The sequence below is a fragment of the Rhinatrema bivittatum genome, chromosome 10, assembly GCF_901001135.1.
Source record: "Rhinatrema bivittatum chromosome 10, aRhiBiv1.1, whole genome shotgun sequence".
In the NCBI taxonomy this organism is placed as follows: domain Eukaryota; kingdom Metazoa; phylum Chordata; class Amphibia; order Gymnophiona; family Rhinatrematidae; genus Rhinatrema; species Rhinatrema bivittatum.
The window spans coordinates 122,414,123-122,536,249 of NC_042624.1; the positions used below are offsets into that span (position 1 = coordinate 122,414,123).

Below are 122,127 nucleotides of genomic sequence, written 5' to 3' on the forward strand. Positions count from 1 at the left end.
TGCTTGAGACCTTGAGACACCGTATCTCAGCTCTGGAGTTGCCCTTTCATCAGCCTATAATTAGGGTAAAAATCGGTTTAAACCAATTGCCACTTTTGGAAAAATCCAGGAATTTATGGGTGAAAAATAGGTTTAAACTGAAAATGAAGGAAGCTTATGAGGGAGTTAGTTGGAGCATTAGATGATCGAGGGATAAAAGGGGCACTTAGGGAAGACAAAGCAATAGCAGAAAGAATAAATGAATTATTGGCTTCAGAGTTTACTGAGGAGGATATTAGGGAGATACCATGTCAGAAACACTGTTTACTGATGATGATTTGGAGGAACTGGAACAAATTGCGGTGAACTTGGAAGATATTATAGGGCATATTGACTGAAGAATAACAAATCACCTGGACCAAATGGTATACACCCCAGAATTCTGAAAGAACTAAAAAATGAAATTTCAGACCTATTACTTGCAATTTGCAACCTATTATTAAAATTGTCTATTGTACCTGAAGATTAAAGGGGGCCAATGTAAAACCAGGAGTAATTCAGCAAACTGTAGACCAGTGAGCTTGACATCAGTGCCGGGAAAAATCATAGAAACTATTCTAAAGATTCAAATTACAGATCATATAGATAGACATGGTTTAATGGGATCCAGCCAACATGGGAGGAGGAATAGCCTAGTGGTTAGAGCAGTGGACGATAAACCAGGAGACCAGCATTCAAGTCCTGCTGTTGCTCCTTGTGACCTTGGGCAAGTCACTTTACCCTCCATTGCCTCAGGTACAAAAACTTAAATTGTAAATCCTCTGGGGATAGAGAAATACCTACTGTACCTGAATGTAAACCAGTGTGATATCTCAATTGAGATCAAATGTCGGTTTATAAAAATAATAAATGGATTTACCCAAGGGAAGTCTTGCCTTACCAATCTGCTACATTTGTTGAAGGGGTTAATAAACATGTGAATAATGGTGATCCAGTGGGTATTTGGATTTTTGGAAGGCTTTTGACAAAGTCCCTAATGGGAGACTCCTGAGAAAATAAAAAAGTAATGGGATAAGAGGAAATGTCCCATTATGGATTATGAAATGGTTAAAAGACAGGAAATAAAGAGCAGGACTGAGTGGTTAATTTTCTCAATGGAGAAGGTAAATAGTGGAGGCCCCAGGGATCTGTACTAGGACCGGTGCTTTTTAATATATTTATAAATGATCTGGAAAAGGGAACAATGAGTGAGGTGGTCAGGTTTGCAGAAAACTCAAAATGATTCAGAGTTGTTAAATCACAAGCGGATTGGGAGAAGTTGCACTTGCAGGAGGACCTTATGAGATTGGGAATTCACATGGCAGAAAAAATGTAACGTGGCAAGTGCAAAGCGATGCACATAGGGAAAAGTAATCCAAACTGTAGTTACACAATGTTCAATTCCATATTAGTAGCTACCTCTTAGGAAAAAGATTTAGGCATCTTCTTGGACAAATTATTGAAATCCTGGCTCAAGGTGCAGTGGTGGTCAAAAAAGCAAACAATGTGAGGAATTATTAGGAAAGGAATGGAGAATAAAACACAGAATATCGTAATAGCTGTGAAACCCTGCATTGTGTGACCGCACCTAGAAAACCATTGCATATCCCTAAGTATAAGCAGCAAGGAATCTTTCTACCCCTTGGGATCCTGCCAGGTACTTGTGACTTGGATTGGCCACTGTTGGAAACAGGATGCTGGCCTTGATGGACCCTCGGTCTGACTTTGTATGGCAGTTCTTAAGTTGCTTATAACCACAGATAAACAATGGCTTTCCCAAGTCTACATGGCTAACAGTCATTTATGGAGTTGTTTTTCAGGAACTAGTCTACTCCCTTTTTAAACCCAACTACACTAACAGCTTTCACTACATCCTCTGGCAACAAATTCCACAGTTTAATTGTGCGCTGAAAGAAAAAATACTTTCTCTAATTTGTTTTAAATGTGCTAACCATTAGCTTCATGGAGTAGCCTCAACTCCTAGTACTATCGGGGGTAAATAACTGTTTTCTGTTTACCTGTTCACCCACTCATGATTTATAGACCTCTATTATATCCCTCCTCAGCCGTCTCTTCTCCAAGCCCTCACCTCTTTAATCTTTCCTCCTAGGAGAGCCGTTCCATTCCCTTTATTATTTGGTTACCCTTTTCTGTACCTTTTCTAGCTCCTCTAGAACTGCACTAGGGCAACTAGAACTGCACACAATACTCAAGGTGTGATTGCACTGTGGATCGGTGCAGAGGCATTATGATATATAACGTTATTTTCCATTGCTTTTTTGACTGCCGCTGCACACTGATCTGAGGATTTCAAAGTATGGTCCACAGTGATGCCAAGATCCTTTTCCTGGGTGGTAATGCCTAATACGGAACCCAGCAGTATATACCTATGGCTTGGATTACTTTTCCCTGTATACATCACGTTGCACTTGCCATTTAGATGCCCAAGTCCCCAGTCTCACATAGAACTCTTGCAATTCCTCTCAATTGGCTCCTGATTTAACTGCGTTGAATAATTTTGTGTCATCTGCAAATCTGACCATCTCACTCACTGCCCCCTTTTCCAGATCATTTATAAATATATAAAATGCCCTGATTCTATTTATCTTTCTTCATTGAGAGAAATGACTATTCGGTCCTACGCTGTTTCCTATCTACAGTTTTTGTCAACTATCAATCCACAACAAGACATTGCCTTCTATCCCATGATGCTTTAATTTCCTAATGAGTCTCTGGTGAGAGATTTGTCTAATGTCTTTTGAAAACGAAGACTCGTTATAGTAACCCATGCACCTTGTCCACATGTTTATTAAGCCCTTCAGGCTGGGGACCTGAGTGTCATATTTTGACCCAGCCACAAAAGTGGTTAAAGCGTCCCTATCCCCTCCCCCCATTACCCCCACCTCATCAGTGACATCAATGAAGGGAGGCTGCAGTCAGGGGTGGAGGGAGGGGGATTCCTGGGTGCATCCCCGCCCCTGCCAGGAGCCTCCTACCACTGCTGTCCATAATCAGTTATTAGCCAGGTAGACGAAAGCCAGTGCTTGCCCCTGGGAGTGAGATAACAAGAAATAGATCAACTACTAGGGATCTGCCGGATACTTGTGACCCGCACTGGCCACTGTGGGAGACAGGATGCTGGCCTCCATGGACCCAGCATGGCACTTCTTACGTTCACAGTAGTTTCTAGTTTGGGCTAAACTAAGAAGTACTGTATATGCTCTACATTAAGTCAGTATCTTTTGTTTAATATTTTGTAGTCAGGCGCAATTTTTCGTAGTTGTGCATTTTGTTTGGACACTTGGGTCTTTCCTTTTGGGTAACACCTTTAAAGCCCTATATTAGCATGAAAATGTGCATCCCTAGACCATGATTTACTAAGCTTTCGCTCTCACGTCTGTGCCTAAGAGTAGGGTTGCCCGTTTCGGACTCGCCCTTAACTTGAGGCCTGGAGCTCGGCGGTCTCATTTGCATAGATTTACATATTAAATAACGCTGAAAGTGGGACTGAATAGGTGCGCGCGTACGCACAGGGCTGCGTTGGTTTATTTATCTGCTGCCTAAGCCAAGGCCCTGGGCGACGAACGAGTCGACATTCATACAAAACAGCAAGACAAAAGCCGACACAAAAGGAAAAAAGGACCAGAGTTTATTATTTTTAAAGCTGGGTTAATCCCGTGAGATAAAGGTTCCTGCCAGGCCCAGCCTCCTGGGTGGCTCCTGCCGTTTCCATGGTAACCGCGAGGCCTGCTCCTTCCCGGGCGACCTCCGCAACTCCCCGCTTTATTTCTCGCCCCGGCCCGAGCGCGATCTCCGCAGGCTCTGCCATGGCCGCCGCCGCCACCGCCTCGCGCCGTCTACGCGGGGACACCGCCTCTTTTACCGCCGCCCTTCGAAGCCTCGTTAACAACCCGCAGTTCAGGTGAGCCTTGGTGGCAGAGTGGAGCTAGGAAAGGCCGGGGATCCGCAGCATGGAGCAGGCCGCGTCGCCCCCCGGGCTAAAGCTCAGAAAGCCTTGAGAGAAACATCTTGCAGTTCTACGGAGAAGGGTTTAGGAGCAGAAGAAGGTGCAAGAAACGCCGTCAGTGCTGAATGCTAACACGATAAAAACTAACTATAAGTTTATAACGGTCCCTTAGCAGACAAATGAACAGAAAGTAAAAAAAAAAAAAATGCAGCCCAAGATAACTCGTACAGCACAGATTCCCGACTTTAAAATGCACGGTCTGCCCTAATTATCAGACTCTGCATTATTAAAGCTATAGCGTGCCTGTCCCTGAGAGCTTAGAGTCCGAGACCAGGGAGGTGGCAAGGACAGAGCGTCTCCAAGGCTTTGTTATTCAAAAGCAATGCAATCTGTTCTGATTTATCCACCTTAAGGGTTAAAATAGGATTTAAAAACAATTGCAATGTTACTGGGCTGCCCTTTGCACCTGGTTGACCTCAAAATGTCAGTGAAAATGTATTTATCAAGCAGCTTGGACAGGTGCAGATGAAGAAGTGTTGTTGAGAAATAGAAAATTAAAGGCACAAAATAACTAACGAGAGAGCGTTCACAAAGCTTGGGAGCCCAGTACCTGAAAGGTGAGATCTATGGGGCATGAGAGGACAGTGCACCTTGTACTTTTGTAAGGCTCACTTTATGGTTGGGCACTTTTGGTCTGACCCAGTATGGCATATCTTTTGAGCGCTCTATGGAAAAAATCTCTGCTAAGCCAATGTGTTCTAGCTTATTGTGAACTTTTGGACAGTGATATTTTTGGAAAGTATTATGTACAAGTACCGCTTTTCAGCCAAGGTAAAGGTGCAGGTGGCTGGCTGTGACTGTACAGGAAGGAGTTTCTGTTGTAGGAATAAATCTTCAGGAGTTTGGTGATGCAGAAGGAGACTGAACAATACTGTTTCCTCTGTACAGGAAATATGCAGAAGACATAACTGCAGCTGGTTGTGGAATAAATCAGTAAATTACAGACGATGATGTCATACACAGAGCAGGTGCTTTTCATGGCACTGTTAAGTCTGAAATTGTCAGTTCTCCCTCTTTTGGTTAGATGTATGAAGTATTTTTCCAGATATACTAAAAGGAAAATCTGGCTGTTGGACGAACAGCATTCCTTTATATTTGGTCAGTAAAAATTAAAATATTTATCTTTCTTCTCCCCTCCCCCGATCCACTCCCGTGCAGAGAAATAGGGAGAACAGTGTCTTCTCTTCTTGTCGGAATCTCCCTGACAGCACACACGTGCAAATCAAGAAATTCCCCTGTTTTATTTGGTTTGGATAATAAGATATTGAAACAGGCGGAGAGCAGCTATCTTCTTATTGAAGGATTTTACAGCCTGTTTCTTTGGCTTGGCCCTGCACACTGATTACAGTCTGAAGGCGGGACAGCTCTTATTTAGCGAAGTAAAGGGAAGAACGGATAAAATGTACTGGGCAGTGTTTTGCATGTCTGGGTGAAGTGAGAGAAAAGGCACAGTGCATTATCAGGCATTTCCTCTCTCTCTCTAACACGAAAACCATATCCTGATTTCAGTACCTGAAAGAGATTTTCATGGTGCTAAATAAAAAAGTGACTTGCTGATGGAAAAACCTGTGGTTACCAGACTTATTTTTACAGCTTGCCAAACTCCCACGCTTTGTAACAGCCACGAAACCATTCTCTGAAGTCAGCACTAATTGCTGGCTCCTTAGTCATTTTTTTCTGTGCTTTCTTGCATTGCAGGCAAGTAGAAGGCTGCATTCATAGCAGCCTAGGTGTTGCTTACAAGGGGGATGTATACGTTGTTGAATAAAAGAATCTGCAGATATTTGAGCAATATGTAGAAACTATAAAAATGTGTTTCATGTTTATGGTGGCATTAGGTGTATGCAACAGTGTATTGTGATGGAAAGGGTTCACATACAATATGTCTGCCCAGGAGGAGAGCTTATGATATTTGTATACTTAGACTTCCTGAATTGGTGCAACATGCTCCCTCTCTGGCCTTATTAAAATCAAGTGTAAAAACTCACCTTTTTGAAACTTCTCACAGACTCTTGTTTATCATGACTAGATTATAAATGCCGTGTATCTGTACAGTGCTGTGTATATCTACTTACTAGCGCTTTAAAATAATAAATAGTAGTAGTTCTTTTTTCACTGGGTACAATCATGACTTATCCAAATTAATATTTGCATCAGAAAGGGAAACAAAAATGACTTTAAATGGTCTATAAGAATTATAAATGAATAAATCTTCAGCAAGTATATACATTTAGATGGCGATGATGAAAGGTTTCTAATGTAAACCAAAATGTACTTTTTTTTGTTTAATTTTTGTTATTTTTTTATCTTAATCTGAACATAAGAAATTGCCATGCTGGGTCAGACCAAGGATCCATCAAGCCCAGCATCCTGTTTCCAACAGAGGCCAAACCAGGCCACAAGAACCTGGCAATTACCCAAACACCAAGAAGATCCCATGCTACTGATGCAATTAATAGCAGTGACTATTCCCTAAGTAAACTTGATTAATAGCAGTTAATGGACTTCTCTTCCAAGAACTTATCCAAACCTTTTTTGAACCCAGCTACACTAACTGCACTAACCACATCCTCTGGCAACAAATTCCAGAGCTTTATTGTGCACTGAGTGAAAAAGAATTTTCTCCGATTAGTCTTAAATGTGCTACTTGCTAACTTCATGGAATGCCCCCTAGTCCTTCTATTATTCGAAAGTGTAAAGAACTGAGTCACATCTACTCGTTCAAGACCTCTCATGATCTTAAACATCTCTATCATATCCCCCCTCAGTCATCTCTTCTCCAAGCTGAAAAGTCCTAACCTCTTTAGTCTTTCCTCATAGGGGAGCTGTTCCATCCCCTTATCATTTTGGTTGCCCTTCTCTGTACCTTCTCCATCGCAACTATATCTTTTTTGAGATGTGGTGACCAGAATTGTACACAGTATTCAAGGTGCGGTCTCACCATGGAGCGATACAGAGGCATTATGACATTTTCCATTTTATTAACCATTCCCTTCCTAATAATTCCTAACATTGTTTGCTTTTTTGACTGCCGCAGCGCACTGAGCCCACGATTTCAATGTGTTATCCACTATGACGCCTAGATCTCTTTCTTGGGTGGTAGCACCTAATATGGAACCTAACATCGTGTAACTACAGCAAGGGTTATTTTTCCCTATATGCATCACCTTGCACTTGTCCACATTAAATTTCATCTGCTTTATATCTGCTTTATATCTGCTTTATATCTTATGTATGAGGTATCCTCTCCCCGGCGATCGACCCGACCCTAGGCGTTTTCGCTACAATTTCTGTGTACTTATTGGTTTCCTTTGATGCCCAATGAGCTTCTGCCGCTTCGGAGGGGTCGAGGCCGCCTGCTCGACATCGGCCGTGTTTCGACAACTGTCTGCTTCAGGGACCTCGGAGGGATCTTCTTTTTTATCATTCACCTCGTGATTTCAAGCATTCTAAAGCACATATAATTTTGTTCTTTGACAGTCATCTGGGGGGCATTCTATGTGGGGTACAGTGATTTGGCTAATAGCCGATTTTTAGCAAGTTAGCTGAGCGGCTCTAAAGTTATCCGCGTGACCTGGCCTTTTGCTGAGCGGCTCTAAAGTTATCCGCGTGACCCGGCCTTTTGCTGAGCGGCTCTAAAGTTATCCGCGTGACCCGGCCTTTTGCTGAGCGGCTCTAAAGTTATCCGCGTGACCCGGCCTTTTGCTGAGCGGCTCTAAAGTTATCCGCGTGACCCGGCCTTTTGCTGAGCGGCTCTAAAGTTATCCGCGTGACCCGGCCTTTTGCTGAGCGGGTCTAAAGTTATCCGCGTGACCCGGCCTTTTGCTGAGCGGGTCTAAAGTTATCCGCGTGACCCGGCCTTTTGCTGAGCGGCTCTAAAGTTATCCGCGTGACCCGGCCTTTTGCTGAGCGGGTCTAAAGTTATCCCCGTGACCCGGCCCTTTGCTGAGCGGCTCTAAAGTTATCCGCATGACCCGGCCCTTTGCTGAGCGGCTCTAAAGTTATCCGCGTGACCCGGCCCTTTGCTGAGCGGCTCTAAAGTTATCTACATGACCCGGCCTTTTGCTGAGCGGCTCTAAAGTTATCCGCGTGACCCGGCCTTTTGCTGAGCGGCTCTAAAGTTATCCGCGTGACCCGGCCCTTTGCTGAGCGGCTCTAAAGTTATCCGCGTGACCCGGCCTTTTGCTGAGCGGCTCTAAAGTTATCCGCGTGACCCGGCCCTTTGCTGAGCGGCTCTAAAGTTATCTACATGACCCGGCCTTTTGCTGAGCGGCTCTAAAGTTATCCGCGTGACCCGGCCTTTTGCTGAGCGGCTCTAAAGTTATCTACATGACCCGGCCTTTTGCTGAGCGGCTCTAAAGTTATCTGCGTGACCTGGCCCTTTGCCATTTCCTTTGGTTTCCTTTCTCCCTCCCCTCTTTTTTGGGGTCTAAATGTTTAATTTAAAAGACAATTGTCTAACTTTGGAATGTGTTCTTCTCTTTTCTTTGTATAAGGACTGTCTCTTGACCAGTGTTTCTGGAGTCTGATATGCCTGCTGCTTGTGTGGAATAAAAATGTAAAGAAGTTATTGGACACATGCGGTGATCTCATAAGCCACCTTTTCCATTCAGAAAGTAGGCTAAAACGGAGCGGTGGCAGTACATTTCCTTGTGATAAACTGTTCCACTGTGGGTGCCCAGTGACTGCGTCTTCCTGCAAGTTCACCACAGGAGTGACGGTTTAGTTTTCAGTAACTATTTGGATCACAGGACTAGAAACAAAAAACATGACGGCAGAAAAAGACCATATGGCCTCTCCAGACTGCCCATCGCTGCTTCAGAGAGCCCCTGCATTCCTCCCATCTTCTCTTGAAGAAACATAGAAAAGCTCTTGCATGCTAAGCGAGCGAATCCCCCTGTTCTTGCAGCAATACATTTTTTAATATATCTGTAGCATATGGTCTGGGAGGGGTGCATGGCTAACTCAAGCGCATTATGGGATGAATGTTAATTTAGTATGGGGAGCTGCTGATTATGCATTCTTATAGAATACCTTCTGTGCCTTCCTGAGACAGGAATGATAATGTCACTGATGATTTGCCTGGAGTGCATTCCTGAATGAGTTTGTGCTATACAGAGGATGGGTAGAAGCGCTATGGTAATATTGTAGGGGGATTAGGAGGAACGGTTTGTCGTTGTGCAGTGGACACCCCTGAGGGAGCAGATAGAAGGAGAAGTTGCTTGGCAGCTCAGTTTCACTACCAAAAATCACAATTCTGCATTTAGGGGCCGATGTAATAAGGTGCACTGAATTTAGTGCAGGTTTCTACTCCTGTTTTAGGGTGCATTTTCCACAGTAAGTTAAGCCTCCTATGTAATAGGAGTAAAAAGCAGTGCTAAAGGTCGCAGGAATGCATACAAATCCCAGACATTTAGTTATTCTCTAGCAATGCAGGGAGCTGCACCAAAGGGAAGATCACTTAAAGCACATCTGCTCCTGGGTCAGAGCAGGAGTAAAACTTAACTCATGTTTCTGCTGGCCATGTTCTACTATTGCTGCACCCTTTCTGGTAGTGTCTGTCTGATTCAGCCATCAGAAATATGAGTTTATTCTGAACAGTATGCAGTGGCGCATTGTGGCCCAATGGTACTGCATGTGAGATTCTGCCCAAGTGAAATGAAAGAGGCGTGAGCAACTGCAGCCCACAGGTTTCAACTCTTTTGTGCCCAAGTAGGGATACACAGCATCAAAAGTGCATGCTGTTCATCTTTAGAGGCACTGCCCAGAGATTTTACGTGGGTTGCCTTGTCCAAATGCCTTTGCATTCAAGATTGTCCCAGGTTGGGATTGCAGCACCAATCTTGCAGGCAAGACCATTTTAGTCACACTTATAAGAACATAAGATTTGCCATACTGGGTCACACCAAAGGTCCATCAAGCCCAGTATCCTGTTTCCAAGAGTGGCCAATCCAGGTCACAAGTACCAGGCAGAATCCCAAGGGGTAGAGAGATTCCAAGCTGCTTATCCCAGGGATAAGAAGTGGATTTCCCCAAGTCCACCTTAATAATGGTTTACGGACTTTTCCTCCAGGAACATGTCCAAACCTTTTTTTAAATTCAGATATACTAACATTTTTTACCGCATCCTCCAGCAATGAATTCCAGAGCTTTATTATGCCTTGAGTAAAAAAAAAAGTCTCTTATTAGTTTTAAATGTATTTATTTATTTAATGGTTTTATATACCAACATTCATCAATGATATCACATCGGTTAACAGTAAACAATAAACTACGCTTAAGTTGCGTTTGACAAGAAACAGGAGAACAAATATATGCAATATATTACCCAGTAACTTCATTGTCTCTCCTGGTCTTTGTACTTTTCAAAAGAGTAAACAACTGATTAACGTTTACTCGTTCCTTTCCACTCATTATTTTATAAACCTCTATCATATCCTCCCCTCATCGTCTCTTCTCCAAGCTGAACAGCCCTAACCTCTTTAGCCTTTCTTCATAGGGGAGCTGTTCCATCCCCTTTATCATTTTGGTCACCCTTCTCTGTGCCTTTTCTAAATCTGCTATATCTTTCTTGAGATGCGGTGATCAGAACTGCAAACAATATTCAAGATGAGGATGCACCATGGAGTGATACAGAGGCATTATGATATTCTCTGTTTTATTCTCCATTCCTTTCCTAATAATCCCTATATCTCTATTTGCTTTCTTGGCTGCTGCTGCACACTGAGCAGAAGATTGCAAGGTATTTTCAACGATGATGCCTAGATCCTTTTCCTAATGTGGAACCTTGCATTTTGTAGCTATAGTTTGGGTTATTCTTCCCTAAGTGCATCACTTTGCACTGTTCACATTAAATTTCATTTGTCATTTGCATGCCCAGTCTCCAAGGTCTTCTTGCAATTTCTCACACTCTTCTTGTGATTTACAACTTTGAATCATTTTGTGTCGTCAGCAAATTTGATTACCTCATTTGTTCCCTTTCTAGATCATTTATAAATATATTAAAAAGCTGTGGTCCCAGAACAGACCCAGTAGCATTCCACTATTAACCCTTCTCCATTGGGAAAATTTACCATTTAGCCCTACTCTCTGTTTTCTATCTTTTAACCAGTTGGCAGTCCATAATAGGACACTGCCCCCTATCCCATGAGATTTTAATTTCCTAAGACGTCTCTCATGAGAAACTTTTGTTAAATGCTTTCTGGAAATCCAGATACACCATATCAACTGGCTCACCTTTATCCACGTTTGTTCACACCCTCAACAAAAAGTAGCAGATTGGTGAGGCAAGACTTCCTTTGGCTAAATTCATGCTGCCTTTGTCCCATTAAACTATGCCTATCTATATGTTCAGCAATTTTATTCTTTATGATAGTTTCTGCTCTTTTTCCTGGTACAGACATCAGACTCGCTGGTCTGTAGTTTCCTGGATCATCCCTTGATTCCTTTTTAAAAATTGGCATTACATTGGCAGCCCTCCAGTCTTCAGATACCATAGACAATTTTAATTATAGTTTGCAAATTACTATTAGCAAGTCTGCAAATTTCATTTTTCAGTTTTTGGTACTCTGGAATGTATACCATCTGGTCCAGGTGATTTAAGAACATAAGAAGTGCCATACTGGGTCAGACAGAGGGTCCATCAAACTCAGCATCCTGTTTCCAATATTGGCAAATCCAAGACACAAGTACCTGGCAAGTACCCAAACATTAAATAGATCCCATGCTACTAATGCTGGTAATAAGCAATAGCTATTCCCCAAGTCAACTTGATTAATAGCAGTTAATGGACTTCTACTCCAGGAACTTGTCCAAACCTTTTTTAAAGCAGCTAAGCTAACTGCCTTAACCGCAACCCCTGGCAATGAATTCCAGAGCTTAATTGTGCGTTGAGTGAAAAAGAATATTCTTCGATTTGTTTTAAATGTGCTACTTGCTAATTTCATGGAGTGCTCTCTAGTCTTCTGTTATCTGAAAGAATAAACAACCGATTCACATTTTACTGGTGATTTGCTACTCCTTCACAGACTTTTTACTTCAAATGTACCTGAAAGGGTTTTTTTTGTTTTTTTTAAGTAAAAAGCCTGTAAGGGAGTCATTTGGACCATTAGATGAGCAAAGAATAAAAGGGACACTTAGGGATGACAAAGCCATAGCAGACACACTAAATTAATTATTTGCTTTGGTCTTCGCTGAGGAAGATGTAAGAGAGATACCCATGCCAGAAATGATATTCAGAGGTGATGATTCAGTAGAACTGAAACAAATCTCAGTGTACCTGGAGGATGTAATAGGGCAAATTGGCAAACTTAAGAGTAGCAAATCCCCTGGACCAGATGGTATACATCCCAGAGTGCTGAAAGGACTGAGAAATGAAATTGCAGACCTGTTATTAGTAGTTTACAAATTATCATTAAAGTCATCTATGGTACCTGAAAACTGGAGGATTGCCAATGTAGTTTCCTGGATCACAATGTCCTTCTAACTTCAAGCACCTTCCTCCCTATTTTTCTGCATTAGTGGGATCCGCCAAGTACTGTGACTTGGATTGGCCCCTGTTGGAGACTGGATGCTGGACTCGATGGACCTTAGCCTCATCCAGCCTGGCACTTCTTATGTTCAGGTTAACTCACATTTTATAACATTTTTTTTAATGTAGTCTGCTTTTATTACTCCAGCTTGATTTGCATCCTATTATGTTAAATGATATGATATGTTAAATTATACGCTTTGATAAGTTACATGTACTATATGTTCAAGTTATAACACATTTCATATTAAATTCCCTTCACTGTTCTATGTAACGCTCCTTAGCAAATTTTTTAGTTATATTGTAAACCGGTGTGATTTGTACTTGTACAGGAACTCCGGTATAGAAAAAAAAAAAATAAATAAATATTAGCTTAACGATGTCCACAGAACAGGAAAGAGACCTCTGGGTGATTACCTGGAATGATCTGAAGGTACTGGCACAAGGAGCCAGAGGGAAGTTAGGGTGGATTGCGTTTACCAATATATATAAAAAAAAAATAAATAGTGGGAGAGGCATAACTGGTTAGGAAAAAGGAAGTGATTGTACTGATCTGACTCCAGTTCTGGAGGCTGACTCCGGAAGGATATAGACAGAGTGGAGGCAATGCAGAGAAAGGCAACCAAAGTGGCAGAGGGTCTGCACTGGAAGCCTGCGAGATATAAATATATAAACCTTCGAGGGGAGATTCAGATAGTGAAAAGCAAACCTGGTTAAAGGGGAGGAAGGGGGCTCTGATATGAGGCTCCAAGGAGCAACGTCTTGACAGAAAGGGGGATGGATGCCTGGGACATCTTCCCGGCGTGGGTGATGGAGGCTAAACTGGTAGCAGACTTCAAGAAGGCACGGGATAAGCACAGGAGATCCTTGGTGCAAAGACAGTGATGAGTTATCAGAAGAATTAATTAGCCTGGCAGGCTGCAAGGCAAGTAATAGCCAGAAGTAGAAGTCCTAGCAGACATGCAGGTTGTCACATAAATGGGTCTGTCTGGCAGTCTATGCTGGCTGTTTGGATAACGGCTGTGCTGGTGGCTGTTTGGATTATTATGGATGGACATGCTGGGGAAGGATGCTGCGAGTGAACCTAAAAGGAGATCCTGCACGATCATCTGCCAGTGGAGGAAGAGGAGTCCTGGATACGCAGCATGGCTGGCAGCTGGGATATATCCTTGGTAGCGTGGCCAGACTGGATGGCTCGGTCGTTCTTCTCCTGATGGCCTGGAATATATAACGTACCCTAGTGAGCTGGGAAGGCCGGCTGGCTGTTTCCGAGTTGGCTCAGGTTGGCGTTGTTGGTGATGCTGGAAGGGCAGTGTTTGGTTGTGAAGAGTTTTTTGTTGGCTTCCCCTTCTGCGTGCATTTTTCACATCCTGCTCACGGTGAGTCAGAGCGCTCCTGCCTCTTCCTTTTGTTAGCTCAGTGGTGGACTTTCCATTGACTGATCTATGAAAAGTGAGAGTCTCAGAGCGCTGTGTTCAGGAGCCGCCCCAGCATGCGTTCCAGTGCGTAGCATGGAAGAGGCATAGGGGAACACCCAGCATCACAAAGGAGTGGTTAGAGCTGCTTAGGCATTTCTGGTACCAGGTAGATGCATCCAACATCGCCGGCGCAGCGTATCCACGGGGTGAGGGTGGGGGTCACTTTTCTGTTTCTTTGTTTAGTGCGGTCGTTCCCAACCATTGTTTTATGCTGTGGCACAGCCAGCACTGGGGTCGCTTTGTCAGGGCACGCCATCACCCTCCCTTCCCTCTTACCCCTTGGCATCAGCATCATCCCCTGCTCTTCTCCACTCCCTGACATCTTCACTGTCCTTTCTCTCCCTCCCCCACCTCCTGCCCCTCTCCACTGGAGCTCACCTCCTTCCTTTGTCCGCTGAGCCCTGCAATGTCGGGAATCTGCGCTGGTCCTGCACAGCTCTGACTTTAGCAGAAAGAGGAGGTGGCAGCAGCTAAGGAGCATTGCTTTCTGACTGTGGCTGACAGGAGGCCATTGTGCAAAGGATTTGGGGGTTGGGGGGGGAGTGGCAGCCGTGACCTGCTCCCGCTTTCTGTCTACACACTCGTTTTGCCTTGATTAGAGTGTGAGCTCTTCTGAGCATGCACTGCAGAGCTGCATACGTTGAGAGGCGCGCTAGAAGTGATAAGGGATAGTAGCAGCACTAGTTAGGAGCCTGTGGTGTAGGCATACAGTCATGTCATCATGAGATTGTAAACTACACACTCGTTTTGCCTTGATTAGAGTGTGAGCTCTTCTGAGCATGCACTGCAGAGCTGCATACGTTGAGAGGCGCTCTAGAAGTGATAAGGGATAGTAGCAGCACTAGTTAGGAGCCTGAGGTGTAGGCATACAGTCATGTCATCATGAGATTGTAAACTACACACTCGTTTTGCCTTGATTAGAGTGTGAGCTCTTCTGAGCATGCACTGCAGAGCTGCATACGTTGAGAGGCGCTCTAGAAGTGATAAGGGATAGTAGCAGCACTAGTTTAGGAGCCTGTGGTGTAGGCATACAGTCATGTCATCATGAGATTGTAAACTACACACTCGTTTTGCCTTGATTAGAGTGTGAGCTCTTCTGAGCATGCACTGCAGAGCTGCGTACGTTGAGAGGCGCTCTAGAAGTGATAAGGGATAGTAGCAGCACTAGTTAGGAGCCTGAGGTGTAGGCATACAGTCATGTCATCATGAGATTGTAAACTACACACTCGTTTTGCCTTGATTAGAGTGTGAGCTCTTCTGAGCATGCACTGCAGAGCTGCGTACGTTGAGAGGCGCTCTAGAAGTGATAAGGGATAGTAGCAGCACTAGTTAGGAGCCTGAGGTGTAGGCATACAGTCATGTCATCATGAGATTGTAAACTACACACTCGTTTTGCCTTGATTAGAGTGTGAGCTCTTCTGAGCATGCACTGCATCCTGCATACGTTGAGAGGCGCTCTAGAAGTGATAAGGGATAGTAGCAGCACTAGTTAGGAGCCTGAGGTGTAGGCATACAGTCATGTCATCATGAGATTGTAAACTACACACTCGTTTTGCCTTGATTAGAGTGTGAGCTCTTCTGAGCATGCACTGCAGAGCTGCGTACGTTGAGAGGCGCTCTAGAAGTGATAAGGGATAGTAGCAGCACTAGTTAGGAGCCTGTGGTGTAGGCATACAGTCATGTCATCATGAGATTGTAAACTACACACTCGTTTTGCCTTGATTAGAGTGTGAGCTCTTCTGAGCATGCACTGCATCCTGCATACGTTGAGAGGCGCTCTAGAAGTGATAAGGGATAGTAGCAGCACTAGTTTAGGAGCCTGTGGTGTAGGCATACAGTCATGTCATCATGAGATTGTAAACTACACACTCGTTTTGCCTTGATTAGAGTGTGAGCTCTTCTGAGCATGCACTGCATCCTGCATACGTTGAGAGGCGCTCTAGAAGTGATAAGGGATAGTAGCAGCACTAGTTAGGAGCCTGAGGTGTAGGCATACAGTCATGTCATCATGAGATTGTAAACTACACACTCGTTTTGCCTTGATTAGAGTGTGAGCTCTTCTGAGCATGCACTGCATCCTGCATACGTTGAGAGGCGCTCTAGAAGTGATAAGGGATAGTAGCAGCACTAGTTAGGAGCCTGAGGTGTAGGCATACAGTCATGTCATCATGAGATTGTAAACTACACACTCGTTTTGCCTTGATTAGAGTGTGAGCTCTTCTGAGCATGCACTGCAGAGCTGCATACGTTGAGAGGCGCTCTAGAAGTGATAAGGGATAGTAGCAGCACTAGTTAGGAGCCTGAGGTGTAGGCATACAGTCATGTCATCATGAGATTGTAAACTACACACTCGTTTTGCCTTGATTAGAGTGTGAGCTCTTCTGAGCATGCACTGCAGAGCTGCGTACGTTGAGAGGCGCTCTAGAAGTGATAAGGGATAGTAGCAGCACTAGTTAGGAGCCTGAGGTGTAGGCATACAGTCATGTCATCATGAGATTGTAAACTACACACTCGTTTTGCCTTGATTAGCTTGTGAGCTCTTCTGAGCATGCACTGCATCCTGCATACGTTGAGAGGCGCTCTAGAAGTGATAAGGGATAGTAGCAGCACTAGTTAGGAGCCTGAGGTGTAGGCATACAGTCATGTCATCATGAGATTGTAAACTACACACTCGTTTTGCCTTGATTAGCTTGTGAGCTCTTCTGAGCATGCACTGCAGAGCTGCATACGTTGAGAGGCGCTCTAGAAGTGATAAGGGATAGTAGCAGCACTAGTTAGGAGCCTGAGGTGTAGGCATACAGTCATGTCATCATGAGATTGTAAACTACACACTCGTTTTGCCTTGATTAGAGTGTGAGCTCTTCTGAGCATGCACTGCAGAGCTGCATACGTTGAGAGGCGCGCTAGAAGTGATAAGGGATAGTAGCAGCACTAGTTTAGGAGCCTGTGGTGTAGGCATACAGTCATGTCATCATGAGATTGTAAACTACACACTCGTTTTGCCTTGATTAGAGTGTGAGCTCTTCTGAGCATGCACTGCAGAGCTGCGTACGTTGAGAGGCGCTCTAGAAGTGATAAGGGATAGTAGCAGCACTAGTTAGGAGCCTGAGGTGTAGGCATACAGTCAAGTCATCATAAACTTCTTAAGTAGTGGAGTTAGCATGTTATCTGTTTTTTTAAATTACATAAATAGAATGAAAACAGCATTTTGGGAGTTGTGTAAAGCAGGGCTGGGATGAAGTCCTGAAGGGCGATGCAGTATTCTAACATTAGTGGGGCCTGACAACTGATTTTTGTCAGTAATTAGCATTAGAGTAACAGGGGTGAATTAATTGGTGTGGTGGGGAGGCGGGGGTTGCTCTGAGTGTAGGGTTAGGATCGGGTTAGGGATAGGGTTAGGATCGGGTTAGGATAGGGATAGGGTTAGGATCGGGTTAGGATAGGGTTAGGATCAGGTTAGGATAGGGTTAGGATCGCTCCATTCAGGTTACCCCTATGCAGAAACTAGCACCAAAAGTTACCACAGGTTACTCTGGTTCTTCATTTTCTGTCTCTAGCCACTAGGAATCCTCTGTGTTTATCCCAGGTCCTTCTGAATTCTGTTACTATTCTTGTGCTCGTCACCTCTTCTGAGACGGCATTGCAGGCAGCCACCACCCTGTCTGTGAAAAAATGCCCACTCCTCCGAGCTTCATATCACGACCCCTAGTCCTACAGCTTCCTTTCCATTGCAACAGGTTTGTTTCTTGTGCAATTTTATTCTCTTTCAGAGATATCAAATTTGGTATCCTATCCCTCTGAAGTGCCTCTGTCCTCTCTCTCTTCCTTTTGGCTGCTGGTGGTGACGAGCACCATGCAGTGCAGGCAGCTGGATGCCAGGGTAACGGCCTCGCTAGTTTTGGCAGGAGCTTGGATATTAAGTTGCTGGTAAGCCAAGAGAGATGGCAGGAATGAACACAGTTTGTATGCTCATCTACGCATGATGGTAAAGAACCAGAGAGGAAGAAAACAAAAACTGATTTGCATAAGGAGCAACTGGACATACCCTTAGCAATGTGGACTGGGATAACTGGACAGACTGGATGGGCCAATTGGTCTTTATCTGCTGACAATTTATTTTATTTTATTAGTTCTGTTAGACTTATCGGCAGCGTTTGATACTGTCGATCATCCTATTCTGTTAGACCGGTTAATGGAAATAGGGCTAACAAATAATACATTAAAATGGTTCTCCTCCTACTTAAAAAACAGACAGTTTCAAGTCAAAATCAAAAATAAGACTTCAGACAAACTTGAATTAAATACAGGAGTTCCTCAAGGATCTTCGTTATCGGCTATATTATTTAACATATTTAACATATATATGGTACCAATTGTCAATTCTTAAGTCTAACCCATTATATATATGCCGATGACATACAAATTCTCATTCCAATTGAATTGATACTTAAACTTACTTGTAACAAACATGAAACTAATGCTAAACATGGAAAAAACAGAAATTATACTGTTGGACAGGAGACATGGATGCACTGAACCCACATCCATTACTCTGGAAGACAATACCACCAAGCTTCAAATAACCAATAATGCAAGAGATTTAGGAGTAATCATAGACTCCGAGCTGTCTTTAAGGAATCATATAGCTAATAAACTTAAAGATGGATACAACAAACTGCATACTTTAAAATGACTAAAACCTTTATTGGATGAAAACAGCTTCAGAACAGTACTTCAGTTATTACTATTCGCTAATATTGACTACTGCAATACCCTTCTTCTGGGTCTTCCTCAAACTCCTATTCATCCCCTCCAAGTTTTTCCGAATGCCACAGCACGGATCCTTACAAACACTAGAAAATACGACCATATTACACCAGTTTTGATCAAACTACATTGGCTACCCATTAACCAATGCATAGAGTATAAAACTCTATGCATTATTCATAAAATGTTATACCGGGAGCCACTGAATGGCTTAATGCCTCAGTTAGATTATACACTCCAAAAAGAAACCTGCGTTCAAGTAATAAGGTATTGCTCACTATTCCAGCAATACATTCAGCACGACTAACGCAAGTGAGAAACAGAGCGATATCTATAGCCGGGCCTAAAATATGGAACAAATTACCTGAAAAGCTAAGACTCCAACAAAATATACGAGATTTCAAAAAAGACCTTAAAACATGGCTATTTTACAAAGCATACACTGAATATGAGCAAACTCAGTAGTATAACATCCAACAGGGAGCAAGAACAAACCTAGCATTAAATGAATAGCAGCTGCTTTTTATTTGTCTTATTTATTTCATTTATTATTTTAGTTTTTTTAATTAATGCATGTGAGTATTTTAAATGTATTCCTTTTTAAGCTACAAGTTCTATTATTTCCAAATCTATTATAAAATAATGTTTTATTATAATATATTTATTGTATTTACTGTATTTTATCTCTTATTTACTTTTATTGATTTTTGAACATTGTGTAAACCGTTGTGATGGATTTTATCTTAATGACGGTATAGAAAACCTGGTAAATAATTAAAATAAATAAAGCTCAATCTAAATAAATTAAAACTCTGAAAATATCAAATAAGTTAAACCTGGGGGTCTATGAGGCACATGGTTTGTGGATCAGGATATCTGATTGCTGTCCAAACAGATGTCCTGATCCACAGGGAGGAACCGCTTCATTGTGAAAGATGTCTGCAGATTGACTCCCTCAGGAAATAGGTGGCAAAACTCGGAGTGGAGGTAGGAAGACTGAGAAGTGTCCTGGAGAATGAGAACTATATTGATGAAATGATTATCGAGACATCAAAGATGGGAAAACTCAAGCAGAGGGAAAGGTGAAACGACCACAATATGACTGCTGGATCCAGATTACCTCAGCCACTAGCCCCTACACCCTGACTCCAGTTTCTCTCAAGCTGAAGAACCGGTATGCAGCCCTGGAAGCAGAGGAGGAGGAGGAACCTGCAAACTCCAAAGTTGCAGGCTCAATAACCATTGCATCTAGGTAGTGGTGGTTGGTGACTTGTTTGAAAGGAGCACGGAGGTATCCATCTGCTGATCAGACGTGTTTTCCTGGGAAGTGAGCTATCTGCTGGGTGCCAAAATCCAAGACGTAATAGAGAGAGTGCCAAAAATTCTATAGCCTACAGACAGCTATCTGCTCATCCATGTTGGGACAAGTGATGCTTCTAGGTAGCACATAGATCGTATCAAAAGTGATTTCATGGTTTCTGGGAGAGAGGGTAAAACAAATTGTTGCACAGATGGTATTGTCCTCCCAGTCAAGGCACAAGCAGGGAAGTTTGCGTTCTGAAGATGATTGCGTAAAGCATTTTACCTTCCTGGACCATGGGATATACTTTCAAGGACTGCAGAGCAGAGATGGAGTCGAGGAAGGGGCACAGGGTCTTACAGCATAGCTACTGAGCAGGGCCTTAAACTGGGATCCTCGGGGATGGGGGAACAAAGCCCTAAGTTAAATGAAAGTTCTCAGGTAAGTAATGTCACGGTTTTACCTGCTGTACAGCCTCACCGTGCCCTGATTCTATCTGCTATGATGCCTCCCTGCCAGCAGAGGCCTCCAGCGAGTTCTGCTCCCAGCTATCCCAGCCACCGCCTCACTGACCACATGACTCAGCAGTTCCTGCACTACTTAAGCCAGCCTGTCCAGTCCATCGATAGCTCTTCATCGAATCAGCTTCGCTCCCTAACCTGGCCACCTTGTTCTTGCTTTTCTGTCTTGCCTTGCAGCCTACTCAGCATTTTGTGCCTTGCCCAGTGGTCTTCCAGACCTTCTTGCCTCACTCTCTGGCTTCCCGAGCCTCCTTTCTTTGCTCTCTGGCCCCCCTGTTAGGGCATAAGGCTGGGAATGAGAACCTTTTGGCCTTTCTGTTCATTGTTGCCTGTTCTGTCTAGTTCAGTCCTGTCCAGTCCTTGTTCTCTCTTGCACCGCCCTATCCAGTTCCTGGTCTGTTTCCCTGACCTTGCCCTTATTGCTGGCTCAACTTTGATTATGTATCCAGTCCCAGTCGGTATTCATCCTTGTTGCTCTTCTCCTGCCACGTCCTCAGTATCACCTTAGCTTCCAGCTTTGTCTGTATCAAGCTCCTGCCAGCCCAACCTGTCTAGCCTGTCCAGTCTGCCTTGCTTTCACCATGATGTTCAGCTGTCAAAGCCAAGCCCTACCAGCCCACAAAACTCAAGGGCTCCACCTGCGGGGCAGGGGTGACTAAGCAGATGATAAACTCTAGTCCAGCCCTATAGTCCTGTACTGCCTTGAACTCCAACCCGGCACCCCATGACATAAAACATTAAATATGTTTTGTGTAGAATTGGGGAAAAAAGAGCATCATTTGGAAAGCTATGGACATTAATTTTCAGAATATGGGAAATAAAGTCCCAGATCTAGAGGCGGTCACGGAGACCGGGTACATGGAAAAACTATGATTGGGATAGTTATTCTGGCTACAGTCTATTTAGGAAGAAAGGGAAGAGGAGTGTCAGTATATACAATATAATATTAAAGCAGAATTGCTGGGCTTATGAGGTAAGGAGGAGGCCCTGTTGGTTAATGTGGAAAGCGTGTTTGGAGTCTAATATACAGACTTCACAAATGGAAGAAAGATGGTAATTTTGTCAATGTCCTCCATTACATTTCTATGGGGCCGATGCAATAATTTTCGTGGAAAGTGGGCACTGACTTTTCAGCACTCGCTTTCTTAACGCACAGCAAATACGGTAAAATAGGGGGATGAGACTTTTTGTTTGTTTTAGATAAGTTAGTGATAGGAGGGAGTATAAAAGTGGCATCGTGAGACTCGGGTAAAGCCGAGGAATAAAATAGAAGCTGATGAAGGAAAAGTGAAATAATTTAACAAATATTTCTATTCAATGTTCACTGTGGAAGGGCCAGGAGCAGGACCTCATAAAATGAACAAAAATAGGATTGGAAGTGAAATAAACCACAATCAGTTTTCAGAAACGTTTGTTTGTTTGTTTATTTATTTATTTAAAAACTTTTCTATACCGTTGCTAAGTTAAATACCGTCGCAACGGTTTACATGTAGGCACATATTTAATGTAGGTAAAAGTGTACTTATAGTACATTCTAACAGGTTTACATGTAGGCACATATTTAATGTAGGTAAAAGTGTACTTATAGTACATTCTAACAGGTTTACATGTAGGCACATATTTAATGTAGGTAAAAGTGTACTTATAGTACATTCTAACAGGTGCCGTCAAAGGTTCGGTTACAATATATCATTAGACATAGTCATTTAGCGAAGTAGTTCCCTTAGCGATAGTTTTGGTTCCTTGTAAACCGGGGTGATATGTATACTATACAGGAACCCCGGTATATAAATTCTTTAAATAAATATAAATTCTTTAAATAAATGACCAATTGTACCAAGGCACTTACACCGGTAGTTTTATCACACATAGTATTATAGTTATGGTTTATTGTGGTGGGGAGTTCATAGACTAATCTATTGTATAGTCCTAAGGACTGTGTGTCGGTGCCTTTCTGTCTTTTCCTGAAATATTTCTCTCTATTCTCTCGTTTCTTTGTAAAATGCTTGTTTAAAAAGCCATGTTTTTAGGTTTTTCTTGAATGTCTTGAGATCACTTTGTAGCCTGATCTCTGGAGGCATTGTGTTCCAGATTATGGGTCCTGCTAGTGATAGGGCTCTTTCTCTCACTAGTGTCAGTCTTGCTGTTTTAACTGTTGGGATGGTTAGGAGGGCTTTATTTGCTGAGCGGAGGTTCCTGTGTGGAACGTGTACCCGTAATGCTGTGTTCAACCAGTCTGATTTCTCATCATAAATTAGTTTGTGAATGATACAAAGGGTTTTGTATTTAATTCTGTGTTCAATTGGTAGCCAATGTAACTCTGCTAGGGTTTCAGTTATATGGTCCCTCCTTCTTTTTCCGGTTAGTATTCTAGCTGCTGTGTTCTGAAGTATTTGCAGTGGTCTTAATGTTGTATTAGGTAGTCCTAACTATACTTCTAGTGTGATGGGGCCAGATGGGGTACATCCAAAGGTTTTAAGGGAACTTAGAGCAGCTTCGCTGGTGACCTTTTCAGTGCCTCTTTAGAATCGGGAGTAGTTCGGAGGACTGGAGATGGGTGAATGTGGTTCCTATACACAAAACTGGAAGGAGGCTGGGAACTACAGGTCACTTAGTCTGACCTCCGTGGTTGAGCAAATTGATGCTCATTGCTAAAGCAGAGGAGAGTGCAGTTTCTAGAGTCCAATGGATTTGCAAGATCTGAGGCGTTTTACCAGAGATAGGTCTTGTTAGAATAATCTGATGAATTTCTTTGATTGGATGACCAGAGAGTTGGATCAGGTGAGAGGGCTGGATGTAGTAAGGCCTTTCACACGGTTCTGAATAGGCAACCTATAAATAAATTGAGTGCCCTTGGTATGGACCCTAATGTGGCTGGGTTAGAAAGTGTGTGAGTGGGAGATGGCAAAGAGTAGTGGTAAATGTTCACTCCAAGGAGGGGAGCGTTACTAGTTCTGTGCTACAGGATCAGTCCTTAGACTGGTTCTTTTCAAAATTTTCATCAACGACATTGCAGGTTTGTCTTTTTTTGTCAATGATACCAAAATCTGCAACAGGGTAGAGAGCCAGGAAGGTGTGGAAAACATGAGGACGGGTCTAGCGAAACTCGAGAAATGGTCTAGAGTACCAAAACGTGGAATATAAACTAAAAAAAAAAAAAGTAATTTAGGGTCTGGCACCTAAGATTTAATGCTAAAAAAATGCAGTTATGTATTTAGGCTGCAGAAACCCAAGTGAGATGTACTGTATAAGGGGTGAAATTCTAAGCATGAAAAAAGAGTGTGATCTGGGTGTGATTTGTCTGAAGATCATAAGGTGGCAAAACAGGTTGACAAGGTGATGGCAAAAGCCAGAAAGATGCTTGGGAGGAGTGGTCAGCAGAAAAAGGGAGGTGATATTGTCCCTGGCAAGATCTCATTTGGAATATTGTGCACAGATATGGAGACCACATTGTCACAAGGATATAAACAGGATGGAGCTGGTCCAGAGGGAGGCTGCTAAAATGATCAGTGGTCCTCATTCTAAAGCATAAGGGGATAGACTTAAAGATCTAAAGATGTGCACCCTAGAGGAACTTTGGGATAGGGGAGATATGTTAGAGACATTTAAATATTGTCTAGATTTCCATTCACAGGAGCAGGGCCTCTTTCAAACAAAAGGAGGCTGTAGAACAAGAGGTGATGGGATGAGGATGAAAGGGGATAGATTCAATAGTAATCTTAGGAAATATTTCTTTACAGAGAGAGTAATGGATGTATGGAACTGCTTCCCAATGGACAATATCTGAATTCAAGAAGAGATGAGGATCTCTGAGGGAGTGATAGGGATTGTAATCGTATGGATGGGCAGACTATGTAGGCCTTAATGGTCTTTATGTGCTATCATGTTTCTCTGTATGGATAAAGGGGATGGAACAATTCCCCTATGAGGAAAGGCTAAAGAGGTTAGGATTCTTCAGCTTAGAGAAGAGGCGGCTGAGGGGAGATGTGATAGAGGTTTATAAAATGATGAGTGGAATGGAAAGAGTAAAGGTTAATCAGTTGTTTACTCTTTCGAAAAGTACAAAGACCAGGGGGGACACAATGAAGTTTTTAGGTAATACATATAAAACTAATAAGAGAAATTATTTTTTCCTCGATGCATAATTAAGCTCTGGAATTCGTTGCCAGAGGATGTGGTGAAAGCTATTAATGTTATCTGCATTTAAAAAAGGTTTGGAAAAGTTCTTTAACCATTATTAAGGTGGATTTGGGGGAATACATTTCTTGTCTGTGGGATAAGCAGCTTGGAATCTTTCTACCCCTTGGGATCCTACCGGGTACTTGTGACCTGGCTTGGCCACTGTTGGAAACAGGATACCGGGCTTGATGGACCTTTGCTGTGGCCCAGTATGGCATGTTCTTATGTTCTTATAGCCAGACAGCAAATTCTTCCTACTTGGAAATGCCCAACACATGTACAGGGGGAAAAGGAGCATTAACAGAAGAGGCAAAGCATCTGGGGTAAGCTTGTAAGAGTCACTCAAACCCCTCACTCATTTCTTCTCCCTGGTCGATACTTCTCAGATAGGAGCTAGACATCTGATCAGCGTTGACTCAGGGGCATTATAGAGTAATAAAAGTAAGCTAATTCCTACCTCTACTGGTAATTTCTAAGTAAATGAGCTACCGACTCAGGTCCAGCAGCAGCCTCCACCTTTCACGTTCTCCAAAATGGAAAAGAGGAAGCTCAAAAAAGTTACCCATTGGTGTCCTGGCAGAAAATCATCAGTGGTGAGGTCATCAGGTGGCTTTAGTGACCTGGATGGAGTCTACTGACTCTCCTTACATTTTGAGATAATTTGTTCTTGCGTGTATTTCCTGGGGACTTTCAGATGTGTCCCGTGTGCTTGGCTGATGTCCTTCAGAAGAACGTTTTGAGAGTTGGCCGCCTGAGGTAGAAGCGCAGAGCCTCTTGACCTTCCTTTTGTGTTTGTCTTTGCATGTCTTGCTGCAGCGATGTGAAGTTTATCGTGGGGAAGGAGAAGCAGGAGATATGTGCCCACCGCTGCGTCCTGGCTGCCCGCTGCAGTATGTTCCATGCAATGTTCAAGCAGCCGGTGCAGTCCCCAGACGCCTCCCAGGACCAGGAGCCTGCGCAGGTCTCCATCATCCTGGGCGATGTGGAGCCTGAAGTCTTCCTGCCGCTCATCGAGTTCCTCTACACCAACTCTGTGACTCTCAACAGCCTGATTGTAAGTGCCCTGGTAGCAGAGAGCTGGGAAGAGGTTCGGTACTTCGGAATCCCACATGCAGCCTTTCTCGGCCGAGCGCACCGCCTAACCCGCGTCCACTACCCGTTATACTGTAAAGGGTTTAGCGAGTCGAAAACCCGCGTCCAACCCCCCCCCCCCCCAAACTAATAGCTTTCATCCCATGCAAATGCATGTGTGGAATGTGGAGAGGAAGAGAGAGAAAACGGACCAAGGTGGGAGTTGGAGAGGCTGTAGCCAGGGGAGGGTCATCTCCCTCTTTCACCCCCCCTCTGAATTTCATCCCCCAAAACTCAGAATCTGCCTCCCCTTTCTCCTTACTGAACCCTACTTCGGTTCCCATCCCTGATCCTCTTCCTCATCTCCTTAGCTCCTCGTGCTTTCCTCTCCGATTGATCCTACCACCCTTTCTTCTCCACAGTCCAGAGATCTCCTCTTTCTTACCTCCCCCCAACACTAATCCTTGAGATCCACCACCCATAAAACTCTCAGAGAAACAAAATAAATTCTGCAGACGCACAAGCATTCTTGGAGAACAAAATTATTTTTATTATGCAAAATTGTTGGGATATATGCAAATGTGCCACAGAATTTCAGAAACTTTGCTGCAGAATTTACTCCTGATTTGATCTCCAAGTTGGGTCTCCTGCTCCCCGGCTGAGCTGGGACTGGGGGTGCTGCAGAGGCAGTGCTCACAGCCTCCATGGTGGTCGCTCAGTTGTGACACCTTGTGGCTGGATTTACGGCTCGCAATTGCCAGGTTCTGCTGGAAGGCCACTGGTTGCAATGACTAGAGCAGGTGCATCAGGGGATATGAAATGAAGTGAGGATTCCAGCCCTGGAGGCTGAAAGGATCAGGAAGAAAGTGCCTGGTGAAAAAAAGAACGGAGCAGTGGATGAGGTGAGTTCTGGGAGGAATTTCCAGGTCCCTGCTGCCCTCCCTCACCTCCTCTAATCTGCCTCACAACAGCTTCGGTTAAATTAGTTAAGTCCTTATCAGATCTGAAAACCAATATTTTAGCCTGTGCTTTCCTGGCAGTCGCTAAAGGGTGAGGTCTCCTCTGGACTCTCTCCGACTTTGCTTATTTTGTCTCTGTCCGCTAGGCCCTGGAAGTGCTGACCTCGTCTGTGGAGTATGGGCTGAATGACCTGAGGAAGGTAAGAGGATTCCCCCATGCCTGGCTAGGCACGGGTAGCTAAGGAAACGTGAGGCAATGAGCACCTGTCCCGGTGATATGTTCTGAGGTGTGTGTGAGTGTGCGTGTGTGTGCGTGAGGCAATGAGCACCTGTCCCTGGTGATATGTTCTGAGGTGTGTGAGTGTGCGTGTGTGTGTGTGAGGCAATGAGCACCTGTCCCTGGTGATATGTTCTGAGGTGTGTGTGAGTGTGAGTGTGCGTGTGTGTGTGTGAGGCAATGAGCACCTGTCCCTGGTGATATGTTCTGAGGTGTGTGTGAGTGTGTGTGTGTGTGTGTGTGTGTGAGGCAATGAGCACCTGTCCCTGGTGATATGTTCTGAGGTGTGTCAGTGTGCGTGTGTGTGTGTGAGGCAATGAGCACCTGTCCCTGGTGGTGTGTGTGAGGTGTGTGAGTGTGCGTGAGGCAATGAGCACCTGTCCCTGGTGATATGTTCTGAGGTGTGTGTGAGGTGTGTGAGTGTGCGTGTGTGTGTGTGAGGCAATGAGCACCTGTCCCTGGTGATATGTTGTGAGGTGTGTGTGAGGTGTGTGAGTGTGCGTGTGTGTGTGTGAGGCAATGAGCACCTGTCCCTGGTGATATGTTGTGAGGTGTGTGTGAGGTGTGTGAGTGTGTGTGTGTGTGTGAGGTGTGTGTGTGTGTGCGTTAGGCAATGAGCACCTGTCCCTGGTGATATGTTGTGAGGTGTGTGAGTGTGCGTGTGTGTGTGTGTGAGGCAATGAGCACCTGTCCCTGGTGATATGTTGTGAGGTGTGTGTGAGTGTGTGTGTGTGTGTGAGGTGTGTGTGTGTGTGCGTTAGGCAATGAGCACCTGTCCCTGGTGATATGTTGTGAGGTGTGTGTGTGTGCGTGTGTGTGTGTGTGTGCGTGAGGCAATGAGCATCTGTCCCTGGTGATATGTTCTGAGGTGTGTGTGAGGTGTGTGTGCGTGTGGTGTGTGTGCGCCCGTGGGAGGGAGTGAGGGCCTCTACCTGCCTCGGAGAATTCTGACCTGGATTTGAACCGTTGAGGGAACAGAAACTTGTCTGGGCAAGTTCACCATTCATCACCTTTGGAAGCCTTCAAGGGATTTTCTTCCACATCCACTTCAAAGGCCGAATTAGCTGTGGTGAGTAGGAGGGAGGAGGTGGGGAAGGAAGGCAGAGCTCCCATCCAGTTTACTCTTGCAGGTTTCTTAAAGGATACAGTCTTCCACCTTTTGTTCTGATGGCTCAGGGGATAAGCACAGGGCTGTGAAATGCATCACCTTGAGGGGATGGATACAGAGATTCAGCACAGAGAGACGGGAGAAGGAAATTAGCAATTGGTCTTCTGGTGGTGGCCCCTGGTCATTGCAATGCGCTGGCTGCTCTGTGACTTGCATGGAAAGGGCCAGTGCTCTGTCCAGTTTTAGTATCATCTAACATTCGTCCATCATTGTAGTGATTGTAAACCTCCTTTTACTAATGTACTGTTAACTAGTACATCTTGTTTTCTAATCTGCCTTGAGGCCCCTCATGGAATATCAAATGTCTAGGAGTATAATTTACTTCTGAAAGTTTGTGTGGAAAGTAGTTTGCCTTGTTTGCTGCCGCAGAGACTCGGAAAGCCGTTTTGAGCTGCTCCTGTGTTTGATCTTAGGGGACCGGTGAAGCACCTGCTCTCTCCGGTGGGTACCAGAGCTGGCCTTGCTGTGCCTGCCTCCTCTTCCTGCCATGCCTTGGAAGTGGGGTCCTCCGTGAGCCAGATTGGCCCCCACACATCCCTTCCAGCATTGCCACCATGTGACGCTCATCCACTGCGGCTTTTCCATTCCTTTGGGAACTCGCTGCTGTTTTTCTGGGCTCTTCATGCAGTGCTTCTCTCCAGTTTGTCACAATATCCGCCTGCCTTTTCTTTACTTTCTGCTACTCCTATGTTGCCTTTCTTGTGAGAACAAGTTTCAGTAGCCAAAGGACTACCCACCCTTAACCCAGCTAAAATTAGCCGCAGGGTCCCACCTCGGGGCGTTCCTGGAGCAGCATTAATTGCTGAGCGCTCCTTAAACCAGTACAGAAAGCAGAAAAATCTGCTTTCCTGTACTGCCTCCTGCTTAATATCGCTGCGATATTAAGTAAAGAGGAAAACCAAACTTAAATAAAGTTAAAGAACAGAAAAAAAACCCACGCTGGCAGTCGGGTGCAGGAAACAAACGCTTGAATGACAAACATCTGTTTCCTGAACCCCCTGGCTGTGCGGCGTTTAGGAAAACCGATAAACTCTGCATTGGTTTTCCTAACCTCTCAACTGCCGATGCCGATCGGGTTCGCGTTAACAAAGAGGCGCTAGGGGCTCGCAAGCAACCGTAGCGCCTCCTTCCTAACGTGACCCCCTAATTTAAATATTGCATGGCTGACTGTTCTGCGCCCGCTTTCTACGTACATTTATTGCATCGGCCCCACAGGGTGATGGATACATGGAGCAGACCCCAAGAGAGGTGGTGGAGACAAAACCAGTCCCAGAGTTCAAGAGAGTCTAGGATAAGCACAGAAGCGAGGAGCTACCTGAGAAACCCCCAGCGAATCTTTCACTGGAGAGAAGCGAGGAGCTACCTGAGAAACCCCCAGCGAATCTTTCACTGGAGAGAAGCGAGGGGCTACCTGAGAAACCCCCAGCAAATCTTTCACTGGAGAGAAGCGAGGGGCGGCCTGAGAAACCCCCAGCGAATCTTTCACTGGAGAGAAGCGAGGGGCAGCCTGAGAAACCCCCAGCAAATCTTTCACTGGAGAGAAGCGAGGAGCTACCGGAGAAACCCACAGCAAATCTTTCACTGGAGAGAAGCGAGGGGTGGCCTGAGAAACCCACAGCGAATCTTTCACTGGAGAGAAGCGAGGAGCGGCCTGAGAAACCCACAGCGAATCTTTCACTGGAGAGAAGCGAGGGGAGGCCTGAGAAACCCACAGCGAATCTTTCACTGGAGAGAAGCGAGGAGCTACCGGAGAAACCCACAGCTAATCTTTCACTGGAGAGAAGCGAGGAGCTACCTGAGAAACCCACATCGAATCTTTCACTGGAGAGAAGCGAGGGGCAGCCTGAGAAACCCCCAGCAAATCTTTCACTGGAGAGAAGCGAGGAGCTACCGGAGAAACCCACAGCCAATCTTTCACTGGAGAGAAGCGAGGGGTGGCCTGAGAAACCCACAGCGAATCTTTCACTGGAGAGAAGCGAGGAGCGGCCTGAGAAACCCACAGCGAATCTTTCACTGGAGAGAAGCGAGGGGAGGCCTGAGAAACCCACAGCGAATCTTTCACTGGAGAGAAGCGAGGAGCTACCGGAGAAACCCACAGCGAATCTTTCACTGGAGAGAAGCGAGGAGCTACCTGAGAAACCCACATCGAATCTTTCACTGGAGAGAAGCGAGGGGCGGCCTGAGAAACCCACAGCGAATCTTTCACTGGAGAGCAGCGAGGAGCTACCTGAGAAACCCCCAGCGAATCTTTCACTGGAGAGAAGCGAGGAGCTACCGGAGAAACCCCCAGCGAATCTTTCACTGGAGAGAAGCGAGGAGCGGCCTGAGAAACCCCCAGCGAATCTTTCACTGGAGAGAAGCGAGGGGCGGCCTGAGCTTAGGTGCTGGGCTCTGAGATTTTGCAGCAGGAGTAGGCAGATTAGGTGGGTGGTGCAGATCTCCGCAGCTGTCATTTTCAAGGTTTCTGTGTGACCTTTTATTGAGATCTGTTCTTTCTTTACCCTGCTTTCTATGAGCATTATTCACGCACAGCTTTTTCCCATTCTGCTCCTATGGAAAACTATATTTATTCAGTAAGGGGTAGATTTTGAAACGTATGTGCATGCATCCATGTGCGTGTGCTACCCGGTGTGCGTGATTTTATAACATGCATGCGCTGGGGGGGGGGGGGTAGATTTTGCTAATTTATGCGCGGCGATGAGATTGGGCCTCCCCCAGTTCCCTCCCCCCCTACCTTCCCTCTCCTTCTCCCTCTCCCTATTCCCCTCTCCTCCCCGACCCCTTAAGAGTTCATACCTTTTTTTTCCCTTTGTTTCTGAACTTACGCCAGCAGGCTGCCAACACGTGATCCCCTGGCACAGCGGCAAATGGTGTGCAGGGAAATAAAAGTTCGGCCTTAAGGGTCTTCGGGGTTTTCTTCAGCAGGTTTAGCCATCTGATAATCTGTTCATTTTTTGAGATAGCCAGGTAAACCTCTGCTTTTAAATCTCTGCCCATTATGAGGAGCCACGCTGTGTCCTGCATGCCCAAACACGGGCTCTCCCACAAACCCTATTTTACAGCGATGAGAAAAGCATGGCAGTTCCTGCGTCCCTTATTGGGGCAGGCATGGGAAGTTCTCCCCGTCTGCCGCTCAGAGGTAACCCCGGACTTCCCAGCTGGGAACACTTCGAGAAGGGCAATGCATACGAGCTGCCATCAGGGAAGCCACATACATGGCAATATCGTACGGAGCATTTAGGATTTGGCAGCACAGACCTTCAGTTACATCCAACAATCTCGGAAAGCTAAAAGGGGGGAGGGAGTATACATCAGGAGCCTTGCAAAGATTTGTACATCTGGGGAGGGTGAAGGGACGTTCCCGGTCTCAGGCTTACAGGTACCTGCACCCCATCACCCAGCATGGGCCAGCAGATTCCCTGGCAGACGTATGGAGTAGAGATTTGGCCAAACACCTTACCAAAATGGATCTGCTCTTGAAATTTACAAGGGCAGCTACCGAATCCAGGACGGTAAAAGAAATGCAACTCAAGTTGGTTTATAGCATTTACCCGTGGCCTATAAGGCAAGGGTTGCTCCAACAGACAACTGTCTAAAATGTGACTGCCCCAAGGCTACGCTGTTTATGGGAATGTAGCAATATCATGAGATTTTGGATGGAAATTAAACAATTCCTCCAAACACATTTACACAGCGAGATACCGTGCTCAGTTACTTTTTGCCTATTGGGTGTGCACGAGGAGAGGAATGCAGGCTCTTTTATTAAAGGCCGCCCTTATGGCAAAGAGATGGATCTTTACTCACTGAGTATGTGGAAAGGTAACACGCTAGACCTTCTGCTACTAGAAGCAAGGTCAGTAGACCCTTTGGTTACAAAATCTAAGCGAAAATGTTTAGGTGTTTGGTCTCCCATGCTCCGTCTGCTGCCTGCGCGTCGTGCAGAAGTATTGAAAGAAGTGTGATGAGATCCAACCATAGAGGGGAGGTGAGGAATGTCGCAAGACAAATTATAAACAGCAAAGGCCCTACTGGGGCTAGTCCATATTGCAGAGTCTGCGACTGTACTAACGTGCCGGGGCAGGGAAAGCACGGATGGGGCTGAAAGTTTCAGGATTACTGTGTTCTACTGTTGCGATATTTTCTAACCTTGTATAGGGAATTGGAAGCTGTTAAATTTTGCTATCATTGAAAAATACAATAAAGAGATTATACAAAAAATCTGCCCTTCCCCTCCGCATTGGCTAAATGTAAACTCCCCCTAAATCACCAGGTGAGCGCATTTAGCCAGGCAAAAAAGTAGCTGGCCCTAGGAACATTCAAGGGACCTTAGGAAGGCAATCCTATCTGGACAAAGAGTCTGAAAGCTAGCATGCCAAAATTTCACGCAGATATCTAGCCGGTTAGGATTGGCTGAAAATTTGTCTAAAATGAACCGGTGCTCAGCGGAGCTTTAAAAATTGGCTCCCTATGTTTCATCTCTTGGATCGGTGTTATCCGGCATGCGTTCTGCATTACACTAGCGCAGTGGTTCCCACACCTGCCTGGAGGAACAGCTGTGCAGGATATCTGCAGCGTCTCCATTGCATGCAAATTTATCTCAGAACACCTTTTTAAAACAAGAGGAAAAGCCCCAAAAATTATGCCAGAAGCAATATTAAGATACATTGCAAGCTTTTTTTTAAATAGAAAGGTTTTAACAAGGAAGTCTTTCTTAGCCTCACTGAGTAGAGTATTCCAAAGCAAGGGGCCATTTACCATAAGTAGTTGTTCCCGTGATTCGTCAAGTCTAATGTGTTTAAAAGGGGGAGTATCTAAAAGCAATTGTGAGGATGATTGTAGCGTTCCCATAGGTTGATAAAGCTTTAAGGCTGAATTAAAAGGAGGAGGCACGAGCTCATGTAGACCCATATACAGGAGATAAATTTGTATTCCTTGCAAATGTCTCATGTGCATATTTATTGTGGATGCCCCAACTGGCAGCGGGATTCTCAGGGTAGGTTTTGGAAACCTGACATTACTCTTTTGGCGCTTAAAATTAATAGTAGACACTGTGCCAGAGGGTGGAATATTCCTTTACACTGACAAGTGACACCGCAGATTATGAAACTGTGAGGTTGCATACACTGTCTCTGTAACAAGTGTTGTAACTTGCCATGAAGCACTTCCTGAGTGTGGTAGCACTCTGCTTAACATTCGCTCACATCTGAACCGAATCCGCTTGACTGGGGGCAGGCCCAGGCGACTTGACTAGACAGAGCATGAGAACCCACCATATCTGCAGACAGAGACTGTGCAAGGTACCAGCTGTGGGCAGAGAGGTCTGTTGAGTAAGGAGCGTTAACACGATAATGCATGTTAAATGCTGAATTCAGCATTTAAATTGTGTTAGCAGACATTAACTCTTATTTATTTATTTATTTAGTAAACATATATCACTTATCAGTTACTAAGTGGTTGACAGTAAAACAGTCACAATAAATAAAACCCAAACAAGATAGTTAAAACAAAATCATAGATAGAAAATAAAAAAATATATAAAACCAATAACATTAGAAAATTAAGAACATGGCAGTTTAACAATTAGCTGTGTCAATGTTTTATAGAACCCCTCCGGTACCAAATAGTTGTATAACATTTATCAATACACTTCTGATTTTTAAAGGCACCTCTAATTACCACTCGACATACAATATTACCTCTTTAATGGAAAAAAATGAATACATATGTCATCTATTTAAAAAAATAAAATTTAGTATCAAATGAAAACATCCTGAACTAAGAACATAAGAACTTGCCATGCTGAGTCAGACCAAGGGTCCATCAAACCCAGCATCCTGTTTCCAACAGAAGCCAAACCTGGCAATTACCCATAAGAACATAAGAAAATGCCATACAGGGTCAGACCAAGGGTCCATCAAGCCCAGCATCCTGTTTCCAACAGAGGCCAAAACCAGGCCATAAGAACCTGGCAATTACCCAAACACTAAGAAGATCCCAGGCTACTGATGCAATTAATAGCAGTGGCTATTCCCTAAGTCCCTAAAATATAATCTGGCTTGAGTCAACATCAAAATGTAACATAGAGAAAAGTTTACGCGGTGTTGGACCAGCGATGGTGATGAAAAACCAGTAGTGCTTGTTTAACTGTTGCTGATAACTTTGAAACTTCTGGCCAAACAATTGGCAAATATTATTGAGCAAATATTATTGAGCTTGCCAGCGTAGTTTAATAGTGAGGTGAAAGAGGCAATTGAAGCCAAAAAGGCATCATTCAAAAAATGGAAAGCAAACCCAAATGAGGAAAATAGGGAAGAGCAAGTTAGATGTAAAAATGGAATTAAGCCGGCTAAGAGAGAATTAGAAAAGAAGCTTGCCATTGAGGTAAAAACAAGTACTTCCATTTTTTTTCCATACATTCGAAGCAAAACGCCTGTGAGGGAGTCAGTTGGGCCACTAGATGACCCCAAGGCAAAAGGAGTGCTCAGGGAGGACAAAGAAATAGAAGAAAAACTGTCTGTGTTTTTACTGAGGAAGATGTTGGGGTCATTCTCACACCAGAACAATTTTTTAATGACGATGATTTTGAGCAATTAAACAAGATCACTGTGTAATAAATCAGATTGACGGACTAAAAACCAACAAATCACCAGATAGTATTCAACCAGAGTTCTGAAGGAAGTCAGACCTGTGTTTGGTGATTTGCGGTACCAGAAGACTGGAAGGTGCCCATGTGACACCGAGCTTTAAAAAAGAGCTCCAGGGAAATCCTGGAATTTATGGTCCACATTGTAGAAGCTATCCTTAAAAACAAAATTACTGACCACATACTTTCGATAGACAGGGATTAATGGGGGAGAGTCAGAATGGGTTTTGCACCGGACAATCTTTTGTTAATTTACTAGACTTTTTTGAAGGTGTGAATAAATCACTCCTTATGTTTTCCTGTTCCCTTGGGTTTATGCAACCCAAATATGTAATCTTGCATATTTTACCATTAAATCTTAGCTGCCGGACTCTAGATCACTCCTCAAGCTTCACTGGACCTCTCCTCATGTTTTCTACACTTTCCAGGGTGTCTCCCCTGTTGCAAAATTTAGTATCATCCATAAAGAGGCAAACCTTTCCTGACAATCCTTCCGCAGTACCACTAATATGAAAATGTTGAAGCGAACTGGTCCAAGGAGCGATCCCTGAGGCACCCTGCTAGTAACTGCCCTCTCCTTGTACTGAACTCCATTTACCTCTACCCTTGGTTGCCCCCGCCCCCTCCACCATTTTCTAACCCGATCAGTCACTTTAGGGCATCCAAGGCCTTACTGAAATTTATGTACAGTACATCTAGCACTCTCCTCAGTCAGGTTCATCTAATAAGACTTTACTTCTTGAGGCAGCTGTAATCCGCTGGCTTCCAGACACGGCACTGGCCTGCAGGTTTCAGGCTCCTCTTTCCACTTTTGTGAGATGGGTCTGCTTCCATCTGGCTCCAGTCCTTTGGAGCCACGTCTGACTCTAAAGAAGCATTGAAAGGTCCAACAGTCCCTTAATTCCCTTGGATGGTGCAAAGTCAGTGAGTTTAGCAGAGAGGTAAAAGAGACAAGCTCAGACAACGTGGTCAAGGCAACTAATACAGTGGGGGCTCAAATGAGGCTTGGACGAATTTCTGAAGGAAAAGTCTATGAACAGTTATTATTAACCTGGTAGATATGGGAAAACCAGCGCTTATCCCTGGGCGTGAGGTACAAGGAATGCGTCAACTATTGGGGATCTGCCAGGTACTTGTAACTTGGAGGGCCACTGTCGGAGAGAGAATGCTGGGCTCGATGAGCCTTGATCTGACCCAGCATAGCCCCTCTTATGTTCTTATCAAGTATGCACAGACTTTCTATTAGAGTGGACAGCTGGAAAATTACCCCCTTAATGGGATGGGAGATTTCAATAATAAAAGCATTAGTTCAGAATGATCGAGAGTCATGGGGCTGCTAGGAGATCTGGTGTTCAGCTCTATATACCTTTATCTCCGAGGTACCTTAGTCTGCCGCCCAGTACTCTCTGCTTTGTATTGGGCTGGTAAGGCATCGCTCTTTGAGACTGAGAACTCGCCAGTGTATTGCACCTGCATAATCTGTAGTAATCTTATTATTTTGTCTTCCTGTACTGTCTGCTCTTCGTTGCACTGTGCACACTGTCAGCGCCATAAAACAGCTTGGCAGGACTGGGTGAGGATCCTCTGATGCCATGTTGGCTGTTCAGTCACCCGGGCATAGAGAAGTGACTAAAGGACTGGGAAGTTGTGGATGTTACAGGGGTGTGGTGATACTAGGAGCTGCCACCACACCTGAAAAAGGGGCGTAGAAATCAAAACTGGCAGTCGAGCAGAATGCAAATGTTAGTAAAAATCCTGCTCGGCTTCCGATGCATGGCCCTGGCGTTATAATTACTCTTCCTGGAGTGTGAGGGCGAGCTGAGTGCCTGGCCTTGCTTCACAGGGCAGGCGGCGAGCAGCCTGTGCTCTCTTCCTGTTCTGAAGCCATCAGGGGGTGGGGAACTTGAGGGCCGCACATCAGTCAGGTTTTCAGGATTTCCCTAATGAATATGAGTGAGAGATTTGCATGCATTTGAGGCAGTGTGAGCGCTGACTAACTTATGTGTTTAAAATGCTGCCTTAACCGCTTCCCCTGCTCCAGTCGGTGCTGTCCGAAGGGATGAGCAGTTTAAAATGCACAATAAAACAAGTAACATGCATAACTAAAACATATAAAGAACCACATTATCAGTGCTGCCAGTTACATATACTGTATTTAATCCCCCAAAAACCACAACTTGAAGTCCTGCTGTGCCAGTGTGAAAACATCATCCAAACTGATTAAAAAACCCAGGTTTTTACCTTCTTCCAAAAAGAGAGATTTTTTTCCATCCTGATATGAATGGTGCTAGCACAGAAAATGCTCTGACCCTTAATGACATCTTGTTAATTTCTTTGAAAGAAGGAACAATTAACATAGCACCCAGGCTTGACTGTAATTGCCACTTTGGTGTATATGATCTTAACTTATAGCCTAGATACTCTGGTCCACCACATAAGGCATGAAAAGCCATTGCTAGCATCCTAAACTGGGCTCTAGCCTTTATTGGGTGCCAGTGTAAGTCTCATAATACTGGATGGATGAACAGGCTGGATCTGCCATGTGGTTCTCTTCTGCTGTCGTAGTTCTATGGGGTCCATATTCAGCCTCTGATTGGCTAGCTAATTTAGTCAGGTACCCCTACCCGGGATATTCGGTGCGGGAGCAGCACTGGTTATACCCGGCTATCTTAAACATTAGCTGGATAGGAATATTCGGTTAACTTTAGACCTGTCTGCAGCGCAGCTAACTGTGCTCCTGCCCCAAGGACGCCCCCAACATATCCGGTGACATTCTAGCTGGATAAAGAGTCATTCGGCTGCAATTTAGCCAGTGAAGTTGCCGAATGTTGCAGCCTAAGCCATTTAGACGGATAACTTTTCGGTGATCTTTCTAAATAGCTTTTGAATGTCTACCTCTCCTGTGTCTGTTTCTGTATGTTTTAGACATCAGTCCTTTGTCCTCATGTCACCAAGACAGTTATTTAAATTTGGTAAGTCCTCTCAATCCATTTCAGCAGTCCTCTTGAAGATGGAGATACATCTAAAGGTTGGGAAAGATCTGACTTTGAACTTTCATTTTTTAGTTCTTAGGGATCTTCTCCTAATTACAGCGTTGGCTTTCCCTAGTAAAATTTACTTTCTGTCAGAACTTGAAATGTGACTGTGTACAGGTAGGAAGAAACCTTGGATCATGATGAAAACAGGGAGAGAAATGTAGAAAAGACAAAACCTGGATAGAGGGATGAATCAGAAAGGACTTCCTCTGCTCTCTGCCCGTGGAAAGAATAAGGCCCTCAGCTTTAGCATATATGGAAGTGATTGGGAGCGGTGAGGAAGTTTGCAGATGTGCTGATGGTACCGGTGTGTACGGTTGGGTGGGGAGAGTCCTCCTCGTCTCTGTATGGAAGTGATTGGTAGCGGTGAGGAAGTTTGCAGATGTGCTGATGGTACCGGTGTGTACGGTTGGGTGGGGAGAGTCCTCCTCGTCTCTGTATGGAAGTGATTGGGAGCGGTGAGGAAGTTTGCAGATGTGCTGATGGTACCGGTGTGTACGGTTGGGTGGGCAGAGTCCTCCTCATCTCTATATGGAAGTGATTGGGAGCGGTGAGGAAGTTTGCAGATGTGCTGATGGTACCGGTGTGTACGGTTGGGTGGGCAGAGTCCTCCTCGTCTCTGTATGGAAGTGATTGGTAGTGGTGAGGAAGTTTGCAGATGTGCTGATGGTACCGGTGTGTACGGTTGGGTGGGCAGAGTCCTCCTCGTCTCTATATGGAAGTGATTGGGAGCGGTGAGGAAGTTTGCAGATGTGCTGATGGTACCGGTGTGTACGGTTGGGTGGGGAGAGTCCTCCTCGTCTCTGTATGGAAGTGATTGGTAGCGGTGAGGAAGTTTGCAGATGTGCTGATGGTACCGGTGTGTACGGTTGGGTGGGCAGAGTCCTCCTCGTCTCTGTATGGAAGTGATTGGTAGCGGTGAGGAAGTTTGCAGATGTGCTGATGGTACCGGTGTGTACGGTTGGGTGGGGAGAGTCCTCCTCGTCTCTGTATGGAAGTGATTGGGAGCGGTGAGGAAGTTTGCAGATGTGCTGATGGTACCGGTGTGTACGGTTGGGTGGGCAGAGTCCCTCGTCTCTGTAAGGAAGTGATTGGTAGCGGTGAGGAAGTTTGCAGATGTGCTGATGGTACCGGTGTGTACGGTTGGGTGGGCAGAGTCCTCCTCGTCTCTGTATGGAAGTGATTGGTAGCGGTGAGGAAGTTTGCAGATGTGCTGATGGTACCGGTGTGTACGGTTGGGTGGGCAGAGTCCTCCTCGTCTCTGTATGGAAGTGATTGGTAGCGGTGAGGAAGTTTGCAGATGTGCTGATGGTACCGGTGTGTACGGTTGGGTGGGCAGAGTCCTCCTCGTCTCTATATGGAAGTGATTGGTAGCGGTGAGGAAGTTTGCAGATGTGCTGATGGTACCGGTGTGTACGGTTGGGTGGGCAGAGTCCCTCGTCTCTGTATGGAAGTGATTGGTAGCGGTGAGGAAGTTTGCAGATGTGCTGATGGTACCGGTGTGTACGGTTGGGTGGGCAGAGTCCTCCTCGTCTCTATATGGAAGTGATTGGTAGCGGTGAGGAAGTTTGCAGATGTGCTGATGGTACCGGTGTGTACGGTTGGGTGGGCAGAGTCCTCCTCGTCTCTGTATGGAAGTGATTGGTAGCGGTGAGGAAGTTTGCAGATGTGCTGATGGTACCGGTGTGTACGGTTGGGTGGGCAGAGTCCTCCTCGTCTCTGTATGGAAGTGATTGGTAGCGGTGAGGAAGTTTGCAGATGTGCTGATGGTACCGGTGTGTACGGTTGGGTGGGCAGAGTCCTCCTCGTCTCTATATGGAAGTGATTGGTAGCGGTGAGGAAGTTTGCAGATGTGCTGATGGTACCGGTGTGTACGGTTGGGTGGGCAGAGTCCCTCGTCTCTATATGGAAGTGATTGGTAGCGGTGAGGAAGTTTGCAGATGTGCTGATGGTACCGGTGTGTACGGTTGGGTGGGCAGAGTCCCTCGTCTCTATATGGAAGTGATTGGTAGCGGTGAGGAAGTTTGCAGATGTGCTGATGGTACCGGTGTGTACGGTTGGGTGGGCAGAGTCCTCCTCGTCTCTGTAAGGAAGTGATTGGTAGCGGTGAGGAAGTTTGCAGATGTGCTGATGGTACCGGTGTGTACGGTTGGGTGGGGAGAGTCCTCCTCGTCTCTGTATGGAATTGATTGGTAGCGGTGAGGAAGTTTGCAGATGTGCTGATGGTACCGGTGTGTACGGTTGGGTGGGGAGAGTCCTCCTCGTCTCTGTATGGAAGTGATTGGTAGCGGTGAGGAAGTTTGCAGATGTGCTGATGGTACCGGTGTGTACGGTTGGGTGGGCAGAGTCCCTCGTCTCTGTAAGGAAGTGATTGGGAGCGGTGAGGAAGTTTGCAGATGTGCTGATGGTACCGGTGTGTACGGTTGGGTGGGCAGAGTCCTCCTCGTCTCTGTATGGAAGTGATTGGGAGCGGTGAGGAAGTTTGCAGATGTGCTGATGGTACCGGTGTGTACGGTTGGGTGGGCAGAGTCCTCCTCGTCTCTGTATGGAAGTGATTGGTAGTGGTGAGGAAGTTTGCAGATGTGCTGATGGTACCGGTGTGTACGGTTGGGTGGGGAGAGTCCTCCTCGTCTCTGTAAGGAAGTGATTGGTAGTGGTGAGGAAGTTTGCAGATGTGCTGATGGTACCGGTGTGTACGGTTGGGTGGGGAGAGTCCTCCTCGTCTCTGTAAGGAAGTGATTGGTAGCGGTGAGGAAGTTTGCAGATGTGCTGATGGTACCGGTGTGTACGGTTGGGTGGGGAGAGTCCTCCTCGTCTCTGTATGGAAGTGATTGGTAGCGGTGAGGAAGTTTGCAGATGTGCTGATGGTACCGGTGTGTACGGTTGGGTGGGGAGAGTCCCTCGTCTCTGTATGGAAGTGATTGGTAGTGGTGAGGAAGTTTGCAGATGTGCTGATGGTACCGGTGTGTACGGTTGGGTGGGCAGAGTCCCTCGTCTCTGTATGGAAGTGATTGGTAGTGGTGAGGAAGTTTGCAGATGTGCTGATGGTACCGGTGTGTACGGTTGGGTGGGGAGAGTCCTCCTCGTCTCTGTATGGAAGTGATTGGTAGTGGTGAGGAAGTTTGCAGATGTGCTGATGGTACCGGTGTGTACGGTTGGGTGGGGAGAGTCCTCCTCGTCTCTATATGGAAGTGATTGGTAGTGGTGAGGAAGTTTGCAGATGTGCTGATGGTACCGGTGTGTACGGTTGGGTGGGCAGAGTCCCTCGTCTCTATATGGAAGTGATTGGGAGCGGTGAGGAAGTTTGCAGATGTGCTGATGGTACCGGTGTGTACGGTTGGGTGGGCAGAGTCCCTCGTCTCTGTATGGAAGTGATTGGTAGCGGTGAGGAAGTTTGCAGATGTGCTGATGGTACTAGTGTGTATGGTTGGGTGACATGTTCATCCTAGTGACTGTGCTTAATCCCAGCCAAAATATGGGGAAGGGTTTGAGAGCCTTGCCCCCTGAAAAGAAGACGGGATGGATACATCTCCTATAGACTGCGACACAGGAGCTACGCTAGCAGAATCCCTCACTGCTGTCACACAACCGAAATGCGGGCAGACTCTCACCAAATCTGGAATAAGGAGCACAGGTTAGAAACAGAAATATGCAGACAAAAACTGGCCTGGCAACCCCACTACTCAGTACTGTCTCTTTCTTTATTGCAGTCTCTCTCATCTGGCAACCCATTTACTTCTCATGCTCTGTCTATCCCTGGTCCCAAGCAGTCCCCTCTCATTCACCTTCCCTCGGCAGACTCTCTCACTGAACAGTAGCAACCGCTTCTGTCCATCTGTCCGAGTCCATCCTCCTGTCCTTGAGACAGCTGTGATACTGATACGTAGTCTCGTGCTGTGTCTTCTGCTTCTGCCCGTGTGGCGCGGAAGCTGATCCCATTGCCTCCTCTTTCTCTGCCTGGCGTAGCTGCAGTGCTCAGACCACTTCCTGTTTTCTTGTGGTTGGCCTTAAGGCTGAGGCCTCCTCCTGACCGCTTGTCATCAGCCCCGTATCACCACAGTGCTACGCTGCCTCCTTCCCGGGGGTCTGTCACTGCTAAGGATGTAAGTGTCACCTATAACGTTAACCGTGCAAATGATAAATGCACAAAGGGCCTTCCTCAACTGTGCACACCCCTCTCGTGCCTGCACACTCCCCAGGCAAGGTGGTCCCGGGGAACCATGCAGCCCACAGGGAAAGGGGAATCTGGCATCGGCCACAGGCTGGCGTGAGACTATCCTGGGTTCCCTATTAAAGGACTCAATGGTTAATCTTTTACCTACTGTTTGCTTGTTAAACCATTTAATACTTTATCTCTCTCCTAAATGCCTGAATAACTTCCATTCCTGGCTGTTTGTTTACTGTTGCTATAGAAGTGGGTGACAGTGTCGTCCTGCCCTGAGTGGGCCTGAAATGCCTTCTGCCCAGGAGAGGAAACTTGGTTCTCATTCTCTCAGGTGCAGGATTTTATTAAAGAATATTTTGTAAGCAGGTTTTGCCCCAGCAGGGACGAGAAAAGTCTACCACAAGTGCGGTTACTCTTAATGCGATGGTACCAGTGTGAAACCAGAAGAGCATGGGGGGAGCTGGGTGCAGCAGGGGAGAAGAAAGTTTGGTGCAGACCAAGTCTCTCTCTCGACAGATGTTGCAGGAAGAGATTCTCCTAAAGCCTCTCAGTAGGAACAGGAGTCTGCCCTTGTACAGCGCCAGAAGGTGCAGGGAGCTACAGTTTGTCTGAATGACGCCTATGGGAAAGTAGAAGGAATGACCGGGGACAAGGCAAAGCTGTGCTGGGAGGGTGAAGTCTCCTTACAAAGACCCCTGTTTCAGAAAACTAGGGTTAAACAATTTCACATGCGCTGGTCCATCGAATGTCAAAACCCTAGACAGGAATGGAATCGTAGCGTTACCCGTGCCCCTGGGAGCGAGGAGACCTGCAGTCTAGTGCTGGCTCTGGCGTTCACTCGAGGCCCCGTTCTCATCCACCCCTCAGCTGCCTGTGACTCACCTTCCTTTCCTGTAATTTGCTGCTAAGGATAGGCCTATTGCCCAGTGACTCAGTGAGAGTGCTGGAGTCTTCCCCTCTGCAGGTGTTTCACAGCCTGGAAATAGCTGCCTTTTCTAAAGGAATCTCTGCGAGTACAAGGAACAGGAATATTTAAACCATTCCACCCCATAAAGCTTACAATTCTCTCTGTGAGAGAATGAAGTCATTAGACTAAGAGGTACTGGATAATGGGAAAGGAGCCGACAAACTGAATTTCTTTGATTTGCCATTAAAAAATATTCTGTAAGTTTTTGCCCAAGTCATATTTAAATGGTTGAGTGATGCATGCTTAATGTTTTACATAGAAGTAAGACTCCAGTAATGAACCTTGCACATTTTCAAGAGAAACACCGCTTAGCCTGGTGCTGTGATGAAAAAAACAACTCTAAAAGTTTCCCTGCCTAATGCTCACTGGAGTGTGATGCACACCTGGAGGGCATCTGCAGCTCCCGCCCCAGACTAGCAGTGGCTTCTGTAAGGACCAGCAAGGAAAGCAGATCATGCAAGGACTCGGAAAGTTCAGGTGCAGTTAGAGATGCCTTGAGGTGCCTGTGTCTACCTCCCGAGCACAGCACCTGTCGTACCCTCGCTGCCACCGCACCCTGGCACATCCTACGGTCTGATTTGTTTGTTTGATCTTTAGCCCATCTTTCTAAGTAATGCTCAGGGCAGCTTCCATTATTCTTAGACTTCAGGCAGCTAACATTTGACCTTGCACACCTGAGGCAACAGAAGACCGTGACTTGCCCAAGATCCCATGGAGTGTCAGTGGGGGATGGAGGATTCGAGCCCTGGTTCTCAGCCCAAGACTGCTCTCTGCCAGTGGCTTTCTGACTCCAGGCGGGTGGCACCTTATACACTAATCAGTTTATTGAGGCTTTCCCAGGGCAGGGTCTGTCCTCTAAAGCTTGCATCTGTTGAAGTAGAGTCCACTTTGTCTTATCCTAGATAAATCCACTTTTTCTTCCAGGTCCTGGGAAATGTTGGCCAACTCACATTATCCTCCAGTTTACCCAAGTGTAATTTTCTAGTAACAGTAATCATAGAAATATTCCTTTTCCCCATCCTGTTGGAATCTTTTGGGGTCTAGGAGGGTAAACGCTGGAGGTGGATGCATGGAGTCACCTCCCAGGGTAGGTGGTGCACACAAGGACAGTAACAGAGTTCAGTAAGGCCTGGGATAGTGGGGGTGAAGTTGCAGATCACAAGTGGGCTCCTGTGGCTTTGCAACAGGAAGACCCAATACACTTAGATGGGCTTTGCGGTCCTCCCTGTCCTCGGGTCCTGTGCTTCTCTCTCTCCCTCTTCAGGAAGTCTGTGGGGTTTGGAACAGCTCTTTCTGTTCAGATGAAAGGTGCTTTGTGAGCTCAGGTTACTCCCAGTATTGTTCTTCCTGGAAAGATTATCCTATAAATATGGGTTTCCCAGTCTGAGCGGCAATGCAGATCTCCTTACAGTAACTTGAATCCTGCTAGGACAGAATGGTGCAGAGCTCTTTATTCAGGGGAAAAGTGCTGGGCTCCTGTCTGGGGCAGTACTCAGGCCTGCAGGGAGAGGTGAAGCTCTCAGCATTAACAACGCTGCTGTGCTTCGCCCTTCCTCACCGGTTCTGGGTCCATGGCCGGCCGCTCAGACTGCTGGGGAAGGTTCGTTTGATCATCTTTCCGGGCTTTTGAGGTAGGAGAGTGCACAGGGCGTTCCTGCTGCATCCCTAGACTGGGCCTTTGACGCTGTGGGTGCACCTGGTGGCTCTGTCCGTGCACAGTAGAGAGCAGTCACTCGGGTAGTCTGGCTACCTGCAAGCCCGCCCGGGCTTCCACAGCACGTGTGCCTTGAAGCAGGCTGCGAGGAGGTGTTTCTGAGCTGTGTTCAGGTCAGGGGAGGGAAGTTAGTGCACGTTCATGACATTTTCACAAGTTCGTGGGCTAATTCCCTGCCCCCCTTCAGCTGAGCACACTCAACATGCAGGCTTCATGCTAATTGTGAAAGAGAAGAGCGTTTCTCATTGTAAATTAGCATAAAGTACACCTGCTGAAAGCCTCCATATACTTTCACTCCTAGGCTGATGGAAACCCCCCCTCCCCCTCCCCCTTGCCTGAAACCATCGGACGTTGCATCACGCTTTGCCATCAGGAGACTGTGCAGTGCACGGATGTGCAGTGCATGGATGTGCACTGCATGGATGCCTCTGTACTGGGCACCGTCGGTTTCTCTGTGCAGCTGCGTCCCTGCGGGGCTTTGGGTCGGGGAGATGCGCACCCGCAGATGGCATTTTCAGATCTTTCCGGCAGAAGTACGCGATCGGGGTCAGCTTCCCATGAAAGCCTGCAGGTGCTTTGCTGCCGAGCGTTTGGGGAACACCGTGTACGTGGGCTTCGTCCCTGTGCAGACGCTTCGGGGCCGATGCAGTGAAAGTGCGGCGTTTCCGAACACGCGCCCAGGCTCCTCTCCTGGGGGCGCCATGCAATATTTAATAAATTAGGGGTCGTGCTGCCAAGGAGAGTCGATTGTGCGCCCCTAACGCCTCCTTGGCAGCGGGTGCCCAGGAGAGGTCAGCTGTCAGGGAGCTGAGAAAACGGACGCTGGATTTATTGGCGCAGGTTTCCCTGACTGGCGCACGGCTGCGGGTTCAGAAAACGGACCGCCGGCACTTTATTTATTTAATCTTTTAAACTTTTCGTTCCTTCGACAATCTCGCCACGATACTAGGTCGGAGGATGCACAGAAAAGCAGTATTTTCTGTACACGTTTCTGAGCGTAAAAACGTGCGGATTGGATGCACTTTTTTTTTTTTTTTGCATGTGGGGTGAATAACTAATAGCCTCATCAACATGCATTTACATGTGCTGAGCGCTATTAATTTCGTGGTGCGTTGGATGCGCTAATCCCCTTATAGCATAAGGGGCTGTGGACGCGCGTCCAGCCACGGGTTAAAAGTGCGCTCGGCCCCTTTGAAAGTTGCCCTCGAAGAGTTTCTGATGTTCTCCTTTTTGTTTGTGGACAATAAAGAAGGATTTTTATCTTTTGATCCTTTTTTTCCATTGCTCCTGCCCACATGATGGCAAAATTTCAGCCATAGCTAGGAAGCTGAGTTATTAGACTGAAAATGTATCAGAAGCAGGCTCCTAAGCCTGGGCCTGCTCTTCTTCACAGGGAAGGAGGGCTGAGTGCCTAATACACGTTCCCCAGCCTCTGCTCTCTCATACACCTCTTCCCCTCTTGACCTTTCACCGGCAGGGGCCTGGCCTCCTTGTGGGGTGGTGATTCGATGGATCTTAGGGGACTTTTGCTCAACAGATGCTGTACTGCAAGGTCTCTGCAGTGAAGCCAGGATGTGTTGTAGAATCTGTACTGCAAGGTCTCTGCAGTGAAGCCAGGATGTGTTGTAGTATCTGTACTGCAAGGTCTCTGCAGTGAAGCCAGGATGTGTTGTAGAATCTGTACTGCAAGGTCTCTGCAGTGAAGCCAGGATGTGTTGTAGAATCTGTACCGCAGGGTCTCTGCAGTGAAGCCAGGATGTGTTGTAGTGTCTGTACCGCAAGGTCTCTGCAGTGAAGCCAGGATGTGTTGTAGAGTCTGTACCGCAGGGTCTCTGCAGTGAAGCCAGGATGTGTTGTAGTGTCTGTACCGCAAGGTCTCTGCAGTGAAGCCAGGATGTGTTGTAGAGTCTGTACCGCAAGGTCTCTGCAGTGAAGCCAGGATGTGTTGTAGAATCTGTACCGCAGGGTCTCTGCAGTGAAGCCAGGATGTGTTGTAGAGTCTGTACCGCAGGGTCTCTGCAGTGAATCCAGGATGTGTTGTAGAGTCTGTACTGCAAGGTCTTTGCAGTGAAGCCAGGATGTGTTGTAGAGTCTGTACCGCAGGGTCTCTGCAGTGAAGCCAGGATGTGTTGTAGAGTCTGTACTGCAAGGTCTTTGCAGTGAAGCCAGGATGTGTTGTAGAATCTGTACTGCAAGGTCTCTGCAGTGAAGCCAGGATGTGTTGTAGAATCTGTACTGCAAGGTCTCTGCAGTGAAGCCAGGATGTGTTGTAGAGTCTGTACTGCAAGGTCTCTGCAGTGAAGCCAGGATGTGTTGTAGAGTCTGTACTGCAGGGTCTCTGCAGTGAAGCCAGGATGTGTTGTAGAGTCTGTACTGCAGGGTCTCTGCAGTGAAGCCAGGATGTGTTGTAGAATATCTACCACATACTCAGGGCTGTGGACGGAAGACATTGTGATTATGGGGGATTAGCACCCTGCCACCTGACCCTCTGCGGCTACGATGATATTCCAACCATTGCCAAAAGCTGAGGCTTAAACCTCTGGTAAAGAAAAACCTATCTGGAAGAAGAACCGGGAAGAGGTCCTGTTACAGGCACAGAGAGAAATTTCAGCTCCTAGCAGGATGGGTTAGAAGTGAAGCACAGGGGGCACAGCTGCAAAGTCCACTTGTACTTTTCACCTGCAGACCTTGCACCAACGGGAAAGCTCCCAGGGAGTGGCCCTTGGAAAGTTGTCTTCATGGGCTACGGGTGAGAAGTATCTGTGGGCAAAGGAGATCTGAGAATCAAAGCAAGTCTGCTCCCTGCTGAAAGTGTGCTTGCAGTGCAAGGCCAGGTAGGCGAGGCTCAGTTTTCAGACAAGTTAGTTTAACTTTGAAAATTCCCAAGAATGACTTGTCCAAGGGCAGAGCTGGGATTAGAACTGAGGCACAGGGGGGTAAAGTGCCTCATCCAGAGTCACGCAGAGAGTCGGGGCAGATCTGGGATTAGAACTAACTCACAGGGGGGTAAAGTGCCTCATCCAGAGTCACGCAGAGAGTCAGGGGCAGATCTGGGATTAGAACTAACTCACAGGGGGGTAAAGTGCCTCATCCAGAGTCACGCAGAGAGTGGGGGGCAGAGCTGGGATTAGAACTGAGGCGCAGGGGGGTAAAGTGCCTCATCCAGAGTCGCACAGAGAGTGGGGGCAGAGCTGGGATTGGAACTGAGGCGCAGGGGGGTAAAGTGCCTCATCCAGAGTCGCACAGCGAGTGGGGGGCAGAGCTGGGATTAGAACTGAGGCGCAGGGGGGTAAAGTGCCTCATCCATTGGTACATTGAAATAGGTGCTAACCTCGGTGATGATCCGGATTCTGACAAATGAAGTCAGAGCACAGGGAGTGAGAGCAGGCGGAAGGTCTGCATTCACAGACAGCCCCATTATGTAATCCCAGATGAACTCTCCTGCTGCTCTCACATGTTTTCTTGGCATTTGGTTGCAAGAATAGGCAGGGTTCCTGCCACTGTGCCTCAGGACCTCAGTACAGCAGCAGCGTGGCGGTGATGTCAGCACTGGCAGCAGCGCAGCCCTAATATTATATCTGTGCTTACATAATGGGACCCTTTCATGGGACTTCCTGTCTCAGGGCCACAGATTTGCTTAGATTTTCAGGAAGTTTGTTTGCCTTTCATTCATCTCCTGACTTACAGAGCTGCTGATTCTCACAAGGCAGTGGGGGAGGACCTCTGCTCTGCTTTCAGCCTGACCCAGAATCAGGAGATAAAGCTTGCTCTGTTCCTTCCTCTTCTGGGCTTATTTCTAAGTCTCACATCTTTCCTGTCACCAGCTTTAGAAAGAACATTTTCAAAGCCATTTATCTGGGTAATTGGCTTCTGACCGGCTAAAAGCATGCTCGGGCTTCCACACACTACATCCTTCCAGCTGGATGTGGGGAGCCATTCCTAGGCGTCTACATGTCATGCATGGGGCTCTGATGAAGATCCACCCTTCAGCTGTCTGTGCTGTATTCGTGCTTTACATGTATCAGTGTGACCCCTGCATGGGGCTCTGATGAAGATCTGCTCTTCAGCTGTCTGTGCTGTATTCATGCTTTACATGTATCAGTGTGACCCCTGCATGGGGCTCTGATGAAGATCTGCTCTTCAGCTCTCTGTGCTGTACTCATGCTTTACATGTATCAGTGTGACCCCTGCATGGGGCTCTGATGAAGATCCGCCCTTCAGCTGTCTGTGCTGTATTCATGCTTTACATGTATCAGTGTGACCCCTGCATGGGGCTCTGATGAAGATCTGCCCTTCAGCTGTCTGTGCTGTAATAATGCTTTACATGTAGCAGTGTGACCCCTGCATGGGGCTCTGAGGAAGATCCACCCTTCAGCTGTCTGTGCTGTATTCATGCTTTACATGTAGCAGTGTGACCCCTCCATGGGGCTCTGATGAAGATCTGCTCTTCAGCTGTCTGTGCTGTAATAATGCTTTACATGTAACAGTGAGACTCCTGCATGGGGCTCTGATGAAGATCTGCTCTTCAGCTGTCTGCTGTATTCATGCTTTACATGTATCAGTGTGACCCCTGCAGGGGGCTTTGATGAAGATCTGCTCTTCAGCTCTCTGTGCTGTATTCATGCTTTACATGTATCAGTGAGACTCCTGCATGGGGCTTTGATGAAGATCCACCCTTCAGCTCTCTGTGCTGTATTCATGCTTTACATGTAACAGTGTGACCCCTGCATGGGGCTCTGATGAAGATCCACCCTTCAGCTGTCTGTGCTGTATTCATGCTTTACATGTATCAGTGTGACCCCTGCATGGGGCTCTGATGAAGATCCACCCTTCAGCTGTCTGTGCTGTATTCATGCTTTACATGTATCAGTGAGACTCCTGCATGGGGCTCTGATGAAGATCTGCTCTTCAGCTGTCTGTGCTGTATTCATGCTTTACATGTATCAGTGTGACCCCTGCAGGGGGCTCTGATGAAGATCTGCTCTTCAGCTCTCTGTGCTGTATTCATGCTTTACATGTATCAGTGAGACTCCTGCATGGGGCTCTGATGAAGATCCGCTCTTCAGCTGTCTGTGCTGTATTCATGCTTTGCGTGTACCAGTATGATGCCGGCCTGGGGTTGTGATGGAGATGTGCTCTTCATCTTTCTGTGCTGGATTCATGCTTTTCTAAAAACCAAACAGGTGAATTTTCAAAGGATATACACGGGTAACTGTAACTACTAGCATAGCCATTTTCAAAAGCCATTTATCACATAAAGTAGACGTACGTGGGTAAATCCTATTGCTAATTCAATGGCAAATCTTGTAGCAAGTTTTGTAAGCCCACTTCCAAAGGTAAGGTGTAAACCCATTTTTAAGAAACCCTGAAAGGAAATCAGTTCTCAAGGCGATCTTTGGGCAGCAGTGCAAACCTTGTGCGTAAGCTGTGCCCTCGGTCGCACCAAGTTTCCCTCTCAGCTCACGTTCTCATGCAGAATAAATCATGGCATCCATGTGACTTGGTTTGTGGGGACTGAGGTTCAGGTCGGCTCCTTGGGTAGCAGCCTTGATACCTTTGGTGCATGGGGGTGAGAAGAGTTTGCTTTTAGAAGGGCAGCTGCATTGCTCGAGTCTCGCTGACAAGAGATTTGCCTTCTCGTGCAGGGCACGTTTCACAGCCATTGGACGTGGTCCGGTAACAGGTGCACACCGGTTAAGAGGAGGAGTCCCGGTGTGCGTTTGGCAGGGCCAGAGAGCAGGAATTAGGCCCCTATGTAAGGTGCTGATGTGATACTTAATAAGAGAAATCCTTTTCTAAATGCCCCAAATAATTTGTATTTATTTAAGAAGGCTTTCCCAGCTTTTTTGTTAGCAAATTCTTCAGTTATGTGTTAGAAATAGATATATTTAGCTTTTTTTTTAAATTTTGCCCAGCAAAAGTCGGCCCCTTGGCCATGCTGGCGCCCCCTCTCTCCTGGAGTGGGGTTTGGGTTGTTGACTTCTTCAGAAACTCGTTGATGCCCCTCTCAGCCAGCAAGTGGAAGGCGTGCGTGTGGTTTCTCTGAAATTGTGATAAGAGTGCAAGCAGAAGGGCCTAACCCGGGGATAACGCGAGGTACGTGAAAGCCTCTGCAGTGTGCGTATCAATTCCCATACATGTGATGGGGGCGTTTAGAAAAATGGCTGCCGCCAGGCCCAGAGCCTGGAAGGTGCACCTGGACCACCGGGGTAATTTTGTGAGCAAGCGTTTGTTATGTAGGGGGCTGAAGGTGGGGCCTGGCTCTGATGTAAAACATTTCTTTTTCTTTTATTTTTACAATGGGCTGCCTCCAGGGGCAGTGAGGGGGGGGACGACCCTGGGGGTTTTCATTACTTTTGAGGGGAAGGGCCAGCAGCCATCGCACATTGTTTTGGGGTGCAGTTACCACTGTGGTATTTAACTGTAAGGAATCACAAAGTGGCAGGGACAATTACCACAGTTTTGTGACTCCCCAAGGGAGAATTCCAATGAGGTCTCTCCAGGGATCTAAACTGGGGCAATATCACCTCCCTTTTTCTGCTGACCCTTCCTCTCCCTATGCGTAAAATGCCAGAAAGCTGCTCGGCTGCACAGGGAGAGGAAGGGTCAGCAGAGAAAGGGAGATGATATTGCCCCTGTATAGGTCCCTGGTGAGGCCTCACGTGGGATACTGAGTACAGTTCTGGAGACCCCACCTTCAATAGGATATAAACAGGATGGAGTCGCTCCAGAGGGAGGCTGCTAACATGGTCAGTGGTCTTTGTTCTAAAGCATAGGGGGAGACTTAAAGATCTAAACATGGATACCCTGGAGGAAAGGAGATAGGGGAGATATGATAGAGACATTCAGATATCTCAAAGGTGTCCATGGAAAGGAGGCTCCAGAATGAGGGGTTATGGGATGAGGGTGAAAGGGGGCAGACTCAGGAGTAATCTTAGGAAATATTTCCTTACAGAGAGGGTGGGGGATGCGTGGAACGGCCTCCCAATGGAAGAGGTGGAGACAAGGACAGGATCTGAATTCAGGAAAGCCTGGGATAAGCGCAGGGGATCTCTGAGGGAGTGACGGGAATTGTAATGCTACATTAATTGGGTGGATGGGCAGACTGGATGGGCCCTACGGTCTTTTTCTGCTGTCATGTTCCTTTGTTTCTATTTTTGAGTATCAGATTTATCTTAGGTAGTTTTGGACTCCAACATATATATATATATATATCTCCATTTCCACCAAGGCCTACTTTTCCTCTGCTTTCTGGCCTGCCTTGTGCTGCTTTCATCCTCATTCCCTGATGTAGCTCCCCATTACCCCTCACCTCGGATCTGGGGCTCCTTCGCTGTTCTTTCACCTTTCTTCTGGGGCTTCTTGGCTATTCCAGTACCTCCCTTCTGGTTTTTCTTCAGATCTCCTCTCTCTCTCTCTGTTTTTGCAGTGTCCCTTTATTTTCGGGCACTGCCGTGCTGAAGGGCCTGGGTTGGATGCTTGCTAGGGGTGGAAATATTGTGGAGAGGGACAGAGACGGTCATTGCTCACCTGCGACACCTGGTGGCCAGATCTCAGAAGGCGCCCCAGTCCGTGGGAGGGGATATAAAACAGGGAGGAATCCCCGGGGAGTTATGGTTGGAGCCATCTCCAGTTCTGTACTACAGAATCTGCTTTTCCATTTTTTTCTCAGCTTACTGTGAGCCGTCTTCCTGAAAGTTATCATTCTTTCATCTTTAAGTTGCCTCTCTCGCCATTTCTGGGTGAGGTGTTCATCTACATGTTGTTGCTGTTGTTGAAATGACTCTCTTTATATTTCCTGCTGTGTTTTTGCGAGAATGAAATGTACCCTGAGGTCAAGGAGGTGCCCGAGACCCCGAGCCAGATTATTAATGCCTAGAGAAGAGATGGATTATTAACCAGGCATGGGGGGGGGGTCCCTTACCCTGCAGCACCCCACAGAGCAGCGCCCCTCTGACGTAGATGCTAGAGCAGGCTCCCCCTTGGCACAGTTCCACTCCTCTTTCACCCCCTAGGCAATCGCCTCTGTTGCCGGTGCCTAAATCCAGGACTAATAACCCCTGAGACGTCACTGTGTGCAAACTGGAAAGTGCGGTGACGAAGGCGCCGGAGCCCGGGTCCCTGGTGTGGGAGGTGGGATACTCGGGGAACTCCTCTGAGTTATTTCTGCTGTGACCACAGAGGCGCTGGAAATGAAGGAGGGAGGAAGGCGTTTCCTTTATCAGAAATAGAGTAAGGGGATCCCTTTCTGTTGGGCTCACTCAGTACATTTCTGGACTAGGTTTCCCTTCTGACCCGAGGAAGGGAAGGTGACATTACCAGAAAATATAAGCGAATCATAAAAGGCATCCAGGGGAAAGGGGGGTGGAGGGCTGAGGAGGACTGCGGTGCGATCAGAAGGTGGCAGGTGGTATGAAATCATCACACACTTTGGAGCTGACAGAAAAGAGCTCGGCAAAGACCCGGGCTTCTTATAAAACGATAGCGCCTGCCTCCTCCTGCTCACCCAGCAATCCCTGCCAGGCCCTTTCCTCTTCACACTATCACTGGATGCCTTTCATCATTCCTCTGTATTTTCTGATAATGGCCTCCTTGTGTTCTGACCCGAAGAAGAGAGTTTTAGCTCTTGGGAACTGCTCAAGAAATGCATTAAGTTAGTCCAATATAAAGGAACCAGAGAGAGAGAGAGATAATTTCATTATTTTTTTCTTTATCACTGAAACCAGTTAAACCACTGAACAATTACTGGTTTCTGTGGTATCAGCGTGCATCATCTGCCACCCCTGTCAGGAGAATGTGATAAAGCTGAGCATGGTAAAGAAATTGCCAAAATAAAGCCCCTAACTTTCTGTGCTGTTATGATTTGGCATTACTCATCACCCAGTGCGAAACTTTGGGGATTTCTCACCGCATTCAGACAGTTACTGAGAGGGGGTGGGAGGCCAGCAGAAGACGGGGGCTGACATTGCTCTGCACACCTTCAGAAGGGGATTTCACCTGACTGTAATGGGGACCCCTGAGAGGAGGAGCACCTGCTGAATATGCAGGATCCTTCTTGATGATAAGCGCAGCGGACCTTGGCCAGGACATGTGCTGCAGTGTTTCCTGTCTCTGCTTTGTTTTACAGCTGTGTGTGGAGTTCATTAAAGAGACACTGACGGCGGAGCAGGCCTGCGAGGCCCTGCAGGTGAGTCACCTCCTGCCAGGGGAAAGTGAAGCAGCTTTACCTGTGTGCACACCTGTGAAGAGCCAGACCTGTGGAGCGATGTGAGCCGCTGGCTGGCAGACGTCTTTCCCCTCCCGGGTGCATAGCAAATTGCACTTCTTGCGTTATTTCAGTTATTTTCCACTTACTTTCTTGACCGTAGAGGTTTCTCCTGGTTTTTCCCCGATGTTGGGTGGGCCCGAAGTTGAGATGATTTTGTAAAGAGTGCAGAGGCCTAGCAGTTAGAGGTGCGGGCAGACTTCAAATCCTACTGCTGCTGCTGCTGCTGGTGACCTTGGGCGAGTGGCTTCATCTCCCATTGCCTCAGGGCCTGATTTACTAAGGCTGTTCTCCCATTCTGTGACTGGGGGAAATGCTCAGCAAATGAGGCCCTTAGATTGTAAGCTCTCTGGGGACAGCATCTGAGTGTAACTTGCCTTGCGGTACTGAAGAAATAATCAGTCATAGTCTCCTGGCCCCTGGGTCTGCAGTGCATCCTTCCAGAAAAACCACCAAAGCAAACCCCCAAGCTCCTTTACTCACCTTAATCACCCTTGTTAACTCGACTCTAAGTAAACTGAGGCGCTCTTATGCTGGACTTTGTTAGAGCCCCAGGCTGGTATCTTATCAATACATAGAAATTTCAAAGTGGCATTGAGAAGGCCTGGAAAGGAAACATAACAATGACGGCAGAAAAAGACCAAATAGTCCATCCAGTCTGAATAGCAAGTTAATCATGGTAGCAACTGCCGCTCCGTGCAGGTTACCCCCATGTTTCTGTTAAGGGTAGTAACTGCCGCTCCGTGCAGGTTACCCCATGTTTCTGTTAACGGTAGTAACTGCCGCTCCGTGCAGGTTACCCCCATGTTTCTGTTAAGGGTAGCAACTGCCGCTCTGTGCAGGTTACCCCCATGTTTCTGTTAAGGGCAGTAACTTCCGCTCCGTGTAGGTTACCCCCATGTTTCTGTTAAGGGCAGTAACTGCCGCTCCCTGCAGGTTACCCCATGTTTCTGTTAAGGGTAATAACTGCCGCTCCCTGCAGGTTACCCCCATGTTTCTGTTAAGGGTAGTAACTGCCGCTCTGTGCAGGTTACCCCCATGTTTCTGTTAAGGGCAGTAACTGCCGCTCCGTGCAGGTTACCCCCATGTTTCTGTTAAGGGTAGTAACTGCCGCTCCCTGCAGGTTACCCCCATGTTTCTGTTAAGGGCAGTAACTGCCGCTCTCTGCAGGTTACCCCCATGTTTCTGTTAAGGGTACTAACTGCCGCTCCGTGCAGGTTACCCCATGTTTCTGTTAAGGGTACTAACTGCCGCTCCGTGCAGGTTACCCCATGTTTCTGTTAAGGGTAGTAACTGCCGCTCTCTGCAGGTTACCCCCATGTTTCTGTTAAGGGTAGTAACTGCCGCTCCCTGCAGGTTACCCCCATGTTTCTGTTAAGGGCAGTAACTGCCACTCCCTGCAGGTTACCCCATGTTTCTGTTAAGAGTAGTAACTGCCGCTCCCTGCAGGATACCCCATGTTTCTGTTAAGGGTAGTAACTGCTGCTCCCTGCAGGTTAACCCCATGTTTCTGTTAAGGGTAGTAACTGCCGCTCCGTGCAGGTTATCCACAAATACCTGGCAAGTACCCAAATAGATTCCAAGCTACTAGTCCTTATTGATAGCAGTTTATGGATTTTTCCTCTAGGAACTTATCCAAACCTTTTTTAATCCCAGTTAAACTAACTGCCATAACCACATCCTCTGGCAATGAATTCCAGAGCTTAAATATGCGCTGAGTTAAAAAGAATTTTCTCCCATTTGTTTTAAATGTGCTACTTGCTAACTTCATGGAGTTGCCCCCTTGTCCTTGTATTTCCGAAAGAGTAAATAAGCGATTCACATTTACATGTTCAAGTCCTTTTGTGGGTTTGTAGACCTCTATCATATGCCCCCTCAGCCGTCTCTTCTCCAAGCTGAACAGAGCTGACCTTTTTAGTAAGTGTACAGCCTTAATGTGGGAGGACACATGAAGAGCACAGATTAAGTCGAGGCAGCAGACAAACCAACTGAAAGTCCTTTCCTCCTCTCTACTTGCTGATGCTGTGACAGGTTGGCTGGGCCATGGCCCTGGTGACTCGCCTCCTTCCAGCACAGAGGGCGGACAGACCATGTGGAGTCCTCTGTGGAAAGCAGGAATACAGCTTGGCCCTGGGGAGATTCCTTTTTCCAGTATGAATGCTGGTGGGAAAGAGAGCAGAGAGAGTCTGAGCCTTCCTGTATCTCTGAATACCGATGGAGGAGGAGGATTGCAGGGACCGCACTGCAGTTCATTCACCTTTCCTGCACTGTTATTAACCCTGTCGCTTTGCATTTAAACTTAGAAAATGGAGCAAGTGTACTCGATTGCTTCTGTTGCTCCCCATGCTGTTCTGCCCACAGTACAGCTCTCCATGCCTAGGAATATTCCCATTACACTCCCCCAAATCCCATTCCAAACTCCCCCACACATCACATCCAAAGAAGGTGTGAAGCGGCCATGCTGTGCTAGCAAGGAGGAGAGCACTGGCACCAATTGCCAGTCCAGTAGCAGCAGATGATCCCTTTACCTCTTGCCCTGTGAGGTAGAGATTGAAGGTAGGTGTCCCAGATATTTAAAAATAGTTTTATATGCAAGCTTTTTGCCTCCTTTGCTGACAGATGTTCTGTAATGTCAATCTCCAGTGCTTCTGGTGCACATGGCTCTTTGCAGGCCCCGCTGCTCGTGGTGATGCTCATTTCACCATTGTTCCCTGCCATCTTTAAAAATGGAAGCTGAAAAGCACAAATCTTTGTGGTTGTAACGACAAACTAAAAGTTCTTCTTTTTAATAGATGAACTTTCACTGACATTTGTGATTTTATATCGGCTGATAGCTGGTGGTAAAAGGCAGCCCACGAGTCTAGGAAGAAAGGAGGAAGAGAGAGCTTTCGTGCCCAGAGCATAAGATTGCTGTTCGTGTGGGTGAGAGCTGTGGCCAGAGTAAAATCCAGACTGAAAAGAGTGTGAGTTTTGTGACCATAGAGGGTTAATGTATTTATTTATTTACTTAAAAGTTCTTATGTACCGCACCCTCTGCAGTTCGGAAATCATGCATAATAAATAATATTAAATAATTCAAATACAAAATAAAATAGACAACAACATAATAAAAATACTAACAACTTAATCAGGTAGTCTCAAATAAAATAACACAAAATAAAGGGGAAAAATGAGAAAGGAGCAAAAGACATGAGAAATGAAGAGATTATGGGACAGATGAAATAGAAGAGGTTAGAGTGTTCACTGGTCTGGGAAGGCAGATTTGAACAGGTGAGTTTTTAGTGTTTTTTTAAATTCCTTGTTATCAGTTATAAGTGGCATAGATGTGGGAAGAGTCTTCCAAATAATAGGACCAGCAATGGAGAAGGATCTTTCACGTGTAATGCCCAGCCTGGTAAAATTGGGAGATGGTGATCTTAAGTCTCGAGAGGGAGTGTACAAATGTAAAGTTGAGGAAAGCCAGCAGTTTTTGTTATGAATTAGATTATGAATGACAGTGAGCAGTTTGTAATGTGATCAGAAAACTTGGCGCTGGAAAGTAAGCGAGCCAGCTGAATTCTCTGCAAGCTGCAGAGGACGAGGCGGGTGTCATCTAAACCGGTTAATACAATGGACTGAAGGACAGTACAGGATGCTTCGTGTTCCAGTAATGGTTTGATGTGTTTTAACGGATTTTATAAAAGGAAGATTTAACAATTGATTGAATGTGTGGCTGGAAATTAAGTTTGGGGTCAACGTATACTCCCAAATTGCGTGCTTTGTTTGTTATATTAATGTTGATATTATCGACAGTGATATGTGTAGGAATGCTGGTGAAGAAGGAGTTGCCCAAAATCATGATTTCTTTCTTGGATAGGTTAAGGCTCAGTTTATGGTGGAATAGCTAAGTTTTGAAATAAGATAAACATATAGCGTACGGTTGATCCCCAGTCATGTCACGTGGGGAAAAAACTGCATGTCATCTGCATAAATGCGATATGAAACTCCCAAAGTAGATAAGAGTTGACACAGTGGTGAAAGATAGATATTGAACAGTGCAGCGGAAAGAGCTGATCCTTGGGGAGCAGCAGTGTTTAAAGGGAACCAGGAAGAAGTGCTAGCATAAATGATAACAGACTGGGTTGTGTTAAGAAGATATGATTTAAACCATTTTAAGACAGTACTAGTTAAGCCAATATTGGAAAAGCAGGAGAGTAAAATGTCATGATTAATGGTATCGAAAGTCCAGGAAGATATACGTGTAAGAAGTGGCGGAATCGAACCAACGGTATAGGATGTCCGTGCAGGAGAGAAGAGTTTCGGTGCTGTGATGAGGCCTAAATCCAAACTGATATTGATCTAAAATGGAATGCCGATCCAAATATTCGGAGAGTTGTTTTAGTACCTCGGATTCAATGATTTTGGCAATGAATGGAAGTGCAGAGACCGGGCGCAACTGTTGTAGTCAGGAGGAGTGTTGCTTTGATTCTTAGGTATGGGAGAAATAATGGTTTGTTTCAATGAATTTGGAAATGATCCGGAAATTAGAGAGGAGTTGACGATGTTGGCGATCGGCAAAGCAATGTCCTCTTTAATTGATTTTAGCAGAGCAGTGGAACAAGGAGAGATCTGGGTGAATAAAATATATAACAACCTGACAAGGGTCCAGGTTGCAAGAAAAAGAGGCTTTGCTTGAAGCTATGACTCGCTCTCCCTTTCTCTGTTGCTGCAGAGGAGAACCTGATTTATCGAACGTTTTCGCCATAGGCACAGAAGAACAGAAAACACTTAATAAATCAGTCCCTTGGGAAGAATTAGACAGAGTGACGGTAAACATTGCACATAAGTCATCATGTACTCAGGGTTAATTGGCTGGACTGTTGGGCCAAACACGACTCAGGCTTGTCTTCACCTGCGCATGTGCCCCTCATCTGGCAACACCCACCCCCCTACCAGCTGGGTTCTCTCTTGCCCTTGGGTAAGTACCCTGCCCACAAGCTATTTCCTAGAGGTATCTGGAGACACTAAGATCCTACAAAGCCCAGGGGGTCACACTGTTCCTAGATCAAATACAAAAAATACTGGGATTGTCAATTAGTCACAGACACAGGCTAAGAACAGTTTATAAAAAAAAAAAAGGAGATACAGTAAAAGTTTTAACCAGCCAACAACAAACAGAGAAAAGGAGCAGGGATTATCCAGTAAACACTACCTAATCAAGTCACTGTAACTAGCCAGTGCCTGTGGGAGCTCCAGTAACAGTGTCCAGAAGTGGGGCAGGGTCCTGACACTAGGTGTCTCTGGAGCTGGTACTACAGAACCAGTGGTACCCCAGCACACTGGCTTCCTGACCAATAACATTTCCTGACCTTAGAACACTCACAGAACATGGTCATATTACAATTACACTGGCTTCCTGACCTTAGAACACTCACAGAACATGGTCAATTTACAATTACACTGGCTTCCTGACCTTAGAACACTCGCAGAATATGGTCATATTACAATTACACTGGCTTCCTGACCTTAGAACACTCACAGAACATGGTCATATTACAATTACACTGGCTTCCTGACCTTAGAACACTCGCAGAACATGGTCATATTACAATTACACTGGCTTCCTGCCCTTAGAACACTCACAGAACATTGTCATATTACAATTACACTGGCTTCCTGACCTTAGAACACTCACAGAACATGGTCACAATACAATTACACTGGCTTCCTGACCTTAGAACACTCACAGAACATGGTCACAATACAATTACACTGGCTTCCTGACCTTAGAACACTCACAGAACATGGTCACAATACAATTACACTGGCTTCCTGACCTTAGAACACTCGCAGAACATGGTCATATTACAATTACACTGGCTTCCTGACCTTAGAACACTCACAGAACATGGTCATATTACAATTACACTGGCTTCCTGACCTTAGAACACTCGCAGAACATGGTCATATTACAATTACACTGGCTTCCTGCCCTTAGAACACTCACAGAACATTGTCATATTACAATTACACTGGCTTCCTGACCTTAGAACACTCACAGAACATGGTCACATTACAATTACACTGGCTTCCTGCCCTTAGAACACTCACAGAACATGGTCACATTACAATTACACTGGCTTCCTGACCTTAGAACACTCGCAGAACATGGTCATATTACAATTACACTGGCTTCCTGACCTTAGAACACTCACAGAACATGGTCATATTACAATTACACTGGCTTCCTGACCTTAGAACACTCGCAGAACATGGTCATATTACAATTACACTGGCTTCCTGACCTTAGAACACTCACAGAACATGGTCATATTACAATTACACTGGCTTCCTGACCTTAGAACACTCACAGAACATTGTCATATTACAATTACACTGGCTTCCTGACCTTAGAACACTCACAGAACATGGTCACATTACAATTACACTGGCTTCCTGCCCTTAGAACACTCACAGAACATGGTCACATTACAATTACACTGGCTTCCTGACCTTAGAACACTCACAGAACATGGTCATATTACAATTACACTGGCTTCCTGACCTTAGAACACTCACAGAACATGGTCATATTACAATTACACTGGCTTCCTGACCTTAGAACACTCACAGAACATGGTCATATTACAATTACACTGGCTTCCTGACCTTAGAACACTCACAGAAAATGGTCATATTACAATTACACTGGCTTCCTGACCTTAGAACACTCGCAGAACATGGTCATATTACAATTACACTGGCTTCCTGACCTTAGAACACTCACAGAACATGGTCATATTACAATTACACTGGCTTCCTGACCTTAGAACACTCACAGAACATGGTCATATTACAATTACACTGGCTTCCTGCCCTTAGAACACTCACAGAACATGGTCATATTACAACTTCCTGGGGTTGGCAGGAAATTCCTTCATTGCATTTGCATGTTGCGGGCGCTATTAGTCTCGGGGGGTTGGACGCACGTTTTCGACGCGCTATTACCCCTTACTGAATAAGGGGTAAAGCTAGCGCGTTGAAAAAGTGCGTCCAAATGCCGTTCAACAGTCCACTGGAGCGCACTGTACTGTATCGGCCTGATAGCAAGTAGCAGGTGTCCTAAAACCACAAAGTAAATCTGAAGGGATATTAAGCTTCTGTAAACCACCCAATAATGGCAGACAAACCCTATAAGGAGGTGGAAGGCACAGAGGGTTTCACGATTGTTTCATCTGGCGATGTCGGAGGACTTGTGGAAGGCTAGAAAGATTCTTTACCTCAGCTTTGTTTAGGATGGAAGCAGCACTCGGAGCTTCACCAGAATTTCGAGACCATTTTTATGCCTCCCAGATTTACCTCTTTACATGAAAAGTTCCTCAGAAATCCAGTCCCAGTTCTCAGCTTGCTGCCTGGATGTCCTACTGCCACTTTAACTCAACATGGCCAAGACAGAGCTCCTGATCTCCCCCCAAGCCCACCTCCCCTCTTCCGCCTTTCCCTCTTTCTGTGGATAACATGGTCATCCTCCCGGTCCCATCAGCCTGGAACCTAGGAGTCATCTTCGACTCCTCTCTCTCCTTCTCTATGCATATCCAAAACTCTGCTAAAACCTGCCATTTCTTTCTCTATAACATCACCAAAATCCATCCCTTCCTTTCTGATCACACAACCAGAACCCCTATCCACTCTCTCATCACAGCCTGCTCCTCACAGGTCTCCCAGGGAGCCATCTCTCTGCCCTAAATTCAGTTGTGCGACTTATCTTTCACTCACATAACCCTTCTTCTGAAGTCACCACATTGGCTCCCTATCTCTTCTCACTTACAGTTCAAGCTCCTCTTTCCCACCTACAAGAGCCTTCACTCTGCACTCCTCACTACCTCTCCTCCTTATTTCTCCCTACACCCCTCCTAATTCACTCCGCTTATCAGACAAGTCACTCCTATCCATGCCTTTCCTTTCTACTGCCCGGTTACGTGGAATAGTCTTCCTGAACTGGTGCGTCCTGCTCCCTCTCTCGCCATGTGTAAATCCCATCTAAAGACCCACCTTTTTGAAACCTCTTTTAAATCCTATGCCTGATTGTCTGCTTTTAGCCTCATTAATTATTTTTAACCACTGCCTTACTATATGGAACGCTCTAAGTCTTTTGTCTTGATTGGATTGTAAGCTGTATTGAGCAGGGACCATTTGTTGTGCATTTCGTACAGCGCTGCATACGTCGAGTAGTGCTACAGAAATGTTAAGCAGTAATTGAATGGTGAGGGATTAATGTCATGATAGGGGACAGATTTTATACAGCACAGAACAGAAAACAAAGACACCACATCTCTGATGCCAACCATTTTGTGCCTGGAAGACAGAAATGGAACAAATGAGACAGCAAAACCTCTAGGGACAAAAAAGTTTATTAACCCAACGTGGATATTTCCACCTATGGGAACACATGACAAATATTTTCTAAATAGCATCTATCAGAATTGAATAAGATCTTTCACCAGGTGGGTGTGTCTGGTATGTCTGGTATGAAAGGCAGGGGGATCTAACAAGCTTACACTTGTAAATGTGAGTTTACAGGAGAATAGTTTCTGGTTAGATGATATCTTTGTTGATTATTTTTTACAAGCTGTTCATGATTGTGTTGTATGTAATTACTCACGTGAATACACATACGTTTAAAAAGAACCTTCCGTGATGCCATATTCATTCTTCATCAACCAGCAGGATTAAATTGGCCCTAACCAACGGGTGACATCAGCTGATGGCAACAGCGAGGACCCGGTTCCCAGAGTGTGAAGGTCTCTCTGAGCATGCACGGGTGCTCTCTAGGCCCCTCAGCCTGTCTTCATTCAAGCTTCTGCACGGATGGGTTTCCCAGGTGGTTTCTGAATTTGTGGTTTTTATTCAAATTTGCAAGTTGCACATTCCGATTTTCACCACTGCCTTGACAGCTCCTCAAAAAGAAATGTTAAGTCCTCCCAAAAATAAGAAGAAAAGAAGTATGGAGAAGTCTAAGGTGAGGAAGCCCATAGGTAGCAGGTTTAGGAACTCGATGTCCATGATGGACATCTGCTGCCTGGGCCCGGGCCACAGTGTCCCGAATGTCTCTGGGCACGACCTGTGGAAGTTAGCCCTAGCCCCTCCACCTCATCAGATCGCACCTTCCCTCCTGTCGGCAGTGGTTTCCAGATTTGTCACAAGTAAGGACCTGAGCTTGGTACAGAAGCCTTAAGTCACTGTAGGAGGCACCAAAAGAGCAGCCAGAGGGTGCAAGGAATGCCCTTTGGGAATGGCTCCCTCTGTCAGCACAGAGTTCTGCTGGGGTGGACCCTGGCTTGATGCCTCAGTGAGGAGCTCTGTTGTCTTCCACGTCATGGAGGACTTCCATGGAGCGGGCAGCTTCTTCTTCCCTGGCGCCATCTAAGGTGCCTTCAGTGACCTCAGCACGGAGTTTGCGATGCAGATCAAGGTGCAGTCAGGTGCTCTGTTGCAGAGCGCTGCAATGCTGTCTAAGGCCCACTCAGTTTCCTCAGCACCAAGAAACATAACCATCCACAATAGAAAGGAGAGCCTTGGTGCAAAGCAAGTAGTACTGGTGCAGATGGCGCACTTGGTCTCCAACCAAAAAAACAGAGCGTTGCTGCATCTAGTGCCGAGCGTCCCCCAGGCCTGAGTGCCTGCTCCACTAAGCTGCCACTGCAGTATCTAGTAAGGAGGATCCCATATCAGAGGAGGATGTGTCTCCACCTACTTCAGCACAGAGAGCCCCTTAGCAGATGGTGACCCAGCTGTCTTTTTTTTACCTCCTTGTTTCTTGAAGACCAAAGAGGGAGAGTGAGATGGAGCCTGTCTGGTCCAGGATGGAGGAACTGTTCCCACCCAGCACCATTGGATGGCCGCCGGCTAGGACTGATTTTATCCTGCTGTCTTTGGAGAACCTAGATGCAGGTTAATAACTTTTCTCTCTCTGAAGATATCCCCTCCTCATGCTCCCTCCACGTCTTTCAGGCCGATGCAGAAAGTTTTCTTCAGCTGAATGCCCCTTTCTGCCTGCACGTCAATGCACATTTTCTGCAGGCCAGACTTACTGCTGAATCCGCAAGGAGTTTCGTGCACGGTTAATGTGCATTCCAACACGGAGCACTGTTTAGCCCCCTTGCATGGAAATCCTGTACTCTGTAAGGATTATGAGTCCTTGAGCTATAGCAAGGTTGATGCTGCCTAGTAGGCGAACCTACTAGGCCTCCTCCGACGGCTGGCAAACACCTTTGATGTCTGGGATAGGCCGAAGCTTCACCTGCAGATTGAGCCCTTGGATTCCAGGGTCCAGCAGGACTTAGGTGGATCCTGAGGGTGATCCAAGAGATAGTCCAAAGATGGGCCAAGAGTCAGAGCAGACAGCAAGCAGGACGGAGGCAGGGTCAGGTCCAGGCAGATAACAAGGGAGACGTCAAGTCCATAGGTGAGAGCAGAACTGGAGAATCGAGCAAAATCAAGATTCCAAGGACAAGGCAGGTGGACAGGACGAGGCTGGACGAGTCAACACGATCTGCTAGCTAGTCATGGGACCCATGGCTGAGGAATTGGCTTGGAGCTGGCTGGGGTTTAAATACTCAGCCGCACTAACGTCGTCAGAGAGCACCCGAGCTGCTGTTCCTGCCGCAGGACCTTTAGATTCAGTGCATGCCACACGTGCACACCTAAGGAGGGGCTAGGAAGGTAGCAAGATGGCAGTGTCCCGGGTCTGTGGGGGTAAGTGTAGCCAGTCACGGCTGCGTGCCACAACCGGGAAACGTAGCATGTTCCTCCAAGCAGAGAGGTGCATTGGCCCAGCGCTGGAAACAGCTGCAGGTCAGAGATGGAAAGCTTCCAGCGCTACTGCACTGGCAGTTCAAACGTGAAAATTGGTTTAAAAAAAAAAAGTTGTCAGGAACACTTGCCAGATGAATATTAACTTATCCACTAAGTGGTGTCGGTGGCTAAGCATGGCTGTGGTTAGCCACCTTGATCTCCATCGGCCTGTCGGGGACTCCCCCCAAGTTAAAATGCACATTCTGCAGTTAACATGCTTTTCTAAAACTCCCCATGCATTTGCATAGCATTAGCTTGCTGCATCGGGAGTTAAAAAATGTTTAATCTGTGCGCTGAAAAGCAGCAGGAGCGTCTGCACACTGCACTCTCTGAGGCGCCATCAGTGAATGAGTGAGGAGCCACATGTAAAGCTGAGCCGCCATCGCACTATTCATCAGGCTCCCATCTTCTTTATTTTCCACCACATACATCGTGTACGTTGTCGTCTTGCATGTTCTGATGGAGATCATCCCGACGCGATCGGCTTGGTGTCCTTAGTGTGACCAGAGTGACGTGAACTTGACCGTGTGCTGCGCGAGTGACGACAAGCCACGCTGGAAAGCAGGCTGCTTCCTGTTTACAGCACCAGGAGCTGGGCCATGGTGTGGGGGCGCATTGGGCAGGCTTTCAAAACAGAAACCAGGCCAACAGCTAACTCTTTGTTTTTACTGAAGGTGGTGGCTTGTTTTCCTACCACAAACGACGTCAGGTTAAACCGGCTGTCTTTAGATGGCTTGTTTATGCCATAAACAAACTGATTATTTGAGCTTGGAGGCCAGGTGTCCTGTTACACAATATTTTGGTGGCTTGGAGATGTACTGCAGTAAAAGGACTTTCTTTTCTCTTTTATTGATACACTATAATTTGCACACAGTTTCTCCGTACAGATGAATTATTAATCTCTGAAGCTGGCAAACTGTGAGGTGACTTGGATTTTGAAGGAGGACCTTTGATGTCTGTTTTTATGAATATATTCCAGTGCATTGTGGGATTTGTAGTCTGTCCACTTCAAGCATGCAGAATTTATCAGGAGCAAGTATCAGAAAGCCAGGTCTGGTCTAATGTCTGCCTCTAGAAACTGGGTCTCTTAGCAGCTCTAAAGAGCTCTGAGATGTAGTTACATAGTTTAGTTTCATTTATTTAATTGATCGCAATTTATTTAATTATCGCAATTCCATTGAGATATCAAAGTAGTTTACAAAATTAATAAATGGGATAATACAATAAACAGGGTAAAATAATAAAGATCAATCAATAAAAAAATACAATAAAAACAAATGTAAAGAAATGGCAATTTTAACTATATTAAATGGAAAATTTACATTAAAAACTAATAAAAAAAATCAATAAACAATTTGATAAAATAAAAATGATAAAGGAGATGGACCTTCTCTCACATGATGAGAGGGGACATGATCGAAGTTTATAAAATCATAAAATGATAAATGGGATGGACCTTCTCTCACATGATGAGAGGGGACATGATCGAAGTTTATAAAATCATAAGTGGAGTGGAACGGGCACATTCCATAGAACTAATTAGGAGTAGATTTAAATCAAATTATAAAGTGGTTTTTTTTATTTTTAGTCAATGAAAAATGTAAGCTGTGGAATTTGTTGCTAGAGAATGTGGATTGTACACGTTTCTGGAAGACCGATCTATAAAGAATTAGGAGCCAGGTACAAGTGAATGCCTCCACTTCATACGTTTGGGAGTGAATGGACTTTGCTGTTGGGATCTGCTGGGATCTTCCACATGATCCAGCATGGTCTTTCTCCGCATCTTAAGAGGTCGGTGCTGCTACGCAGGTCCAAGCTCCTCCCAGGCTCTGCAGATTGCCAAACTAAATCCCCCAAAAATGGAAGCCCTCTCTGTAAGGTAGGAAAATGCTCCCTCCTTCCAGCCTACCCTTCCTTGTGTCCCTCTTCACTCTCTCTACACCTCCCCCCCCCCCCCCCAACACACACTCACTCACTCACTCACTCACTCTCACTCTCTCTCTCTCTCTCTCTCTCTCTCTCTCTCTCCAGCCTTGTTCCTCCACCAATTTCTCTCCCCATCCACCCCACCAGCTGGTCTCCACCAGTCTTCCCAGCCATGCAGGATCTGTCCCTTCTGGCCCCAGGCAACTCTGGGTGAGTTTGAGCTGATGACACTGGTCTTGTCATGGTAACAGCATGGGCACTGTGCCTCCAGGATTGGTACCGGCTCAGTGGTGCGTGTTGGGGCAGGGGTGTGTGTGTGTGTGTGTGTGGCTCCATTTCCATTGCTTTTCTCTTCTGTTGGCCTGTACTGTTGCCCAAATTCTGTACAAGAATTGAAGATTCTGGGGGAATGCTGTGCTGATTGTGCATTGCACAGAGACACAGTAAGTACTGCAGAAATAGCCTTCACGAGGGGTCTGCAGCCTTCAGCCCCTGTAGAATCTGCTGCAGGACCCTCCTCCGTCCTATCTGTAGGAGTCGCTGTTCTGTCCTCTCTCTCCTTCTCCAGGGATGGTGCTGCTGGAGCTTCTGATCACAGCCCAAGATCTCCTGCATGGCAGTGCACAGGGCTAACCGCAGGAGGGTGTGTGCGATAGTTTCATGAGATAATTGCTCATCTAACAAATTAAAGTTAAGATGACAAGAAAAGTAGCGGTACACACCAAAGGAGATAACGATAATAAGAAAGTAGTGACAATATAAGAAAATAAGAGCAGTATAGGACTTAAAATCACAAGTATTTAAATATCAATGGGAATAATCACAATACAGGTAGATACTGCATTAAACCAATACTTGTGTTAATAAAATGAACCTTCATAGGAGCATAAACATCATCGCTTTGTAATTTTAATTCCTATATTGTCCTTATTGTCATTTTCTCTTTTGCTTGTCACCTTTCCCTGTGATGCTTTGCCTTTATTTCACGTTGTGTGAACGTAAGACGCGCCAGTGGCTGAGAGAGGCCTCTGAGAAGAGTGGTTAAGATGCATTGTGCGGTGAGAATATTTCACGTCACACAGGGCTGCAGAAGGCCATTGCCGAGGGTGTGCTCGGCTGAGCCCCTGCCCCCAGGTCTTCATATTTCCCCGGATTTGAGGGCAGGCCTGGTTTCCTAATGGCCTGATTTTGGAAGATGACTTGGGCTTTGACGTGAGAGGGGCGAGGGCGGTGGCAGCAGTCCAGTAGTGGAGAGACCATGTCTTCTGTTTTGCAGGCAGCAGTGATATACAGACAGGGGGACATGAAGAATCATTGCCTGGCGTTCATCGAGAGCCACACTCAGGTACGTGTCAGGTACGTTGACTGGAAAAATCCTGAAGTGGGTGAGGGGCAGGCCGGTGCCTGAGGCGGCAGCAAATTTGCAGCCACCCTGCAGTGCTACCCCAAACCTGCAAAGGTGCCAGGGCTGCAGTGTCTTTATCTGAGGTCCTGCAATGAGCATGGGGACTAGTCCTGCACGCTGGGCTTCTAAGTGGGGCTTCAACCCAATGCTCACTATCTGCCTAATGTGCACCTGTACCGGGAGATACGCACGTATCTTCAAATGCCAGCAGCCACACGCGTATCTCCCGGGATGCGCCGAAACACGGCCAGAGGCAGGGTCTGGGCAGGCTGGGACATGGCCATTAGGCACTGCCCCGCTGAAGTGGCCGCCCGCCGGCCCGCGCAAGCTACTGCTGCTCCGGAGAGCAGGTAAGTTTAAAACAAAAATGAATCGCTTAGTTAGTGGGTTTAAGGGGTTGGGGCGGATAGAGAGGGAGGGAACTGGGGAAAGGGCCTATCGTGTCGCTGTGAGCACGCTGACAAATTCCCTCCCTTACGCCTGCGGGTTGGGACTCGCGTGTACATGTGCACGCCGATATAAAATCGAGCATGCATGTACACGTGGGCAGCGGATTTTATAACATGTGTGCGTCGACATGCGCATGTTATAAGATCGGTGCATCCATGTGCACGCGCCGGGAACCGCGTTTTATAATTTACCTTTATATGTTTATTTATATCGCGCCGGGAGCCGCGTTTTATAATTTACCTTCATATGTTTATTTATTTATATCGCGCGCCGGGAGCCGCGTTTTATAATTTACCTTTATATGTTTATTTATATCGCGCGCCGGGAGCCGCATTTTATAATTTACCTTCATATGTTTATTTATTTATATCGCGCGCCGGGAGCCGCGTTTTATAATTTACCTTTATATGTTTATTTATTTATATCGTGCGCCGGGAGCCGCGTTTTATAATTTACCTTCATATGTTTATTTATTTATATCTTCCATTTATACGCCACGTATGCGTAAAGACTCAGGATGGCTGACAGAAACAGTAAACATAAAATACGTAATCAGCTAGAAAGTAGATATTCAAACACAGCTGATAAGACTTACAAGGGAAATTCAGCACCAGGACTCTACTGCCGAATATCCCTGAATAAATTGCTAGTCAGCCGGATTAGTTTGCTGTGTGCTGTGCGCGCAGCACAGGCTGAATACACGGTTTAATCTCAGGGAAGTGTGTGTGTGTGTGTGGGGGGTCTCATCTGGGATTTATGCACGCAAAACTCATTTTTTGAGCACAGAAAATACTTTTATGTGCACAAAACATGATTTCTGTACACAAAATATGGTTTATGTGCACAAAAAATGCTTTCAGTGCATAAAGTATATGTGTGCACAGAATACATGCTTTCAGGTCGATTTTAAAAGTGTTGCTCACACAAAAAAGGCCACATACGCGCATAATGGGGCCTCGTGCGAGCAACACACATTGTATATACCTGTGTGCACGTCAGGAAGAAGGGGCATAGAAGGGGGTGACTTTGGCCAAGACTTACGCTCGCTGTTTGAAAGAAATTCCATATCTCTTCCAGAATAAAGATTACATTTAAAATGCACTGAACAGGTGCCTAGGGGTGGTGGCTGACCAAATCTCTCTCTGGTGATGGGAAAAGACGCCTCCCCAGCAGGTACTCCCAGTCCTGGTGCCTGCTCACTGCTTGCTAACATTATCCCAGAGTGAGCAGCTCTTTCAATATCGAACCCCTAGGGCTTAATATTCAGAAGATTTTAACTGGCTAAAAGTGAAGTTTAGCTGTTTAAAAACGTGTCCTTTATCACCATCATACAAACTTAGCTGGGCCGGTGGTACTCCTCGGCCAGGCCTATGAGCCAGATATTCAGGTAAAGGGAGCGACTCTGAGTGACTGCTTTTATAACTCCACAGTGTGTAAAGCATTGCCGCAGTCTGCTCTGAGTTTCTGAGCAGGAGGGACTGTGTCGATATTTGCTAAGTTGAACATCTGGACAGGACGATTTTCAAAGCCACTTCCTTGGATAAATATTACTTTTTGAAAATTGCCGCCACTGTGCCCATTCTTGTAGCCAGATATCGGGGGGCGTTCCTGGGGAGAGAGAGTCTGGAGTAGGGAAACGATGGGTAGCCTTGATTTTCAAACCTAGGTGTGTTCTCTGCGTGCACGGTCTGCAGTTTTGAAAGGAAAACTCTCAGCTCTGTGTGCTGCTCTCAGGACCGTCTCTTGTGCTTCTCCTGCCTCGGGCCGATATAATCAAATGTGAGCACAGTGCTTGCACCTTTTATTTCCTCGCAGGCTGAAAAAATGACTGAATTCCTGGTGCAGTAAGCTAAGGATATGCAAATGCATCGGGAGTTTAAAAAAACGACATAAACCTGACAATGTGTGCACAAAAATGTGTGTAGCATGTGACAACATGATTTGTGCACATAAAACAACTACAAAGGCGCCCTGGACAGATGGAAATTTTAAAAAGTGCTTTTCTGTGGGGAGGAGCCCTTGCTAGCGCAGTTATCAGCATGCGAAGTGCTGTCTCTTATTATGTAAGCTCTTCAGGGAAGGCACTTACAGCAGCATTGCTGTATGTACAGCTGTGGCTGTCTCCTCATCTTCTCCGGATTGCTGCCCACCATCCCTCTATCACGCTGCTTCTGCCGCCAACTCTTATCCACTTGTACATCCAGTGAGCGCTGCTGTAAGCGTCTGATGATAATTCTGCATCTCTGACTTGGGTTTCCCGGGTAGAGTCCCAGGGCAGAGGATATCTAATTCAGGGTCCCAGACTCAAGGTTATTTCGGCTGCCTAGCACACATTACTACATTTGCCTCTGTCTGTCAGCGGCTGACACCTCTGATGTGCTCTCTCAGTCTGCTTTACAAAGAATGAATGCCCTCTTGGATTGAGGAGCACAGGCAGAGAGCGAGCCTGTGGGTCCTGTGAGAGGCCCATCTGCTTCTCGCATGGATGCCCGGGTTAATATTGATTTGTGCCACTCATTGTGACAGCGATGCTGGCTGGGATAAAGGACATTTGAACTTGCCTCCCCAGGCCACCAGCTGTCTGGCAGACCTCAGAATTTGCTTTGCAGTTTGCCAGTTGCTAAGCTTGCTGGAGCTCTGTGGGGGATGGAAAGCAGAGCAGCAGTCCATGGTAAGAAACCACCCATCCCCAGACAAATGGAAACCTGCAGCACGGCCCCTCAGGAAGTGTCTAAAAATACATCTCTGCCCAGCCTCCAGTGAGGACCCCATTCTGCCCACGTTTGTCTTCAGGCTCACCAGATGTTCTGGACAGCTGTAAACAAACCCCTTCTGCGCTTTCAGCTGCACACTCCCCATGTCCACTTAGGCTTTGTTTGGGACAAGCAGGACTGGCGCTTTTGGAAAGTTTTATGGGAGGTTTAATCCTTTTGCTTTGGCTCTAGGATCTAAAAGCTTTCATGAATCTTTATATTGTACAGGTTCTCTGTCTCAGGCCTCAGTTCACATCGTGCTTGAAACCCTATGCTTCAGTCTTAGCCAAAGAGCAACTGAGAAGCGAGTGGAAGCATTTCTAGCCCATCAGGGCCTGATTTACTAAGGCTTTTCTCCCCTTCTATGTTTGGGGGAAAAAAAGCTTAGGGGTAGATTTTGAAAAGGCTATAACTGGGGCACTTCAGGAGGTAGCAAGCTAGACTAGGACTTGTGAAGAATAGCTCCCTGTGTTTGCTTGGTGAATATTTGTAGGCTCTCCTTAGAGATGTGGTTGGGTTGGTGGGAGCTGAAACTAATTCAGAAAGTGCTAATTTTCACCTCTAACTGGTTCCAGTTCACCAGCTGTCCCAGTGAGCAGGAATATATTAAATCCAGCTGCTTAGTTGAAGCTGGAAGTCAGTCTGCTATAACGTAGGCTCAAAGGAGTGGCTTTCACAAAGGAGCACAGCACCCAACTTAGCCATCTAGCGAAGCCTCCTACACATAAGAACATAAGAACATCCCATACTGGGTCAGACCAAGGGGTCCATCAAGCCCAGCATCCTGTTTCCAACAGAGGCCAATCCAGGCCATGAGAACCTGGCAAGTACCCAAACACTAAGTCTATTCCATGTCACTGTTGCTAGTAATAGCAGTGGCTATTCTCTAAGTGAACACCCCCACCTCCTACCTGAGGGACCTCCCTCAGCAGCAGCAGCTTCACATTTTATTTCTGCCTCACCTTCCTTTATAAAATGCCCAAGGCATAATAACAATACAATACAATAATACAACATAATCATCAAAATAAAAACATTCCAAACATCATATGAAATATTGCATAACATAAAATATCTTCCTCAGAACCTCATCAGTACCCAAATTCTTCTCCCACGGCAGATCAGCAACTTGATTAAAGCTTATCCAAAGATCTTTGGTCACCAAGACCTCAGGCCGGATAACTTGAAGCAGATATTCAGCGCAAGGCTACACCACTGAGTATAGCCAAATAAATCAAAGTTTATCCAGATAACCTTAGGACTGCTGTGGCACAGTCAGACTTACCTGAATAATTTACTCGGATAATGCGGAATATCGGCATTGTCTAGTTAAGTCTGTCCTGCCCAGAAACAGCCCCAGAACACCTCCGACTTAGGCTAAGTTTTTATTCAGATAACAGCTGGATAAGTCTGAGCCGTGAATGTGCGGAAAAATCAAAAACCGCTCTTTGTCCGGCTAAGAACCAAACTTAATTCCTGATTTACTAAGGGGTTTTCCCATAGATACAAAATAGGAGAAAAGCTGTAATGAATCTGGCCCTTAGCCGGATAAACCATCTGAGTATAGACCTCCAGATGCCTGAAGAAATAGCCATGTTTTCAGCTGCTTCTTGAATGGGCCCACCTATGAAATATGAGCAACTTTGCTTACTGTAAGCAATGTTTTCCGTAGATAGGGTGAATTAGCCATGCTGTCTGCATGACATCTGACAGCGTACCACGCGGAGCTCTCTCTCCTAGTAATCAGAGCTTTGCTCTGCTGTGCCTGATCGGCTGTTCCTGCATGAACGTGCGGTTCATTACTCCTTTTATGATTAAGCAATAGGCAAGCGCTATCCAGGCTGCAAGGGTGAAAGATCTGTCCAGGGAGGAGGGAGGGTTCGTACGGCTAATTCATCCTGCTGTCTTCGGAAAACACCATTTACGGTAAGCAAACTTGCTCTTTTGTCGATAAGCAGGCTGAATTAGCCATGCTGTCTGGGGAGTCCCAAGCTTAGGGTTGTAACAGAACACATTACAGTGGAGACACCGCGCAAGATCAGGTTTAGCGCCTACCTTTGGGTAGGCGCTAATTTCTCCGGGCAACCCCCCTGAACCTAATAGCGCCCGCAACATGCAAATGCATGTTGATGGCCCTATTAGTCATTCCTGCGTGATACAGAAAGCAAAATGTGCAGCCAAGCCGCACATTTTACTAAATTAGCGGGTTAGTGCAGTTAGTGTAGCTGGGTTTAAAAAAGGTTTGGATAAGTTCTTGGAGGAGAAGTCCATTAACGGCTATTAATCAAGTTTACTTAGGGAATAGCCACTGCTATTAATTGCATCAGTAGCATGGGATCTTCTTAGTGTTTGGGTAATTGCCAGGTCCTTGTGGCCTGGTTTGGCCTCTGTTGGAAACAGGATGCTGGGCTTAATGGACCCTTGGTCTGACCCAGCATGGCAATTTCTTATGTTCTTATGTTTATTCATTTTATATAACACATGTCCATGCTGATATAATCAGTTTACAAAGACAAATACATACTTGAGTTCAGATTAAGTAAATAACTAACATAGAGCACAAAATGAGCAAATAGAAATACTATATTCTATAAAAGTCAGGTTTTAAAATAACAACGCATACATTTGAAAATTCCGCCAGGCTGACTGGCTGCGAGAGAGTCAGATAACTGGGGCAGGGGCATTCCAGGACAGAGCCAGCTACCCAGCTAAATTACTCAGATAAACCCACTTTTCAGCTTTATCCGGATAACAGGGCCAGATAACTTTAGGACTCAAATTAGCCAATAAACGTATCCAGCTCCCTTTGACATCTGGATATATATATTATCCCAGCAAAGTCTATCTGGCCAGCATCTGAATACGGACCTCTGCACTTTTAGATTGTTTGATGTGTATTTTACGTGGTGTTTATTTTTATAAATGTTTCCATCTGTATTATTGTAAGCTGCGTTAAGCTATTGTTTGAAAGGCAGTATAGACGTGTAAATACATAAACGCAGATGTTCCCATGCTCGATAGAAAAGATTGCTAAGCTATGGATATACAACAATCATGGCAGGTAATTATCGATGGCACAAAAATCCAGTGAGATGAAAACGGTAAGCAGCTATTGAAGTCTAGAGCCATTGCAGTCCACGCACGACGGTCCACCTCAGCACTTCAGTTTATTTGTGCTTATATTTCAGACGGAATAAATAAGGAGGTGGGATTTATGAGGTCGTGGCCTCCACTGCTTTCCCCTCTAATTCTAGCTTCACCCTTTGTCACAGGAAGTGATCAGGACCAGGAGTTTCCGGGAGCTGTCCGCCCCGGCGCTGCTGTGTGTGCTGCAGAGCGATCGGCTGACCGTCGATGAGGTGCAACTGATCCGTGCCGTCCGGGAATGGGCGCACGTCAATTCTGTAAGTGCTGAAGGGTGAATTTGGCAGTCAGATCTGTGCCCAGCCCTGCTGTCTGTGGAGCAGCCCTTTTGCCATGTGTGATTGAAGGACCAATGTTAGCTGGCTGCCCTGGCCCTAATGTAGCCTGCTTACCCTGGGACATCATTTTGTGTTTATTTTTTCATTTTTTGGAGGGGCTGTTGAGGGATCAGCAGTAAAACACTTTAGCTAATGTACAATAATAATTGTATAGAAAACCTTTACTGCAGGTCTAAGCATGGGTGTTATCCTGCTTGCAGTCCTACTTAAATTCTGAGGGTCAAATCTACAGCCTGGGCAGAGATGAGAGAAGCCGAGCAGCGGCTTAGGTCGCTGTTCCATGTAGATGACTGCTAAACAGGCTAAGCACACCAGGAAGAGGGTAGGAGAACCTGGAGTATGGTGGTCAGTGGAAGGCTTAGGACGCTGTTCCATGTAGATGACTGCTAAACAGGCTAAGCACACCAGGAAGAGGGTAGGAGAACCTGGAGTATGGTCAGTGGAAGGCTTAGGACGCTGTTCCATGTAGATGACTGCTAAACAGGCTAACGACACCAGGAAGAGGGTAGGAGAACCTGGAGTATGGTGGTTAGTGGAAGGCTTAGGACGCTGTTCCATGTAGATGACTGCTAAACAGGCTAAGCACACCAGGAAGAGGGTAGGAGAACCTGGAGTATGGTGGTCAGTGGAAGGCTTAGGACGCTGTTCCATGTAGATGACTGCTAAACAGGCTAAGCACACCAGGAAGAGGGTAGGAGAACCTGGAGTATGGTCAGTGGAAGGCTTAGGACGCTGTTCCATGTAGATGACTGCTAAACAGGCTAACGACACCAGGAAGAGGGTAGGAGAACCTGGAGTATGGTGGTCAGTGGAAGGCTTAGGACGCTATTCCATCTAGATGACTGCTAAACAGGCTAACGACACCAGGAAGAGGGTAGGAGAACCTGGAGTATGGTGGTCAGTGGAAGGCTTAGGACGCTGTTCCATGTAGATGGCTGCTAAACAGGCTAACGACACCAGGAAGAGGGTAGGAGAACCTGGAGTATGGTGGTCAGTGGAAGGCTTAGGACGCTGTTCCATGTAGATGACTGCTAAACAGGCTAACGACACCAGGAAGAGGGTAGGAGAACCTGGAGTATGGTGGTCAGTGGAAGGCTTAGGACGCTGTTCCATGTAGATGGCTGCTAAACAGGCTAACGACACCAGGAAGAGGGTAGGAGAACCTGGAGTATGGTGGTCAGTGGAAGGCTTAGGACGCTGTTCCATGTAGATGACTGCTAAACAGGCTAACGACACCAGGAAGAGGGTAGGAGAACCTGGAGTATGGTGGTCAGTGGAAGGCTTAGGACGCTGTTCCATGTAGATGACTGCTAAACAGGCTAACGACACCAGGAAGAGGGTAGGAGAACCTGGAGTATGGTGGTCAGTGGAAGGCTTAGGACGCTATTCCATGTAGATGACTGCTAAACAGGCTAACGACACCAGGAAGAGGGTAGGAGAACCTGGAGTATGGTGGTCAGTGGAAGGCTTAGGACGCTGTTCCATGTAGATGACTGCTAAACAGGCTAACGACACCAGGAAGTGGGTAGGAGAACCTGGAGTATGGTGGTCAGTGGAAGGCTTAGGACGCTGTTCCATGTAGATGACTGCTAAACAGGCTAAGCACACCAGGAAGTGGGTAGGAGAACCTGGAGTATGGTGGTCAGTGGAAGGCTTAGGACGCTGTTCCATGTAGATGACTGCTAAACAGGCTAACGACACCAGGAAGTGGGTAGGAGAACCTGGAGTATGGTGGTCAGTGGAAGGCTTAGGACGCTGTTCCATGTAGATGACTGCTAAACAGGCTAACGACACCAGGAAGTGGGTAGGAGAACCTGGAGTATGGTGGTCAGTGGAAGGCTTAGGACGCTGTTCCATGTAGATGACTGCTAAACAGGCTAACGACACCAGGAAGTGGGTAGGAGAACCTGGAGTCTGGTGGTCAGTGGCTGGGGTCCATTCTTTTCATTATCTTTCTTAGGGACTCTGCAGAGGACGTTGAGGGGGAAATCTGCATCCAGCTAGAGAGATGAAAAAACTCAAAGGAGACTCAGGGGGGAGGAAAGGTTTGGAAGGTGCTTCATGTGTCTGGGGTGAGAAAATCCATGGAAAAGAGCCACTCGTTCTTCCACCTCACCCACTTTGGGCCAAATTCTGGTAACGAGTTCCTGGCGGAATAGAGCTGGGTAAGCCAGTTAGATGGATAACTATTTGAAGATGGACCTGTTTTTAGGATTAGCTTCTACCATTTTGCCGGGCACCAATGTCAGGCTCCCTGGTCTATAGTTTTTTGGGTCATCCCTGGAGCCCACATTTTTGCACAGTAGCTGTTTAAGGATAAGTTACAGCTAAATCTTTACAATCAAACATGATGGCAGAAAAAGATCATATGGCCTGTCTAGACAGCTCTACAATCCCTTCCACTCCCTCACAGATCCTGTCCTCGCCTCCCCCACCTCCATGCATCCACCACCCTCTCTGCAAAGAAATGTTTCCGAAGATTACTGCTGAGGTTACTCCTATGCTATACAGAAAACGATTTAATGTAATAACAAATAATAATGTGCACTCCAGAATAATCTGTAATATTCCAAACTTAATATTAAACAAAGAATGGTTTCTGATATAAACGGACCTGCCCTTCAGGAGTGCCACTCCCCACCCTCACCAGGGTCCTTTCCCAGGGGTTTCCCTCTCGTTCTGCTTCTCTCCACCTGCGATTCCTTCAGGAGTGCCACTCCCCACCCTCACCAGGGTCCTTTCCCAGGGGTTTCCCTCTCGTTCTGCTTCTCTCCACCTGCGATTCCTTCAGGAGTGCCACTCCCCACCCTCACCAGGGTCCTTTCCCAGGGGTTTCCCTCTCGTTCTGCTTCTCTCCACCTGCGATTCCTTCAGGAGTGCCACTCCCCACCTTCACCAGGGTCCTTTCCCAGGGGTTTCCCTCTTGCTCTGCTTCTCTCCACATGCGATCCCTTCGTGAGTGCTCTTCCTCCCCCCTCCCCGTGCAGCCTCTTCTCTGTCTCAGTTCCTCCTGTCTCCTGCCCGTGACCCCTTCCTGAGTACTTTACCTCCTGTCCTGCTCCTCTCCCTCACCTCACAGCCCCATCCCAAGTGCTCTTCTATTTGGATTTATTACTCACTTTTATGAATAAGAAGTTCACCTAAGGTGGGGAACAACATAATATTTATTTATTTTATTTGTTTATTTAGTTGACGTGTTTGTATGCCGTCATTCGGTTTCGCCATCAGAACGGTTTACAGTGCTCGTGAAATAACATTGGTTACAGAAGTCAAAGCATCAAAATGTCAACAAGAAGGAAAGTTTTGGGGTTTGATTCTTAGTTGAATACATATAAAATAATTGTTATATATTAGCAATCTGCTATCACAGCAGTGTTCATACTTGTGGTAATGTTGATACACATAAAGGAGACCTTTGTTACATAAAGGCTAGGGGTAGGAAGTGAAGTGAGTTCAGTTGCACATTGATTTAGGTGTTCGGATGGTGGGAGTTATTTAATTGATTGGGGTACGGAGCGTTTTTCTTGGTGTTGGGTTGCGAGGTGGATTGGTGGTCTTGTTGATTGAGTGAGTTTGAGTAGGTTTTCAGGTCTTTTTTGAAAATGTTGATGTTTGGTTGATTTCTTATTTCTCTGGTATTGCATTCCATAGCATGGGTGGGGTACATTAAGAACACACAAATTAAAAGAAACATAATAACAATTAGCTGACAGCAAGTAATTCACCAATTTGAAAGAAAACCAAACATAATGTAACACAGGCATTAACCTCATCAGAAGAAGGACTTACAGACAAACCAATAGAGGCTAGAAGGGACTCCAAAAAGGAGTAGTGCCGGGGATTATAAATTATCGCTTAGGTTGGCGGAGGCATCTCACTCCCACAGGAGGGGACCTGCAGTAGAGAAGGCGTGCTGTCTGGTTTCTTCCAGATGAGCCAGCTTCGGGGATGGGACATCCAGGAAGGGACCGGAAAGGGGTGTGAATTTTTAGTACCGAAGAAATCCAGGGGGAATGTAGATTATAGATAGATCATAGCGAGCTTATATTGTACATGGTGTGAGATTGGAAGCCAGTGTAAGCTTTCGAGGACTGCAGTAATGTGTTCATACATGAGAGTGCCACTTAGACGGCTGCATAGTATATAATGGGAGACTTATTAAGAGAGAGTTACAGTAATGTATACCAGAGGAAGTGGTTACAGCAGTTAGTGAAACTGGGTTTAATCCTAGAGGAAACATCCATAAACTGCTATTAATTAATAAGCATTAGTAGCTTGAGATTTATTTAGTGTTTGGGATCCTGCCAGGTACTTGTGACTTGCATTGGCCACTGCTGGTCACAGGATGCTGGGCTTGATGGACCCTCGGTCTGACCCAGTATGGCATGATCTTATGTTCTTATACCAGAGAAAGGTAAAGACTGAAGAACAGACAGAAAATCAGAGTGCTCAAGGAGAGGTTTAAGATGATGGAGTAATCACAGTTTGCAAAAAGACAAATTGGTAACAGTCTTTATATGGAGAGAGGGGTCACTCCTAACTTCTAAATTACATACAGTTTGAGAGAAAGCAATACAATGAAATGTCAACAGGCACCTCCCTAAAATCAACACAGGACTAATTAGATAAGAATTCAGCAAAGCTCAGTAAAATCAACACAGACTAATTAGATAAGAATTCAGCAAAGCTCAGTAAAACCAACACTGGTCTAATTGGATAAATACAGCAGAAGTCAGCACAGCAATTTATTTATTCATGTAAAATTCTTAGATACGGTACCTCTTATCAAAGTTTCAAAGTTTTTTATATTAAAAAATTCATAATAAGATACACAATAGAAACAAAAACCAATAAAAACATAACAATCAGACAGTAATTTAAAAAATTGAGAAATAACTGGTTATCATCTCAAACACTTATGATAAAACAATTACAAAAGCCACTACTAACGTTTGCTTAGAGAGTGGTTAATTATAATTAGTTGTATCACTTTCAGTTCAGTGAATTCACTGCAACTGAATGTAATCCCCTTTGATGAACACTTTGAAGTGCTGAAAAGCGGAATATAAAAATCATAAATAAATATATATATAACCCTTACACTGCTTAAGCTATGAATCTTCATAGAATATTTCCTAAACTGGAGGAGAGATGTTTCTATTTTTTTCCTTCTGACAGTAATGAATTCCATAAAACAGGACCTTGTATCATAGTCGTTCATGAGATTCATCCAAACGCACATATTTACGAGTTGGGACCTCAACAGTTGTGTTCCTGATCTTAATGGCCTTGAAGGTTGTTTGAGCTTCAGCTCTGAATTAAAGGCCGATGAAACCAAACCATTTATGCCCTTAAACCCGAATAATAAAACCCTGAACTTAAAGCGCCAGCATTAAGTTTTAGCAGCTGGCTTAAGGCGCCCTATAAGGAGCTCCCTCCTGCTTCTCCATCTTAAGGCCCTTTCTAAGTACTTTCATTCCCATTCTCTGTCTCTTGCCCATCCTTCTCTCCCCCTTCCTGAGTGTGGATACCACTGTGGCCCCTGCCCACCTTCCTGAGATGAGAAACCGGGCTTTTTCAGTTGCTGGCCTGATACTCTGGAATTCTGTCCGGGGACATCACCATTTATGGTCAGATTCTCGTGATAGTCACGCTCAGAAAATTGATACGATACAGACTTTCAGATACTTGAAAGGTTTTAATGATCGAAAGACAACGACAAACCTTTTCCGTTGCAAAAAAATCAGCAGAACCAGGGGTCACGATTTGAAGTTCCAGGGAGGAAGACTCAGAACCAATGTCAGGAAGTATTTCTTCACGGAGAGGGTGGTGGATGCCTGGAATGCCCTTCTGGAGGAAGTGGTGAAGACCAAAACTGTGAAGGATTTCAAAGGGGCGTGGGATAAACACTGTGGATCCATAAAGTATAGAGGATGTGAATGAAGAGAGGGTGGCTTGCGGGAATGACGGCTACTACCTGGACTTAATACCCTTATTCAATAAACATACACACGGTTAATGCGACTCCAACATTGCTCTATGCTTCAACGGCAAGAGGAAATGTGGAAAAAAGGATTTGCCATTCACAAAAAAGCGAGGAGTAGCTGGCTTGTTACGGCGGTTACTACTCCTAACCAAATAAGCCTGACACTTCACTTTCAATGCATATCCAGCATAGCTCTCTGCTTCAATGGCAGGGGGGAATGAAGAAAAGATGATTTATATTCAGACAACAACAACAAGGACTGAATTGCACAGGCTGGGTAAACAAATAAGCGTGGGAGTAGCTTGCTTGTTACGGCGGTTACTACCCCTAACCAATTAAGCTAGATACTTCATTTAGATTCAGCTCCAGCACTGCTCCCTTATTAATGGTGGGGGAGGAAGGAAATTGGAACCAAAAGGTTACAAAGGGCCAAGAGTAACAGATAAGTATGAGAAAAAAACAAGTGTGAAAGCTTGCTGGGCAGACTGGAAGGGCCGTTTGGTCTTCTTCTGCCGTCGTTTCTATGTCTGTTTGTCTTGTGATTTGTGTCATATTGGATGATTTGATGTATGTCTGTCTAATTGTAAACAAACAAATGACCACACTGCTCCCTTAGTGCAGCTTTTCCCCTCACTGTCAGGCCAGCAGGACAGCCAGAGCACATGTAGGAGGGGCCATCACCCTGCTGGCTGCCACCTTTGGATGCCGGTGGAGCTCGCGTCCCCTGCTCACTGCACAGCTTCAGACTCCTTGTGGTGGCAATCAGCAACCCTCTTCCCTGCCTCCTCTCTGAGGCAGCAGTCTTCCTCTCCTCAGCATGGGATTAGGTAGCAGCAGCCTTACAGGTGAGGTTGGCCTGTGGTATTTCTCAGCACTTGCACTTTGGTTGCCTCCCTTCTGATAGATCTCCTGTGATGGTCTCGTGGACTCCTAGGGGTCCACAGACTGCATCTTGGGAACCACTGCTCTAGGGTATCCATGTTTAGATCCTTAAGTCTCTCCCCCTATGCTTTAGAACAAAGACCACTGACCATGTTAGCAGCCTCCCCCCTCTGGAGCGACTCCATCCTGTTTATATCCTATTGAAGGTGGGGTCTCCAGAACTGTACTCAGTATCCCAAGTGAGGTCTCACCAGGGACCTGCACAGGGGCAATATCTCCTCCCTATGCAGCCGAGCAGCTTTCTGGCTTTTGCTGTTGCTTTATCCACCTGTTTGTCCACTTTAAGATCATCAGATTCCAGTTTCTTTTGTGCTTAGAAGAATTTCACCCCCATTACTGTACCTCTCCCTTGGGTTTTTGCATCCTAAATACATAAATCCATTTTTTTTAGCAAAGGGGTGGAACCAGGACTGGGCGAGAACTCTCAGTCACACACACACACACTACCCTGGTTAATGTGGAGCCCATCCCATCAGAATAGACTGCCCCTTCACCAAAATATTCTCCAGTTCCTAAGAAATCCAAAGCCCTCTTCAAAAAACACCGACAAAACTCCATGAAGAATTAGGCTGCCGTAATAAAATAAGCCCTTGAAAAAGGATTTTGTTGTCTGAAACACGGCCCCGTGTCGGGCATTGGCACCATCGAGTACATTTATGGGCGAAGAATACGTGCTTTGAAGATAAGATAAGTCTAAGACAAGTATTGATGAAACTGAGTGAACTTTTAATGAATGGTGGGGGTTGTTACACTTAGCAACAAAAAAATGTAAAAAACATAATCTAAACTGACCTATGATTATAGATAAGGCTGAGCAATAAAGAGAACCTTTATGGAACTATGATGCCTATTAGGATAGTCAAAATTTGCGTCTTAAGATAAGCAGTGAAATTGAGGGTATTTCCTAGTTCACTGTGATACATTCAGCGATTCCCATTCTCCAGGTCGCGCCTAGCCCTATCCAGATGTGTTGATTCCATTACAGTGACCCACAGCATCAGATGTACAGTTTAGCTCAAATTTGTGTTCTTTGCATGCTTTTATTCAGTTTTGTAATGCACGTTCATTATAAGGAGGATGTATTTGCTGAAACCTCAACTTTGGCAAACACAAAATTCATTGTGCACATAAAATACCCTTAATGTTGCTTGAGTTTCTGTGACTGTGGGTTATTTTTGCTCAGTTCTTACATTTGGCACTAAAGGAGGAGGAATCCCAGTCAGGCTGAAACAAAGCTGGCGTTTTCTGGGCCCTATCGCTTGCACTCTGTCTTTCAGGTGGTCCTGGACATTCCAGTCCTGCAGATCGCGGCAGATATTGTGGGCGAGATACGTCTCTTCCTCCTTTCTCCGGATGAGCTCACTACCCTGGAGAAAGAGAACAGGAAAGATCAGTTTATTCCGGTGAGGAATCCCTTCCTCCATCCCTCCTCTCCTGCCTTTCCTGTGCTAGCATCCCCCAGGACACCGGCGCTGGGACCTCTCCTCCTCTCTCCTGCTTCTTTTCCTGAGTATGTGCCCGGAATAAGCCTCAGCTGCTGCTGTGCTGCCAGGAAGTTTATCTCCTCCTTCCTCCATCCCTCCTCTCCTGCCTTTCCTGTGCTAGCATCCCCCGGGACACCGGCGCTGGGACCTCTCCTCCTCTCTCCTGCTTCTTTTCCTGAGTATGTGCCCGGAATAAGCCTCAGCTGCTGCTGTGCTGCCAGGACGTTTATCTCCGTCTTCCAGCCATGCCTACTGTGATGGGCACCTAGGAGACTGGATTTCCAGCTTCAGCTCCAAACATTTGGCTACGACCTTCCCATGGAGGCTTTAGTTTAGATTGGAGAAATTGTATTGGGGTGACAAAACGCATTATTACCAAAATAATACACAGGAAGGGACTTCTGAAGGTGAACCATTGCTCTACCCTCAGAAAGGACCCTTGCCTGATGTGCATGTAAATACCATGCATGGGTGTAATTTTAAGCACCCTGGGGAGAGACATTTCTGGGGCAGGGTTTGCATTTAATCACAGACTTCGGTTTTAAAAAGGGTGCAGGTGTAAATTTCCTCAAAAATGTTCCTGCACAACATTTTCAGGAGCTACTTTTCTAAGTGAAAATTGATGTAACTTATGTGTGTAAGAGCAGAAAATTAGCCCCAAGGATGACCCTCATGTGGGCTTCCAGCTCAGTCGGAACTAGGGCTGGCATCATGAGCCTTCCCCCATTTCCTGTCCCCCCACACCGCGCCAGAGGACGGCAGAATCCAGCCACAAGGGGTCAGCATTGAGCAGTGACCAGAATTTCCTGTCCCCCCACACCGTTCCAGAGGACGGCAGAATCCAGCCACAAGGGGTCAGCATTGAGCAGTGACCAGAATTTCCTGTCCCCCCACACCGTTCCAGAGGACGGCAGAATCCAGCCACAAGGGGTCAGCATTGAGCAGTGACCAGAATTTCCTGTCCCCCCACACCGTTCCAGAGGACGGCAGAATCCAGCCACAAGGGGTCAGCATTGAGCAGTGACCAGAATTTCCTGTCCCCCCACACCGTTCCAGAGGACGGCAGAATCCAGCCACAAGGGGTCAGCATTGAGCAGTGACCAGAATTTCCTGTCCCCCCACACCGTTCCAGAGGACGGCAGAATCCAGCCACAAGGGGTCAGCATTGAGCAGTGGCCAGAATTCCCTGTCCCCCCACACCGCTCCAGAGGACGGCAGAATCCAGCCACAAGGGGTCAGCATTGAGCAGTGACCAGAATTTCCTGTCCCCCCACACCGTTCCAGAGGACGGCAGAATCCAGCCACAAGGGGTCAGCATTGAGCAGTGACCAGAATTTCCTTCCCCCCCCACACCGCTCCAGAGGACGGCAGAATCCAGCCACAAGGGGTCAGTATTGAGCAGTGACCAGAATTCCCTGTCCCCCCACACCGTTCCAGAGGACGGCAGAATCCAGCCACAAGGGGTCAGCATTGAGCAGTGACCAGAATTTCCTATCCCCCCACACCGTTCCAGAGGACGGCAGAATCCAGCCACAAGGGGTCAGCATTGAGCAGTGACCAGAATTCCCTGTCCCCCCACACCATTCCAGAGGACGGCAGAATCCAGCCTCAAGGGGTCAGCATTGAGCAGTGACCAGAATTCCCTGTCCCCCCACACCATTCCAGAGGACGGCAGAATCCAGCCACAAGGGGTCAGCATTGAGCAGTGACCAGAATTCCCTGTCCCCCCACACCGTTCCAGAGGACGGCAGAATCCAGCCACAAGGGGTCAGCATTGAGCAGTGACCAGAATTTCCTGTCCCCCCACACCGTTCCAGAGGATGGCAGAATCCAGCCACAAGGGGTCAGCATTGAGCAGTGACCAGAATTCCCTGTCCCCCCACGCCGTTCCAGAGGACGGCAGAATCCAGCCACAAGGGGTCAGCATTGAGCAGTGACCAGAATTTCCTGTCCCCCCACACCGTTCCAGAGGACGGCAGAATCCAGCCACAAGGGGTCAGCATTGAGCAGTGACCAGAATTTCCTGTCCCCCCACACCGTTCCAGAGGACGGCAGAATCCAGCCACAAGGGGTCAGCATTGAGCAGTGACCAGAATTTCCTGCCCCCCCACACCGCTCCAGAGGACGGCAGAATCCAGCCACAAGGGGTCAGCATTGAGCAGTGACCAGAATTCCCTCCCCACCGGGAGCTGTGAATGCTGCCCTCTGCAGAGCTGGGGGCCGAAGCATGCCCTGCCACTGAGCAAGCAAGCTGGCCCAAGGAGGACAATCCTTAAAGGAGTTTACATGCAGGGACAGGGCAAGGGAGATAAATAGTCTCCGGCGAATCTTCACTGGATGGCTGCTCGTATTATTAATACTATCTCATTATAGTTGGATAACCTGAGGGAAATGGGGGACAGAGATTTTGTACAAGGTCACACACAGAACTGGGATTAAGACTGAGGCCCAGAGGGATAAGTGGACCTGTCCAGGGTCACAAAGAGGAGAGCTGGGGCAGAGCTGGGATTAGAACTCAAGATGTTAAGCTTGTATGTGTGATCTGCTTAACTTCAGGCAAATCCCCTCTCCAAAGGTTTCCTTGCCCCTTCCTCCCTGCTTTCCAGAATGGTTTTGGGAGGTGAAGGTGCCTACTGAGAATACTCCCCCTTATCGGGGGAGGGGGGGGCTTTCTGGCTTCTTACCACATCCCTGCCCTGAAGAAGGTACAGAGAAGGGCAACCAAAATGATAAGGGGAATGGAACAGCTCCCCTATGAGGAAAGGCTGAAGAGGTTAGGACTTTTCAGCTTGGAGAAGAGACGACTGAGGGGGGATATGATAGAGGTGTTTAAAATCATGAGAGGTCTAGAACGGGTAGATGTGAATCGGTTATTTACTCTTTCGGATAGTAGAAAGACTAGGGGGCACTCCATGAAGTTAGCATGGGGCACATTTAAAACTAATTGGAGAAAGTTCTTTTTTACTCAACGCACAATTAAACTCTGGAATTTGTTGCCAGAAGATGTGGTTAGTGCAGTTAGTATAGCTGGGTTTAAAAAAGGATTGGATAAGTTTTTGGAGGAGAAGTCCATTACCTGCTATTAAGTTCACTTAGAGAATAGCCACTGCCATTAGCAACGGTTACATGGAATAGACTTAGTTTTTGGGTACTTGCCAGGTTCTTATGGCCTGGATTGACCACTGTTGGAAACAGGATGCTGGGCTTGATGGACCCTTGGTCTGACCCAGTATGGCATGTTCTTATGTTCTTAAATGCACATATAAGCTTTCCCACGAAATCCTGCAGGGTATTGCAAGAGCATATGTCCGTGTATTGAACGCGCATACTTATGTTCTTATGCTCTGTCTCTCTCCTGACTGTAGGTTGAAAGGATTGCTGAGGCCTGGAAGTTTCATGCCCTGAAGAAAGGAAGTAGAGTCCAATCCCATCTGTTCCGCAGGCGGAAAGGGACCCATCCCCGGGACCACCACAGATATCTAGGCCTGCATTACAAGTGAATGGAAAAAACTGGCTGGCGTCCAGCCTCTCTGTCCTTAAGCCCATCCTCCAGGGAACTGAATATTTTAGTGCAAAGCATGAATCACAGGAACAGTGAACTTTCTGTTTCAATTACTAGATTATCCCTTTTATTACTGAAATATCAAAGTGTATAGTTGTATGCATCTGTACATATACACACAGACGTAGATCTATCCATATGCACACCTAGTAACGCTCCCAGATGGATTCAGCATGTCAGTCCTTAGTCTGCTGCAAGGCCGATGAAGCCTGGGCTCGACCCCGTTGCGATTCAGACCTGATAAGTGGAGTAAGGAGGAGATCCTTTAGCTTGGTAGCAGCTGCTGAAAGAAAGACCGGTGCAATGAGAGCCTCAAGCATCAAAAGAGACGACAAAAACTGTAACCCTGGCTGGTCCAAGAGTGGAGAGGTGGCAGGAAATCAGAGAAAGAAATGTCTCCTTTACTTCCAATGTATTTCAGAGGAGCATAAAGCTTGTGCTTGAGGGGCTCCCAGTGCCAGTGAGCAGCCCCTGGGTAGCAGCAGCTGGAGTGCAGCGAGCAAGTCAACACCTGGAGCCAGCTGCAACTGCTTCTGAAGATTTGTAGTGCTTTGGAGGAAAGGTTTTATTGTTCTTAGCTTAGCAGTGTAACATTTCATACAGATAATTGTTTGATCTCAGCCATGGCTCCTTCTTCCGATGTCATGTGTGCTGTACTGGGCAGGCCTCTGCGTTCTGAGCGGGCGGCACTGAAGACCACTGGCCGACCAGAATCCAAGTGACTTGGCCTGCAGTGCGAAACACTGCAGCTGTAAGCAAATTTGCAGATGATACAAAATTGTTCAGAATAGTTAAATCACAAGCAGATTGTGATAAACTGCAGGAAGACCTTGTGAGAGTGGAAAACTGGGCATCTAAATGGCAGATGAAATTTAATGTGGATAAGTGCAAGGTGATGCATATAGGGAAAAATAACCCATGCTATAATTACACAATGTTGGGTTCCATATTAGGAGCTACAAACCAAGAAAGAGATCTGGGCATCATAGTGGATAACACATTGAAATCGTCTGCTCAGTGTGCTGCGGCAGTCAAAAAAGCAAACAGAATGTTGGGAATTATTAGAAAGGGAATGGTGAATAAAACGGAAAATGTCATAATGCCTCTGTATCGCTCCATGGTGAGACCCCACCTTGAATACTGTGTACAATTCTGGTCGCCACATCTCAAAAAAGATATAATTGCGATGGAAAAGGTACAGAGAAGGGCAACCAAAATGATAAGGGGAATGGAACAACTCCCCTATGAGGAAAGACTAAAGAGGTTAGGACTTTTCAGCTTGGAGAAGAGACGACTGAGGGGGGATATGATAGAGGTGTTTAAAATCATGAGAGGTCTAGAACGGGTAGATGTGAATCGGTTATTTATTTATTTATTTATTTTTGGTTTTTATATACCGGAAGTTCCTGTATACAATACATATCACTCCGGTTCACATTTAACAGAAATAACTATCGCCGGGGAGGCGGTTTACATGGAACATATCGAAATAATGAACGGATAATATATAATAATTTACTCTTTCGGATTTACTCTTTCGGATAGTAGAAAGACTAGGGGGCACTCCATGAAGTTAGCATGTGGCACATTTAAAACTAATTGGAGAAAGTTCTTTTTTACTCAACGCACAATTAAACTCTGGAATTTGTTGCCAGAGGATGTGGTTAGTGCAGTTAGTATAGCGGTGTTTAAAAAAGGATTGGATAAGTTCTTGGAGGAGAAGTCCATTACCTGCTATTAAGTTCACTTAGAGAATAGCCACTGCCATTAGCAATGGTTACATGGAATAGACTTAGTTTTTGGGTACTTGCCAGGTTCTTGTGGCCTGGATTGGCCTCTGTTAGAAACAGGATGCTGGGCTTGATGGACCCTTGGTCTGACCCAGTATGGCATTTTCTTATGTTCTTATGACACTTGAGCAGGGGAACTCGCAAGAATTGCACTGTATGGATCCAGCTCATCCTGGCTTTGCCTCATTATAGATCCAGTTTAGGAGGGGGGATGCCGTTGAAGTCACTTGAGGGAGGGGAGCTGATGTGGTTAGGAGGGAGGAGGCAATTAAAGTCTCTTGGTGGCGGGGGAGTGATGGCATTAGGAGGGGGGATGTCATTGATGTCTCTGGGGTGAGAGTGACGGGGTTAGGAGGGGGGGGTGCCATTGATGTCTCTGGGGTGAGAGTGATGGGGTTATAAGGGGGGTGCCATTGATGTCTCTGGGGGAAGTGAAGGGGTTAGGAGGGGGAGGCCATTGATGTCTCTGGGGTGAAAATGACAAAGTTAGAAGGGGGGATTCCATTGATGTCTCTGGGATGAGAGTGATGGGGTTAGGAGGGGGATGCCATTGATGTCTATGGGGGGGAGTGATGGGGTTAGGAGGGGGATGCCATTGAAGTCTCTGGGGTGAGAGTGACGGGGTTAGGAGGGGGGAGGCCATTGACGTCACTGGGGTGAGAGTGACGGGGTTAGGAGGGGGTGCCATTGACGTCTCTGGGGTGAGAGTGACGGGGTTAGGAGGGGGGATGCCATTGAAGTCTCTGGGGTGAGAGTGACAGGGTTAGGAGGGGGAAGCCATTGATGTCTCTGGGGTGAGACTGACGGGGTCAGGAGGGGGATGCCATTGATGTCTCTTGGGTGAGAGTGACAGGGTTAGGAGGGGGATGCCATTGACATCTCTGGGGTGAGAGTGACGGGGTTAGGAGGGGTGCCATTGATTTCTCTTGTTGAGGGGGGATGACTAGTTTAGGAGGGGGATGCCATTGAAGTCTCATGTTGACGGGGGATGAATGGGGTGGGGGTGATGCCATTGAAGTCTCTTGTTGAGGGGGAATGACGGGGTTAGGAGGGGGAGGCCATTGATGTCTCTGGGGTGAGAGTGACGTGGTTAGGAGGGGGATGCCATTGAAGTCTCTGGGGTGAGAGTGACGGGGTTAGGAGGGGGGAGGCCATTGACGTCACTGGGGTGAGAGTGACGGGTTAGGAAGGGGTGCCATTGACGTCTCTGGGGTGAGAGTGACGGGGTTAGGAGGGGGTGCCATTGACGTCTCTGGGGTGAGAGTGACAGGATTAGGAGGGGGGATGCCATTGAAGTCTCTGGGGTGAGAGTGACAGGGTTAGGAGGGGGAAGCCATTGATGTCTCTGGGGTGAGACTGACGGGGTTAGGAGGGGGAGGCCATTGATGTCTCTGGGGTGAGAGTGACGGGGCTAGGAGGGGGTGCCATTGACGTCTCTGGGGTGAGAGTGACGGGGTTAGGAGGGGGGGTGCCATTGACGTCTCTGGGGTGAGAGTGACGGGGTTAGGAGGGGGGGTGCCATTGACGTCTCTGGGGTGAGAGTGACGGGGTTAGGAGGGGGGATGCCATTGATGTCTCTTGTTGAGGGGGGATGACTGGGTTAGGAGGGGGATGCCATTGAAGTCTCATGTTGACGGGAGATGAATGGGGTGGGGGGATGCCATTGAAGTCTCTTGTTGAGGGAGGATGATGGGGTTAGGAGGGGGATGCCATTGAAGTCTCTTGTTGAGGGGGAATGACGGGGTTAGGAGGGGAGGCCATTGATGTCTCTGGGGTGAGAGTGACGTGGTTAGGAGGGGTATGCCATTGATGTCTCTGGGGTGAGAGTGATGGGGTTAGGGGGATGCCATTTAAGTCTCATGTTGAGGGGGAATGACGGGGTTAGGAGGAGGTTACGTTGAAGTCTCTTGTTGAGGGGGGGTGATGGGGTTAGGAGGGGGATGCATTGAAGTCTTGTTGAGGGGGATGACGGGGTTAGGAGGGGGATGCATTGAAGTCTCTTGTTGAGGGGGGATGATGGGGTTAGGGGGGTGCCATTGAAGTCTCTTGTTGAGGGGGGATGACGGGGTTAGGGGGGTGCCATTGAAGTCTCTTGTTGAGGGGGGATGATGGGGTTAGGAGGGGGGTGCCATTGACCTCTGTGTTGAGGAATGATGGAGTTAGGAGGATTTTGTGTTCCTGTGAGAGCACGGATCTCTAGATGAAGGGTAGGTACAAGATTTATTCCAGTTTTCTGGCAGTTAGTCTTGCTGAAACGGCAAGACCTGGGCAGTGACGTTATGTGATGCTTGCTGGGTCAGTCTGTTCCTGAGTTGGGCGCTGTCATGTTCCAGGCATTATATCACACTATCCCAGCTCCAGGAAATTAGAGGGAGAATAAAATTATCTTGTACTAGAATAGCTTGGCCCTTCCCCCTCTCTGCACTGTTGCACACAAATTGCTGATTGCCTATGCCCAGTGCGATTACTGTGCTACCTCTAGAGTGAGACATGATCCCCTTCCAGTGCTGGTTCTGGGAGTGCTGCTGGAGCAGAGGGTTGGGAAGAATGAAAGCATCTGCCTGCCTTGTCTCCTAATAGAAGGCGAGCGTGGGAACGGATTAACCAGACACTTCCGGTCTTTTAAAGAGCTATTTATTGCTCAGCTCTAAATAGCCTTCCAGTATCACAGCTTCTTTTTTTATCACATCATACCCAGTGCATTCACATGGCCCCTGCCCTGTGCAGATAGTTTCTGTATATTCCCCTGCATTCACATGCCCCCTACCCTGTGCAGAGAGTTTCTGTATATTCCCCTGCATTCACATGCCCCCTACCCTGTGCAGAGAGTTTCTGTATATTCCCCTGCATTCACATGCCCCCTACCCTGTGCAGAGAGTTTCTGTATATTCCCCTGCATTCACATGCCCCCTACCCTGTGCAGAGAGTTTCTGTATATTCCCCTGCATTCACATGCCCCCTACCCTGTGCAGAGAGTTTCTGTATATTCCCCTGCATTCACATGCCCCCTGCCCTGTGCAGATAGTTTCTGTATATTCCCCTGCATTCACATGCCCCCTGCCCTGTGCAGAGAGTTTCTGTCTATTCCCCTGCATTCACATGCCCCCTGCCCTGTGCAGAGAGTTTCTGTATATTCCCCTGCATTCACAAGCCCCCTGCCCTGTGCAGAGTTTCTGTATATTCCCCTCATTCACACGCCCCTTGCCCTGTGCAGAGAGTTTCTGTATATTCCCCTGCATTCACACGCCCCCTGCCCTCTCCATAGAGTTTCTGTATATTCCCCTGCAGTCACACGGCCCCTGCCCTGTGCAGAGAGTTTCTGTATATTCCCCTGCATTCACATGCCCCCTGCCTGTGCAGAGAGTTTCTGTATATTCCCCTGCATTCACATGCCCCCTGCCTGTGCAGAGAGTTTCTGTATATTCCCCTGCATTCACATGCCCCCTGCCCTGTGCAGAGAGTTTCTGTATATTCCCCTGCATTCACATGCCCCCTGCCCTCTCCATAGAGTTTCTGTATATTCCCCTGCATTCACATGCCCCCTGCCCTGTGCAGAGAGTTTCTGTACATTCCCCTGCATTCACATGCCCCCTGCCCTGTGCAGAGAGTTTCTGTATATTCCCCTGCATTCACATGCCCCCTGCCCTCTCCATAGAGTTTCTGTATATTCCCCTGCATTCACATGCCCCCTGCCCTGTGCAGAGAGTTTCTGTACATTCCCCTGCATTCACATGGCCCCCTGCCCTGTGCAGAGAGTTTCTGTATATTCCCCTGCATTCACATGGCCCCCTGCCCTGTGCAGAGAGTTTCTGTATATTCCCCTGCATTCACATGGCCCCCTGCCCTGTGCAGAGAGTTTCTGTATATTCCCCTGCATTCACATGCCCCCTGCCCTGTGCATAGAGTTTCTGTATATTCCCCTGCATTCACATGCCCCCTGCCTGTGCAGAGAGTTTCTGTATATTCCCCTGCATTCACATGCCCCCTGCCTGTGCAGAGAGTTTCTGTATAATCCCCTGCATTCACATGGCCCCCTGCCCTGTGCAGAGAGTTTCTGTATATTCCCCTGCATTCACATGGCCCCCTGCCCTGTGCAGAGAGTTTCTGTATATTCCCCTGCATTCACATGGCCCCCTGCCCTGTGCAGAGAGTTTTCTGTATATTCCCCTGCATTCACATGGCCCCCTGCCCTGTGCAGAGAGTTTCTGTATATTCCCCTGCATTCACATGGCCCCCTGCCCTGTGCAGAGAGTTTCTGTATATTCCCCTGCATTCACATGGCCCCTACCCTGTGCAGAGAGTTTCTGTATATTCCCCTGCATTCACATGGCCCCCTGCCCTGTGCAGAGAGTTTCTGTATATTCCCCTGCATTCACATGGCCCCCTGCCCTGTGCAGAGAGTTTCTGTATATTCCCCTGCATTCACATGGCCCCTACCCTGTGCAGAGAGTTTCTGTATATTCCCCTGCATTCACATGCCCCCTGCCCTGTGCAGAGAGTTTCTGTATATTCCCCTGCATTCACATGGCCCCCTGCCCTGTGCAGAGAGTTTCTGTATATTCCCCTGCATTCACATGCCCCCTGCCCTGTGCAGAGTTTCTGTATATTCCCCTCATTCACATGCCCCCTGCCCTGTGCAGAGAGTTTCTGTATAATCCCCTGCATTCACATGCCCCCTGCCCTGTGCAGAGAGTTTCTGTATAATCCCCTGCATTCACATGCCCCCTGCCCTGTGCAGAGAGTTTCTATATATTCACATGCCCCCTGCCCTGTGCATAGAGTTTCTGTATATTCCCCTGCATTCACAGGGCCCCTGCCCTGTGTAGAGAGTTTCTGTATATTCCCCTGCATTCACACGCCCCCTGCCCTGTGCAGAGAGTTTCTGTATATTCCCCTGCATTCACACGCCCCCTGCCCTGTGCAGAGAGTTTCTGTATATTCCCCTGCATTCACACGCCCCCTGCCCTGTGCAGAGAGTTTCTGTATATTCCCCTGCATTCACATGCCCCCTGCCCTGTGCAGAGAGTTTCTGTATAATCCCCTGCATTCACATGCCCCCTGCTCCAGAGAAAAAGGAAGTGGGTGAGACTGGCTGGCCAGGCCAGGTGTGACCTGTGCAAAGGGACGGAACCAGGACTGGGCGAGAACTCTCAATCACACGCACACACACACGTACCCAAACACACACCTCACACTCTTAACATGTGTGATGAGCACTGGTAGGTGGAGGACAGCTAGGGGTTGGGGATGCAGGGTCACTGGGGTAAGGAGAAGGCAGATAGAATGGGGCTGTCTCTCTCCAACCCTCTCCTCCACTCTGCTCTGGTGATTCTGATCCTCCATCCCTAGTCCCCCTCATAAATTCTCCAGTGGCCCTTGACCCTACCCCCCACAGTGGTCCTAAAGCCCCTAAGTGTAACCCCCTATCCCTGGCAATCCTCAAGCCCCTCCACTCCCTGGAAAATTACCCTCTCCAGCACCTCTTCCTCTCCCTCCTCGGCTAGTAAAGTTACAGGCCTCCTCTTAAAGCTGAATCAGCCATCTCACCTCTGCTTTATGGGCAGGAGCAGACTGGTGTGCACTGTGCACTGTCCTCAGTCTCCTTGGACAGGGGTGTGGGGCCTGGAATTCTTTGCCTCCTTAGGGGGTAAAAGAGAGCAATGCTAAATGCTTCCCTCACTTACTCTTTTCTTTCTCCCTTCTCCCTCAATGCCCAATCCTATCCCCTCACTCACAGACTGACCCCACTTGGATCATTTCTATATCTGGGAACTTTTGTTTCCAGTTACCCTGAGATTGTTGCAGATTAGTGAGGGGGAGGGCACGGCGGGTGATGGTGTACACCCCAGTAGCAGCATGCACACAAACTTTCTCACATACACTCACATGTTCACTCTCATACTCTTCACACACACACATGCTCATTCTTACACAGACTCTCACGCAGATGCACACTCAGTTCTCCCCCTCTTCCACACACACACACGTACCTCAATAACAACAAACCAAACACTTTGTGAAGTAACATAAAGCCCTGCAAAAATAAAAAGAAACTTAGAATCTTGCCATACCATACCAGCAATAAATCTCAAGACTCAGACAGTAGCAGCAACCTTATCTATGAAAAGACACTAATGCTAATATTATACCAGGCCCTAGAACACTAATACACCACTTACTGGGCAAACAGGCTGGACAGCTACAAATCCCTACAGGAAACTACACACTAGCAGAAATACTGCACCTCGGTCACACACATAGAACATAGACCGACCCTTACCTTATTCAGAAGAAGGGACTACAAATTAAAAACAAAAACATACAGACAAAACTGAAATGTAAAGCCCAAGAAATCAGACTCTGAAGAAAGAGCAAAATACAAATATTTAATGCACATTCCAAAAGATAGCATATGCCAATCACTCTTTTTTTTTAACCTTTGTTGTCTGCTCTTATTTTTCTAATCGGTTGGTCCTGGCCTCTTTTTTCCACGTTTGTCTTCTCAGCCTTTCCCTAATTACTTTTTCAGGGTCTCTTTGTTTTAGTTTGTGTCTTTTCTCTCTTCCTGTCTTCTTCCCTTTCTCCCTCAAATACATAGGCTCTCACTCTCACATGCTGTCTTTCTCTCACACACACACGCACAGAGGCTTTCACTCTCATATATTGTCTCTATCCCTCACACACACACAGACTCTCACTCTCACATGCTGCCTTTCTCTCTCTCACATACACTCTCACAGGCTTTCACTCATACACTGTCTCCATCCCACACACACAGGCTCTCGTTCCCTCATGCTGTCTTACTCGCTCTCATACACTGTCTTTCTCTCATACACACACATATACACAGGCTTTCACTCTCACATGCTGTCTCCATCCCACCCACACACAAGAAGCTCTCACTCTCACACGCTGTTTCTCTCTCGCACCCTGACTTTGTCACACACACAGGCTTTCACTCTCACACGCTGTCTCTGTCTTGCACAGACACACACACACACACACACAGACTCTATGTGGTAGCTAGAGTGGTAGGTGGCTTAATAACAGCCAGAGGAAACAGGAGGCAGGCTCAGGCTGTTCCTTAAGTGCACTTTATTTACAGTGAAAGAAACTCAAAACAATTATGGTAGCACATCTTCAGGAGTCAAAATAATTAATACAGCTTACCTTACTTCAGGTCCAACAAGGTTGTTAAACTTATTTATTTTTAATTCTCTTTACTGAGCCACCAAGACAGTACAACTATATTCACAAAACAATGTCAAGAATGGTCAAGAGAATAACAAAATATGCTTACAAGCAGAATCATAGACAGATAAGCAACTGTCCACAGTGACTCATTAATTTTCTTCTTTTTTTTTTTTTTTTTTTAATTTATTTATACAAATTTACAAAACATATTAAACAAGAAACCTCTTGCCATGAAATGTAGAATTGACAATAAGAAAAAATATTACAAAGCAATAAAAAAAAAAAAGCAGCAAATATCAAGATTTGTAAATATTATCGAATTCAGTCCAAGTCCACAAAGAGAGGGGATCCCAAACACAATTTCAAGAAAAATATTATCAAATATAAGTAAAGCATTATACCAACAAGGGTTATTAATATATTGGATTCAAAGATCTGTCTAAGTTATGGCATTTAGGTGACCAATGGGGAAAGAGAAGTGAACTCTACAGGTTTCTTAGCCAGGAAAAGGGATAATTGAGAAGTTGAAAAAAGACATAAGAAGCGCCCTTCTATTTTATACAAGAAGAGCATCGCGCCCACTTGCAAAACTCTAGGTTTCAAAATTAAGAACTGGGTCTGCCTTGCCACATCAGGAACAATTCTAACCTAATGGTTTAAAGGAAATCTCAGATCTGTGTCTAAAGAGCAAGCTTAAAACCCAGTCTCTATCAGTGTAACAGGGACTGGCCCTCACTGGCAGAGAGATCATCCAGCTCCAGCGGCTGTGTAGAAACCTCTTCATCCTAGAAGCAGGTAGAGATTAGAATATGCCTCGGAGATGGGAGAAAGAGCTTGTTCCAATATCTTTAATATCTCGAGGAAATATCTTTTAAGCACGTCCTTAGGTGGTATCAAAGAGTTCTTAGGGGGGATCACGTGATGTGGTGAGTGAGGTCGGTCGCAGACTTCCTCGCTCCGGGCGGCGCATCTCTTACTCACCTCCATCAGCCTGCTAAAATCCTGCTGAATCGCTGTTTCCTCCTGTATGAGTGCAGAGCATATGTCGATAACAAATTTTATGTCCAAATCGCCATCTGTGATGCCTCCGAAAGTGGCTAAACGGGACAAAGAAAAATCGAGAGGGCCGGAGCCCAAAATGGCAGCCGCGTCACCGGAGGCAACGGCGCATTTAAAACAGCCGGCAGCGCCTTCCCTCCCTCCGACCACGGCCGAAATAAAAGAGGTTGTCGGTGCAGTGTTGGATGCAAAATTAGCTGGGATCTCGGCGCAACTTACTTCGTTGCAGGAAGCATTTACGGACTATGCACCTCGACTCTCCCAGGTGGAGGAGCGGACCTCGACCCTCGAAGATGAGGTAACCGCTTTGCAGGGGAAGGTGTCTAGCATGGAAAAAGCCTTACAGGACCACGAAGAGAAGATGGAAGACCTGGAAAACCGGGCAAGAAGATCAAATATCCGGTTTATAGGGCTCCCGGAAACAGTGGAAGATCAGCTTTTGCGGCCCACGCTGTTAAAATGGCTGCCGGACGTTTTAGGCCTACCTGATCTCACGGATATACTGGAATTTGAGAGAGTTCATAGAATTGGCGCTAAAGGACAAGACCAAAACCGTCCGCGCACCGTGATTGCCAAGGTTCTTAATTTTCACCACAAGCACCTTATTCTGCAGGCAGCCCGGAAGCAGGGGGCACTGCTTTTTCAAGGGAAGGAAATTCGTTTGGCGCCAGATTATTCAGTAAAGGTGGCGGCCATGCAGAGAGCCTACAGCTCTATTTGTAGTCAGCTTATTGAAAAGGATATTCGCTTCACTGTACAATTTCCAGCGAAACTCCGCATAAATCATGGAGGGAAATGGACTACTTATGAGTCGGCAGAAGCGGCGAAGGGGGCCCTAGACTTCCTTCTTAAATAAGATCTCTGGCAGGATTGGAAGCCCTTCTTTTCATGTCAAATTACAATGGTGGTGGGTGAGGGCTCTGTGCCCTCTGTTCACATTTAAATGATCTCCTTACATGACTCGTTGAGTCTGGGTTTGTTGGGGTTTGGTTTGCTGTTTTGGGGGGTGGGGGGAGGGGGGGGGGAGGGATAGTGCTGGTATTGCTGCCTTTATATGTCTGATGCATGTGTCTGGTATGTACTTGGAGGGTGAGCTTGCTGGGATGTTTATTTTGCTCTGGATGCTGGTGTACAAGCTTGAGAGTAGGCCAGGCTGGGGGCCTGCTCTCCCTTTTCTTTTCTGTGACCCCTTGACTTGGCAATGTTTACTGCCTCATAGCTAGATGGGGAATAAATACCGTCTAATTTCTTGGAATGTAAATGGGTTGGGGTCCCCAATCAAGAGAAAAAAAGTATTCCAACACTTACAACGCCTGAAGGTCAATATAGCCTGCATTCAGGAAACCCATCAGAACGCAGTAGAAAGCGCAAAGCTATGTAGGGAATGGGCCACAGCTTGTTACTATTCTGCTGCCCAGGGGAAGAAGGGGGGCGTAGCGGTTTTAATACATAAGAATACGCCCTTCACTCTTACTAGCGAATTTAAGGATGATGCGGGCCGATACCTCATTCTTACTGGCTATTTGGCTGGGCAACCTATTACTATCTGTAATATATATGCCCCAAATCGTCCAGACCCTTCTTTTGTCACTCGTATCGTTAATCTGCTTTTCACTAATATACAAGGGGAATTGTTTCTTGCTGGGGATTTCAATGGTATCTCTGACCCTGAGTTAGATAAATCACGCCTACCTCCCAGTTATAATTTTGCCTCTGACATAAGGGTTCCCACCTTTTGCAAGCAATTAGGCCTTTTGGATATATGGCGCGTACTACATCCTGATCTGAGGGAGTATACTCACGTATCTAAGGCCCACTGCACCCTGTCTCTGATTGATTACATTCTCATTTCAGAGTCCCTGTTTGCCAGGGTGGAAGGAGCAGAGATTGGGGAAATCGTAGTGGCGGACCACGCGCCGATATGGGTGGAGTTTTGGCTCTCGGATCTTGGTAAACCACCGAGAATTTGGAGGTTTCCTGGGAATCTGAATGAGGACAAACACTTCCATCAGTATTTACGGCAAAAATGGGAAGAGTATGTGGAGAATAATCACCCCCATAGGGAGGACCCAGTACTATTCTGGGAGACCAGTAAAGTAGTTCTCAGAGGGGATATCATCGCCTATTCCATTGCTCAGAGGAAACGGTTAAATGCAGATATTCTCAGACTTGAAGCTCAGCTTTCCCTAGCGAAGAAGGCGTTGGCGGACTCTCCCTCCCCTCAGCACAGTGAATCTTACAGGGCATGCTTGGCGGCCGTGAATAGCCATTTGCATTTAAGAGCCCAGAGATCTTTAAAATTTTCTGAGCATCATTTTTTCAGATATGGGGGAAAATCTGGGAAACTGTTGGCTCGATTAGTTGCTATCCGCAGAAAAAAAACCCTTTATCGGCGGCCTTAAAATGTCAGGGGGTCAGTTGGTTACAAAAAGTCCGGAAATCTGTGAAGTTTTGCGCCAATTTTACGAAACTCTGTATAAGGAAGATAGACTGGGAGGGCTGGCGGAGGAAGAGGAGTTTTTTCAGAGCCTACATTTACCACAGGTGTCCGCAGAACAACGATCCCTTCTTAGTCGCCCTATTACGGCGGGGGAGCTTAACGGCGTTATAAAAACCAGTAAAACTCGTAAATCCCCAGGTCCCGATGGTTTAACGACAGAATATTATAAGATTTTGGGTCCCTGTCTCTTAGGCCCTCTGACTGCTTTCTTTAACTGTGCTTGGGAGCAGCGCCAATTTCCTCCTCATTTCACTGATGCCCACATAGTGGTGTTACCCAAACCTGGGAAAGACCCCTTACAAGCTGCTTCCTTCCGCCCCATATCCTTACTAAACTGCGACCTTAAGCTCTATGCAAGAATACTTGCTCTGCGCATGAATACCATCCTACCCCAGATAATATCCAGCAATCAGGCAGGGTTTGTTAGCGGCAGGAACGCTGGGGCTCATGTTATTAGGTTAATTTCTGCGATTGAAGCAGCTCATAGCTCCCATACTGAATCCCTGGTAGTAGGCTTTGACTCGGAAAAAGCCTTTGACCGAGTGTCGTGGGAATATATGTTCTCCGTAATGCACCGTTTTGGGTTCCCCCCCACCTTTATTCAGGCTATTTCTATCTTGTATTTAAACCCAGTCTCCTATATCAGGGCCAATGATATGCTCTCACAGGCAGTTCCTATTAGGAGGGGAGTCCGCCAGGGCTGCCCCCTATCTCCGGTTCTGTATATTTTGGCTTTGGACCCACTGTTGCGAAAGCTAGTAGAATCCCCGTCTATTCAAGGGTTTATGTACAAGCAAGGCCAATTTAAGATTGCAGCCTTTGCAGACGACATGCTTGTCTTTCTGACAAACCCTGTGGTCTCCTTACCATTGGTATTAAAAATCCAAATTGAGTTTGGGCGGTTTGCAGGGCTCAAAATCAACGTTGATAAGTCTGAGGCTCTTGATGTCCTTGGTACCCTGCAGTTAAATTGGCCTGGTAGCTTTCCGTTGCGATGGGTCCAATCAGCTCTTAAATACTTAGGGGTTTATGTACCGGCTAAGCCTTGTCACCTTTATGATTTAAATATCACTCCTCTCAAGCGGAAAATGCTCCAACGTCTGGACTTGTGGAGGGCTCTACCGCTCTCTGTATCAGGGAAAATCCTGTTGCTACAAATGATGGAGATTTCTAGGTGGTTGTACTTGTTTCACATGCTTCCCGTATGGCTTAAAAAAGCGGATATTTTGGAAATCAACAAGGGGATTAGCCGATTCTTATGGAGTGGCAAACGAGCTCGAATCCCCTTAAAGACTTTAATGCTGTCTAAACTGGAAGGAGGACTTAACTGTCCTGATCTTGAACGTTATAACCAAGCCAGCCTCCTTCAACACGTACGGGATTGGACCCTTGGTACAGCGTTTCACTCTCCTATGGATTTATACCATCACTGGTTGGCACCGTTTGCGCCAGGGGCAGTACTACATCTTGACGATTGCTCTCTGCCTAATTACATTGCTCGTAGTGTGGTCGTCCGTCCATTTCGCCGGATGTGGCGTCTCCTTTGTCGCATATTCTCTTTGCAAATGTCATCTACGGCATACCTGCCTATACGAGGATACTCAAAATTCTCTCCCGGAATGACGCAACCCTTATTTAAAGTATGGGCTGACAAAGGTGTGAAATATATGTTCCAACTTATTCAGGAGAACACTAGCCCACCTCAGCTTTTTAGCTTTCAGGAACTGCAAGATATCACCTCCCAACGGTCGGTTTCTATGGTTACCTACAACTGAGACATTTTCTAATGGAGGAACTTCAGGCCAACCCCTCCTTTGCTCTCTGTCAGAAACTGGGTGTTTTCCTTTCGGGAGAGGACGGCAAAAGGCAGAAGTGTTCCCAATATTATTTGGCTCTGCGGCAATCAGCTGGTCTCTCCGCCCTGCATAGTGTAGCACTTAAGTGGAACCGCTTGCTTCCCACGGAAGTAACGGCAAGGGACATAAAAAGCTGCTTTCAGAAACTTCCTGCTCTAGTCGAAAATGTACCCTTGCGGGAGAAGCTGTATAAGATTTTACATCAGGCGTACTATTCCCAGCTTCAGGTCTTCCATATGGGACTTACTTCTGACCGCCAATGCATGCGTTGCAGCTACCATACCCCTGATTTCTACCATGGGGTCTGGTCATGTACTGTGGTGCAGGAGTTGTGGCGGTCTCTACAGGGTTTGGCGAAGAAGATGTGGGGCCGGACAATCCCCTTAGACCCAGCACTGTGGCTTTTGGGTGTGATAGGCTCGGCAGGAGCTGAACTCACCATTCGCCAACTTCGTCTACTCGACAAATTCTCTCTTATAGCTAAAGCTACTATCCTGGCTCAATGGACAGAACAGAAACCACAATTTGTACACATCTGGAGAACCAAAATCCTCGGGCTCTTGCACATGGAATTATTGACGGCAAAACAAAAGTCTGTCAAGCAATATGCTGGTACTTGGTCTTTATGGCTGGACTATATTGCCCTACTTCCAGCAGACACCACTAACTTTCTTCCCAGCAAGCCTAAGGATGCCTGACTACTGGACCTCTGCTTGTGAGCGGACGGAGGGTCATCCTTTCCAGCATCCCTTTCGGTTTTAATGTCCGTTTTTCTTTCCGTCTCAGCTTGACCGAATTTGGATATCACCTTATGCATTGGGATTTCACCTTACAAACTGGGTATCTGTTACTAGGCGGCCTACCTGGTTTAACTGAATAGTCCTGCTCCTATGAGTACAGACCAGTAAAGTCCTGTCTTTTGTTTTATAATCATTCGGGATATCAGACCTGTTAAATATTGTTATTTCTATTGTTCAGGTTCAGTATGATGGTTATTAAGATAACGGGCATTTCGCAATACCAGATGGGGGGGTGGGAGGGTTGGGGGTTTTGGGGGGGGGGGGGAGAGGGTAGGAGGGGACACAAATCAGGGGGGGATTCCCCTTGTCGGGCGGAAAAACCTGCTTGCATGCTTGAATCCCAGAGATATCATATACGCCTGTTGGGGTTTCCCTGCCGGGGAAAAATGTGCAGTATGTACCAGCTGTTACACCCATTCGGGCATTATCTAGCAGGGTGGTGCAAGTATGTGTTTATGTTCTCCCACTCTGTATGTCTAGTTTTGCATCCATGAAATTCAGTTCCATCAGTTTGGAGTCTATCGTTGTACACGGACCATCTGTTGGGGGGTGTATACAATGTATGCTATTGTATTGGTTTCTGAATATTGTTTCCCCTTTTCTGCCTGAATGTGGGCATGGTTAGCTGTATACTACTGCTGTTAATAAAGATTATATACACAAAAAAAAGAGTTCTTAGGAAAGTTGATAAATCTTACATTTTTTTCTTTCATAAGTGTCTGAGTTCTGCATGTGTGTCCAAGGTGAGATATGCTGTTGCCATGTAGTTTCTGTGAGGGATCTATAGCAGTCCGGATTGTTCTGTTTTCCCTGCAGGAGGTATATTGGTGTTCTAGGGCCTGTACTAATGTTGGAACAGTTTCTCTTGTATAGGTAAGGTTGTTGTTTGTGCTTCATAATTATTAGTGCTATTATGGTACAAAGGTTCTGAGTGTGTTTTCGGCAAGGTTTTGTGGTGCACCATGATATGCCTGGGAATAGAAAGAGTTTGTTTTGTTGTCAATGAAATCTAGAATCTAATCTCTTTATATATAAATATAAGGCTTGCGTCAATCAGTTGGTAATGTCTGTGGCACCCGGAACAGTGGAAGGTACAATGTAAAAAGACAATATGCTCAGTCTGCAAAGCACTGTTGCACACAGGCACGTGCACAAACACACACTCAAAAGCACACACAGGCACATGAAAGCACGCACGGGTGCACACAGAAACAGGCTGTTATTGAACAGACAACCCGAGCAACACCGAGTGATGTTCACTAATATGCTCTGTCTGCGAAGCCCTAGCTCTCATGCTCCAACACACAGGGGCAGGCAAGTATAGGCACACAAACACAGGTGCACACAAGCTTGCAAGGTCATGCAAACACCCACTGATTTGTGCACAAGCTTGCACAAGTGTGTACAGAAGTGCATACAAGCTCGAACAGATGTTCACAAGCTCACAAATGCACACCCAGGCTTCAAGATGCACACACACTGGCTTGTACATGCACGCAGGCACACACACAGGCTGAGTCCCCAAACACATAGATACAGGCACACAAGGCACATGTACAGATAGGCTGTTACAGACCAGACTCCCTGAGCAACGTGGGGCACTGACGACTAGTTGGTTTAATATAATATAACAAAAAATTCTATAATTCAGTAAAAGAGAAAAAGACATGACATTATCATGACACTTTTGGGATCACGGTTGCCCTTAAGACTATTTATAGGTTAGAAATAATAATGTTATGTTTTCAGTCTCCTAGCTCATAGGATGAGGATGCACTTTTTAACTTGGCCATAGGGGCCCAATTGCCTGGCTACAGCCCTGAGCGGAGCTGTCTGGTCACCCTTACATTAATGGGCTCGGTTTCTCCAGCCTTGCATCAGGTTCACGGAGGTCCATCTGTCACCGTGAGCTATATCATATCACCGACAGATGCTCAGCCTTTATTGTCGTGCATTTCTTCTGATAAACTCGTACACTGCTGAAGAATTTAGCAGATCATGAAAGCTGGCGTTATTGATGCCTAAGCACGGTAAAAGCTGCTTGCAATGCTTCTGTATCTATGGGGATTCGGTGCTTGGAGGAGATGTCACTGTGTACAATCCGTGACCTGATAAGGCAGAAAGTTTGCTCAGAGAACAGGTGGCCTTGGCGTCTTTGGGATTACTGTCGCCACCTGGCAGTTTGTTTCTTTGGGTTTTCTCCCAGCACGAGCTTTACCTGGGTTCTGCGCCCTGCCCTAGCACTAATCCCAGGGGACTGGAGGTTGCCACAGCATTCAGCCTTTCACTGGCCACCAGGGGCCATTTCTCCTGCTCCCTGCATTATTTGTAGGCTGAGTATTATGGGAGAGGCTTTCCAGCTCAGAGCTGTCCCTGCCTCACACTGACTGTTTGTTTGCTGTTCCTAAGTCCTCTGTTGTGTGACCTGCAGGAAGTCCTGACTCAGCTCCGCATCAGGAAACACTGAAGCCTCCTGCCCCAGGATTTCACTTATCTGTCTGGAAACCTTTTACCTTTACAATGAGTTGCAAAACAATCCCGCCCAGTCTCCCATACCTGAGGCTGCAGCCTGCTGATCTTTGAAAGGATGCTGGGGAAAAGGGGCGAGGAAAAAGTTATCCTTTTGGCTGGTAATTGTTTGGCCGAGCTGGATACTGCCGTGGTCACTTGATCACTGCTTTGCATATTAATGAATATAAATAAGCAAAGGAATGAATCCCCCGTGGGAATCCTTTAGTACATGACATCACCAGGCACAAACCAATAGCAGGGCAGCTTCAGCACAGCTGATGACATCACACCGTGCTCCAGCACCGCTGAAATATGAATTGTGCTTTAGAGTCAGCTCATGTGGTTGCCAGATTAATGCACACAAATGAAGGTCCAGAAGCACGATCTGGACTGCGCTACACTCCTTGAGTAGCTGTCAGGAGTTAGGCTCCTTCAAGTCCAAACAGAATGAGCAGGTGAAGGGCAAAGGATTGTCTGAACACACAAGTGACTCCCAGAGTACATTAGTGGAGGTGTGAAGGGGAAGGTGATGGAGGCAGCAGAGGTGAGAAAGCCCTTGAGGTTTCTTCTGAACCGTGCAGGGCCGGGCCATGGCTGCCGCACCTCAGCCTGCACAGGAAAGCTGAAGGAAAAGCAGGAGCCTGGTTGTTTTTGTATTTACCACCTCCTCTGGGAGGGTATTCCAGGCGTCCATGAGAAAATATTTCCTGACGTTTCTGAATCTACCCAGCTTCAACTTCATATTGTAACCCCCTAGTCCTACAGCTTCCTTTCCATTGAAAAACAGAAACCTGATGGCAGAAAATGACCGATGGCCTATCCAGTCTGCCCATCCACACCAACCTCACAGCTCTACAATCCCTACCACTCCCTCGCAGATCCTTGTCCCAGGCTTGCCCCAAACTCTCTTGACTTCAGCTCCTGTCCTCATCTCCACCACCTCCACTTTAAGGCTGTTCATGTGTCCCTCTCCATAAAGAGAGATTCCTTCGACCACTCTTGAGTCTTCCTTCTTTCACCTTCATCCCATGACCCCTTGTTCTAGAGCCTCCTGTGCATTGATAGCATGGAGGCATTTAAATGTCTCCCTCATTTCTCCCCTATCTTTCCTTTCTTCCGGGGTACACGTGCTTAGGTCTGTGAAAAAGCTTTTCTTCTTGTATATTGATGCCTTTCAGGTATTCAACGTCTCTTTTACATGTTGAGCTCGCTTTTGGTACAAACCCCACATCATTTGGGTTGCCTTCTCTGCACTGCCTCTAGCTTTTCTCTATCTGCTTTCTCTGACTTTCATGCACATTTCACTTTTTTTATTTTCTTGTATTCTTTGCTATTTCCTTGCTCTTTATTTTTCTTATGCTTTCTGCTTTTATTATTATGTGTGTTTTGTTTTTTGATTGTGAAATTTCTGATGATGTACTTGGCCTAGTGGGCCTTGTTGTCATTTGTTGAGAAATAAAGTTTTAGTAAATAAATACTGAAATAAATACATAAATAATGCGGTATTCTGTAGAAAGGCTTTGAAATTGTTAAAATATAGTTCCATTTTCCTGTGGGAATGCTCTGGGTTTGATACACTATGGTGTGGTATTCCTGTGGGATCGTTCTGGGTTTGGTACACTATGGTGTGGTATTCCTGTGGGAATGCTATGGGTTTGGTACACTGTAGTGGGATATTCCTGTGGGATCGCTCTGGGTTTGGTACTCTATAGTGGGATATTCCTGTGCGAATGCTCTGGTTTGGTACACTAAAGTGCGGTATTCCTGTGGGATCGTTCTGGGTTTGGTACACTATGGTGTGGTATTCCTGTGGGATCGCTCTGGGTTTGGTACTCTATAGTGGGATATTCCTGTGGGAATGCTCTGGTTTGGTACACCAAAGTGCGGTATTCCTGTGGGATCGTTCTGGGTTTGGTACACTATAGTGGGATATTCCTGTGGGAATGCTCTGGGATTGGTACACTAAAGTGCATTATTCCTGTGGGAATGCTCTGGGTTTGGTACACTATAGTGGGATATTCCTGTGGGATCGCTCTGGGTTTGGTACTCTATAGTGTGGTATTCCTGTGGGAATGCTCTGGTTTGGTGCACTACAGTGTGGTATTCCTGTGGGAATGCTCTGGGATTGGTACACTAAAGTGCATTATTCCCATGGGAATGCTCTGGGATTGGTACACTAAAGTGCATTATTCCTGTGGGAATGCTCTGGGATTGGTACTCTATAGTGTGGTATTCCTGTGGGAATGCTCTGGGATTGGTACTCTATAGTGCGGTATTCCTGTGGGAATGCTCTGGGTTTGGTACTCTATAGTGCGATATTTCTATGGGAATGCTCTGGGTTTGGTACTCTATCGTGCGGTATTTCTATGGGAATGCTCTGGGTTTGGTTCTCTATAGTGCGGTATTTCTGTGGGAATACTCTGGGTTTGGTACTCTATGGTGTGGTATTTCTGTGGGAATGCTCTGGGTTTGGTACACTAAAGTGCATTATTCCTGTGGGAATGCTCTGTGTTTGGTACTCTATAGTGCGGTATTTCTGTGGGAACGCTCTGGGTTTGGTTCTCTATAGTGCGGTATTTCTGTGGGAATACTCTGGGTTTGGTACTCTATGGTGTGGTATTTCTGTGGGAATGCTCTGGGTTTGGTACTCTATCGTGCGGTATTTCTGTGGGAACGCTCTGGGTTTGGTTCTCTATAGTGCGGTATTTCTGTGGGAATGCTCTGGGTTTGGTACTCTATAGTGCGGTATTTCTATGGGAATGCTCTGGGTTTGGTTCTCTATAGTGCGGTATTTCTGTGGGAATACTCTGGGTTTGGTACTCTATAGTGCGGTATTTCTATGGGAATGCTCTGGGTTTGGTACTCTATAGTGCGGTATTTCTGTGGGAACGCTCTGGGTTTGGTTCTCTATAGTGCGGTATTTCTGTGGGAATACTCTGGGTTTGGTACTCTATAGTGCGGTATTTCTGTGGGAACGCTCTGGGTTTGGTTCTCTATAGTGCGGTATTTCTGTGGGAATACTCTGGGTTTGGTACTCTATGGTGTGGTATTTCTGTGGGAATGCTCTGGGTTTGGTACTCTATCGTGCGGTATTTCTGTGGGAACGCTCTGGGTTTGGTTCTCTATAGTGCGGTATTTCTGTGGGAATACTCTGGGTTTGGTACTCTATGGTGTGGTATTTCTGTGGGAATGCTCTGGGTTTGGTACACTAAAGTGCATTATTCCTGTGGGAATGCTCTGTGTTTGGTACTCTATAGTGCGGTATTTCTGTGGGAATGCTCTGGGTTTGGTACTCTATGGTGTGGTATTTCTGTGGGAATGCTCTGGGTTTGGTACTCTATAGTGCGGTATTTCTATGGGAATGCTCTGGGTTTGGTACTCTATAGTGCGGTATTCCTGTGGGAATGCTCTGTGTTTGGTACACTGTAGTGCGGTATTTCTGTGGGAATGCTCTGGGTTTGGTACTCTATAGTGCAGTATTTCTGTGGGAATGCTCTGGGTTTGGTACTCTATAGTGCAGTATTTCTGTGGGAATGCTCTGGGTTTGGTACTCTATAGTGTGGTATTCCTGTGGGAATACTCTGGGTTTGGTACTCTATAGTGCGGTATTCCTGTGGGAATGCTCTGGGTTTGGTACTCTATAGTGCGGTATTTCTGTGGGAATGCTCTGGGTTTGGTACTCTATAGTGTGGTATTTCTGTGGGAATGCTCTGGGTTTGGTACTCTATAGTGCGGTATTCCTGTGGGAATGCTCTGGGTTTGGTACTCTATAGTGTGGTATTTCTGTGGGAATGCTCTGGGTTTGGTACTCTATAGTGTGGTATTCCTGTGGGAATGCTCTGGGTTTGGTACTCTATGGTGTGGTATTCCTGTGGGAATGCTCTGGGTTTGGTACTCTATAGTGTGGTATTTCTGTGGGAATGCTCTGGGTTTGGTACTCTATAGTGTGGTATTCCTGTGGGAATGCTCTGGGTTTGGTACTCTATAGTGTGGTATTTCTGTGGGAATGCTCTGGGTTTGGTACTCTATAGTGTGGTATTTCTGTGGGAATGCTCTGGGTTTGGTACTCTATAGTGCGGTATTCCTGTGGGAATGCTCTGGGTTTGGTACTCTATAGTGCGGTATTTCTGTGGGAATGCTCTGGGTTTGGTACTCTATAGTGTGGTATTTCTGTGGGAATGCTCTGGGTTTGGTACTCTATAGTGTGGTATTCCTGTGGGAATGCTCTGGGTTTGGTACTCTATAGTGCGGTATTCCTGTGGGAATGCTCTGGGTTTGGTACTCTATAGTGCGGTATTTCTGTGGGAATGCTCTGGTTTGCTACACTACAGTGTGGTATTCCTGTGGGAATGCTCTGGGTTTGGTACTCTATAGTGTGGTATTTCTGTGGGAATACTCTGGGTTTGGTACTCTATCGTGCGGTATTTCTGTGGGAATACTCTGGGTTTGGTACTCTATAGTGTGGTATTCCTGTGGGAATGCTCTGTGTTTGGTACTCTATGGTGTGGTATTCCTGTGGGAATGCTCTGGGTTTGGCATTCTCTTGTACTCTGTCCTGTGGAACTGTTCCTTGTTGATGTTTTAATAAGTATTTTATGAAGGACTGAGGAAGACTTTGTATTTAACCCTCTTTCCATTGCATGGGTTGGTCTATCATAGTCTCATTAGTGTCACCACAGAGGATCCTGTTTACATCTTAAAGTTGTGGTTTTTATAAGGAAACTAAAAGATTCTATAAAAAGAATTGACTTCAAACAGAAAAAAACAAAAAACAGTGGGGACCGCAGATGGTAGTGCCAGTGTTTATGATTGACCGGGGTCACACATTTACAGAGCTGGGACTAGAACCCAGGCACAGGGGTAAAGAGACCTGTCCAGGGCACGTAGAGGGTCAGTGATGGATCGGAGGCCCAGAGAAATGAAGGCCTCTGCCGAGGATCATTCGGAGGTCTCAAACAGAGCTGGGATTAGAACCCAGGCACAGGGGTAAAGAGACCTGTCCAGCGTACATAGAGGGTCAGTGATGGATTGGAGGCCCAGAGAAATGAAGGCCTCTGCCGAGGATCATTCGGAGGTCTCAGAGCTGGGATTAGAACTGAGACAGGGTCTCTCAGAGAATCTGGGACCGAGCTGGGATTAGAACTGAGACAGGGTCTCTCAGAGAATCTGGGACCGAGCTGGGATTAGAACTGAGACAGGGTCTCTCAGAGAATCTGGGACCGAGCTGGGATTAGAACTGAGGATCAAGCAAACAAAGATTTGTCAGGCTCTCAAAGGATTGTTCTAGGAGGAGTGCTGAGGGGGTCATCCTGGTTCAAAATCAGAGGGGGTGGGGGCTGTAAGGCTGAAGGCTTGCCTAGGCCGCTGCCCTGTGTCCTGGTGCTGGTCCTGCAAGGATTCTTGTGCCACTGATCACGCTGCAATTTTCAAAGAAAGCTCCAGAGGATGTTTCCCTCTGAAAATTGACTTCCAAGTGCATGTACCCTCGGGCCTTACACTGACCGCTGGATCAGTTTTATATTTATAAATATGAATGTAAGCGTGAAATCGAGAGGTCAGAAGTCGTGAGTGCTCCCCCACTCCCCTGACCTGCCGCCACCCCGGGAATGAGATCACGCTTCTGCACTGTTATGTTACGTGCGAGATTTTACTGCCGGCGCCCGCTTTACGGACACGAAGCTTAGAAAAATGCCATCCTCGTGTCTCGGGAGACCTTTACTTCATTCTATTTCCTGCTCACTTAGGGTTGTTAAGGGGCAATTTCTGGTTGGCTACCATGAGTAGATCCTAAGGAAACAGAAGGGTTTTTGGAGTGTGACTGACAGAGTGACCGACACACATTCGAAGTGACCCAGAGAGAGCTGCATGTGTGACGCTATCTGTATATGGTTTTATATAAATCCTGATTTTTGTTTTTAATTTATGTAATTTCATTTATAGTACAAAGATCAAAAGCTTTGCACGGAAATATCATAAGAGCTAACAACAATTCTAGTTTCATTAGGAAATAAGAAGAAAAAAAAATATATATATAAATAAGATATAATATAACTATCTTACTCTTATTATAATGCCCAAGAAAAAGTAAGGGAGGAGGATAGGAAATATTAAGAGGAGATGAGAACAATGGATTTAGTAAAACAGCAATAACCCAATTCACGCAAAGCTCTAAGAGGATCCTGGCTCATTTCTAGACCTTCCTGAGCTGCTCTGGAGAAAAAAACCATTTAATTTACAACACATTTGCAGGGGTATCTAAGGAGGAAGGACGCGCCCACTGCTAAAACCTCTTAGCGCATCCCTAAGAAACCCTTCCTCTGTCCTGCCCAGCTTTAGCTGGGTAGATCCTAACAAATTCTCCCAGAAAATATTTGTATTCATCCGTAGAAATATTTCTCCCTAATAACACTTAAATCCTGATCATAAGTAAAAGAAACAAGTAATGTAGATCTCTCAATATTTTTTTTTACTGTTTAACGGAGGAAGTGGTGAAGACCAAAACTGTGAAGGATTTCAAAGGGGCAGGGGATAAATACTGTGGATCCATAAAGTCTAGAAGATGTGAATGAAGAGAAGAGGCATGGGGGTGGCTTGTGGGAATGACGGCTACTACCTGGAGATAATTCCCTTATTCAATAAATATACACATGGTTAATGCAACTCCAACATTGCTCTATGCTTCAACGGCAAGAGGAAATGTGGAAAAAGATTTGCATCCACATAAAAGCAGGGGAGTAGCTTGCTTGTTACAGCGGTTACTACCCCAAACCAAAAATGCCTGATTCTTCACTTTCAATGCATATCCAGCATAGCTCTCTGCTTCAACGGCAGGGGGAATGAAGAAAAGATTATTTATATTCAGACAACTACCAACAAGGTCTGAAGTACATAGCCTGGGTTAAACAAATAAGCATGGATGTAGCTTGCTTGTTATTGCAGTTACTAGCCCGAATCAAGCCTGATACTTCACTTAGAATACATATCCAGCGCAGCTCACTGCTTCAATGGCAGGGGGGATGAAGAAAAGAGGATTTGTATTCAAACAACCAACAGGGACTGAGTTGCACAGGCTGGGTAAACAAATAAGCATGAGGAGTAGCTTGCTTATTGCAGCGGTTACTACCCCTAACCAATTAGCTGGATACTTCACTTAGATGCAGCTCCAGCACTGCTATCTACGATGGTGGGGGTGGAAGGGAAATAGAACCAAAAAAGTTATTTAAAGGGACAAGAGTAACAGAAAAGTATGAAAAAAAAAAAAGAAGCGTGAAAGCTTGCTGGGCAGACTGGATGGACCGTTTGGTCTTCTTCTGCCGTCATTTCTGTGTTTCCATGTTTCTATGAATGTGATAGCGGGACTCCTCTCCCCACTTCAACAATGGGGCCCTGTGCCTGATCCTGTTGGAACATAGGAAACACAAACTCAACTATCAAAGGCTGGTCTGTAGGTGCAGAGGTCACGGTGGGAAAGACCCTCACCTTCCCTTTTCTCTTAGATGGCATTTCTGCGACAAAGGCAGATAGAGGAACCAGCGGAGTCCAGCGTTTAGAGTCGCATCAGGCACTGTGCTGCCATCTTGCTCCCCCCCCCCCCCCCATTCCAAAACATGATTTTTAAAGAGCTTAAGGGCCTAGCTTTGGGAGTTAGGCCCCTAAATTGGCCCCTTTCAAAATGTAGTAGGCCCGAGGGCCTAAATTTAGGGGACTAAAAAGTGAATGTGTACACGAGTGGAAGTAGGGCCAGGAAAGAGTTGTAACAAATAACTCTGAGTCCTAAATCTGGCACCTGAACAGCAGGAGCTGGAGTTGGGCTGAAAAGAATTCCCCGATTCAGTTTCTGTCCATCCACCTCCATAGAGAAGGCCATAAATAACTTCATTTATGGGAAGATGATCGTTTGGTCTGGTGCCTGCTCGATTTTCTCCTGTGTGGCGTGAATTACATGGGGGCTGGTTTTGTGGGCGCCCCATTCTTACTGTGGTGAAGCGCGACGTAGTTAGGGGCCTAACTACGTCGCGCCCTCCTGTTCTCAAACTGCCGCTTAGCAGCGCTGGGCACTCTGACATTAAAGGCGCTTCCTCTATGGGATTATTTGTTGGGAATATAAATTTCTTTTCACATTATAAATGAGAAGAAATGTGTAACTGAAGTATCAGGACTCTGCAGAAGGAGTGCGTGCTCCAAGCTTTGGGCTGTATTGGAGGGGTGTCTGGGGCAGGGAGCGGGAGCGGGCTGTGCAAGGATCGGGAGCCCCTGGCAGCCTGCCGTGGTGCACTGCTGCCCTCTTCTGTTCCTTGGGTGAATGACAGGCCACTGACTGCCCGTTTGGTGGCTTGCAGTCATCCTATTTCCGTGGTCACTCTCACATCATCTGAAAAGGGTTTACCAATGATGAGATCCCTACTCAGAAAGCCGGATAATTTGTCCCATATATATAGCGGGATAAACGTCCCAGTGTCTTAAGTTATCCAGCTCCGTCTAGTCAGATAACTATAAAAATCTTTGAATGTAGCCGGGTAGATTTTTAGTTTTCCGGCCTTGTATGGCCAGATAATGTGCTGCTTATCCAGATATAGGTAGCGCAGTCATCACCGAAACTAGATAAAGTATCTGTAGGGCAGTCCCCTCCCACCCCCTCATTCTCTCCAACCCCCTCCCCAAACCTTTTTACAGACTAAGGTCCCGATTTTCAGTTACAAAACTTATTGAGCTGCCTCGCCCCCCCCCCCCCCCCCCCGCCCAGTGGCACCACCCCTAATCCCTCTGACCCTCCCTCTCCCACCTCTTACTGTTTTATCCGGGAGCGAGGGACCCTCTGCCCCACTCCCGATGCCTCCAGCGCCGCTCAGAAGCAGCTGCAAAGTTCTCCGACATAGCCTATATTCAGTTAGGTTAGCCGGATATCTCAGCCCCTAAGAACATAAGAAATTGCCATGCTGGGGTCAGACCAAGGGTCCATCGAGCCCAGCATCCTGTTTCCAACAGAGGCCAAACCAAAACTAAGTCTATTCCATGTAACCATTGCTAATGGCAGTGGCTATTCTCTAAGTGAACTTAATAACAGGTAATGGACTTCTCCTCCAAGAACTTATCCAATCCTTTTTTAAACACAGCTATACTAACTGCACGAACCACATTCTCTGGCAACAAATTCCAGAGTTTAATTGTGCGTTTATTGTGGAACGCATCCCAAAGTCCCCTTTTGTAGCTAAATTATAGCTGAACAATTGCTTATCTGTCTATACTTTAGCTGGATAAGGGGTTGAATATACCACTTATGCCATTTAGAAGCAAAACTTTTCAGTTGCTGTCTAAATGGCTTTTGAATATTGACCTCTAGGTTCCTAAATTGGCCCTTCCGAAAATGTGCCAGGGCTGTGTGGCTAAATTTTGGAAGCTAAAAAGTGGATGTGCTATGGGGGCAGTGTTAGCTGCCAACTCCAGGCAATAGCTACAATCTGCCTTCCCTAGATCATCTCCAATACCACTGGAATCTGTACACCTATGCATTCTTGTACATAATGTATATAATAATAAGCAATTGTTGATGTTATCTAGCCTGATATGTATCAATAGTTTCAATATGTTAAGAACTGATACTATGAACCTTTAATTACCTAGTTTCAGAACCATTTGCCAGTTGCGCTATATTTCTATGCCTTTCTATGCATTCACCCGGCCCATACCTTGTTATTCCCTGTTAAATGTATTTCTAAGCTTTTGTTATAATGTAAACCGATGTGATGTACGCACTAACACCGGTATATAAAAGGTTTAAATAAATAAATAAAATAAATGAATTGCAGGCCCGAGCTTTACCTCCCTAACCCAGGCTGAATTTTCAGCTGAAAACGTAGGCCCCACCTTCAGGTGAAGGACGATTTCTGGCTTAGGAGCTGAACGTTTGTGGACTGGAGTCTCCCCACTCCTCTGCACTAGGGACATGGTGGAGATGAACTAAAACTGTAGTTTTGCTGAAAGCTTGTGTTTTTCAGAAAGTGACACCACTCATTTAAAAATAAATGAAAACCCAGTTCAGACTGGGGGCTGTTACACGGCCGGTGCTGAGTCTTGGACGGGGGCCAGGGTCGCCTGTGCTTGTCTATCCAGGACAGTGGAGAACTTACAAGCAAAGGCCGACTGGCAACCCAAGGATGTCCTGTGAAATGTCTCCCGCTGGAACGTGACCCTCCCGCGAGGACAGGGAGAGCCGGGCCGACGCGTCATTTTCTGCCGTTACTATTCGAGTGCTCCAGCTTCTCTGGACTGGTCCAAGGATCCCCCTCTCTCAGGCCTGCAAGAAGAGAAGCACAATCTTCCCATCATAGACTCAATGCTCCGTGCTTTCCGCCAGACTTTATTTAGATTTTTATATTCCGCTTTTTGGCACTTCAAAGTGCATCAGAGCAGATTGCATTCAGGTACTGCGGGTATTTCCCTGTCCCCAGAGGGCTCACAACCTAATTTTGTACCTGAGGCATGGGAGCGTGAAGTGACTTGTCCAAGGTCACGAGGGGTGGCAGTGGGACGTGAACGCTGGTTTCCCTGGGTCAGAGCCCCCTGCTCCAACCACTCGGCCACTCCTCTGCGTCCTGAACTCTCGCTCTCTCGCTTGCTGCCACTCTGGCTTTATTCAGATCCAGCTTTTGATGCTGCTTTTAAATCTTGAGCCCTGGTTCTTCTGGCGAAACCCCTGTTAGTTTTTACCATTTCCCACAACAGATGCACCTTCCTAATTCTCCACGGAGCAGGGACTGTCCCTTCTGCACGGGCAGAGCTGCTGCACTGACTTGGAGCCCAGAGTCGGATCTGCTGGCAGGGCAGCCTGGCCCGCCTGCATTGAAATGAAATTCTGCTTCTTCCCTGGGTAGGATCAGTGTCCTGCGGTGGGAAGCATGGAGTGGCTCCTTGGCTCACATGCAGCAGGCACCCAAGCGTCCTGCTTTTATGGAAACCCATGCGGGGGCCGGCAGCTGGAGGACCCCTGCTAAAGTCCCTTTTTAAAGTGTTGCTCAGAGGAAGGGGAGCAGGCAATGCTTGGGCACCCATGGAGATTTGCCACCAGAGGCAGCTGCCTGGACAGAGAGGAGAATGGAGACTCGCTGCAGGTAGCCAGGGAGAGAGGGAGGGAGGGAGAGAGGACTCCCCTTCCTTCTGCCCCACACCCCAGCACCCTGCAGTGCTTTCTAGCCAGGAAGCGGGCGGGCCCCCTTCTCTCCCCTTCCCCGTTTGGTGCTATCAGGGCTGCACACGCGGGTGATTTCTTGGCTGGGGAGCTAACGCTCTCTCCCCTCCAGGGCCTGTGGGTGCCTACTTTTTAAATCCATCCCCTTTCCAAGGTGCACCCAGCTGCTGCCCCTGCTCCCTCGCTCCCGCTGACATTCGCTGCCTTTTTTTCTGGTTAGTTTTGCCAAGTATTGCCCCATTATGAATCTGTGAGGCTCTGCTGTGCACTCCTTGTCACTGACTGGTGCCAAAGGTTCACAATATACTGCGCCTGCCTCCTGGGTCTCAAGTTGCTCACCTTAAATCTCCTCTGCCAGATTTCTGCTCAGCTCCTAAAGAGTCCCCAGTCCTGCCATGGCTCGGTCATGTACAATGCAGCCATTGTGTCTCTCCCAAAATAAAAGAATTGGCGTCTTTGTGGGCTCTGGTACTTTTCTAAGGGAAGATGTTGTAGCCCATGAGCTTTCGAGACCTCACAGCTCCTGTCTTCAGCTGTGAGCAGAAAGGGGCCTGTGCGGTCGCAGCAGTTCATGGAGCTCAGCACCTTAAGATGTGCGAGAAGTCTGTGCAGAAGCCACCATGCAGCACAAGATGAAACGGCCAACCCTAGCCCACAGTAGTGACCCTAGGGGGAGGGAAGATGGGTGGACCAGAGTCATGCGCCCTGCAGGAGGTTCCCCCGGGTGCCCAGTTATAAATAGTGTTGGTGATTAGCTAATGAGCTAAGTGTAGAGATAAAGATCAATAAACAGAAGAGTGATAGCTTTTAATTGGATTAAGGTAATGCATTTCCTGCCCACTTTACACTCCTTCACCAGAATGAGAGGAGCACAGCAAACAATTCCAGTGCCAGAGCACGGAAGGGAAGCACAGGTCACCTTACAAGAAGGGGGGAGATGGTTTACGACAAGGTCCCAAACCTTTTAAGCAAAGGGCCACATGCAAATGCTCAAATCACCGAGAAGGGCAAAGTCGGGGATGCAGGGGTCCAAGGGAAGGAGAGAGAAGGCCTCAGCCGACACAGTAAAGACGGGCGGAAAACGCTCCTAACACGCGCCCAGCACCTCTCCTGCACGCGCCATACAATATTTAAATGAGGGGTGACCCTAAAAAGGAGGCGCTAGGGACAATTGTGCACCCCTAGCGCCTCCTCGGCAGCGGAAGCCCAGGAGAGGTGGCTGCCAGCGAGTTAGGAAAACGGACGCTCAGTTTTATGACCTGAGTCTCTGTATTTACAGAAAGTGTAATGTGGCTGCCTGCGCCCCTTAGCTCAGGTACAGACTGTGCTCCCTCTGACCTGCCTTTGTGACCTGAGTCTCTGTATTTACAGAAAGTGTAATGTGGCTGCCTGCGCCCCTTAGCTCAGGTACAGACTGTGCTCCCTCTGACCTGCCTTTGTGACCTGAGTCTCTGTATTTACAGAAAGTGTAATGTGGCTGCCTGCGCCCCTTAGCTCAGGTACAGACTGTGCTCCCTCTGACCTGCCTTTGTGACCTGAGTCTCTGTATTTACAGAAAGTGTAATGTGGCTGCCTGCGCCCCTTAGCTCAGGTACAGACTGTGCTCCCTCTGACCTGCCTTTGTGACCTGAGTCTCTGTATTTACAGAAAGTGTAATGTGGCTGCCTGCGCCCCTTAGCTCAGGTACAGACTGTGCTGCCTCTGACCTGCCTTTGTGACCTGAGTCTCTGTATTTACAGAAAGTGTAATGTGGCTGCCTGCGCCCCTTAGCTCAGGTACAGACTGTGCTGCCTCTGACCTGCCTTTGTGACCTGAGTCTCTGTATTTACAGAAAGTGTAATGTGACTGCCTGCGCCCCTTAGCTCAGGTACAGACTGTGCTGCCTCTGACCTGCCTTTGTGACCTGAGTCTCTGTATTTACAGAAAGTGTAATGTGGCTGCCTGCGCCCCTTAGCTCAGGTACAGACTGTGCTCCCTCTGACCTGCCTTTGTGACCTGAGTCTCTGTATTTACAGAAAGTGTAATGTGGCTGCCTGCGCCCCTTAGCTCAGGTACAGACTGTGCTCCCTCTGACCTGCCTTTGTGACCTGAGTCTCTGTATTTACAGAAAGTGTAATGTGGCTGCCTGCGCCCCTTAGCTCAGGTACAGACTGTGCTGCCTCTGACCTGCCTTTGTGACCTGAGTCTCTGTATTTACAGAAAGTGTAATGTGGCTGCCTGCGCCCCTTAGCTCAGGTACAGACTGTGCTCCCTCTGACCTGCCTTTGTGACCTGAGTCTCTGTATTTACAGAAAGTGTAATGTGGCTGCCTGCGCCCCTTAGCTCAGGTACAGACTGTGCTCCCTCTGACCTGTCTTTGTGACCTGAGTCTCTGTATTTACAGAAAGTGTAATGTGGCTGCCTGCGCCCCTTAGCTCAGGTACAGACTGTGCTGCCCTCTGACCTGCCTTTGTGACCTGAGTCTCTGTATTTACAGAAAGTGTAATGTGGCTGCCTGCGCCCCTTAGCTCAGGTACAGACTGTGCTGCCTCTGACCTGCCTTTGTGACCTGAGTCTCTGTATTTACAGAAAGTGTAATGTGGCTGCCTGCGCCCCTTAGCTCAGGTACAGACTGTGCTCCCTCTGACCTGCCTTTGTGACCTGAGTCTCTGTATTTACAGAAAGTGTAATGTGGCTGCCTGCGCCCCTTAGCTCAGGTACAGACTGTGCTCCCTCTGACCTGCCTTTGTGACCTGAGTCTCTGTATTTACAGAAAGTGTAATGTGACTGCCTGCGCCCCTTAGCTCAGGTACAGACTGTGCTCCCTCTGACCTGCCTTTGTGACCTGAGTCTCTGTATTTACAGAAAGTGTAATGTGGCTGCCTGCGCCCCTTAGCTCAGGTACAGACTGTGCTCCCTCTGACCTGCCTTTGTGACCTGAGTCTCTGTATTTACAGAAAGTGTAATGTGGCTGCCTGCGCCCCTTAGCTCAGGTACAGACTGTGCTGCCTCTGACCTGCCTTTGTGACCTGAGTCTCTGTATTTACAGAAAGTGTAATGTGGCTGCCTGCGCCCCTTAGCTCAGGTACAGACTGTGCTCCCTCTGACCTGCCTTTGTGACCTGAGTCTCTGTATTTACAGAAAGTGTAATGTGGCTGCCTGCGCCCCTTAGCTCAGGTACAGACTGTGCTCCCTCTGACCTGCCTTTGTGACCTGAGTCTCTGTATTTACAGAAAGTGTAATGTGGCTGCCTGCGCCCCTTAGCTCAGGTACAGACTGTGCTGCCTCTGACCTGCCTTTGTGACCTGAGTCTCTGTATTTACAGAAAGTGTAATGTGGCTGCCTGCGCCCCTTAGCTCAGGTACAGACTGTGCTCCCTCTGACCTGCCTTTGTGACCTGAGTCTCTGTATTTACAGAAAGTGTAATGTGGCTGCCTGCGCCCCTTAGCTCAGGTACAGACTGTGCTGCCTCTGACCTGCCTTTGTGACCTGAGTCTCTGTATTTACAGAAAGTGTAATGTGACTGCCTGCGCCCCTTAGCTCAGGTACAGACTGTGCTCCCTCTGACCTGCCTTTGTGACCTGAGTCTCTGTATTTACAGAAAGTGTAATGTGGCTGCCTGCGCCCCTTAGCTCAGGTACAGACTGTGCTGCCTCTGACCTGCCTTTGTGACCTGAGTCTCTGTATTTACAGAAAGTGTAATGTGGCTGCCTGCGCCCCTTAGCTCAGGTACAGACTGTGCTGCCTCTGACCTGCCTTTGTGACCTGAGTCTCTGTATTTACAGAAAGTGTAATGTGACTGCCTGCGCCCCTTAGCTCAGGTACAGACTGTGCTCCCTCTGACCTGCCTTTGTGACCTGAGTCTCTGTATTTACAGAAAGTGTAATGTGGCTGCCTGCGCCCCTTAGCTCAGGTACAGACTGTGCTCCCTCTGACCTGCCTTTGTGACCTGAGTCTCTGTATTTACAGAAAGTGTAATGTGGCTGCCTGCGCCCCTTAGCTCAGGTACAGACTGTGCTGCCCTCTGACCTGCCTTTGTGACCTGAGTCTCTGTATTTACAGAAAGTGTAATGTGGCTGCCTGCGCCCCTTAGCTCAGGTACAGACTGTGCTCCCTCTGACCTGCCTTTGTGACCTGAGTCTCTGTATTTACAGAAAGTGTAATGTGGCTGCCTGCGCCCCTTAGCTCAGGTACAGACTGTGCTCCCTCTGACCTGCCTTTGTGACCTGAGTCTCTGTATTTACAGAAAGTGTAATGTGGCTGCCTGCGCCCCTTAGCTCAGGTACAGACTGTGCTGCCTCTGACCTGCCTTTGTGACCTGAGTCTCTGTATTTACAGAAAGTGTAATGTGGCTGCCTGCGCCCCTTAGCTCAGGTACAGACTGTGCTCCCTCTGACCTGCCTTTGTGACCTGAGTCTCTGTATTTACAGAAAGTGTAATGTGGCTGCCTGCGCCCCTTAGCTCAGGTACAGACTGTGCTCCCTCTGACCTGCCTTTGTGACCTGAGTCTCTGTATTTACAGAAAGTGTAATGTGGCTGCCTGCGCCCCTTAGCTCAGGTACAGACTGTGCTGCCTCTGACCTGCCTTTGTGACCTGAGTCTCTGTATTTACAGAAAGTGTAATGTGGCTGCCTGCGCCCCTTAGCTCAGGTACAGACTGTGCTCCCTCTGACCTGCCTTTGTGACCTGAGTCTCTGTATTTACAGAAAGTGTAATGTGACTGCCTGCGCCCCTTAGCTCAGGTACAGACTGTGCTGCCTCTGACCTGCCTTTGTGACCTGAGTCTCTGTATTTACAGAAAGTGTAATGTGGCTGCCTGCGCCCCTTAGCTCAGGTACAGACTGTGCTCCCTCTGACCTGCCTTTGTGACCTGAGTCTCTGTATTTACAGAAAGTGTAATGTGGCTGCCTGCGCCCCTTAGCTCAGGTACAGACTGTGCTGCCTCTGACCTGCCTTTGTGACCTGAGTCTCTGTATTTACAGAAAGTGTAATGTGGCTGCCTGCGCCCCTTAGCTCAGGTACAGACTGTGCTGCCTCTGACCTGCCTTGTGACCTGAGTCTCTGTATTACAGAAAGTGTAATGTGGCTGCCTGCGCCCCTTAGCTCAGGTACAGACTGTGCTCCCTCTGACCTGCCTTTGTGACCTCAGTCTCTGTATTTACAGAAAGTGTAATGTGGCTGCCTGCGCCCCTTAGCTCAGGTACAGACTGTGCTCCCTCTGACCTGCCTTTGTGACCTGAGTCTCTGTATTTACAGAAAGTGTAATGTGGCTGCCTGCGCCCCTTAGCTCAGGTACAGACTGTGCTGCCTCTGACCTGCCTTTGTGACCTGAGTCTCTGTATTTACAGAAAGTGTAATGTGGCTGCCTGCGCCCCTTAGCTCAGGTACAGACTGTGCTCCCTCTGACCTGCCTTTGTGACCTGAGTCTCTGTATTTACAGAAAGTGTAATGTGGCTGCCTGCGCCCCTTAGCTCAGGTACAGACTGTGCTCCCTCTGACCTGCCTTTGTGACCTGAGTCTCTGTATTTACAGAAAGTGTAATGTGGCTGCCTGCGCCCCTTAGCTCAGGTACAGACTGTGCTGCCTCTGACCTGCCTTTGTGACCTGAGTCTCTGTATTTACAGAAAGTGTAATGTGGCTGCCTGCGCCCCTTAGCTCAGGTACAGACTGTGCTGCCCTCTGACCTGCCTTTGTGACCTGAGTCTCTGTATTTACAGAAAGTGTAATGTGGCTGCCTGCGCCCCTTAGCTCAGGTACAGACTGTGCTCCCTCTGACCTGCCTTTGTGACCTGAGTCTCTGTATTTACAGAAAGTGTAATGTGGCTGCCTGCGCCCCTTAGCTCAGGTACAGACTGTGCTGCCTCTGACCTGCCTTTGTGACCTGAGTCTCTGTATTTACAGAAAGTGTAATGTGGCTGCCTGCGCCCCTTAGCTCAGGTACAGACTGTGCTGCCCTCTGACCTGCCTTTGTGACCTGAGTCTCTGTATTTACAGAAAGTGTAATGTGGCTGCCTGCGCCCCTTAGCTCAGGTACAGACTGTGCTGCCTCTGACCTGCCTTTGTGACCTGAGTCTCTGTATTTACAGAAAGTGTAATGTGGCTGCCTGCGCCCCTTAGCTCAGGTACAGACTGTGCTGCCTCTGACCTGCCTTTGTGACCTGAGTCTCTGTATTTACAGAAAGTGTAATGTGGCTGCCTGCGCCCCTTAGCTCAGGTACAGACTGTGCTCCCTCTGACCTGCCTTTGTGACCTGAGTCTCTGTATTTACAGAAAGTGTAATGTGGCTGCCTGCGCCCCTTAGCTCAGGTACAGACTGTGCTCCCTCTGACCTGCCTTTGTGACCTAG

General features: G+C 46.9%; 1 protein-coding gene across 4 annotated transcripts; it reads left to right on the forward strand.

Annotated features, from left to right (window-relative positions):
* The first annotated feature begins 3,581 nt into the window (after positions 1-3,581).
* Positions 3,582-87,778, forward strand: LOC115100189 (BTB/POZ domain-containing protein 19-like). 4 transcript variants are annotated; one of them, XM_029618502.1, is made up of 9 exons: positions 3,592-3,940; positions 12,566-12,668; positions 25,637-25,874; positions 26,997-27,050; positions 53,947-54,006; positions 68,120-68,188; positions 74,724-74,855; positions 83,139-83,264; positions 86,711-87,778. In XM_029618502.1, the coding sequence occupies exons 2-9, from the start codon at positions 12,661-12,663 to the stop codon at positions 86,843-86,845; spliced, it is 822 nt and encodes a 273-aa protein (XP_029474362.1). In that variant the 5' UTR covers positions 3,592-3,940; positions 12,566-12,660; the 3' UTR covers positions 86,846-87,778. The 4 variants fall into 4 exon arrangements, with proteins under 4 accessions (XP_029474360.1, XP_029474362.1, XP_029474359.1 ...); XM_029618498.1 differs by lacking the exon at positions 12,566-12,668 and having other exon boundaries at positions 3,594-3,940; XM_029618500.1 differs by lacking the exons at positions 12,566-12,668; positions 83,139-83,264 and having other exon boundaries at positions 3,582-3,940.
* The last annotated feature ends 34,349 nt before the right edge of the window (positions 87,779-122,127 follow it).

Excerpts from the sequence above, each read along its gene's own strand:
- LOC115100189 (XM_029618498.1), top strand. The coding sequence starts at position 3,750 with ATGGTAACCGCGAGGCCTGCTCCTTCCCGGGCGACCTCCGCAACTCCC. Across the intron at positions 3,941-25,636 it reads GTTAACAACCCGCAGTTCAG|CGATGTGAAGTTTATCGTGG; the intron begins GTGAGCCTTGGT and ends GTCTTGCTGCAG. Across the intron at positions 25,875-26,996 it reads TGACTCTCAACAGCCTGATT|GCCCTGGAAGTGCTGACCTC; the intron begins GTAAGTGCCCTG and ends TCTGTCCGCTAG.